Here is a 125,000-nt window from a genome sequence, read left to right on the forward strand (position 1 = left end):
TCTTTCTCTCTCTCGGTTCTCGGTCCCCTCTCTCTCTCCCCGGGTCTCTCTCTCTCTCCCTCTCCCTCTCCCTTTCTCTCTTTCTCTCTCTCGGTCCCCGGGCGATCACTTCCCGAGCTTTCGATAGCCAACGACGACTTTCCAAACAAACTGCTCTCTGATTGGTGTTTCGATTGGATGATAATCCGAGCAAGCGCGGCCATTCAACGCACAATCCGATTGGCCGGGGGACCTGACGGCGTCTCCTGGAGGCCATTGGTCAGAATCAAGACGAGGAACCCTGGTTGCCTGGACAACGCCGGTGACTGTGAGGAGCCCGCGTGCTGCCTTCTGGGAGTTGTAGTCTTTTGGATTTCCGGTGTAAATTGGCGGGCAGTCGCTTGGAGGTCAGAAGTCACATAAAGCAATGGCTGTCTCTCCTCGCCTGAAGGTGCTGAATCTCCTCGGGGTTTGTGGTTCCTGGCCGCCCTGTTGGGCCTTGACAGTTAGGTACTCCTGCTGGAACTTGGACACTGATTAGAAATGGCTATGCAGAAAATGTCGACAAATGAGATTTATACCACTTTGAAAATGGTGGTTGGCTGTAGGGGTTGCCAACCCTCCCGGATTGCCCTGGAGCCTCGAGGAATTAAAAAATAATCTCCAGGGCACTGCTGCGCGCAAACCCGGCAGAAAAATCACTGGGGTATTAAAAAGAAATTGTGTACATTTTTCATTTTAGTTTATTAGTTATAAAAAATGCTAGAGAAGGATTTTTTAAAAGGCTGTTGGACCAGGTAGGGCGGTTGGAGGTTATGTGATGAAACCTCCACGAATATGTCCAATCAGAGTTGGCAATCCTAATCACTTCTGCTCCCTCATACCTCAAAATACAGACAATCGGGGAGCAGCCTGTTCTCCTGTCCCAGGACCGGACTGCTTCAAAAGGGCTCAAGCCCACACCCCAATTCAACTCACCGTTGCCCAATTTACACCACAACAAGATGTGGGCCTTTCTGCACGTGGATAAAATCAACCCTCGATTGGGTCAGAGGGCCAGTCCAGCGGGGAGAATGGGCTGCAAGGAAATGAGCCGAGGAGAGAGAGAGAGAGAGTGAGTGCGCACGAGTAATCAGCAAAAAGACTACCAAATGAAGGCAGAGTCAATGTGCAGAACAGCGAGCAGTCTCTGCTGACAAGAAAAGCCTTTGTACCTGGTATTCCCAGGTGGTTTCCCAAGCAAGTATTAATCAGGTCTGCCTGTGCTTAGCTTCCCAGATCAGACAAAATCGGGTCTTTTAGACTAGTGTGGCAATAGGGAATGGCCTGCTTTGGTTCATTTTACTTAAAGTCTACCTGCTTTCTGTATATTTTTTGCTAGCTTATTTTCTTGTTTTTTTTATTCTGTCTTTTTTTCCCCTTTGTCTGGCAGCAGGAGAATGTGCAGCAAAGGAAAGTGAGAGAGAATGCAGGAGTGAGCAGCAAAAAGGTTGGTGATTGAAGGTGCAGAGCTGACAGCAGCCTCTAGTGGGAAGAAAAGTCTACTATATACAGTATTCCCAGGTGGTTTCCCATGCAAGTATTAACCAGGCCCGACTCTGCTTGGCTTCTGATATTAGACAAGATCAAGCACTCAGAGTAGTGCAACTCTAGACATCAGCTGTTTGGCTTTCCCTTTACTTAAAGGCTTGCAGTCCTCTCCCGCTCTCTTTTTGCTACCCTCTATTTCTTTTTTTCTTTCCCCCCGCTTCCCCATATTTTTCATTTTTGTTTATTAGTTATAAAAATATTGGAGAAGGATAAAAAAAGGCTGGTTAATCTGGCGAGGTGGTTGGAGGTGGGAGGTCATGTGATGAAACCTCCAGGAATATGTCCAACCAGAGTTGGCAACCCTTGTTGGCTGTTTGAGGGAGGGGGAGGAGAGTGGGGGAAGGGAGGGGGAGGAGAGTGGGGGAAGGGAGGGGGAGGAGAGTGGGGGAAGGGAGGGGGAGGAGAGTGGGGGAAGGGAGGGGGAGGAGAGTGGGGGAAGGGAGGGGGAGGAGAGTGGGGGAAGGGAGGAGAGTGGGGGAAGGGAGGGGAAGAGAAGAGAGAGGACGGAGGAGGAGGAGAGAGAGAGGACGGAGGAGGAGGAGGAGAGAGAGAGGACGGAGGAGGAGGAGAGAGAGAGGACGGAGGAGGAGGAGAGAGAGAGGACGGAGGAGAGAGAGGAGTAAGAGAGAGGGAGCAGAGAGAGGAGGAAAGCGAGGGAGCAGGGGAAGGGGTGAGATGGGGGGTGGGGAAGGGGTGAGATGGGGGGTGGGGAAGGGAAGGGTTCACACTGAACCCAGAGGGTATGGTTTTCCAATGGTTGTGCCTGCAGCCCACATGGCAGCGACTAACCAGAAAAATCAGTGTTTCAGAGGTTGTCAGTGTCAGCCATTAAGATGAGTTGGAAGGTGAACTGAAGGCTAGTTAGTTATGTGCACTGTTAGTTGCATACAAATATAAGTCAGGTATTGAGATGAGTTGAGGGTTTCTGATAGTTGCAGTTACAGGTGTTTTTAATTAATGTCTGTCCCACCAAAAAATTGTGTATAACAAATAAGTTTATTACATGCAACTTTTAAAAACTTTTTTCAGGGTATGCCTGGCTGTTATTTTCTATGAAGGTTTATTTTCTTCGAGGCCCGTCGCTGCTACTTCTTTGAGACAAGGAGAATGTTCTCTGTGTGAATGCATGAAGTGACTTTATTGAGGATTCCTGTCACTGCCTGGGTTTTGAAAATAAACAGCGGGGTGCAAATGGGATTGAGCTTTACTGCATTTAAACAAATTTACGCTTGAGTTTCCCGTGTTTAAGAGTGTACAGCTGCGATATGTGATGTGGAGTGTTGCTGTATGTGTGTGTGAGTTGCAGTTGCCCCATTATATTCCGTGACTTAGCAGTTTGTTTACATGCACGTTGAGATCCCTTTTGTCGAGGTTGAATAACCGAGGGGGGTAGAACCCACACCACTAGGCTTTCCTGTCAATCGCTGAAATTGACACAAACTGGGAGCTGTAGACCTCAACCTGGAGATCTCCTCAGTTGAGAGTGAAACTTTTGAGAATCGCCATGAGCTCTAGGCGGTGACTTCTCATATAGGTTCAGGGCCTGACGGGGAATACTGTTACAATTATTTCAAACACAGAGGGTGCTATTGCATAACAACAACAACTTGCATTTATATAGCACCTTTATCAGAGTGACACATCCAAGGTGCTTCACGGGAGGTTTATCAAACAAAATTTGATACCGAGCCATATTAGGACAGGTGACCAAAAGCATAATCAAAGAGGTAGGTTTTAAGGATTGTCTTAATGGAAGAGAGAGAGGCGGAGAGGTTTAGGGAGGGAATTCCAGAGCTTAGGGCCCAGGCAGCTGAAGGCACGGCCGCCAGTGGTGGAGAGATGAAAATCAGAGATGCGTAAGTGTCCAGAATCGGAGGAGCGCAGAAATCTCGGAGGGTTGTAGGGCTGGAGGAGGTTACAGAGATAGGGAGGGGCGAGCCCATGGAGGGATTTGAAGGATGAGAATTTTAAAATCGAGGTGTTGCCGGACTGGGAGCCAATGTAGGTCAACGAAAACAGGGGTGATGGGTGAACGGGACTTGGTGCGAGTTAGGATACAGGCAACAGAGTTTTGGATGAGCTGAAGTTTACGGAGGGTGGTAGATGGGAGGCTGGCCAGGAGACCATTGGAACAGTCGAGTCTAGAGGTAACAAAGGCGTGGATGAGACATAGGTCAATTTAACATTTGCGTTTGGTTTTTTGTGTCCTTATTATAGTGCAAAACTTATTTCCAATCGTAACTCCTCAACTTCATGAAGAACCAAAGATAACAGCCAAAAGGTTTTCAGAAAATATTTTGACTGGTTTGTCTTTTTTATTGGCAGCTTTTGCTGGCTGCCCATTTTTGAATTGGAGCTTTTAGAACTTGATGATTGCTAGTTTTCATTTAAATTTGCTTCGTATTGAAGGCACTTTTTCTATTAGTTCAGTTGTGATTTGTTGCCGTTTTATGGTTGTGAAATTCCAGCCAATCAGATGCAAATATGGCACAAGCTTTGAATATCGAGTGTGACACCCAAGATGTGACAGAAAAAGGGGTTAAACACAGTGAATCTCCCACAGTGCTCCTCATGGTATGTCAAAGGATGTGCTGTTTGATAAGTACAGGAGCATTATACCATATAAAATAGATCTGTGTATCTGTCTCTCTCGCCAGAAGGTATAATTTTTCTGCACTGCATTTTTGAAGTCAATGATGGGTTTACTTAGAATTCAGGTTGCAGATGAAAACTGCAGCATTTTTTGATAGACATGTCAATTAAGAGTGTGTAGACATTGTGGAACCAAGTATGTTCTTGGAGAGAGGGAGTTGAAAAACATCGCACTGTATGATTGATTCTCTGCAAAAGAGAATTGATTGCAGGAAGTAGAAACTGTAAGTTATTCAAATTGTAAAAATCTTTGTTTAAAAAGTTAAAACGTTCCAATATTCATGCCCAGCTTGGAGCTGTTCAATTCTTCATTTGTTTTAACTGATTTCTCCTTTGGCCATCTGCAGCTGTTGAGAAAATAGAATTGAAGGCTCAGGGAACCCAGGGTTGAGAGTCAATCATGTGGGAAGAATGAATCAATCAAGTGTGGTAGATCGGGTCTGGGGTTGGGGATCGGGGCTGGGGGTTGGGTCCGGGTATTGCGGGGCTGAGGATTGCGGGGGGTTGGGTCCAGGGATTGGGTAACGGGGGGAGGGAGTGGCAGTGATGGTTGCTCCACATTTAGGTAAATTACTTATCTACTTGGTTTGGCCTGGCAGGTGATCCCTAGGCCTGGTCTCACTGAGTACAATCCACGATGGCGTTGGCTGCTCAGGGTAAACCAATCTTGGAGAAGGAGCCTCAAAGGAGAAGGTTGGCTTCTTATTTGCATTTGCAGAGGGTCTAACGGCTGTTTCAGGCGCGGGTGAAGGATGCATATTTTTCACCCGTACCTAATATGGTGAACAGCACACTTACGGACAGAAATGTGCACGCGTTTCCTGCCCGCCATACCGGAGCAGACCAATTTCTGGGCCACTGTGTTTTGCCATTGTTTTTAGTTCTAATTTCAGAGTTGCTGCACTTGGCAGTGTTTTCCCCTTTTTTCCCCAATTCCCCCTATTTTATCCCCTTTCTGTTTGTTTGCCTCTCCCTTGCCTTTTCACCCTCGTAACTATTTGCACATTCTTTATGTCTCTGCATCGCCTCACTGCTGACCTTTGGTATCTCACAGTTTTAGACTTAGCAGTTTGCAGCTGGTTTAACCCATTCACCGGGACTTGAATGTTGATTTTCTCTCCTCCCTGTTTGGTTTTTGCCCCCTAATAGGCTAAATATACATTGGATTTTACAAGATAATCCACATCCAGACTCCTTTAAACAAGCTCGAAAACTAGGAAACAATGAGACGTTGGTTCAATACTTTTTATCCATATTACACAACCTACGACATACAGTGAGCATGAGATTACTGGTGCAGACCGATCACATGGTGACCATGAGATTACTGGTGCAGACAGATCACATGGTGACCATGAGATTACTGGTGCAGACCGATCACATGGTGACCATGAGATTACTGGTGCAGACAGATCACATGGTGACCATGAGATTACTGGTGCAGACCGATCACATGGTGACCATGAGATTACTGGTGCAGACAGATCACATGGTGACCATGAGATTACTGGTGCAGACAGATCACATGGTGACCATGAGATTACTGGTGCAGACCGATCACATGGTGACCATGAGATTACTGGTGCAGACCGATCACATGGTGACCATGAGATTACTGGTGCAGACCGATCACATGGTGACCATGAGATTACTGGTGCAGACCGATCACATGGTGACCATGAGATTACTGGTGCAGACAGATCACATGGTGACCATGAGATTACTGGTGCAGACCGATCACATGGTGACCATGAGATTACTGGTGCAGACAGATCACATGGTGACCATGAGATTACTGGTGCAGACCGATCACATGGTGACCATGAGATTACTGGTGCAGACCGATCACATGGTGACCATGAGATTACTGGTGCAGACCGATCACATGGTGACCATGAGATTACTGGTGCAGACCGATCACATGGTGACCATGAGATTACTGGTGCAGACCGATCACATGGTGACCATGAGTTTACTGGTGCAGACCAATCACAAGTCGGGGGGGAGCAGAATAGAAAGGCTGTAGCCATAGGGGATTCGATAATTGGGAGGATCGATAACATCCTGTGCAGTCAGAACCGAGAGTCCAGGAGGGTGTGTTGCCTTCCCGGTGCAAAGGTAAAGGACATCTCGGAGCAACTGGAGGGGAATTTGGAAAGATAGGGGGATGATCCAGTTGTCGTGCTCCATGTTGGGATCAATGACATAGGGAACAAAAGGGAGGAGGTCCTGCTATGGGAATATCAGAAGTTAGCAACTAAATTAAAAAGACAGGACCTCACGAGTGGTAATCTCGGGATTACTACCCGAGCCACGTGCTAATTGACATAGGGATAAACAGATCAGGAAGGTGAACGCGTCGCTGAAAGAGTGGTGTAGGAAGTAGGGGTTCCATTTCATGGGACACTGGCACCAGTACTGGAACAGGAAGGAGCCGTATCACTGGGACGGGCTCCACCTGAACCGGAATGGGACCAGAGTCCTAGTGGAAAGGATAAATAGGGCTGTCGATAGGACTTTAAACTAGTAAGACAGGGTGGGGTGGGGATCTGGCGAAGATAACATAAGTCTGAAGATAAAAGAAATGGGAAATGAGAGTAAGGGTCAGACCAAGGTAAGGAATAAGGGTAACATAAACAGTGAGGGAACAGATACAGTTGTAGAACAAAAGTACAAAATGACTGTTAAAGATAAAGTGAGGGGAACAATTATTAAAAACAAATTAAATTGCCTGTACAGCAATGTGCACAGCATCCACACAAACAGGGGAAGTGGAGGCAATATTTCATAGCAAGGAGCCAGATGCAGTAAGGATAACTGAAACATGGCTACTTAAAGAACAGGACTGGCAGTTAAATATTGCAGGATATAACCTATTTAGAAAGGATAGGGAAGGAAGAAGGCGGGTGGGATAGCTTTACTAATTAGAGACAACATAATGGCAATAGAAACATAAGTAATATTAAGATAGAAACAGAATCCATATGGATTGAGACAAAGAATAAGAAGGGATTGATCACAGGTATATTCTACAGACCATCTAATAGTGGAAGGGAAGTGGAGGATGAAAAATGTAGACAAATCTATGAAATGAGTAAAAAACATTCAATAATAATCATGGGAGATTTCAACTAAAAACAAACTGGCAAGAAGAGGTAGGCAAAAGGGAATGGAGTTTTTACAGTGAGTAAAGGACTCCTTTCTTACCCAGTATGTGAGAAGCACAACAAGAGAGGAATCACTGCTGAATCTAGTAATGGGAAATGAACCCGAGCAAAGAGAAGTAATTGTAGGGGAACATCTAGGCAATAGTGATCATAACATAATAAGATTTAAAATAATGATTGAGAGAGACATAGGTAAGACAAAGACCAAATTAATGGATTGGAAAAAAGCTAATTTTGAGGGGATGAGAATAGAACGAGGGAAGGTAAACTAGAAAAATATTCTGACAGATAAAGAGATAGAACAGGAGTGGGAAATATTTAAAATGGTGATCAAAGGAGTTCAGGAAAATTATATTCCTCGAAAAAGCAAGAACAAACTAGCCAATAATGAAACGCCATGGAGGAATAAAGAGATAAGGGTAAAATTGAAACTAAAGAAAAAGGCATTCACTAAGTACATAGACAATAAAGGAGGATGACAAAAGGGAATATGAAAAGGTTAGAAAAGAAATCAAAAAAATTATTAGGAAAGCATAGAGGAACTACGAAATTAAATTATCAAGGAATATAAAAAGAAATAGTAAAGTATTCTACAGACACATAAATAACAAAAGAAAAAAGAGGATAGGGATAGGGTCACTAAGTGATGCACAAGATAAACTCACAGGTAATGACAGCAAAATGGCAGAAATATTGAATAGTTACTTTGCCTCCGTATTTACCAGGGAGACTAACAAGGTTGGCAGGACATTAGAAGAGATCGATAAAGTTATAAAAACAATTAAGATAGAAACAGAGGGAGATAATTGATAAACTAATCAAACTTAGAAAGAATAAAACCCCTGGTCCGGATGGATTGCATCCGCGAATATTAAAAGAAGTTAGAGAAGAGATAGCAGAGGCATTATTACATCTATATAAAAATTCATTAGAGAAAGGAATAGTGCCAGAGGACTGGTGGACAGCTAATGTGATTCCTATATTTAAAAAGAGGGATAGAACCAGTCCAGGGAACTATAGACCAGTTAGCTTAACATCGGTGGCAGGAAAGATAATAGAATCTTTACTCAAAAATGTAACAGAAAAATATCTAGAGAACGAAAATATAATAAAGAACAGTCAGCACAGATTTCAGAAGGGAAGGTCATGCTTGACCAACCTTATTGAATTCTTTGAAGAAGTAACAGAAAGGGTAGACAAGGATAATGCAGTAGATGTAATATAGTTGGATTTTCAAAAGGCCTTCAATAAGGTACCGCATTGTAGACTCATGACTAAGGTCAGAGCGTGTGGAGTCGGGACAGGTGGCAGAATGGATAGCAAGTTGGCTACAAAACAGAGAGTAGGGGTTAAGGGTAGCTTCTCAGATTGGCAAAAGGTGGGAAGTGGTGTTCCACAGTAATCGGTGCTGGGACCACTGTTGTTCACAATTTACATAAACGATTTGGATTCAGGAATCACAAGTACAATTTTATAATTTGCAGACGACACCTAATTGGGGGGTGCGATTAATACAAAGGAAGAATGCGTCAAAATGCAAGAGGACATTAATAAACTTGCAGAATGGACATGTAACTGGCAAATGAATTTCAATATAGGTAAGTGTGAGGCGGTGCATTTTGGTAGGAAGAATAAGGAGGCCACATACTGCTTGGATAATAAGAGTCTAAATGGGGCAGAGGGATCTAGGAGTGCAGATACATAAGTCATTAAAAGTAGCGATGCAGGTTAATAAGGCTATAAAAAAGGCAAACAAAGCACTGGGGTTCATTTCTACAGGGATAGATTAAAAAGCAGAGAAGTTATGTTAAACTTTTTTAGAACCTTGGTTAGACCACACTTGGAGCATTGTGCACAGTTCTGGTCTCCAAATTACAGAAATGATATTGAGGCATTGGAGAGGGTGCAAAAAAGATTCACAAGGATGATACCAGAACTGAGAGGATATACTTATCAGGAAAGACTGAACAGGCTGGGGTTCTTTTCTCTAGAAAAGAGAAGGCTGAGGGATGACCTGATAGAGGACTTCAAGATAATGAAAGGGTTGATAGGGTAGACATAGAGATAATGTTTCCACTTGTAGGGGAGTCCAAAACTAGAGGTCATCAATATAAAATAGTCGCTAATAAATCCAATAGGGAATTCTGGAGAAACTTCTTTACCCAAAGAGTGGTCATAATTTGGAACGTGCTACCACAAGGAGTACTTTAGCCAAATACCAGGGGAAGCTAGATAAGCACATGAGGAAGAAAGGAATAGAAGGATATGCTGATAGGATTAGATGAAGTAGGGAGGGAGGAGGCTCGTGTTAAGCATAAACGCCGGCATAGACCAGTTGGGCCGAATGGCCTGTTTCTGTACTATAGACTCGATGTAACCTGCTTATATTGCAGATTCTTAGTTTTAATGTGTATAAGTGTCTTTAATATTGAGAAATGTTTAATAAAGTTATTAGAATTATTAGGGTCTTTCCCACATGGCCTACCCATGTCTACACTCAGCCTTCTCTCCAGTTTGTCCCCAACCTTCAGTAAAATCCCAGTGTATCTTTTGTGTTCAGTTCTCGTGAAACATCACAAATTGCTTTACAGACTCTGGGTGATTAGCTATTTATTTCCAGTTTTAATGTGAGGTGAGGTAAGGCCCCTGTTGCTGTCAGTGACTCTCTCTCTTTCTGGTGCTGCTGCAACTATTGACACCACAGTGATACAAATATAGGAATTTCTTATTCTCACCAACAGGAAGTGGGAGGACAATACTCATCCAACACTTCGTCTGGAATGTGTAATTTGATCCAGTCTGCTGGAGAGTAATTCAAGTTCTCTACAATGTATAATTTGATCAGGTCATTGTCAGGCAGGCTACGGAGTTCAGACAAGGCACAACGCTAACACTAATGATTTCAGTGAAAGCACAGCGCTGACACTCCCAAGTTCAGAGAAAGCACAGCGCTGACATTACCGATTTCAGAGAAAGCACAGCGCTGACGTTACCGATTTCAGAGGACGCACAGCGCTGACACTATCGAGTTCAGAGAATGCACAGCGCTGACACTATCGAGTTCAGAGAATGCACAGCGCTGACACTATCGAGTTCAGAGAATGCACAGCGCTGACATTACCGATTTCAGAGAAAGCACAGCGCTGACACTATCGAGTTCAGAGAATGCACAGCGCTGACACTATCGAGTTCAGAGAATGCACAGCGCTGACACTATCGAGTTCAGAGAATGCACAGCGCTGACACTATCGAGTTCAGAGAATGCACAGCGCTGACACTATCGAGTTCAGAGAAAGCACAGCGCTGACGTTACCGATTTCAGAGAAAGCACAGCGCTGACGTTACCGATTTCAGAGAAAGCACAGCGCTGACATTACCGATTTCAGAGAATGCACAGCGCTGACGTTACCGATTTCAGAGAAAGCACAGTGCTGACGTTACCGATTTCAGAGAAAGCACAGCGCTGACGTTACCGATTTCAGAGAAAGCACAGCGCTGACGTTACCGATTTCAGAGAAAGCACAGCGCTGACGTTACCGATTTCAGAGAAAGCACAGCGCTGACGTTACCGATTTCAGAGAAAGCACAGCGCTGACGTTACCGATTTCAGAGAAAGCACAGCGCTGACGTTACCGATTTCAGAGAATGCACAGCGCTGACGTTACCGATTTCAGAGAATGCACAGCGCTGACGTTACCGATTTCAGAGAATGCACAGCGCTGACACTATCGAGTTCAGAGAATGCACAGCGCTGACACTATCGATTTCAGAGAATGCACAGAGCTGACACTATCGAGTTCAGAGAATGCACAGCGCTGACACTATCGAGTTCAGAGAATGCACAGCGCTGACACTATCGAGTTCAGAGAATGCACAGCGCTGACACTATCGAGTTCAGAGAATGCACAGCGCTGACACTATCGAGTTCAGAGAATGCACAGTGCTGACACTACCGATTCCAGAGGACGCACAGCGCTGATACGAATGATTTCAGAGAACAGATAGCGTTAACAATCCGGAGTTCAGAGAACACAGCGCTAACAGTACTGATTTCAGAGATCGCACAGCGCTAATACTACGAAGTTCAGAAGACACACAACGCTGACACTCCCCAGTTCAGAGATCGGACAGCGCTAACACTCCCCACGCACAGTGCTAACACTACCGAGTTGAGAGAATGCACAGCGCAAACACTACCGAGTTCAGAGAACTCACAGCGCTGACGCTCCCGAGTTCAGAGGACGCACAGCGCTGACACTAATGATTTCAGAGAACAGACAGCACTAACAATCCGGAGTTCAGAGAATGCACAGCATTAACACTACCGAGTTCAGAGATCGCACAGTGCTGACACTGCCGAGTTCGGAGAACGAACAGCGCAAACACTACCGATTTCAGAGAATGCAGAGTGCGAACACTACCAAGTTCAGAGAACGCACAGCGCAAACACTACTGATTTCAGAGAACACACAGCACTGGCAGTACCAAGTTCAGAGATCGCACAGCGCTAACACTTCCCAGTTCAGAGAATGCACAGCCTAACACTAAGGAGCTCAGAGAGCGCACAGTGTTAACACTACCGAGTTCGGAGAATGCACACCATCGACACGACCGATTTCAAAGAATGCACAGCGCTGACACTAATGACTTCAGAGAACAGACAGCGCTAACAATCCAGAGTTCAGAGAACACAGCGCAAACACTACTGATTTCAAAGAATGCATAGCGCTGACGCGACTGATTTCAAAGAATGCATAGCGCTGACGCGACTGATTTCAGAGAACGCACAGTACTGACACTACCGAGTTCAGAGAACGCAGAGCGTCAACACTACCGAGTTCAGAGAACGCAGAGCGTCAACACTACCGAGTTCAGAGAAAGCACAGCGCTAACACTACCGAGTTCAGAGAACGCAGAGCGTCAACACTACCGAGTTCAGAGAAAGCACAGCGCTAACACTACCGAGTTCAGAGAACGCAGAGCGTCAACACTACCGAGTTCAGAGAACACACAGCGCTGACACTACCGCGTTCAGAGAACACACAGCGCTGACACTAATGATTTCAGAAAACAAACAGCGCTAACAATCCGGAGTGCAGAGAATATAGCGCTAACACTACTGATTTCAGAGAACGCAGAGCGCCAACAATACCGAGTTCAGAGATCACACAGCGCTGACACTATTGAGTTCAGAGAACACACAGCGCTGACACTACCGAGTTCAGAGAACACACAGCGCTGACACTACCGAGTTCAGAGATCACACAGCGCTGACACTACCGAGTTCAGAGAACAGACAGCGCTAACAATACCGAGTTCAGAGAACGCACAGCACCGACACTACCGATCTCAGAAGACCCACAGCGCTGACACTTGATTTCAGAGAACAAACAGCGTTAACAATCCGGAGTTCCGAGAACACAGTGCTAACACTACCGATTTCAGAGAACACACAGCGTGGGCAGTACCAAGTTCAGAGAACGCACAGTGCTGACACTACCGTGTTCAGAGAACGCACAGCGCAAACAATCCAGAGTTCAGAGATCACAGCACAAACAATACTGATTTCAGAGAATGCACAGCGCTGACACTAATGATTTCAGAGAACAGACGGCAGACGGTGCTAACAATCTGGAGTTCAGAGAACACAGCGCTGACGCTACCAAGTTGAGAGATCACACCGTGCTGACACTGCCGAGTTCAGAGAACGAACAATATTGACACTACTGAGTTCCGAGAACATACAACGCTGACACTACCGAGTTCAGAGAACGAACAGCGCAAACACTACCGAGTTCAGAGATCGTACATCGCTGACACTACCGAGTTCAGAGAACGCACAGCGTTGACACTACCGCGTTCAGAGATCGCACAGCGCTAACACTACCGAGTTCAGAGAACGCACAGCGTTGACACTACCGAGTTCAGAGAACGCACAGCATTGACACTACCGAGTTCAGAGAATGCACAGCGTTGATACTACCGAGTTCAGAGATCGCACAGCGCTGACACTACCGAGTTCAGAGAACGCACAGCGTTGACACTACCGAGTTCAGAGAATGCACAACGCCGACACTCCTGAGTTCAGAGAATCCCCAGGGCTGACACTACCGAGTTCAGAGAACGCACAGTGCTAATACTACTGATTTCAGAGAATGCGCAGTGTTAACACTATAGAGTTCCGAGAACACACAGCGCTGACACTACCGATTTCAGAGAATCCCCAGGGCTGACACTACCGAGTTCAGAGAACGCACAGCATTGACACTACCGAGTTCAGAGAACGCACAGCATTGACACTACCGAGTTCAGAGAACGCACAGCATTGACACTACCGAGTTCAGAGAACGCACAGCATTGACACTACCGATTTCAGAGAACGCACAGCATTGACACTACCGATTTCAGAGAACGCACAGCATTGACACTACCGATTTCAGAGAACGCACAGCGCTAACACAACTGATTTCAGAGAACACAGCGCTAACACTCCGGAGTGCAGAGAACGCACAGCACTGACACTAGCGAGTTCAGAGAACGCACAGCATCGACGCTACTGAGTTCCGAGAATGCACAGCGTTGACACTACTGATTTCAGAGAACGCACAGCGTTGACACCACTGAGTTCAGAGATCGCACAGCGTTAACACTACCGAGTTCAGAGATCGCACAGCGTTAACACTACCGAGTTCAGAGAACGCACAGCATTGACACTACCGAGTTCAGAGAACGCACAGCGCTGACACTACCAAGTTCAGACATTGTTAACACTACCCAGTTCAGAAAACGCACAGCGCTGACACTATTGAGTTCAGAGAACGCACAACGCTGACACTACCGAGTTCAGAGAACGCACAGCGCTGACACTACCGAGTTCAGAGAACGCACAGCATTGACACTGCCGAGTTCAGAGAACGCACAGCATTGACACTACCGAGTTCAGAGAATGCACAGCGTTGATACTACCGAGTTCAGAGATCGCACAGCGCTGACACTACCGAGTTCAGAGAACGCACAGCGTTGACACTACCGATTTCAGAGAACGCACAGCACTGACACTACCGAGTTCAGAGAATGCACAACGCCGACACTCCTGAGTTCAGAGAACGCACAGCGCTAACACTACCGATTTCAGAGAATGCAGAGCGCAAACACTAACGAGTTCAGAGATCGCACAGCGATGACACTACCGAGTTCAGAGAACGCACAGCGTAAACACTACTGATTTCAGAGAACACACAGCACTGGCAGTACCAAGTTCAGAGAACGCACAGCGCTGACACTACCCAGTTCAGAGATCGCACAGTGCTAACACTTCCCAGTTCGGAGAACGCACAGCGTTGACACTACTGATTTCAGAGAACGCACAGCATTGACACTACCGAGTTCAGAGATCGCATAGAATTGACACAACCGACTTCAGAGATCGCACAGCGTTGACACTACCAATTTCAGAGAACGCACAGCGTTGACACTACCGTGTTCAGAGATCGCACAGCATTGACACTACCGAGTTCAGAGATCGCACAGCATTGACACTACCGAGTTCAGAGAATGCACAGCACTGACACCACCGAGTTCCGAGAATGCACAGCGTTGACACTAATGATTTCAGAGAACGCACTGCGTTGACATTACCGAGTTCAGAGAATACACAGCGCTGACACTACCCGAGTTCAGAGAACGCACAATAATGACACTAATGATTTCAGAGAACGCACTGCGTTGACATTACCGAGTTCCGAGAATGCACAGCGTTGACACTACTGATTTCAGAGAACGCACAGCGTTGACACCACTGAGTTCAGAGATCGCACAGCGTTAACACTACCGAGTTCAGAGAACGCACAGCATTGACACTACCGAGTTCAGAGAACGCACAGCGCTGACACTACCAAGTTCAGACATTGTTAACACTACCCAGTTCAGAAAACGCACAGCACTGACACTATTGAGTTCAGAGAACGCACAACGCTGACACTACCGAGTTCAGAGAACGCACAGCGCTGACACTACCGAGTTCAGAGAACGCACAGCATTGACACTGCCGAGTTCAGAGAACGCACAGCACTGACACCACCGAGTTCCGAGAATGCACAGCGTTGACACTAATGATTTCAGAGAACGCACTGCGTTGACATTACCGAGTTCAGAGAATACACAGCGCTGACACTACCCGAGTTCAGAGAACGCACAATAATGACACTAATGATTTCAGAGAACGCACTGCGTTGACATTACCGAGTTCAGAGAATGCACAGCGCTGACACTACCGAGTTCAGAGAACGCATGGCATTAACACTACCGAGTTCAGAGAATGCACAGCGCTGACACTACCAAGTTCTGAAAATGCACAGCGCTGACGCTCCCGAGTTCAGAGAACGCACAGCGCTGACACTACCGTGTTCAGAGATCGCACAGCATTGACACTACCGAGTTCAGAGATCGCACAGCATTGACACTACCGAGTTCAGAGATCGCACAGCATTGACACTACCGAGTTCAGAGAACACACAGTGCTGACACTACCGAGTTCAGAGAACGCACAGCGCTGACACTACCAAGTTCTGAAAATGCACAGCGCTGACGCTCCCGAGTTCAGAGAACGCACAGCGCTGACACTACCGTGTTCAGAGATCGCACAGCATTGACACTACCGAGTTCAGAGATCGCACAGCATTGACACTACCGAGTTCAGAGATCGCACAGCATTGACACTACCGAGTTCAGAGAATGCACAGCGTTGACACTAATGATTTCAGAGAACGCACAGCGTTGACATTACCGAGTTCAGAGAATACACAGCGCTGACACTACCCGAGTTCAGAGAACGCACAATGCTGACACTAATGATTTCAGTGAACGCACTGCGCTGACACTACCGAGTTCAGAGAACGCACAATGCTGACACTACCGAGTTCAGAGATCACCCAGCGTTGACACTACCGATTTCAGAGAACACACAGCAGTGACACTATCGAGTTCATCAAATGCACAGCGTTGACACTACCGAGTTCAAAGATCGCACAGCGTTGACACTACCAATTTCAGAGAATGCACAGCGCTGACACTACCGAGTTCAGAGAACAGGTGCAGCAGGTAATCTGGAGGGCAAACGGAATATTGGCCTTTCTTTCTAAGGGGATGGAGTATAAAAGCAGGGAAGTCATGCTACAACTGAATACAGTGCTGGTGAGACCACACCTGGAGTACTGCGTACAGTTCTGGTGCCCTTATTTAAGGAAGGACATACTTGCATTGGAGGCAGTTCAGAGAAGGTTCACTAAGTTGATTCCGGGTATGGAAGGGTTGTCTTATGAGGAAAGATTGAACAGGTTGGATCTAAACTCATTGGAGTTTAGAAGAATGAGAGGAGATCTTATTGAAACATAAGATTCTGAGGGGACTCGATAGGGTAGATGCTGGGAGGATGTTACCCCTCATGGGGGAATCTAAAACTAGGGGGCATTGTCTCAGAATATGGGTCGCCTGTTTAAGATGGAAATGAGGAGAAATTTCTTCTCCCAGGGGGTCGTGAATCTTTGGAATTCTTTACCTCAAAAAGCTGTGGAGGCTGAGTCATTGAATACATTCAAGGCTGAGTTAGACAGATTTTTGATCAGCAAGGGATATGGGGAAAGGGCGGGAAAGTGAAGTTGAGGTAAAAATCAGATCATCCATGATCTCATTAAATAACAGAGCAGACCCGAGGGGCCGAATGGCCTACTCCTGCTCCTATCTCTTATGGTCTACCGAGTTAAGAGAACGCTCAGCGCTGACACTACTGATTTCAGAGAACGCACAGCGCTGATACTCTCGAGTTCAGGGAACGCACAACATTAACACGACCGAGTTCAGAGAACGCACAGTGTTAACACGACCGAGTTAGAGAACACACAGCGCTAACACAACTGATTTCAGAGAACGCAGTGCTGACACTACCGAGTTCAGAGAATCCCCAGGGCTGACACTACCGAGTTCAGAGAACGCACAGTGCTAATACTACTGATTTCAGAGAATGCGCAGTGTTAACACTATAGAGTTCCGAGAACACACAGCGCTGACACTACCGAGTTCAGAGAATCCCCAGGGCTGACACTACCCAGTTCAGAGAACGCACAGTGCTAATACTACTGATTTCAGAGAATGCGCAGTGTTAACACTATAGAGTTCCGAGAACACACAGCGCTGACACTACCGAGTTCAGAGAATGCCCAGGGCTAACACCACCGAGTTCCGAGAATGCACAGCGCTGACACTAATGATTTCAGAGAACAAACAGCGCTAACAATCCGGAGTTCAGAGAACGCACAGCACTGATACTCTCGAGTTCAGAGAACGCACAGCGTTAACACGACCGAGTTCAGAGAATGCACAGCGCTAACACTACTGATTTCAGGGAACGCACAGCACTGATACTCTCGAGTTCAGAGAACGCACAGCGTTAACACGACCGAGTTCAGAGAAAGCACAGCGCTAACACTACTGATTTCAGAGAACGCACAGTGCTGACACGAATGATTTCAGAAAACAAACAGCGCTAACAATCCGGAGTTCATAGAACGCAGCACTAACACTACTGATTTCAGAGAACGCACAGCACTGATACTAACGAGTTCGAAGAACGCACAGTGCTGACACTACCGAGTTCAGAGAACAGGTGCAGCAGGTAATCTGGAGGGCAAACAGAATATTGGCCTTTCTTTCTAAGGGGATGGAGTATAAAAGTAGGGAAGTCATGCTACAACTGTACAGGGTGCTGGTGAGACCACACCTGAAGTGCTGCGTACAGTTCTGGTTCCCTTATTTAAGGAAGGACATACTTGCATTGGAGGCAGTTCAGAGAAGGTTCACTAGGTTGATTCCGGGTATGGAAGGGTTGTCTTATGAGGAAAGATTGAACAGATTGGGTCTATACTCATTGGAGTTTAGAAGAATGAGAGGAGATCTTATTGAAACATACAAGATTCTGAGGGGACTCGATAGGGTAGATGCTGAGAGGATGTTACCCCTCATGGGGGAATCTAAAACTAGGGAGCATTGTCTCAGAATATGGGTCGCCTGTTTAAGATGGAAATGAGGAGAAATTTCTTCTCCCAGAGGGTTGTGAATCTTTGGAATCCTTTACCCCAGAAAGCTGAGGAGGCTGAGTCATTGAATACATTCAAGGCTGAGTTAGACAAATTTTTGATCAGCAAGGGAGTCAAAGGATATGGGGAAAGGGCAGCAAAGTGTAGTTGAGGTAAAAATCAGATCTGCCATGATCTCATTAAATGGCGGAGCAGACCCGAGGGGCCAAATGGCCTACTCCTGCTCCTATCTCTTATGGTCTACCGAGTTAAGAGATTGCACAGTGCTGAAACCCCCGAGTTCAGAGAACGCACAGCGCTGAAACCCCCGAGTTCAGAGAACGCACAGCGCTGACACTACCGAGTTCAGAGAACGCACAGCGCTGACACTACCGAGTTCAGAGAACGCACAGCGCTGACACTCTCGAGTTCAGAGAACGCACAGCGCTGACACTCCTGGGTTCAGGGAACGCACAGCGCTGATACTACCGAGTTCAGGGAACGCACAGCGCCGACACTACCGAGTTCAGGGAACGCACATGCTGAAACTACCGAGTTCAGGGAACGCACAGCGCTGATACTACCGAGTTCAGAGAATGCACAGTGCTAACACTACTGATTTCAGAGAATGCACAGTGTTAACATTATAGAGTTCAGAGAACACACAGCGCTGACACTACCGAGTTCCGAGAACGCACAGCGCTAACACTAATGATTTCAGAGAACGCACAGCGCTGACATTACCAAGTTCAGAGAACACACAGCACTGACACTACCGAGTTCAGAGCACAAACAGCGCTAACACTACTGATTTCAGAGAATGCACAGCGCTGACACAACCGAGTTCAGAAAACGCACAGCACTGACACTACCGAGTTCAGAGAACGCACAGCGCTAACACTACTGATTTCAGAGAATGCCCAGTGCTGACACTAGCAATTTCAGAAGACGCACAGCGCTGACACTAATGATTTCAGAGAACAGACAGCACTAACAATCCGGAGTTCAGAGAACACAGCGCTAACATTAATGATTTCAGGAGAACACACAGCGCTGACACTACCGAGTTCAGAGAACGCACAGCATTGACACTACGGGGTTCACAGAACGCACAGCACCAACACTCCCGAGTTCAGAGATTGCACAGCACTGACAGTAACGAGTTCCGAGGACGCACAGCGCTGACACTACCGAGTTCAGAGAATGCACATCGCTGACACTGCCGATTTCAGAGGATGCACAGTGCCGACACTGATGATTTCAGAGAACAGAGAACACAGCGCTAACACTACTGATTTCAGCGAATGCACAGTGCTGACACTACCCAGTTCAGAGATCGCACAGTGCTAACACTACCCAGTTCAGAGAATGCACAGTGCTATCACTACCGAGTTCAGAGATCGCACAGTGCTAACACTACCGAGTTAGAGAATACACAGACTAACACTACTGATTTCAGAGAACACACAGCGCTGACACTACCAAGTTCAGAGAATGCACAGCGCTGATATTCCTGAGTTCAGAGAACGCACAGCGCTAACACTACCGAGTTCAGGGAATGCACAGCGCTAACACTACCGAGTTCAGGGAATGCACAGCGCTGACACTACTGAGTTCAGTGAACACACAGCGCTAACACTATCGAGTTCAGAGAATGCCCAGCGCTGACACTGATGATTTCAGAAAACAGAGAACACAGCACTAACACTACTGATTTCAGCGAATGCACAGTGCTAACACTACCCAGTTCAGAGAATGCGGTGCTATCACTACCGAGTTCAGAGATCGCACAGTGCTAACTCTACCGGGTTAGAGAACACACAGACTAACACTACTGATTTCAGAGAACGCACAGTGTTAACACTACAGAGTTCAGAGAACACACAGCGCTGACACTACCGAGTTCAAAGAATGCACAGCGCTGACACTACAGAGTTCAGAGAAAGCACAGTGCTAACACTCCCGAGTTCGGAGAACGCACAGCGCTGACACTACCGAGTTAAGAGAACGCACAGCGCTAACACTACTGATGTCAGAGAACACAACGCTAACACTACTGATTTCAGAGAACGCACAGTGTTAACACTACAGAGTTCAGAGAACACACAGCGCTGACACTACCGAGTTCAGAGAACGCACAGTGTTGACACTACCGAGTTCAGAGAACGCACAGTGTTGACACTACCGAGTTCAGAGAACGCACAGCGCTGACACTAATGATTTTAGAAAACAAACAGCGCTAACGTTCCGGAGTTCAGAGAACACAGCGCTAACACTACTGATTTCAGAGAACGCAGATCGCTAACACTACCCAGTTCAGAGAACGCACAGCACTGACACTACCCAGTTCAGAGAATGAACAGCGCTGACACTACCCAGTTCAGAGAACGCACAGCACTGACTTTACCGAGTTCAGATAGGAAGGGGTGAGCTCATGTAGGGATTTCAACATAAGTATGAGAATTTTAAAGTCAAGGTGTTGGTGGACTGGGAGCCAATGTAGGTCACTGTGCACAAGGTAATGGGTGAACGAGACTTGCTGTGAGTTGGAATACGTGCAGCAGAGTTCTGGATGAGCTCAAATTTATTGAGGGTGAAAGATGGGAGGCCGGCCAAGAGAACTTTGGCATTGTCGAGTCTGGATGAGGGTTTCAGCATCAGATGAACTGAGGCATAGGCTGAGAAGGCAATGTTGTGGAGGTGGAAGTAGGCGGTCTTTGTGATGTAGAGGATATGGGATCGGAAGCTCAGCTCAGAGACAAATAGAATGCTGAGGTTGCGAACGGTTTATTTCAGCCTGAGACAGTGGCCAGGGAGGGGGATGGAATCAGTTGCAAGGAAATGGAGTTTGTGGCAGGGGCCGAAGACAATGTCTTCCCAATGTTTAATTGGAGGAATTTGCAGTTCATCCAAGACTGAATATTGGAGAAGCAACGTGTCAACACAGAGGCAGTGGAGGGGTCGAGAGAGAGGTGGCATTGAGGTAGAGCTGGGTGTCATCAGTATACATGTGGAAGCTAATGTCATGTTTTCGGATGATGTTGCCAAGGGGCAGCATGTAGATGAGAAAGAGGATTGGGCCAAGGATAGATCCATGGGGGACTCTAGAGGTAACGGTGCGGGGGTGGGAAGAAAAGCCATTCCAGAAGATTCTCTGTCTGCAACTGGATTTGTAATACAAGGGCATTCCCACTCAGCTGGACAATGGAGGAGAGGTGTTGGAGAAGGATGGTGTGCTTAACCATGTTAAAAGTTACCGAAATAAAGATGAGGAGGGATAGTGCCTACCTACCTCATTGCATTGCAGATGTGGGTTCTGGACGCCTCCAATTGTCCCGTTATCAGCACCACAAGAGAAAAGACTGTCTCCACTGCCCGCATGTAAGACCAATGCTCCTGAATTATTGATCTTTAACAGCCTAGACCATTGAGATGTTGGTCTTGGAATCTCCAGCTTAGCTGTATTGCTTACGTCACCTCTGGGGAGAGACAGATGTTTCCTCAAATTTGCCCCCCAGCTCCTCCTGCTCACTGCTGCTCTGGGACCCACCCAGTAATATCTGCTCTGTGTCATTAATACCATCTCCCTGAATGGGTATCTCTGAGCTGTTGCTTGAGTAAACAAGATGCCATGACAGAGTGGGTGAATCAGGTGCGGGAAGGGTCCTTCTGGAGGCACCAGGCTGCTCAGATGCTTCTTTCTCCAAGCATTCAGCACCTTTGAGGGATACAAAGGACAACCAGCTGACTTATGCATCATAAGGTTATGACGCTCTTCAGTATCGCAGTGTTTCCCTGCACCTTGTCCAGAGCTGCCTGCTGCCATTGTAAAGGCTGCACTGTGATTCTCACAGAATTTTGGCTCTTGCCCACCCGGAGGTGGGTGGTAATCGTTGAAGTGTCAGGCACCAAGATACTAAGAGAACTCAGCGAGGAGGCACAAAACTAGTTCTGTGGCCAGGCAGAGGAGCAGCACAGCAGCTACTTCCCTGATTTAGGGCTGACCAAACAGACAAGCAGGTAAATGAAGTAGCTATGAGGATTAGCCAGTCTGGCAAGCCAGGCCCCACTCTATAGAGGGCTGCATGGCACTAATTTGTGCCAGTCATTGTGAACCTGGAGTCACACATGCCATATTATCAGCATGATCTGTAAAAACTCCCACCAAAATTCCCCTGTCTGCTGGGGGAACAAGGCTTCCACATTGAGCAGCCTCCCACCTCGCTTTGACTCTGAAAGCGCTCCACACCAGGCCAACCCAGCAATCGGCCTGTTGGCCCCTTCATATATGTGGCCCATGATTGGGAACTGGAAGATCATACGGGAGGGGGGAGGGGGGAGGGGCTGTTGCCGTTTCTCTGAGGCTGAATTCGACAAATCCACAGAAAGTGTCATCAGCCGGAGGAGCTCGAGCTCCGGATTTTGGAGCTTGAGCAGCAGCTGGTGTCACTGCAGTGCATCCGCGAGGCTGAGAGCTACGTGGATAGCACGTTTCTGGAGGTGGTCACCCCGCAGCTTAAGAGAGTGCAGACAGAGAGGGACTGGGTGACCGCCAGACAGACAAGGAGGGCCAGGCAGGTAGTGCAGAAGTCCCCTGGGGGTGTTAATCTGGATTCTTTTCCCTCAGTCTGGTTCAGCAAACACTGACTCGAACACACCTTCAGAATTAAACACATCTTTATTTTCCGCGGGGCTTTACTCTCGTGCACCCCAGTGACCCCTACCGGAGTCCGTCGAATCCAGCAGAGAAAGGCAAAGTTACATTCAATGTGTTGCATTCTTATACATTTACAGCTAGAACATTAGCATAACAGCAGATTATCAGGAGCCAATCATAAGTGGTACATGTACACAAGTCATGCCCTGGTTCAAAACACTTAAAGGTCAAGGTAATCATTAACCTGTTCCAGCTGCACAATGTCCAGTAAACAATTCAACCGGACAATCATCTCCAAACCACAGAATGTTCCAGTTGCACAATGTCTTATCAAGTCACCTGCACTGTTAGGACATAACAGGATACTTTATAATGAATGCTATTGTTCCACCCTCAGCATGTTGCAATACAGTGGTCTTGAACTATTTAGCAAGGGGTAATGTCAGCATTCTTTTAGGGTCCCTAAGCCTAAGGATTCTCATTGGCATCTCTCTCTCTAACCAGTATTCAGTTCTGAATACTGGTGGGGGAGAGGGTTCCTCTGGGGAGTGCAGCCAGAGCCAGGACCATAGCACCATGGGTGGCTCAGCTGTACCGGGGGGGGGGGGAGAAAGGTCAGGAGAGCGATAGTGATAGGGGATTCTATAGTTAGGGGAACAGACAGGCGTTCCTGCAGCCGCAGACACGATTCCAGGATGGTTTGTTGCCTCCCTGGTGCCAAGGTCAAGGATGTCACTGAGCGGCTGCAGAATATTCTTGGTGGGGGGGGAGGGTGAACAGCCAGAGGTGGTGGTCCTTATCGGTACCAATGACATAGGTAGGAAAACGGATGAGGTCTTGCAGGCAGATTTTAAGGAGTTAGGAAAGAGATTAAGAAGCAGGACCTCAAAGGTAGTAATCTCTGGATTATTCCCGGTGCCACATGCTAGCGAGTATAGAAATAGGAGGATACAGCAGATGAATGTGTGGCTGGAGAGATGGTGCAGGAGGGAGGGCTTTAGATTCCTGGGGCATTGGGACCCGCACAGGCCGGACGGGTTGCACCTCAACGGAGCTGGGACCAACGTCCATGCGGGGAGGTTCGCTTGTGCTGTGGGGGGGGGGGGGGGGGGCGGGAGTTTAAACTAATTTGGCAGGGGGATCGGCACCAGGATGTAGCAATGGAAAGGAGAAACAAGGGTTACAAAGGATTGGGAGAGAAAGATAGCACTAGAGCAAGAAATAGTACAGTATTAGGTGGGATCAGACTAAGAGAGAGTACAAGAAAGTCTAAGATAGGTTTACAGTGCATGTGTGTAAACGCACAAATTGTGGTGAACAAGGTTGGAGAGCTGCAGGTGCAATTAGCCACATGGGCACATGATGTTGTGGCGATAACGGAGACCTGGCTCAAAAAAGGACAGGATTGGGTACTAAATATTGCTGGATGGGATACGGGAGGTCCTGGAGGGGTCAAGGACAGAATCTATTTGGTTAGAGATAAGAAACAATAGAGGTGCCATTACACTACTGGGTGTATTCTATAGGCCACCAACTAGTGGGAAGGAGACAGAGGAGAAAATTTGGAGGGAAATTACAGAGAGGTGCAAAAGCAATAGAGTTGTGCTAACAGGGAACTTCAACTATCCTAATATAGACTGGGATAATAATAATATAAAGGGCAAAGAGGGGGAGGAATTTTTGAAATATGTTCAGGATAACTTTCTTGATCAGTACGTCTCCGGCCCAGTGAGGAAGGAGGCATTGCTGGACTTGGTTCTAGGGAATGAGACGGGCCAAGTGGAGCACGTGTCAGTGGGAGAACATTTAGGGAGCAGTGATCATAGTATCATAAGGTTTAGAATAGCTATGGAAAAGGACATGGACCACTCTAAAGTAAAAATACTCAATTGGAGGAGGGCCAATTTCAATGGGATGAGAACAGATCTGGCCCGGGTAAATTGTAATCAAAGATTGGCAGGCAAAACTAATTGAACAATGGACGGCCTTTAAGGTGGAGATGGTTCGGGTACAGTATAGATTGGAGAATTGCAAATGTTACACCCTTGTTCAAAAAAGGGTGTAAGGATAAACCCAGCAAATACAGGCCAGTCAGTTTAACCTCGGTGGTGGGGAAACTTTTAGAAATGATAATCGGGGACAGAATTAACAGTCACTTGGACAAGTGTCGATTGATTAGGGAAAGCCAGCACGGATTTGTTAAAGGCAAATTGTATTTAACTAACTTGATTGAGTTTTTTGATGAGGTAACAGAGAGGGTCGATGAGGGCAATGCGATTGATGTGGTGTATATGGACTTTCAAAAAGCGTTTGATAAAGTGCTGCATTTTAAGCTTCTCAGCAAATTGAAGCCCATGAAATAAAAGGGGGCAGTAGCAGCATGGACACAAAATTGGCTAAGTAACAGGAAGCAGTGAGTAGTGGTGGACGGTTGTTTTTCGGTCTGGAGGGAGGTGTACAGTGGTGTTCCCCAGAGGTCGGTACTAGGACCACTGCTTTTCTTGATCTATGTTAATGACTTGGACTTGGGTGTACAGGGCACAATTTCCAAATTTGCAGATGACACAAAACTTGGAAGTGTAGTAAACAGTGAGAAGGGTAGTGATAGACTTCAAGAGGCAGGCTGGTGAAATGGGCGGACACGTAGCAGATGAAATTTAATGCAGAAAAATGCAAAGTGATACACTTTGGTAGGAAGAATGAGAGACAATACAAACTAGTGGGCACAACTCTAAAAGGGGTGCAGGAACAGAGAGATCTGGGGGTATATGTGCACAAATCGTGGGAGGTGGCAGGGCAGGTTGAGAAAGCGGTTAAAAAAGCATACGGGATCCTGGGCTTTATAAATAGAGGCATAGGAGCCGATTTTCGGATGGCCAAGCGGGTGCATTGGGGGTGGGGGGGGGGGCTCCTAAAATGGCGGAATCCCGGAGCGGGTTCGGAGCCCGGCTCCAACCCGCTGACTTCCGGGTTCCCCAGTGACGCGATCGGGTGCGCACGCAGCTCCCGAATGCGGGACTCCCACCGGCAATTAAAGCCAGCGGGATGCTGCTTTAGATAGTTAGGTAGATAGTTCAGGCCTCATTGAGTGGAGATTTTGGCAGGGGTGCAATTTTGAAGGATCCTCAGCGTGTTTCCTGTGCTGTGGGAAACATTCCCTGTTGTAGCAGATGTGTTTCAGCCAGTGGGAGATGCAAATGATTATTTGACAGGTGGGGGGACACCTCATTTATTGCAGCAGGGCACTCTGTCACTTCAGACAAAGTTTTGGCTGCAACACCTTTGTGTTTCCACTCAAAATTTTTAATTTATACCCTAAACTCTGCTCTGCAAACACATTTACCTACTTTGCAGACCCCCTCAAACTCACACCGTCAGGATGCGGGGTTGGGGGGGGGGCGCCATGGCTGCATTCATCACTTCATCCGAGGACAAGCAACATCACCAGCCGTGCCAGGCATGCCGTTCACCTCCGCCACGTGGAGCTCCACAACACAGTGCTGCACCACAGGCACCTGCACAACAGCACGGAGGGCAACAACAGAGAGAGCGACGTCGCAGGAGGCACTACCCTCGCAACAGGGTCTACAGACCGAGGCTCAGCTTCCTGGACCTCTCTGAGGAGCAGTGCACAGGGAGGCTCAGAGTCAGTCACCAGTTAGTCGCGGACATCTGCAGCGTCCTTCATGCCGAGCTGCTCCCGACTGGCCCGAGTAGCGTCTTCTTACCTGTCGCTATCAAAGTCACCACTGCCCTCAACTTCTTCATCTCCGGATCGTTCCAGGGTGCCACCGGGGACATCGCCGAGGTCTCTCAGTCGTCTGCACACAAGTGCATAAGGCAGGTCACCGACGGCTTGTTTCTCAGGGCCTCGCACTATGTCAACTTCCCCATGGATGACCTCAGCCAGACGGAGAGGGCAGTGGGATTCCATTCTGTGGCTGGCTTCCCACGGGTGCAGGGTGTAATCGATTGCACCCAGATAGCAATACGAGCACCTCCACACGAGCCAGGACTGTTCATCAACAGGAAGGGCTATCACTCCATCAACACTCAGCTCATCTGTGACCACCGCAAGAGATTCCTTCACGTGTGCGCCAGATACCCTGGCAGCTGCCACGATTCCTTCATCCTCCGGGAGTCCAACATCCCGCCCCTCTTCCACGCACCAAACACCCACAAGGGCTGGCTCCTCGGGGACACGTGGCTCATGACACCTCTGAGGAACCCCACTACCGAGCAACAGCGTTGATATAACAACAGCCACATCGCTACCAGGTCTACAATTCAGCATGCTATAGGGCTGCTCAAGATGCACTTCAGGTGCCTTGATTGTTCAGGGGGAGCACTTCAATACGCACCAGACAGAGTGGGACACATTATAATCGTGTGTTGTGCCCTGCACAACATGGCACAACGGAGAGGGGTGTAACTGGAGGAGGCCCCATCCACATCTGCCACCCATATTGAGGAGGAGGAGGCGGAGGATGAGGAGGAGGAGAACAGCGGCTCACCTGGCTGCTCGTGAGGCCAGGGAGTCATTGATATGTGAACGGTTCTCCTAACATCACACAGTGTGAAGAGTCCAGTCCTCACCATTTGGACAGAGCAGCAGCCACACCAGCACCACCCCTTCCCCACCCCCTGCACAAAATAGTCGTGCAACTACATACACACCCACTGTAGAGTGACCCAATGGGTGGCATCAAGTGCGGGTGTTCATGGTGAACCTCATGAAAGGGACTTATTACACAAGCCAGTCAAGAATGGCCAAGACATGACATGCTTGAAGCTCCATGGAGGCTAGCCTTCCCTTCATCGCAGACATTCCCGCACTTACCCACAACACTATCTCAGAGATGCCCTCACGTCCCTGTGACAGTATCTCAGAGATTCCCTCCTGTACCTGTGCCACCATTTCACTCATGCAGGAGTTGGACTCCTCCATCCTCTGCGCGATTGTGGAGAGTGCGCGTGGCACTTGTTCCAGTACCTCGCAAATGTCCTGCTGTCCCTCGATCATTCTCCTTTTCATGGATGGTTCCCAGGGTTCAGCATCTGTGTCCAGCTGAGCAGAGCCTGGAGAAGAGTGCTCCCACCAATGCGGACTCTCCACAGCTGCCCCTGCCACCATTGTATGCTCGTGCTCACACATGTGTGGTGACTCATCGTGTGCGACCCCAACTAATTGAAGATGGGGACCCACCGAGGTGTGTGTATCTGGTGGATGGCTCGCTCAGATGTGACGGTGCCCCCTCAGAGACCGGCAGGTCCTCTTTGGATTCGCCCTCCACCATCACGGTGGTCGCTGAAGGCCCTGTAAGAGAACAGAAAGCAATGTTAAGCATGATGACAGATGCTGAGGTGCTGACGATGACAAGGCATGTTAACATCATTTGCTATTGTGAGTGCTGAATGTTAAAGTTCTGTCACCAGCCGTTTGTCAGGTGGCGTCCCCAACGAACAGGCACTCGAGGGTGTGGCTTCGTTCCAGAGCCTCCTTCTCCGTGTTTGTGAGGACAACCTGATGTTGCGGCCGCCCTCCGGTCTTCGCCCTCACCCTTGCATTCTGGGTTCTCTTCTCCTATAAGGGGAGAAAGTAGAGTGGCGTGAGTGAGGGATGGTGACGTGGCCAACCGCTGAATGCATTGGTTTGGGTGAGGCTGACTGTGAAAGAGATGCATCAGAGGGTGAGTATGAGACAAAGCCATGACACTGTATGAGGATTGGGTTGAGTGGTAGTGGTGGGATGAGAACTGGGGAGGTGAGGGTGTGCAGTAAGTTGAGGATGAGGTTCAACCCGGAAAAGTGTGAGGTAATGCACTTAGGGAGGGCAAACAGTAAAAGGGAATACGCAGTAAACAGGAATATATTGTGGGGGTAGAGGAAGTGAGAGACCTTGGAGTGCATGTGCACAGGTCTCTGAAGGTGGCAGTACAGGTAGATAAGGTTGTGAGGAAGGCATACGGAATGCTCTCTGTTATTAGCTGAGGTATAGAATACAAAAGTAGGGATGTAATGATGGAACTGTATAAAACACTGGTAAGGCCACAGCTGGAGTATTGTGTGCAGTTCTGGTCACCACATTACAGGAAGGACGTAATTGCTCTGGAGAAAGTGTAGAGAAGATTTACAAGAATGTTGCCAAGGCTTGAAAATTGCAGCTACGAGGAAAGATTGGATAGGTTGGGATTGTTTTCCTTGGAGCAGAGGAGGCTGAGGGGTGACTTGATTGAGGTGTACAAAGTTATGAGGGGCCCAGATAGAGTAGACAGGAAGTACCTGTTTCCCCTAGCGGAGAGTTCAAGAACTGGCAGAAGGATTAGAGGGGACATGAGGAAAATCTTTTTTACCCAGGGGGTGGTGGGTGTATGGAATTCGCTGCCCAAATTGGTGATAGAGGCAGGGCCCTCAACTCTTTTAAAAAGTACCTGGACCTACACCTAAAGTGCTGTTAGCTGCAGGGCTGCGGACCAGGTGCTGGAAGGTGGGATTAGAATGGGCACACCTGATTGTTCTTCGAGCCGGCGTGGACACGATGGGCCGAATGGCCCCTTCTGTGCTGTATCTTTTCTATGTTTCTATGGAGAGGATGTGAGGAGTGATGTGATAGAGTAGTGTTGGCAGTGCAGAAGGAATTGTGGGGTGGGGGCGGTGATGTGGAAGACAGAGTGTAGGAGAATGAGTAAGTGTACTCACTTTGGCTGACCTAGTTAGATCATTGAAGCGCTTCCTGCACTGGATCCAGGTGTGGGAGACATTGCTGCTGCTGGTGACCTCCTCTGCCACCTCGAGCCATGCCTTCTTGCTGGCAGAGGCAAGCCACTTCCTCCCATCCGCCGGGCAGAAAATATTCCTCCTCCTCCTCACCCCATCCAGTAGGACCTGGAGTGAGGCATCAGTAAATCTGGAAGCAGCCTTTCCCCTGGTCTGCTCCATTGTATAATTTTGGTTGTTTGCTCCAGAAGCAGCATTGGAGGACTGCCCCTTTAAATACGGCTCCTCCAGCTGACAGCCTGTGATGCGGGTGCACAGTCCGCCTTCTGCGCAGGTTGACGACGGGAAACCCGGAAGCCACGGTAAGTGGCTTCAATTTACCCCCGATCGCACGGAGAACGGACGGATTTTACTGGGCGGGTTACCCACGTGCTCAGTCGCCCCCACCCCCCACCCCCCACCCCCACCCCCCACCCCCCACCCCCACCTCCCACTGCCATCCCGCCTCCCTGATAACATCGGGACCATAAGAGTACAAAAGCAAGGAAGTCACAATGAACCTGGTTCGACCACATCCGGAGTATTGTGTCCAGTTATGGGCACTGCACTTTAGGAAAGAGGTGAAGGCCTTAGAGGGGGTGCAGAAAAGATTTACTAGAATGATTCCAGAATGAGGGACTTCAGTTACATGGATAGACTGGAGAAGCTGGGGTTGTTCTCCTTGGAACAGAGAAGATTGAGAGGAAATTTGATGGAGGTATTCAAAATCATGAAGGGTCTAGACAGAGTAGAGAGAGAGAAACTGTTCCCATTGGTGGAAGGGTCAAGAACCAGAGGACATAGATTTAAGGGGATTGGCAAAAGAACCGTAGGTGACAAGAGGGAAAAACTTTTTTACGCAGCGAGTCGTTGGGATCTGGAATGCACTGCCCGAGGGGGTGATGGAGGCAGATTCAACCATGGCCTTCAAAGGGGAATCGGATAGGTACATGGGAACAACAGCACCTGCACGTTCCCCTCCAAGTCACACACCAACCCGACTTGGAAATATATCGCCGTTCCTTCATCGTCGCTGGGTCAAAATCCTGGAACTCCCTTCCTAACAGCACTGTGGGAGAACCTTCACCACACGGACTGCAGCGGTTCAAGAAGGCGGCTCACCACCACCTTCTCAAAGGCAATTAGGGATGGGCAATAAATGCCGGCCTCGCCAGCGAAGCCCACATCCCATGAACGAATAAAAAAATAACTTGAAAGGAAAGAATTTGCAGGGCTACGGGGAAAGGGCGGGGGAGTGGGACTAGCTGGATTGTTCTGGCGTGGACTCGATGGGCCGAACGGCCTCCTTCCGCGCTGTAACCTTTCTATGATTCTATGACTATTTGACATAATTTGAGCTGTGAGCTTGGCTCAACGAGGGCGCATTTCACTCACCGAGAACGGGTGAGGGAGGGAGGCGTGATTGGAAGCGCGGTCACTCGCGGAGCCCTGGCTTTTCCGCGTGCGCTGAGGGTGACGCCATCGGGTGGCCCGGCGCCGGTGCGGGAGGAGGTGGACGTCACGGGTCGATGGGCGAGCGCTGTGCCCACTGATGGGGCACCGTGTGTGGGTCATGGATGGTTTTCAGGTTTATTGGATAGAAAGTGGGGTTGGGGGGGGGGGGGGGGGGACGTCCCCTGGGCTCTGCCCCTCCCCCTCCCCCTCCCTCCCTCGCATGCGCAGTTGGTGACCGGAAGTTCTAAGTCCGCGCCAATATTCACTCCCCCGCCGGGCCGCCACACACGGTGCAGCGGGTTTCCCCTTCCCCCGCCTCTCATTCATCATGGCTGCAGCTCGGCAGCAGGAGCCCTTGGAGGAAGAATTAACCTGTTCCGTCTGCCTGGAGATTTACACCGACCCGGTGATTCTCAGCTGCAAGCACAGCTTCTGCCGAGCCTGCGTTGAGGCGGTGTGGAGTGAGCCCGTGTCCGGCCCTTACTCCTGTCCACAGTGTCGCGCAGGCTTCAGGGTGAGGCCTACCCTGGAGAAGAATTTCCAACTGGCGAACATAGCGGCCAGGTTCACCGCCCTGGATCCCTCCCAGGATGCTGTTCCCTGCACCTACTGCACCAAGAAAAGGCGCTCTGCTATTAAAAGCTGCCTTAAATGTGAAGTATCGATGTGCTCCATACACCTCAGATTGCACCGGGAGAACGCGTTGCTTAAAAGCCACCCTCTCACAGATCCTACTGCAGACATGGCAGTCGGTAAATGCACAGAGCACCAGAAGCTGCTGGAGATTTACTGTAAGGATGATGCCGTCTGTGTCTGCAGCTTCTGCGCTTTAATAGGAAACCACAAGGGCCACGACTTAATTAGCATCAGCGAAGCCGTGAAGGAGCTGAGGGTATGTATGTCTTAGTGAAAATGTATTGGTCTTTGATTCAGTATAATGTGTAATAACTTCGAATGACTGTGTCTCTGCTGCTCTCTCTTAGAATAATTTGAAAGATCAACAAGAGAAGATCAGGATCAATGCTGCAGCTTCTCAAGTAGCTCTGAAAGATCTTCAGAAAGAAAAGCAAAATGCTTTGGTGAGTAAATCTGAGTTTAGAAAAAAGTTTTCACACCAACCCCACTGGATGTATAGTGGGTAAATGTTGTGCGGCATTGTTGCATTGAGTCCCTAGCAGAGAAGCAGGCCATTCGGCCCAACTGGTTTGTGCCGGTGTTTATGTTCCTCACAGGCCTCCTCCCTCCTGACTTCATCTCACCCTATCAGCATATCATAAGAACATAGGAACAGGAGTAGGCCATTCAGCCCCTCGTGCCTGCTCCACCATTTGATAAGATCATGCCTGATCTGTGATCTAGCTCTATATACCTGCCTTTGGCTCATATCCCTTAATACCTTTGGTTGCCAAAAAGCTATCTATCTCAGATTTAAATTTAGCAATTGAGCTAGTATCAATTGCTGTTTGCGGAAGAGAGTTCCAAACTTCTACCACTCTTTGTGTGTAGAAATGTTTTCTAATCTCGCTCCTGAAAGGTCTGGCTCTAATTTTTAGACTGTGCCCCCTACTCCTAGAATCCCCAACCAGCGGAAATAGTTTCTCTCTATCCACCCCATCCGTTCCCCTTAATATCTTATAAACTTCGATCAGATCACCCCTTAACCTTCGAAACTCCAGAGAATACAACCCCAATTTGTGTAATCTCTCCTCGTAACTTAACCCTTGAAGTCCGGGTATCATTCTAGTAAATCTACGCTGCACTCCCTCCAAGGCCAATATGTCCTTCCGAAGGTGCGGTGCCCAGAACTGCTCACAGTACTCCAGGTGCGGTCTAACCAGGGTTTTGTATAGCTGCAGCATAACTTCTGCCCCCTTGTACTCTAGTCCTCTAGATATAAAGGCCAGCATTCCATTAGCCTTATTGATTGTTTTCTGCACCTGTTCATGACACTTCAATGATCTATGTACCTGAACCCCTAAGTCCCTTTGGACATCCACTGTTTTTAACTTTTTACTATTTAGAAAGTACCCTGTTCTATCCTTTTTTAATCCAAAGTGGATGACCTCACATTTGTCTGCATTGAATTCCATTTGCCACAGTTTTGCCCATTAACGTAATCTATCAATATCACTTTGTAATTTTATGTTTTCATCTACACTGCTTACAATGCCACCAATCTTTGTGTCATCGGCAAACTTAGATATGAGACTTTCTATGCCTTCATCTAAGTCATTAATAAATATTGTGAATAATTGAGGCCCCAAGACAGATCCCTGTGAGACTCCACTAGTCACATCCTGCCAATGTGAGTACCTACCCATTATCCCTACTCTCTGTCGCTTTTCGCTCAGCCAACTTCCTAACCAAGTCCGTACTTTTCCCTCGATTCCATGGACTTCTATCTTAGCTAACAGTCTCTTATGTGGGACCTTATCAAATGCCTTCTGGAAGTCCATATAAATAACATCCATTGACATTCCCCTGTCCGCTACATTAGTCACCTCTTCAAAAAATTCAATCAGGTTTGTCAGGCACGACCTACCTTTCACAAATCCATGCTGGCTCTCTCTGATTAACTGAAAATTCTCGGTGTTCAGTCACCCTATCCTTAATTATAGACTCCAGCATTTTCCCCACAACAGATGTTAGGCTAACTGGTCTATAATTCCCTGGTTTCCCTCTCTCTCCTTAAAAAGCGGAATGACGTGCAATTTTCCAATCCAGAGAGACAGTTCCTGAATCTAGAGAACTTTGAAAGATTATAGTTCGGGCATCTACAATGTGCTCACCTACTTCTTTTAAAACCCTGGGATGGAAACCATCTGGTCCTGGGGATTTGTCACTCTTTAGTGCTATTATTTTCTTCATTACTGTTGCTTTACTTGTATTAATTTTAATCGAGTCCCTGTCCCTGATTCAGTATTAGTTTACTTGGGATTTCCGGCATGCTATCCTCCTTTCTACTGTAAATACTGACGCAAAGTAATTGTTCAACATGTCCGCCATTTCCCCATTGTCAATGACAATATCCCCACTTTCAGTTTTTAAGGGGCCAACACTGCTCCTGACCACCCTCTTTTTCCTAATATAACTATAAAAGTTCTTCGTATTGGTTTTGATATCCCTTGCAAGTTTCTTTTCATATTCTCTTTTTGTAGCTCTTACTATCTGTTTTGTGACCCTTTGTTGATCTTTGTATCTTTCCCATTCGCCAGGATCTGTGCCATTTTTTGCCTTTTTGTTTGCCCTTTCCTTATGTCTTATACTGTCCCTTACCTCTTTAGTTGTCCATGGCTGTTTTTTTTGGCAAGTAGAGTTCTTGCCCCTCAGGGGTATAAACCGATTCTGTATCACGTTAAATGTTTCTTTAAACATTTCCCACTGATCATCAGTCGTTTTACCCATTAACAGATTTGCCCAGTTTACTGTGGACAGTCTCTGTCTCATCCCATTGAAGTCGGCCGTACCCAAGTCTAGAATCTTAGCAGCTGACTCACTTTTTTTCCCTTTCAAACACTACGTTGAACTCGATCATGTTATGATCGCTATTGGATAGATGTTCACGCACAGTTAAGCCGTTAACTAAATCTGGTTCATTACTCATTACTAAATCTAGTATGGCTTGCCCCCTTGTTGCCTCCAGGACATACTGCTGTAGAAAACTATCCCGGACACACTCAAGAAATTCACTACCTTTCTGACAGTTGCTAGTCTGCTTTTCCCAATCTAAATTGTAAACAATTTTACAACACCAAGTTATAGTCCAACAAATTTATTTTAAATTCCACAAGCTTTCGGAGGCTTCCTCCTTCCTCAGGTGAACGGTGTGGAAATGAAATTTTCGAATCCTTCGCATTTGAAAATCACAGAACAATGCCTGGTGATTACTGCCCGTTGCCAAGGCAATCACAGTGAGCAGACAGAAAGGTGTCACCTAAAAGGCCACCGAATATACAAACCCCCCAAAAAAAAAGAGAGAGAGAGAGAAGGAAGACAGTCAATGACCCGTTATATTAAAAACAGATAACATTTGTTCGCTGGTGGGGTTACGTGTAGTGTGACATGAACCCAAGATCCCGGTTGAGGCCGTCCTCATGGGTGCGGAACTTGGCTATCAATTTCTGCTCGACGATTTTGCGTTGTCGTGTGTCCCGAAGGCCGCCTTGGAGAACACTTACCCGAAGGTCGGTGGCTGAATGTCCATGACTGCTGAAGTGTTCCCCGACAGGGAGAGAACCCTCCTGTTTGGCGATTGTTGCGTGGTGTCCGTTCATCCGTTGTCGCAGCGTCTGCATGGTCTCGCCAATGTACCATGCTCTGGGGCATCCTTTCCTGCAACGTATGAGGTAGACAACGTTGGCCGAGTCACAGGAGTATGAACCGTGCACCTGGTGGGTAGTGTCCTCTCGTGTGATGGTGGTATCTGTGTCGATGATCTGGCATGTCTTGCAGAGGTTACCGTGGCAGGGTTGTGTGGTGTCGTGGACGCTGTTCTCCTGAAAGCTGGGTAATTTGCTGCGAACGATGGTTTGTTTGAGGTTGGGTAGCTGTTTAAAGGCGAGTAGTGGAGGTGTGGGGATGGCCATAGCGAGGTGTTCGTCGTCATTGATGACATGTTGAAGGCTGCGGAGAACATGGCGTAGTTTCTCCGCTCCGGGGAAGTACTGGACGACGAAGGGTACTCTGTTGGTTGCGTCCCGTGTTAGTCTTCTGAGGAGGTCAATGCGATTTTTCGCTGTGGCCCGTCGGAACTGTCGATCGATGAGTCGAGCATCATATCCCGTTCTTACCAGGGCGTCTTTCAGCGTCTGTAGGTGTCCATCGCGTTCCTCCTCGTCTGAGCAGACCCTGTGTATTCGCAGGGCCTGTCCATAGGGGATGGCCTCTTTGACGAGGGTGGAAGCTGGAAAAGTGGAGCATCGTGAGGTTGCCCGTGAGCTTGCGGTAGAGTGAGGTGCTGAGGTGCCCGTCTTTGATGGAGATTCGTGTGTCCAAGAAAGAAACTGATTCTGAGGAGTAGTCCATGGTGAGCTTGATGGTGGGATGGAACTTGTTGATGTTATCGTGTAGTCTCTTTAATGATTCCTCACCGTGGGTCCATAGAAAGAAAATGTCGTCGATGTATCTGGTGTATAGTGTTGGTTGGAGGTCCTGTGCAGTGAAGAAGTCCTGCTCGAACTTGTGCATGAAAATGTTGGCGTATTGGGGTGCGAATTTGGTCCCCATGGCTGTTCCGTGTGTTTGGGTAAAGAACTGGTTATTGAAGGTGAAGACATTGTGATCCAGGATGAAGCAGATGAGTTGTAGGATGGCGTCTGGAGATTGGCTGTTGTTGGTGTTGAGTATTGATGCTGTCGCAGCGATGCCGTCATCGTGGGGGATACTGGTGTCGAGTGCCGAGACGTCCATCGTGGTGAGAAGTGTTCCTGGTTCAACTGGTCCGTGGGTACTGAGTTTTTGTAGGAAGTCTGTAGTGTCGCGACAGAAGCTGGGGGTTCCCTGCACGATGGGTTTCAGGATGCCCTCGATGTATCCAGAGAGGTTCTCATACAGGGTTCCGTTGCCTGATACGATCGGACGTCCGGGTGTGTTGGCTTTGTGTATCTTTGGGAGGCAGTAGAAGTCTCCCACGCGGGGAGTACGTGGGATGAGAGTGCGTAGGATGTTTTGAAGGTCTGGATCGAAGGTCTTGATCAGTTTGTTGAGCTGATGGGTGTGTTCTTTGGTCGGGTCTGTGGGTAACCGTCTGTAGTGTTCCTGGTTGTCCAGTTGTCGGTATGCTTCTTTGCAATAGTCCGTTCTGTTCTGTATGACGATGGCTCCTCCTTTGTCTGCTGGTTTGATGACGATGTTGCGGTTGGTCTTGAGAGCTTTGATGGCGTTGTGTTGCCTTGTGCTTCCCAATCTATGTGAAGGTTAAAGTCCCCCATGAAGACCACTATGCCTTTCTTACACGCTTGTCTAATCTCTGCATTTATACAATCTAGCACTTCAGAGCTGCTGCCAGGGGTCCTATACACAATTCACACTATAGTCTTAGATCCTTTCCTATTTCTCAATTCAACCCATAAGGTCTCTGGCTGCTTACCTCTCATATATCCTCCTTTATCATTGAAGTGATTTCATCTCTAATCATTAAGGCTACTCCTCCTTCTCCTTCCATTTTCCCTGTCTCTCCTGTCGACCTTATAACCCGGTATGGAGAGAAATTTGTTGAGTGTATTCAGGAGGAATTTCTCATTCAGTATGTGGATGGCCCGACTAGAGAGGGGGCAAAACTTGACCTCCTCTTGGGAAATAAGGAAGGGCAGGTGACAGAAGTGTAAGTGAGGGATCACTTTGGGACCAGTGATCATAATTCCATTAGTTTTAAGATAGCTATGGAGAATGATAGGTCTGGCCCAAAAGTTAGAATTCTAAACTGGGGCAAGGCCAATTTTGATGGTATTAGACAGGAACTTTCAGAAGTTGATTGGGGGATTCTGTTGGCAGGCAAAGGGACGTCTGGTAAGTGGGAGGCTTTCAAAAATGTGTTAACCAGGGTTCAGGGTAAGCACATTCCTTATAAAGTGAAGGGCAAGGCTGGTAGAAGTAGGGAACCTTGGATGACTCGGGAGATTGTGGCCCTAGTCAAAAAGAAGAAGGAGGCATATGACATGCATAGGCAGCTGGGATCAAGTGGATCCCTTGAAGAGTATAGAGATTGCCGGAGTAGAGTTAAGAGAGAAATCAGGAGGGCAAAAAGGGGACATGAGATTGCTTGGGCAGATAAGGCAAAGGAGAATCCAAAGAGCTTCTACAAATACATAAAGGGCAAAAGAGTAACTAGGGAGAGAGTAGGGCCTCTTAAGGATCAACAAGGTCATCTATGTGCGGAACCACAAGAGATGGGTGAGATCCTAAATGAATATTTCACATCGGTATTTACGGTTGAGAAAGGCATGGATGTTAGGGAACTTGGGTAAATAAATAGTGATGTCTTGAGGAGTGTACATATTACAGAGAGGGAGGTGCTGGAAGTCTTAACGTGCATCAAGGTAGATAAATCTCCGGGACTTGATGAAATGTATCCCAGGATGTTATGGGAGGTTCGGGAGGAAATTGCGGGTCCCCTAGCTGAGATATTTGAATCATCGACAGCTACAGGTGAGGTGCCTGAAGATTGGAGGGTAGCAAATGTTGTGCCTTTGTTTAAGAAGGGCTGCAGGGAAAAGCCTGGGAACTACAGACCGGTGAGCCTGACATCTGTAGTGGGTAAGTTGTTGGAGGGTATTCTGAGCGACAGGATCTACAGGCATTTGGAGAGGCAGGGACTGATTCGGAACAGTCAGCATGGTTTTGTGAGTGGAAAATCATGTCTCACGAATTTGATTGAGTTTTTTGAAGGAGTAACCAAGAAGATAGATGAGGGCTGTGCAGTAGACATGGTCTACATGGACTTTAGCAAAGCCTTTGACAAGGTACCGCATGGTAGGTTGTTACATAAGATTAAATCTCACGGGATCCAAGGTGAGGTAGCCAATTGGATACAAAATTGGATTGACGACAGAAGACAGAGGGTGGTTGTGGAGGGATGTTTTTCAAACTGGAGGCCTGTGACCAGCGGTGTGCCTCAGGGATCGGTGCTGGGTCCGCTGTTATTTGTTATTTATATTAATGATTTGGATGAGAATTTAGGAGGCATGGTTAGTAAGTTTGCAGATGACACCAAGATTGGTGGCATTGTGGACAGTGAAGAAGGTTATCTAGGATTGCAACGGGATCTTGATAAATTGGGCCAGTGGGCCGATGAATGGCAGATGGAGTTTAATTTAGATAAATGTGAGGTGATGCATTTTGGTAGATCGAATTGGGCCAGGACCTACTCCGTTAATGGTAGGGCGTTGGGGAGAGTTATAGAACAAAGAGATCTAGGAGCACAGCTTCATAGCTCCTTGAAAGTGGAGTCACTGGTAGATGGGGTGGTGAAGAAGGCATTCAGCATGCTTGGTTTCATTGGTCAGAACATTGAATACAGGAGTTGGGATGTCTTGTTGAAGTTGTACAAGACATTAGTAAGGCCACACTTGGAATACTGTGTACAGTTCTGGTCACCCTATTATAGAAAGGATATTATTAAACTAGAAAGAGTGCAGAGAAGATTTACTAGGATGCTACCGGGACTTGATGGTTTGGGAGAGGTTAGATGGACTGGGACTTTTTTCCCTGGAGAGTAGGAGGTTAAGGGGTGATCTTATAGAAGTCTATAAAATAATGAGGGGCATAGATAAGGTAGATAGTCAAAATCTTTTCCCAAAGGTAGGGGAGTCCATAACGAGGGGGCATAGATTGAAGGTGAGAGGGGAGAGATACAAAAGGGTCCAGAGGGGCACTTTTTTCACTCAAAGGGTGGTGAGTGTCTGGAACGAGCTGCCAGAGGCAGTAGTAGAGGCGGGTACAATTTTGTCTTTTAAAAAGCATTTGGACAGTTACATGGGTAAGATGGGTATAGAGGGATATGGGCCAAGTGCAGGCAATTGGGACTAGCTTAGTGGTATAAACTGGGCGACATGGACATGTTGGGCCGAAGGGCCTGTTTCCATGTTGGAAACTTCTATGATTCTATATTTAGTTCTCAATCCTGACCATCCTGCAGCCATGTCTCATTAATAGCTATCATGTCATACACTCCAATATGAATTTGAACCTGTAGTTCATTTAATTTATTCCTTATACTCCGTGCATTTGTATATAAGAACATAAGAAATAGGAGCAGGAGTAGGCCAATCGGCCCCTCGAGCCTGCTCTGCCATTCAATAAGATCATGGCTGATCTGATCCTGACCTCAAATCTAAATTCATGTCTAATTTCCTGCCCGCTCCCCGTAACCCCTAATTCCCTTTACTTCTAGGAAACTGTCTATTTCTGTTTTAAATTTATTTAATGATGTAGCTTCCACAGCTTCCTGGGGCAGCAAATTCCACAGACCTACCACCCTCTGAGTGAAGAAGTTTCTCCTCATCTCAGTTTTGAAGAGCAGCCCCTTATTCTAAGATTATGCCCCCTAGTTCTAGTTTCACCCATCCTTGGGAACATCCTTACTGCATCCACCCGATCAAGCCCCTTCACAATCTTATATGTTTCAATAAGATCGCCTCTCATTCTTCTGAACTCCAATGAGTAGAGTCCCAATCTACTCAACCTCTCCTCATATGTCCGCCCCCTCATCCCCGGGATTAACCGAGTGAACCTTCTTTGTACTGCCTCGAGAGCAAGTATGTCTTTTCTTAAGTTTGGAGACCAAAACTGTATGCAGTATTCCAGGTGCGGTCTCACCAATACCTTATATAACTGCAGCAATACCTCCCTGTTTTTATATTCTATCCCCCGAGCAATAAAAGCCAACATTCCGTTGGCCTTCTTGATCACCTGCTGCACCTGCATACTAACTTTTTGATTTTCTTGCACTGGGACCCCCAGATCCCTTTGTACTGCAGTACTTTCCAGTTTCTCGCCATTAAGATAATAACTTGCTCTCTGATTTTTTCCTGCCAAAGTGCATAACCTCACATTTTCCAATATTGTATTGCATCTGCCAAATCTCTGCCCACTCACCCAGCCTGTCTATATCCCCTTGTAGGTTTTTTATGTCCTCACTACTTTCCCTCCCATCTTTGTATCATCTGCAAACTTTGATATGTTACACTCGGTCCCCTCCTCCAAATCGTTAATATAGATTGTAAAGAGTTGGGGACCCAGCACCGACCCCTGCAGAACACCACTGGCTACTGGTTGCCAGTCCGAGAATGAACTATTAATCCCAACTCTCTGCTTCTTGTTAGATAACCAATCCTCCACCCATGCCAGAATATTACCCCCAATCCAGTGATTCTTTATCTTGAGCAATAATCTTTTATGTGGCACCTTGTCGAATGCCTTCTGGAAGTCTAAATACACTACGTCCACTGGTTCCCCTTTATCCACCCTGCACGTTATGTCCTCAAGGAACTCAAGCAAATTTGTTAGACATGACTTCCCCTTCGTAAAGCCATGCTGACTTTGTCCTATTAAATTATGTTTATCCAAATGTTCCGCTACTGTCTCCTTAATAATGGACTCCAAAATTTTACCCACCACAGATGTTAGGCTAACTGGTCTATAATTTCCAGCCTTCTGCCTACTACCCTTTTTAAATAACGGTGTTACATTAGCAGTTTTCCAATCTGCCGGGACCTTTGCCGAGTCCAGGGTATTTTGGAAAATTATTACCTAAGCATCCACAATCCCTATTGCCACTTCCCTCAAGACCCTAGGATGTAAGCCATCAGGTCCAGGGGATTTATCCGCCTTGAGTCCCATTAATTTACTGAGTACCAATTCCTTAGTGATTTTAATCGTATTTAGCTCCTCCCCCCCCCCCCCCCCCCCCCCCCAGAGCCCCCTGTTTGTCCGGTGTTGGGATATTCTTAGTGTCCACTACTGTAAAAAGACTGAAACAAAATATTTGTTCAGCATTTTTGCCATCTCCATGTTTCCCACCATTAATTTCCCGGTCTCATCCTCTAAGGGACCTACGTTTGCCATAGCCACCCTTTTTCTTTTTATATAACTAGAAACTCTTGCTATCTATTTTTATATTTTTTTGCTAATTTCTTTTCATAATCTATCTTCCCTTTCTTAATCAATCCTTTAGTTACTTTTTGCTGTCTTTTGAAGACTTCCCAATCTTCTATCCTCCCACTAAGTTTGGCTACCTTATATGTCCTTATTTTTAATCGGATACTATCCTTAATTTCTATACTTGGCCACGGATGGCTGTCATTTCTTTTACACCCTTTTTTCCTCAGTGGAATTTTTTTTTGAAAGTTGTAAAATAACTCCTTAAATGAACACCACTGCTCATGTACCGTCTTACCCTTTAATCTATTTTCCCAGTCCACTTTAATCAATTCTGCTCTCATACCATCATGGTCTCCTTTATTCAAGCTCAGTACGCTTGTTTGAGTACCAACCTTCTCGCCCTCTAATTGGATATGGAATGTAACCATGTTATGGTCACTCATTCCAAGGGGATCCTTAACTAGGACATTATTAATTTAATCCTGGCTCATTACACAGGACCAGGTCCAAGGTTGTTTGCCCCCTTGTAGGATCAGTTACATGCTGCTCAAGAAATCCATCCCTAATACACTCAATAAACTCTTCCTCAAGGCTGCCCTGCCCAATTTGATTTGTCCAGTTAATATGATAGTTAAAATCCCCCATAATTATAGCTGTTCCCTTATTACATGCCCCGACTATTTCCTGATTAATACTTCTTCCAGCAGAGTTGCAACTATTAGGAGGCCTATATACTACGCCCGCTAGTGTTTTTTTTCCCCTTATTATTCCTTATCTCTACCCAAACTGTTTCATTATCCTGATCCTTTGTCCCAATATCATTTCTCAGTATTACAGTGATTCCTTCCTTTATTAACATAGACACCCCACCTCCCCTTCCTTCCCGCCTGTCCTTCCTGATTGTTAAATACCCTAGCATATTTAATTCCCAGTCGTTGTCACCCTGCAGCCATGTTTCTGTAATGGCCACAAGATCATACCCATACGTAGTTATTTGTGCCGTTAACTCGTCCATTTTGTTATGAATGCTACATGCATTCAGATAAGAACTTTCAAATATGTTTTGTGACCCTTAGTTCCCGCTTTTTCCTTTTTTAACACTTTACCTTTTACTCCATACCTTCTGTCCCTTCCTGACACGCTTTCCTCTGTCTCCCTGCTCAGGTTCCCAACCCCCTGCCACAGCTTTGACGCTGGGTTAATCGCCTTACGCCTTCTAGTTTTTATTTTATCTGTCGTGCCTAAAGTACACTTTCTTTCTGCTGCTCTACGCTTTTCCCTTTCACTTGTTCTTGAACAACTGTTTGTACTATTTGTATTGTAGATTTCCCCTGGGTCTTCCCCTCTCAACTTTATTGTCTTCTGACTCCCCGCTCAGGTTCCCATCCCCCTGCCACTCTAGTTTAAACCTTCCCCAACAGCACTAGCAAACACCCCCGCGAGGACATAGGTTACACCCGAGCGGGACCAGGACCAGTCACGCTTGTACAGGTCCCACCTTCCCCAGAACCGGTCCCAATGTCCCAGGAATCTAAATCCCTCCCTCCTACACCATCCCTGCAGCCATGCATTCATCCTGTCTATTCTCCTGTTCCTATACTCACTAGCACGTGGCACTGGTAGTAATCCTGAGATCACTACCTTTGAAGTCCTGCTTTTTAATTTATCTCCTAACTCCTTGAATTCACCTTGCAGGACCTCATCCCTTTTTTTACCTATGTCGTTGGTACCAATAAGGACCACGACTACTGGCTGTTCACCCTCCCCCTCCAGAATGTTCTTCAGCCACTCTGCAACATCCTTGACCCTAGCACAGGGAGGCAACATACCATCCTGGAGTCACGTTTGTGGCCACAGAAACGCCTATCTGTTCCCCTTACAATTGAATCCCCTATCACTATAGCCCTGCCACTCTTCTTCCTCCCCTCCCGTGCAGCTGAGCCACCCGTGGTGCCATAAACTTGGCTCTTGCTGCTTTCCACTGATAAGCCATCTCCCCCAACAGTATCCAAAGCGATATATCTGTTTGAGAGGGAGATGGCCCCAGGGGACTCCTGCACTATCTGCCTAGTCCTTTTACTCTGTCTGGCGGTCACCCATTTTCCTTTCTGCCTGTGTAATCTTTACCTGCGGTGTGACCACCTCACTGAATGTGCTATCCACGATAATCTCAGCATCGCGGATGCTCCACAGCGAATCCACCCGCAGCTCCAGCTCCGAAATGCGGTTAGCCAGTAGCTGCAGCTGGACACATTTCCTGCACACATGGTCGCCAGGGACACTGGTAGTGTCCATAACTTCCCACATAGTACAGGAGGAGCATATCACGAGTGCGAGCTGTGCTGCCATGACTTGCCTTAGATTTACCCTGCGTTCACCTCTCAGACTCTCCTCCAGTCTCGGTCTCTCCTTTTATACTGTGCTCACCTCTCGGACTCTCCTGCCTCACCTGTGACGTTGCACAGTAGTTTTCTCTTGTTGCAGGTCTGCTGCCTCTTTCATTCCCCACTCTGTCCACTGCCGCTCTGCGGAAAAAGTTAGGAAAAGCAAGGCAAAGCAGCACCTCCTTCTCCCACTTCACCGAACTCCCACACTCACCAAACTCTCAGCTGTCTCACTCAGTGCCTGCCGCACTCCATGCTTTTGCACGAACAGGCCCCTGGATTTCTACAGTTTGTGACTCAGGTGAGTCAGGCCTGCTCCACCTTCAGGAACCAGTTTAATCTAGCTAACCAATTAACTTACTACAGCAGCTCTCTGCTGAAGCCTGACAGAAATTTAAACTTTTTAAAATTGAACTTAAACAATTGATAGCAAGTTACACTATCCTTCTATTCCTTTCTCCCTTGTGTGCTTATCTAGCTTCCCTTTGAATACCTCTATGATTTTTGTCTCAACTACTTCTTGTTCCACATTCTAACCACTCTCTGTGGAAAGAAGTTTCTCCTGAATTCCCTACTGGATTTATTAGTGACTATCTTATTTATGACATCCAATTTTGGGCTCCCCTACAAGTGGAAATGTTCTCTTTTACTCATTCATGGGATGTGGGCATCGCTGGCAAGGCCAGCATTTATTGCCCTTGAGAAGGTGGTGGTGAAGGGAGTGAATGTTTAGGGTGGTGGATGGGGTGCCAATCAAGCGGGCTGCTTTATCTTGGATGGTGTCGAGCTTCTTGAGTGTTGTTGGAGCTGCACTCATCCAGGCAAGTGGAGAGTATTCCATCACACTCCTGACTTGTGCCTTGTAGATGGTGGAAAGGCTTTGGGGAGTCAGGAGGTGAGTCACTCGCTGCGGAATACCCAGCCTCTGACCTGCTCTTGCAGCCACAGTATTTATGTGGATGGTCCAGTTAAGTTTCTGGTCAATGGTGACCTCCAGGATGTTGATGGTGGGGGATTTGACGATGGTGTGCAGAGTTTGTACTGTAATTACAAACTTTCCTTCTGAAGGAGACGATGAAGGAGAAGGAAAGAAACATTGAAGAGAAGTACGAGGCTCTCTGGCAGCAGATTGAAGATGAAAAGAGAGAAGCTTATGAACAGCTTGAAAAAGAGCAAAGCCGTGTAACCGCGGAGATTGATGCCAGGATCCACAACATCCAGAGTACGGCCAGAGAATTTGAGAAATCTCTGACTGATCTCAACAACCTTTCACAAAAGTATGAAGACATCCTCTTTATACAGGTAGTGCAAGGGGTGTGTGCGCGGGGCGGGGGGGACGTCGGGGGCGGGGGGGACGTCGGGGGCGGGGCGGGCGGACGTCGGCGGGGCGGGGGCACGTCGGGGGGGCGGGGGACGTCGGCGGGGGGGACGTCAGGCGGGGCGGGGGCGACGTCGGGGGGCGGGCGGGGGGACGTCAGGGGCGGGGGACTTCGGGCGCGGGATATCGTGGCGCGCGAGCAGGGGTGGCGGGACGTCGGGCGCGCGGGGGGGTGACGGGACGTCGCGTCCGCGGGATATCGAGGTGCGCGCCCGCGGGGGGGGGCGGGATATCGCGGCGTGGTACGGGACGGCCGCGGGATACTGCGGCGCGCCCGCGGGAGGGCGGGATACCCCGCCGTTTATGTGTGTGGAGGGGGGAATATTATGGTCGTAGTTGTCTAACAGCCAATTTCAGTCCTGTTCTCATCCAATATCCCCACACACATTTGCATTCTGGTAAAAGTCTTTCGTGATTCGGAGTGGAACCCTGGTCCTCTTCTCCCCTCACTAGCCTGGAGATACTGAGGTGGTTTCCGTCCCTGCCACAGTACTGAAACGGCCCTTATCAGAGTCACAAATGACATCCTATGTGACTGTGACGATGGTAAACTATCTCTCCTCGACCTGTCTGCAGCCTTTGACACGGTTGACCGCACCATCCTTCTCCAACGCCTCTCCTCTGTCGTCCAACTGGGAGGGACTGCACTCGCCTGGTTCCATTCTTATCTATCCAGTGGTAGCCAGAGAGTCACCTGCAATGGTTTCTCTTCCCACTCCTGCGCCCACTCCCGCGCTGTTAACCTTTTGGAGTCCCCCTCCTATTTCTCATCTACATGCTGCCCCTCGGCGACATCATCCGAAAACACCATCAGATTCCACATGTACGCTGACGACACCCAGCTGTACCTCACAACCAGCTCAGTCGACCCCTCCACTGTCTCTCATTTGTCACACTGCATTTCCGACATCCAGTACTGGATGAGCAAAAATTTCCTCCAACTAAATATTGGGAAGACCGAAGTCATTGTCTTTGGTCCCTGCTTCAAACTCCGCTCCCTAGCCACCGACTCCATCCCTCTCCCTGGCCACTGTCTGAGGCTGAACCAGACCGTTCGCAACCTTGGCATCCTAACTGACCCTGAGATGAGCTTCTGACCACATATCCGCTCCATCACCAAGATCGCCTACTTCCACCTCCGTAACATTGCCCGTCTCTGCTCCTGCCTCAGCTTATCTGCTGCTGAAACCCTCATCCATGTCTTTGTTACCACCAGACTGGACTATTCCAGTGATCTCCTGGCCGCCTCCCATCTTCAACCCTCCATAAACTTGAGCTCATCCAAAACTCTGCTGCCCGTATCCTAACTCGTACCAAGTCCCGATCACCCATCACCCCTGTGCTCGCTGACCTACATTGGCTCCCCATCCGGGAATACCTCGAATTTAAAATTCTCATCCTTGTTTTCGCCTCGTCCCTCCCTATCTCTGTAACCTCCTCCAGATCTACAACCCTCTGAGATCTCTGCGCTCCTCCAATTCTTGCCTCTTGCGCATCCCCAATTTTAATCGCTCCACCATTGGTGGCCGTGCCTTCAGCTGCCTAGGCCCTAAGCTCTGGAATTCCCTCCCTAAATCTCTCTGTCTCTCTACCTCTCTCTCCTCCTTTAAAACCTATCTCTTTGACCAAGCTTTTGGCCACCTGTCCTAATATCCCCATACGTGGCTTGGTATCAAATTTTGTTTGATAATTGCTCCTGTGAAGCGACTAGTGACGTTTTACTACGTTAAAGGCGTTATATAAATGCAAGTTGTTGTCATCGCCCTCCTCCTTACACTGTAGATAAATTACAGTAATGGTGGCTCTTGTGCGCATTCTGTTTTACACCAGTTTTCTCTGTTTATTTTATTTCAGGGATTTAACTCCATTGCTACCAGGTAAGTGAAAACCAGTTCCACACCATTCAGTAACAGTGAAACTCGTCCCTAAACAAACATACTATTTAACATTTGTAACAGTTTACTGAGCAATGTCACAATGATGCACGCTTGTTGAAATATACTTGGTTTATTTTCTCTCTGATTTGTGCTGGACTCTACTAATAAGTACACGACAGGCAGCTCGGCTTGTGGATCCTGGGTCTGCTTGGCCAAAGTGACCTATAGTGGTCACTACAATCCATTCTGGAATTGGCACATTCTGTATTAAACATCCATGTGGTGAACAGAACAAATTTATTCTGGTTCATTGTCCCAGAGTCTGCCATTGTGTGAAAGACTTTGTCTATGTATTGTCTCTGGAGTTATGCTGAGGTAGATCTGCATTGGTTTGTTTGTGCTTTTTGTATTTTATGGGATCAGCTTGAGGCAAATGTAAAAGGGACACATTTATTCTGCTGGAGGAACATAAATTATAGGGGGAATAGAGTTACGTGTGACGGGTGTGTCTGGGCTGTTAGTTACGTGTGACGGGTGTGTCTGGGCTGTTAGTTACGTGTGACGGGTGTGTCTGGGCTGTTAGTTACGTGTGACGGGTGTGTCTGGGCTGTTAGTTACGTGTGACGGGTGTGTCTGGGCTGTTAGTTACGTGTGACGGGTGTGTCTGGGCTGTTAGTTACGTGTGACGGGTGTGTCTGGGCTGTTAGTTACGTGTGACGGGTGTGTCTGGGCTGTTAGTTACGTGTGACGGGTGTGTCTGGGCTGTTAGTTACGTGTGACGGGTGTGTCTGGGCTGTTAGTGACTGGTGTGTCTGGGCTGTTAGTTACGTGTGACGGGTGTGTCTGGGCTGTTGGTGACGTGTGACGGGTGTGTCTGGGCTGTTGGTGACGTGTGACGGGTGTGTCTGGGCTGTTGGTGACGTGTGACGGGTGTGTCTGGGCTGTTGGTGACGTGTGACGGGTGTGTCTGGGCTGTTGGTGACGTGTGACGGGTGTGTCTGGGCTGTTAGTTACGTGTGACAGGTGTGTCTGGGCTGTTAGTGACGTGTGACGGGTGTGTCTGGGCTGTTAGTGACGTGTGACGGGTGTGTCTGGGCTGTTAGTGACGTGTGACGGGTGTGTCTGGGCTGTTAGTGACGTGTGACGGGTGTGTCTGGGCTGTTGGTGACGTGTGAGTCTGGGCTGTTAGTTACGTGTGACGGGTGTGTCTGGGCTGTTAGTTACGTGTGATGGGTGTGTCTGGGCTGTTGGTGACGTGTGACGGGTGTGTCTGGGCTGTTAGTGACGTGTGACGGGTGTGTCTGGGCTGTTAGTGACGTGTGACGGGTGTGTCTGGGCTGTTAGTGACGTGTGACGGGTGTGTCTGGGCTGTTAGTGACGTGTGACGGGTGTGTCTGGGCTGTTAGTGAGAGGTGATGGATGAGTATCTGATATCACCAGAATAGATATCCTTTTGTTGGATTGAACCTGTGAAGGAAGTATTTAACTTTTTGTGCCTGACTTTGGATTTGGTCAATATGGCTGCTGCACCTTTATTGAAGTTTTGGTACTTGCCTTGTATTTCTATTTACTGAAAAGTCGTCTCATTCAACAATAACACTGTTGCCACAATGGATTGCTCTGCATTGTTTGACTTGGCTTCTTTTCATTTAACCCACACTTTTTACAATTCCTGCATTTGTTTCAAGGTTGAAGGATGTCTCGCTGCTGTTTACATCAATACCTCATACTTCGGGGAAAACACAAATAAAATGCACAGATAAGGGGAGTGAAGAGCTGAAGGACAGAGAGGTGATGATCAGACTGTGTAAGTGCCCTGCAGAAATCTATTATTAATTTTTAAAAAATCTTACATAGGGCCCGCACTTCCTGTTCACAAACCTTGCATCCTGTTGTCATGATTTTGGGTCATGCTTTTCTGTCACCATTGTAAATTGCTACGTCAACAGTTCCCATTCAGTTTTGCTATGTCAACTGTCACGATATAGTTGTAGGCTGTGGTGCTCTCCCAGTGCCATCGCCATCTTGTATATGAAGAAAACACATATTCATTCATTGACCCTGGGCAACGCCACAGGGATTAGTAATGAATACTTATCATTTCAGGTAAAACAGTTTATAACAGCACCTCACACCCCTGAGATAAGCATGTCTTTTGGTGGTGAAGAGAAATATTCAAATGTTCATACAGCCACTTCCTAGTAAACATTTGGACAGTTCCCTAGCAACGGCTGAAGCAGCAGTGCTGTGGTTAAACCAGGCTTAGCAGATAAATATATTATCACAGTGTGAGAGACAGAAGCTGTGAGCTAACAGGGAGATCTCATGGTCACAGCTTTAATGTTTAATGGGAATGGTTGTTGGTGACAAAGGAGAAACCGAGCAGCTGCTGGTGTTTTATTGCATGTAATGAACATTATACATTGATGATGACAACAACAAATAGCATTTCTATAACACCTTTTAACATAGGAAAACACCCCACAGCACTCAGCCTCCTGCGGGAAGTGCTAGCTGGCTGATGGGCGGGAGTGGGATTCACTGCCGGGGACCCAAAGGACCGCTCACCGGCAGTCAGGTGAGGAGGGCCGGGAGAGGGAGAGCCCCATGGTTTCCTTGTGGTGCCCGGAGGAGCGCTCCTGCTGTTCTAGGTCCCACAAGGAAACACAGAGAAATGTTAAAAGGACTTGCTTTACTGATCGTCTCCTGATCCCAGGTCCGCTTGTCGAGAAAGTCGTGACAGTTTCTGCCCCCACATGCGGGCCTAAGGTTAAAATTGCAGTTGGGCACTGCTGAGTTCACCAGCACCTGATCTGCATATTTAATGCAGGATCCCGCTCGCCTGCGAAAAAGAGCAGGTTAAAATTGCAACCAGCGGGATCGGAGGGCACAAGTAGCGGTGGCCATTTTAACTGCCTGCCAGCCATGACATGCTTCAGATATGAAGTTCTCATTGATTAGAAATCTTTGCAAGAAAGAACTTGCATTTATGTAGCAACTTTCACAACCTCAGGACATCCCAAAGTGCTTTACAGCCAATGAAATACTTCTGAATTGTAGTCATTGTAATGTAGGAAACGCAGCAACCAATTTGTGCATAGTAAATAAATAACCAGATAATCTGATTTTTGGTGATGTTGGTTGAGAGATAAATATTGGCCAGGACGTCATGGGGAACTCCACTGCTTTTTGAATAGTGCCATGGGATCTTTTCAATCCACCTGAGCAGGCAGATGGGGCCTCGGTTTAATGTCTCATCCAAAAGACGGCACCTCCAACAGTGCAGCATTCCCTCAGTGCTGCATTGGGAGTGTCAGCCTGGATTATGCACTCAAATCTCTGAAGTGGGACTTGAACCCACAACCTTTTGACTCAGAGGTGAGACTGCTATCACTGAGCCATGGCTGGCACCTAAAAACACTTGGAAACAGATTGCAGTCACGTGAAAAGGGTCTGCCGTATTTAAAAACTCGGACTCCGCAGGGACTGAACAACGGTCATTTACCCCAACGTCTCCTTTTATTCACAGATGGGCAGACACCGACTCTGGATCCAGACACAGCAAATCCCTACCTCGTTCTGACAGACAGTAACAGGACGGTGTCAGCCTCTGGTCAGATCCAGGTGCTTCCCAGAAGCGCACAGATCTTTGACCGTTGGCCACAGGTCCTCGGCACCAAGGGAGTGAGTTGTGGCCGATCTTACTGGGAGATCGATGTAATGGAAGGTGGCGGGGCCTGGAGCATCGGGGTCTGTTACAGCAGCATCAGCAGGAAAGGAGTGGGCAACGAATGCCTGCTGGGATTTAACGACAAATCCTGGTGTGTTCACTCGGGGCCAGACGCCTTTTCGAGCCTACACAATGGGAAGAGAATCGCCGTGACTGCGGGGAAACCCTCCACAGTGGGAGTGTACGTGGATTTTGAAGGTGGAATAATCTCTTTTTACAGTGTGTCAGGCAGTGAAATAACCTTGTTGCACTCCTTCCATCAAACATTCACTGAGCCTCTCCATCCAGCACTGCGGGTTCGAAGCGGTGTCACTCTCTCCCTGTCTGCTCTGAAGTGATTCGTGTCAGGGCTGCCGAATAACTCAAGTACATTTTTCACTGCATGCCGCCATTTCATCCACTTTACCGAGAAAATTGCAAACCAGCAGCCGCCTTCATAGAGATCTGAATTACACCTGTGTTCGGTTTTCTGGCTGGGACACAGACCACAGCATCCACATGGAGCAAAGACTGCAGCAGCCCCAGGCTGTTGAAATCCATCTCCACCCAATGGCCTGCGCTGGGTTCCATGTTCTGCCTATAACGAGTTTCATTCTGTGCTCCTGAAAGTATAACTTTTGTGGCAGAAAACCATACAAGAATGTTCATTCTCCTCACCATGGTTCCTGTTGGTGATACCATCATTCCTTAAACCCACACGCTTTCATTACATACCTGACCCCATTCTTGCTGGTTCACTTAGTACCTTAATGATGTTTAATCCTTCTACAGGGCACTAAAATACAAACTCTTTGTGCCAGAAGCAGGGTTTTGCTTCGAACCATAACATTTCCACATATTACCTTTTTCATAAGCAGCTTTAGATAGACCGATATGTTGTGAATTTAAAATGGACTCTGTTAGCTGGATTCAGAAAAATAGAATGACTTTGATCTTTGTGAGTGGGAGACAATACTGTCTGGAGATAGCAGCTAGTTCCAAGGGGATGCAGCCTGCCTTTGTTAATGAGACTGTCTGATCAGAATCTAATCAGATTGTTTGGATTGGGTTTGTATCACAGGTCTTTGAAATGTTAAAAATGCATAAAACTTATGCTTGTTGCATGCTTTAAGGTTGTTCTCGTAACTCGAGTTAATCAAATTAATAACCTTCTGAAGTGCAATTGGCATTTGATCAGATTCCAATCAGACAGGAGAATGATCCTGATTGCCGACCAGTGTCAACAAATGTGACATTAATTCTCTCTCTCATCTGACCCATCACCGGTCGTCTTGAACAGAAGATAATTAATGTCCGTAGTTTAACATCTGTGACCTGAGGCTTTTTTTGACAAAGGTACTACATTACTAGTTCAATGGTGTACGAGCTAACAGCTGGACTCCAACACAGCAACGTTGCCCTACCAATTTACAACCAATGTAAGGAATCTTACAACACCAGGTTATAGATAACCTGATGTTGTAAGATTCCTTACATTTGTCCACCCCAGTCCATCACCGGCATCTCCACATCAATTTACAACCAACACCAACAAGTCTATAAAAGTCTTGCAGCTTATCGGTCTATGTCAGAAATTCATTCTGAGGAAGATATTTAAACTCTCATGGACTTGTTTGATATCTGTAATAGTACTGCTAGTTACTTGCTGTATACTTCGGCTTCTGTATAATTATAATTCTTGTAAATAAATTTGATTACTGGCTTTAGCCTGACCAATACATGGAGTTTCACCACCTTTTGGAGTCCATGGCTGTGCTATCTCTGGTGCAAAACTATCGCAGTACAGTTGTCATTGTCAATCCTGTAGCAGGCTTCCCCCAGTCACAGCACACAAAGGAATAAGTTTCAGATCATCTGAAATGTGAGTCTGCTCTTGGAAACTGTCTTTTCCTAAAAGATTGTCTTTTGAATGAATGGAAGTGGAAGAGAACCTGAATCTGTTTGTGTGACTGGTGATGTGTGGTGGTTCTTGTTCTGCAGATGGCTCCTCTAGATCCTGGCTGTTCTAGAACTAGAAAAATGACCACAGCACAAGAGCAAGTTCCTGTCATGAAGCCTCACTCGCCAGGAGTCTGGCGTCTCTGTTTGGTTGATTGCTATTTGTTCTTTGAGTGTGTATTGATTTGTGGTGAATGTGAGATCAGGTTGGACAAAAATGTGAAACTTTGAGTGGTCTTGGCAGATGACAGAAAATCTCAGTTTAAACACAGTGTGTGCACTATGAAATTTTGGAGCCTAAGGAATAAAAATACATTTTTGGTCAAACAAAAACAAAACTAAACAGTCATGCTGCCCCTTAAAGGGTAGGTCAAGCTCAGATTTTAACCATTGCTGCTGAGCTGTGTGTCAGACTTTGTGTGTGATTAATAGTTAATGCTCTCAGTTTATATGAGCTGAAGTGCAATATCTTTTCAGCTTTCTTCCCTCTTCATCCCTTCTCCCCTGAAGATACTAATTCGTGCTGGGGGACAGTTATCTAGGCAGTGTCAATAGGCCATTCTGTAATTGAAGCGTCACAGCCATGCCCGATCTCCGCCCTTACCTTATACCCCCCCACACACACACACTCATTCAGTTTCCAGCAGACATCACTGGATAGCAACTGGGGGAAGGAGCCTGAGCTGATTAGTTTTTCTCCTCTGCAGCTGGGGGCTGAAATCCAGACTCGACCCATCACTGCCCCTAATCAGACCGGCTGAGACCAGCAACCTCAGCACAGACTCAGTACTGATCCTGCGACTCTCCAGGTCTCTCTGGTGTAGGTCATTGGGGTGAAGCTGCATTCCACTTAATGTTTGTTTGATTTTTGATTGGTGTACAACTGAGTTATTTATCTGGTTTCTGAAAGAAAAACTTGCATATATATAGCGCCTTTTACAACCTCAGGATGTCCAAGAGTGCTTTACAATTATGTACTTTTGAAGTATAGTCATTGTTATAAGGTAGGAAACGTGACAGCTAATTTGCGCACAGCAAGGTCCCATAACACTAATAAGATAAATGACCACTTAAACTATTTTAGCGATGTTGGTTGAGGGATAAATATTGGCCAGGACACCACGGAGAACTCCCCTGTTCTTCAAATAATGCTGTGGGATCTTTTACGTCCACCCAAAAGGGCCGACGGGGCCTAGGTTTAACGTCTCATCCGAAAGATGGCACCTCCGACAGTGCAGCACTCCCTTAGTACTCACTTAAGTATCATTCTAGATTATGTGCTCCAGTCTCTGGAGTGGGATTTGAATCCACGACCTTCTGATTCAGAGGCGAGAGTGCTGCCACTGAGCCTCAGCTGACAGCTGGTTCCAATGTGCTATCAGCGGGACCATCACATTGCACATCTGTGGATAAGAGTGTGTGTGTATTTGTCTTTTGTGTGTATGAATGTACTAGGCAATAAAATGCTTACTTCTTTTAAATTACTGTTTGGATGTGTTTTCCAGAAGCAGTCACTCAATAGGGATCAGGAGCATAAACCCTGGTTGATATTTTTCTGTTCTTAGTCCTGTTCCAGGGGCTCTAAGGCCCATTCTACCTCCCAACTGCAACAATGCATTTAACAACTAAGCAGTTGTTTGTGAGAATTTAATATCATCCACTCCTTCGGTTAACTGATTTTTATGTTTCTATGTGAATAAACAAAATTATTTTCTTTTATAAAATATATATCTAATCCCGTTGGCGGACGGATTTTATCTATTGTGCATGAACGGATGGCACTGGAGTAAATAATGGCTTCTCTTCACCTGGGTAGGTATGTCCTTCCTGACACTACTTTTTATGTCTCCATCGAGTGATCATCACCCAATAACTGGACAAAGAAGAACACAACCAGCAGCAGGTGTGCCAGGGTAAAAACATATATCTTAAGTTTGAAAAAAGCAATCATGGGGAAGCACAATGAACAGAAATAGAATTCATTAAAGCAGCTATGACTGCAGAGTGTCAGTCATCCTGTAATGTGGAGTCACTTTGTATTTACCAGTGAATTGCAAAGCTCCTGAAATGAATTTCAGTCAAATTATTGGGTGAAGTCAACCCCACACTTCAGGAAGCAATGAGGGCGAACTGGTCCTGGGAACTGATGAAGCCACAAATTTAGAACAAGAGTGAATATTGCAGCATAGGCAGGGTCTCTCCTGCAGTTTACTTTTTCTCCCCCCTCTCCAGGTCTACTTAGACCAAAAGGGAGTAAAGATAAACCCAGCAACTATAGGCCAGTCAGTTTAACCTCGGTGGTGGAGAAACTTTTGGAAACCATAATCCAGGACCAAATTAACAGTCACTTGGACAAGTGTGGATTGATTAGGGAAAGCCAGCATAGATTTGTTAAAGGCAAATCATGTTTAATCAACTTGATAGAGTCTTCTGATGAGGTAACATGAGAGGGTGGATGAGGGCAATGCATTTGATGTATATGTGGATTTTCAAAAAGGGTTTGATAATGTGCCACATGGTAGGCTTGCTATCAAGATTGCGGCCCATGGAATAAAGGGGGCAATAGCAACATCGATACAGAATTGGCTAAATGACAGGAAACAGAGAATAGTGGTGAGCGGTTGTTTTTCGGACTGGAGGGAGGAGTACAGTGGTGTTCCTCGGGTCAGTGCTGGGAACACTGCTTTTCTTGATGTATATTAATGACTTGGACTTGGGTGTACAGTGCACAATTTCAAAATTTGCGGATGACACAAAACTTGGAAGGGTAGTGATAGACTTCAAGAGGATACAGACGCTGATGGCATAGGCAGACACGTGGCAGATGAGGTTTAACGTGGAAAAATGCGATGTGATGCATTTCGGTAGGAAAAATGAGGAAATGCAATATAAACTAGAGGGCACAATTCTAAAAGGGGTAGAGGAACAGAGGGACCTGGGGGTATATGTGCATGAATCGTTGAAGGTGGCAGGGCAGGTTGAGAAAGCAGTCAAAAAAGCATACGGGATCCTGGGCTTTATAAATAGAGGCAGAGTACAAAAGCAAGGAAGTCATGATGAACCTTTATAAAACACGGATTCAGCCACAACTGTAGGATTGTGTCCAGTTCTGGGCACCGCACTGTAGGAAGGATGTGAAGGCCTTAGAGAGGGTGCAGAAGAGATTTACTGGAATGATTCCAGGGATGAGGAACTTCAGTTACGTGGATAGACTGGAGAAGCTGGGGTTGTTCTCCTGAGAACAGAGGCGGTTGTGAGGAGATTTGATCGAGGTATTCAAAATCATGAAGGGTCCAGACGGAGTAGATAGAGAGAAACTGTTCCCATTGACGGAAGGGTCAAGGACCAGAGGACATAGATTTAAGGTGACTGGCAAATGAATCAAAGGTGACATGAAAAATGTTCTTAAACAGCGAGTGGTTGGGATCTGGAATGCACTGCCCGAGGGGGTGGTGGAGGCAGATTCAATCAAGGCCTTCAAAAAGAAACTGGATAAGTACTTGAAACGAAAAAAATGTACAGGGATGGGATGGGGGAGTGGGACCAGCTGGATTGCTCTTGCATAGAGCCAGCACGGACTCGATGGGCCGAATGGCCTCCTTCCGTGCTGTAACCTTCCTATGATTTTTTTTGTAGAGTTCTTACTTAAACTACAGGAAACGTCCAGAAACACCGACACTTGTAACAGCGGCCAGACATTGGATCATCTCCCGATCACTCATCCAGTCTGTGTGTGAAGACCTTCATGGTCAGCTCAAACTCAAGGTGTTGCTGCAGTTTACAGGCTGGGGGAGTGGGCACCAGGTCACCTCAGTGAGCAGCCAAGCTGACTGAAGTTATAAATCTGTTGAAAGGTCCGGGACGGAGTTCTGGGTGAAGCTGCTCGCCTTGGGGGGGGGGGGGGGGAGAGTTGGTGTTTTCTGCTCTCACTCGGGGCCGGAACATTTATCCGGGAACCAGGGTGTTGGAGAGACCGAGTTATTGACGGACAGAGACTGAAGAGGAGCTGGAATGAGCCGGCGGCTGAGAGGAGTGACACTGCAGGTAAAAGGGGGAGAGATAGGGGGGGGAGAGAGAGGAGAGGGGGTGGGAGAGAGGAGAGGGGGTGGGAGAGATAGGGGGGAGAGAGATAGGGGGGGGGGAGAGAGGAGAGGGGGGGGGGGGAGAGAGGAGAGGGGGAGAGAGGAGAGGGGGTGGGAGAGATAGGGGGGGAGAGAGGGGGGGGGAGAGAGGGGGGGGGGAGGAGAGAGAGGAGAGGGAGGGGGGGGAGAGAGAGGAGAGGGGGAGAGAGGAGAGGGGGTGGGAGAGATGGGGGGGGGGGGGGGGAGAGGGGGTGGGAGAGATAGGGGGGGGGGAGGGGGGGGAGATGGAGGGGGAGGAGAGAGAGGAGGGAGAGAGGAATAGAAGAGAGAGGAGGGGGGGAGAGAGAGGAGGGAGAGAGGAATAGAAGAGAGAGGAGGGGGGGAGGGAGAGAGGAATAGAAGAGAGAGGGGGGGGGGAGGGAGAGAGGAATAGAAGAGAGAGGAGGGGGGGGAGGGAGAGAGGAGGGGGGGAGAGAGAGGAGGGAGAGAGGAATAGAAGAGAGAGGAGAGGGGGGGAGAGAGGAGGGGGAGAGGAATAGAAGAGAGAGGAGGGGGAGAGAGAGGAGAGGGGGAGAGAGAGGAGGGAGAGAGGAATAGAAGAGAGAGGAGGGAGAGAGGAATAGAAGAGAGAGGAGGGGGGGGAGGGAGAGAGGAATAGAAGAGAGAGGAGGGGGGGGGAGGGAGAGAGGAATAGAAGAGGGAGGGGGGAGAGAGAGGAGGGAGAGAGGAATAGAAGAGAGAGGAGGGGGGGAGGGAGAGAGGAATAGGAGAGAGAGGAATAGAAGAGAGAGGAGGGGGGGGGGGAGAGAGAGGAGGGGGGGAGAGAGAGGAGGGGGGAGGGAGAGAGGAATAGAAGAGAGAGGAGGGGGGGGAGAGAGGGAGAGAGGATGGGGGGGGACGAGAGCGGATGGGGGGAGGGAGAGACAGAGGGGAAAAGGGGGAGGGTGGAGAGAAAACTGAAAAACTCGGGGGGAGAGAAATTTAGGGATCTTAGTCTGTTGTCGGGTCAGTTCTGACGGTGCTGATTCCATTTTAAAGGAGCTCTGAAGTGAGTCAGAATTGTATAAAGAGGCTTCTTCTGTGAGCTGTGGGAGTCGGGGACTCAGTGTGTGAATGATGATCAGTAAATGGCAGAAGTTAAATACTTCACAATGGCCTTTAGTAAAGAGAGGGATATCGGAGAGGAGGTTAATCCTCAAGTGGTTGAGAGCGAGATGCACGATATTATGATGGATACATCCATTCCTTAGATGTTAGTTGAGCTGAAGGAAGGCAAAGCACCTCGGGCCCACCAGATACATTGTAGGATTCTGAGGGTGGAAATTGCAGAGGCCCTGGAAATGACATTTCAGGGCTCCACTGGGTGTCGGAGGACTGGAGAGTGGCAGTTATTACAAAGGGAAACAGAATTAATCTGGGTAATTACAGGCCGGTTAGTTTAACACCTGTGATAGGGAAAATCTTAGAGTCTTTAATTAAGGATGAAATTCCCATGTATGTAGATAGAGAAATTGCCAGCACGGATTTCAAAAGGGACGATGGTGCTTGACAGACATCATAGAATTCTTTGAGGAGGTAACAGACATGGTAGATGGGAGAAATGCAATGGATGCAGTGTGCATGGACTTTAGGACAGCTTTTGACAAGGTCCCACACAAGAGATTACTGGAGAAGATTAAAGGTTATGGAATTATCTAATGGGGGGACAGCAATAGTGGATTAACAAGTGGTTCAAATGGTGAAAACAGAGTGGGAGTAAAAGGCAGTTCTTCCGAGTGGTTGGGAGTGGTTCGTGGTGTCACACAGGGTTCAGTTCTGGGGCCACTTCTGTTCACTGTGTACATCAATGATTTTGATATAGGGAGTGGTGTGGAAATTTGCAGATGAAAGGAAGCTGAAACGATATTGATAAGATGGGGGAATCGGCTAAAAGGTGGAAGATAGAATTCAATATCAGTAAGAATGAAGTGATACATTTTGGTTATTAAAATAACAGCAGTAATTAGGCTCGGTGCTGTGGCAGAGCAGAGGGATTTGGGTTCACAGGACATTAAAAGCAGCACCTCAGGTTGATGCGGCTGTTTAAAGCTAATGGAAGTCTAGGTTTTATCACGAGGTTTAGAATATAAAAGCCAAAAAGGTAATCACTAGCCTATATAAAACTTTAATGACCTCAGTTAGAGTACAGTTTGCAGTATTGGGCTCCACATTATAGGAAGGATATTGAGGCTTTAGAGAGGGTTCAAGACCAATTCACTAGGATGCTGTCTGGTGTGAGGAAATACAAATAATGATAGACTTGAAAAATTGGGACTTTTTTTCATTAGACCAATGCAGATTATGGGGTGATATGACAGAAGTATTTAAAATTATGATAGGATTGGGACAGGGTATATAGAAGTAGATTGTTTCCTGTGGTTAAGGGGTTTAAAACAAGGAGTATAGATACAGTATTAAGTTCAGAGATTTGGAACGGAGAGCAGGAGAAACTTCTTCACACCGGGAGGATGTGGAATTTACTTCCAGGGTTAGTGATTGAGTCAGAAACTATGTCAGCATTCAAGATTCGATTAGATAGGGGGATAACGGAAAAAAAATGAAGGGTTGTGGGAACAGGGAGGGTAAATGTGATTAAAACTGTTTGCTCACATGGAAGGTAAACAGGACTGGTTGGTTTGAATGGCCTGTTGTAACTGCTATGTGTTTCCTTGTTGGGGTACAATTCCATAGGCGTTGGCTGCTGCCTGCTGCTTGCCCCAAGTGGCCATTCTCCACATGCGTTCCTTGGACAGCTTGTCAACGGGCTGTCCGACTGTTGAGCCTGATATTGCCCTCACCTGACAGGCACACTTCCAGCAGGGACACAAGATAGTGATCAGGAGTGGATACCCTTAGTGATTCTCCCCTCCCTCACTGACCCAGCTGAGAACGGTCAATCAGCACAGACCGACCGGAGATGGAGCCTGGAACCGTCTGAATCGGACTCCATGTCGTACCAGAGACCCCGCAGGTTACATTCAGGACCGCTTTATATGGTGACTGATGAGTTAAATTTTGTTTTTATTGGATTTTTACGTTTGGGGGATTAAATTCCACTCTCAGTCCCTTTAACAGTGATCCTGGTTATATGATTGTCACTCCTAATGAATGATACTCGGTAGCTCTGCAGGATGGAGGGAAGTCTCTGTTATATAGTGTCATTAAAAGTCCTGGTGTAGATTTGTTAAAACTCACTTAGACCGTGCGTTTCCCTTCTTGCCTGAGCCTGTCTTGTTACCTTTCAGGCTGTGCGCTTGCACTGCCTGCTGCAAAGGATCCAGGCACCCGTTGGGTGTTGGCAACTTTCCTCTACACAAGAGAAACACAACGCTCTACATGCAGGGCCTTGGAAATACATCTATTACGGGTTCTCTACAGCCAGGACTCTCGGTCAATCTGAGAAGACGTCACCAGACTCCTGTTCAGTTCCAAAGGCCAAATCCCAGCTTCCCTTCTCGGAGCTTCTGGAAGATCTTAGACATTCTGCTGCAAAGCATTTTGGAAAGTCGGACATTGATGCCTCTGAATTAGAGAGTGTGGTTGAATCCATTCTGAAGCTGGGATTCAGTCAGGTTCAGGTGAGGCAGCTGCTTGCTTTGAATCCACGTATTGCTGTGCAGCCTTCACAGAAGAGCATGCCTGCTCTCTGCATCCTCAACGCCCTTGGTCTAAACCCTAGCAGCATCATCAAGGTCCTGGAGAAGTGTCCACAACTGTTTGGAGCAAAGGACCATCAACTGCAGCCACGCATTGACAACCTGCGAAAGCATGGGCTGGGAGAAGGTAATCTGTGGTGATGGTTACTGCCTGTTCCATTTGCAGATCTAGCCAGTTTTAATACAATACATTGAGTGGGAAGGGTGCGTCTTATGACGATGGTAACCTACGGATATATATAGTGAGCATGCTATACATACAGTCGAACCAAAGGGGTCGCTTTCTCTGTGCCTTATTTTCTTTACCCTTTCTGCACTGGTTTCACTTCGTCATGGACATTGCCACCTCCTGCCTGCTGCCTCTGTGGTGTTAAATTGCCCCAGCAGTCTAGGGAGGGGCGATTGGTGCACAGGTGATATTGACAAAACTAAACGTATTAGAGGAAATGCTAGGTGGGAAAGTGAGCTCTGAGGAAAACACAGAGTCTGCAAAGAAATCTGGACAGGTGAAGTGAGTGGGCAGGAAGGTGGCAGATGGAGTATAATGTGGGGAAATGTGAAATTATTCACTTTAGTAGGAAGAATAGAAAAACAGAATAGATTAATTCCTGGGTTGAGAGGGTCGGCCTATGAGGAGATTGAGTAGAATGGGCCTATACTCTCTGGAGTTTAGAAGAATGAGAGGTAATCTCATTGAAATATATCAGATTCTGAGGGGGCTTGACAGGGTAGATGCTGAGAGGTTGTTTCCCCTGGCTGGAGAGTCTAGAACTAGGGGGCATAGTCTCAGGATAAGGGGTCGACCATTTAAGACTGAGAGGAGGAGGAATTTCTTCACTGAGGGTTGTGAATCTTTGGAATTCTCTACCCCAGAGGGCTGAGGATGCTGAGTCATTGAGTATATTCAAGACCGAAATAGATAGATTTTTGGACGATATGGGGATCGGGCGGGAAAGTGGAGTTGAGGCCAAAGATCAGCCATGATCTTATTGAATGACGGATCAGGCTCGAGGGGCCGTAGGGCCTACTCCTGCTCCTATTTCTTATGGATTATGAAGATGAAGGTTAGATAACTCACAGGAACAAAGGGCACAAGTATAATGTTTATGTGATGATGTATTGTATTGGTGTGAAACTCCCTGTGACGGTGCACTGAATAATACTGCATGTGTGTGTGTGCATTATGTTACAATCTAATTGTGTGGTAGTGTTTGTGACAGTGCATTGAGTGACGATGTGCTTGTGCTGCTGTGTGCGATAATGCATTGTATCAGAGTGTGGAAATATATTGTGTATTGGAACACTTCATGCAGTATCCTGTTGTGGATTTTCAGTGTGAGTTTCCTTTCTGCAGGCAGTCTACAGCGTGTCCTGGTGCAATGTCCACAGATCCTGAATCTCTCTGCAAATCAGGTGAACAATACAGTGCGTTTCTTCAAAGACAAGTGTGTTTTCACAGCTCAGCAGGTCACTGAGATCCTCCGAACTTCACCCAATGTCCTTTTCGAGAAATTTGAAGAATTGGAATATAAATTCCAGGTAATAGGCACACCCTTATAAAACGCTCAGTATTTATACATTCCCTTGCCCCTGTTCTCCCTTATCAACTATATTTTAAAAATTCGGATGGAAACTCCTTTGTGAAATTATATAGTTTGTAAATTTGGTGTTTGTAAAAAGTTGTACTTTCACGAGGAAATATTTAATTGGATACATAAAGTCCCTCTACATAGAAGTCTTACAGCTGTAGCACATGGGATTCAATCCCTTATATCTTATTCTATAGCAAGTGGCATTTAATAAAATGTTAAAGGTTCAACTTTGATTATTGCAACCATTATGTTTTGTGGATTATTTTTTAATATAATAAATCTTCAGTTCTTTGCCCAAGACCCCATGTGCCTGTTCGGATAGATGTTAAAAATCCCATTCCTCCCTCAACTAACACCATCAAAAAGAAATCCTCCAAACATGTAATTAATTCATCTCATTGCTGCCTGTTGAATCTCACTGAGAAAATAGCTGCCATATTTCCACGTATAACAGCGACTGGACAATGTGATTCATTCTATGTGAAGCACTTTGGGAAGTTTGAGAGGTGGATTATGCAAATTCCAAATTTATTTTTACATTGAAACTTAATCTTAAAATGTAAATGACTAAACCAGAATTTAAAGATTGTTCCAAATAATAAAATTCATTGTAATTCTATCATTGCACGTAAATATTCCTCAGCTAAGATCATGGGCAGGTGAGTAAACAGAGACAGCGCCACAAACAGAGGGAGAGTTTCAACCTCCAGTCTAGTGCCCTGTCTGAGATTGGCATCCTCCCTCTGTTCACCCTTCAGCAACCTGTACTAGCTGTGGAGAAGTCAGCTGTCATAAACAAAAGTGCATGTAGATCAGTGTGAAGGTTGATGTAATGGGCCAGATCTTGCTGGAGTGAGGCATCTCGTAGCGTCCGCCATTAATTAGACTTTTTTCTGCGCCCTTCGGCTCAAAGATTTATTGCATTCTAACTTGCTGGAAGTATGAGCTGACAATGGGACATCTGGGACCTCAGTGAATGACGGGACCAACAGTCTGTCTCCTTAACCAGTGAGATTTAAGGATTGAGAAAGAAACAGAGGAACGACAGAGAAGGGAATAGGGTGAATTAGTCAAATCATGTACAGAAAGAAAAATGAAGAGAGGGAAAGAAAGATTGGATTAAGAGAAAAAAAGACAGAAAGGAAAAAGTAAGAATTTATTTTTAAATTGACATTCTTTAAATCTCCTACAATTCACTACCTGAAGGAATGAGACTCTAGTTGAAATTGTTCACTTTCTGAGCCAGAGAGGTTGACTGACTGTCATTAACAGGGTATTTACCCTATAACTTACTAGACTTAACTTTCTGTGGTGAGTTTAATGTGCAAATCCACCTAGTTCACAAAAATAACAGTGAGGCTAAGGACAAGATGCCATTTGTTTGAAGCAAATGGTGGAGCAGTGTAAATCGACCAGCAGGTTCTGGAGATTCACAACTCACGGTGAATCTCTTCATCCCCTGAACTCGCTGGCCGATTCACACATTGATAACGGCATGCGTTGTTAACAGGCTGCTATTTTTCCAGTAAGTTCCAGCCTGGTTATTGGTACCTGGATTCATATCCAACCCAGTCTGATGAAACAACAATCTGTATTCTCTAGCACCTGTGTGGATTACACAAGTGAGCCTACATGGCATGAATACACACCACAAATTGTTCAATTGGCAGTCTTGGAGCATAAGAGTGGCTCATTAAAAAATACAAATATCACAGCAGCCTGAGAGGTTTGAGTTTGCAAGGAGAAACCTGAGCTCGTCACTAGAAAAGAGGTTAAGAAGAGATTGGATACAGGTGTTCAAAATTAAGAAAAGTTTTCATAAGGAGAAACTATTTCCTCTGCTTGATGAGTCATTTACTAAGGGGCATAAATTTAAGATCACCAAGAGAACACTCTGAGAGAATGGGAGAATGTTTTTTAAACACAGAGGGTTGTGGGGACAGTGATGCCCCCCAGAAATGGTGATCGAAGCAGAGTCCATTAACAGTTTTTAAAAACGGAAGTGGATAAATATTTGAAAAACATAGAATTAAAATGGTATGTGAAAAGAGCATTGAATTGGGACAAAGTGGGGAGCTTTTTCAGAGAGTCGGCACAATCACAATGGCCCTAGTGCCCTCGTTCCGTACTGTGAAATTCTATAATACAGCAGGGTGTGCTGTTCTGAGGTTCACGTATACTGTTGTGATAATGCGGAAAGAGCAGGATCCTGCGAGTAACCAACTTGCATTCCTATAGTGTTAATTATATACAAAAGGACGTTTACAGGGCATTGCATAGTGAGTGGACACCTAGCTGAAGGGGCAGGGGAGCAGGATAGGGCCAGGAGGGGACCAAAGCATGGAGGAAGACGAGGGTCTTAAGGAAGGGGAGGGAGGTGGCAAGTTGGAGGTTTTATGGGAGAGGGTATGTACCCGAGGGTTTGGAGGAAGGAGCAGCTGCTGATGTTGGAACAGAGGGAGGAGGGGAAGAAGTAAGCTGTGGAGGATTGGTTGGTATGTGCTGGAGATGGCAGAGGTAGGAAGGGGTGAGGCCATGAAAGAAAGACTTGCACTTATATGGCGCCTTTCACGACCTCAGGACGACCCCACCGTTTTACAGCCAATGAAGTACTTTTTTGAAATGTGGTCGCTATTGTGATGTAGGAAACACAGCAGCCAATCTGCGCACAGCGAGCTCCCATGAATAGCAATGAGATAATGACCAGATAATCTGTTTTTAAGGTGTTCGTTGAGGTATAAATATTGGCCAGGAGACCTGCACCTCTGGCAGTGCAGCACTCCCTCAGCACTGCACTGGACTGTCAGCTTAAATTATGTGCTTAGGTCCCTGGAGTGGGACTTGAACCCACTACCGTCTGACTCAGAGGCAAGAGTGCTACCCACTGAGCCACGGCTGACATTCATGAGCGATTTGAAAGCATGGTCGAGATTCTCTGGGATATGGGAAACCTGTGAATCTTGGCGAGGACAGGGGGTTGTGAAATTCAGGATGAAAGTTTATGAATGGTATAAACAAGGTAGTCAGCAAGCAAATGCCAAAGAAGTCCAGTTGTGAGGTGATCATTAGGGATTAAAATTTCAGCTGCAGAGGTGGATGATGGTGAAAAATCAGATGCGAGAGGGGAAGCTGAGCTCAGGCTCAAGCAATATGGCAATTTTCTGCACCTCTGGGCTATATGCATAGTGAGAGTGAGATGTTTAATTTGCAGTGCTGACATTGCTCGCCTTGATCTTAAAATCCCTTCTTCCCCTTCCAAAAATATATGACTCCTATCAAATTTTCATAAATATTGGTCAACACTTAGTATTAACCACGTTACCTTTGCTTTCCTTATTCCCCCATAGTACGCATATTTCCGAATGGGAATAAAACAACCAGAAATAACAAAATCTGGAATGTTCCGGGTGCCACTGGAAGAACTGAAGCAGCGTCACATCTTCTTGGAGCGGTTAGGATTTTACCAGACTCCAGATAAGAAGGGTCAGACTCAGATCATAAACCCTAAACTGAAGGGCATACTCAACATCAGCGAGGACAATTTCCTGGCTAAAGTGGCCATGTCATCTTGGGAAGAGTTTGACATATTTAAGAAGCTACTGAGCCTTGAGGAGATGGAGAAGGAAGAACTCGAGGACTCAGAATGGGAAGACGACGAAGAATCTGAGGAAGAGTACAGCAGCAAGGAGGATGAGGGACTGTTTCAGGGAAATGGTGACGGGTCACTTTCCAGAAAGAGATCAGAGCGATCAGCAAGGGACAGTAGTGATTAAATTGTGTGTTGAGGCTGGGGATTGAAGGAAAGCAGTTGAAACTCACTGATGAACTGTGGTTGTATTTTTCATTACTTTTGTCAAATTATAAGGTTCTATACTAGACTCGGTGCACCAAGACTGGGTTTTAAAAATAGTAGAATGTGACTGTAAACAGGGATAGTGGAAAGAATTTATTGGTCTTTGAATAAAACCATATCTGGTGAATGACAAAAATGAAGAACAGTCTAGCCCAGAATTCCAAGCTGTCCTTTCTCTCCACAGATGCTGACTGGCGTATATATCTGGAAGGAAAAGCTGGTGATCCTTCTTCATGCACTAAAGAATTACTAAATGAGATTGATCTAAATTAAAAGTCACAGGCTAATTCTTAGTTAAATCCTAAATCTTACCAAGTGTCCATGTGCTGAGTATCTGTCCTCCATGGTTCAGAAGAAAGGATCATACTATATTTTGTAGCAAGCAGGAGCAAGATCTTTGCTGCAGTTGAGACGAGCTCCACCATCCTTTTTCTAGTGATAACAGCAACAACACAAACCGCAGCAACAGGCTTGTAATAAATGAGTACCAGCAATTGCTAGGCATGTTATGAGAGAAGTAATATGACTCATTAGAGGGACTGTATTGTATTTATATAGTTAAAAACTATCAGGAACAGAAACCCAGGCAAGGAGTTTTATACTGAATGATTGGTAGTGATATGAATTCAGCAATCTGTGAATGGAGATTTTTTTTTAAAATTCGTTCATGGGATGTGGGCGTCGCTGGCGAGGCCGGCATTTAGTGCCCATCCCTAATTGCCCTTGAGCAGGTGGTGGTGAGCCGTCTTCTTGAACCGCTGCAGTCCGTGTGGTGAAGGTTCTCCCACAGTGCTGTTAGGTAGGGAGTTCCAGGATTTTGACCCAGCGACGATGAAGGAATGGCAATATATTTCCAAGTCGGGATGGTGTGTGACTTGGAGGGGAACGTGCAGGTGGTGGTGTTCCCACGTGCCTGCTGCCCTTGTCCTTCTAGGTGGTAGAGATCGTGGGTTTGGGAAGTGCTGTCAAAGAAGCCTTGGCGAGTTGCTGCAGTGCATCCTGTGGATGGTACACACTGCAGCCACGGTGGTGAAGGGAGTGATTGGTTAGGGTGGTGGATGGGGTGCCAAACAAGCGGGCTGCTTTGTCCTGGATGCTGTCGAACTTCTTGAGTGTTGTTGGAGCTGCACTCATCCAGGCAAGTGGGGAGTATTCCATCACACTCCTGCCTTGTGCCTTGTAGATGGTGGAAAGGCTTTGGGGAGTCAGGAGGTGAGTCACTCGCCACAGAATACCCAGCCTCTGACCTGCTCTTGTATGCACAGTATTTATGTGGCTGGTCCAGTTAAGTTTCTGGTCAATGGTGACCCCCAGGCTGTTGATGGTGGGGGATTTGGTGATTTTAATACCGTTGAATGTCACGGGGAGGTGGTTAGACTCTCTCTTGTTGGAGATGTTCATTGCCTGGCACGAATGTTACTTGCCACTTATCAGCCCAAGCCTGGATGTTGTCCAGGTCTTGCTGCACATGGGCACAGACTGCTTCATTATCTGAGGGTTTGCGAATGGAGCTGAACACTGTGCAATCATCAGCGAACATCCCCATTTCTGACCTTATGATGGAGGGAAGGTCACTGATGAAGCAGCTGAAGATGGTTGGGCCAAGGACACTGCCCTGAGGAACTCCTGCAGCAATGTCCTGGGGCTGAGATGATTGGCCTCCAACAACCACTACCATCTTCCTTTGTGCTAGGTACGATTCCAGCCACTGAAGAGTTTTCCCCCGATTCCCATTGAATAACCACCTTCCCATGACATTCAACACCATTACCATTGCCAAATCCCTCACCATCAACATCCTGGGGGTCATTATTGACCAGAAACTTAACTGGACCAGCAATATAAATACTGTGGCTACAAGAGCAAGTCAGAGGCTGGGTATTCTGTGACGAGTGACTCACCTCCTGACTCCCCAAAGCCTTTCCACCATCTACAAGGCACAGAAGTGTGATGGAATACTCTCCACTTGCCTGGATGAGTGCAACTCCAACAACACTCAAGAAGCTCAACACCATCCAGGACAAAGCAGCCCGCTTGATTGGCACCCCATCCACCACCCTAAACATTCACTCCCTTTACCACCGGCGCACTGTGTACCAACCACAGGATGCACTGCAGCAACTCGGCAAGGCTTCTTTGACAGCACCTCCCATGCAGTGGTGCTGCCTTTCTGATGAGACCTGCTCAGATCATCAAAGACTTGTCTTCGATGAAGCGCAGGAGAGTTCTCCTAGCCAACGTTCTTCTCTCAAGCAACGCCACCAAGATCCATTCCGTCCTCTCAGTTGCTGTTGATGGGACCTTGCCCTGTCCAATTGGCTGCCATATTTGCCTACATAATCAGTGACTGCGCCTCAGAAGAAGTAATTGATAGTGAACCGCTTTGCAATAAAGGTGCTACATAAATGCAAGCCCTTTCTCTTTCAAACAGTTACCCAGGTCACTGTGGCACAGGCTTTTATTAACCTGTCTACAATAGGGGTCATCTCCAGGCATGCACTGTAGGTGTTTGTATAGTGTGAAATGTGGTTAAGGCAGATTGCTACAGCTAAAGGTGACTACAACTGAAACAAATGGGGGAAAAAGAATTAATGTGATTATATATAATTTTTTTAAAAGCAGACTTCTTCAAAATAAGCTTTACTGTTCACAAAGGGTAAATACAAAAATATGCCATTTGAGAAAAGGACAAGGAGGTACAAAGTTTAAATACTACATCCCAGCACCTGGAGTCTTCATGAAATATATAACTGATTACAATTTATATAATTCTGGTGCCACGTAATAATCCAAACAGGATGCTTGGCAAGGACAGGACAAGGGTTAAAAAACAGTTCTTATCAGACTGGTCACAGAGACACAAACAGTTTTTATAGGTCCTGAACCACACATCACAACATTTAGGTACCATGGCACAACAGACATGACTGATGATGAGAGAAGTATTTGGTATCCTAATGCAGTGGTAGCTCCATATTGCTAGAAATGCCCCAAGGCTTATTAAATGAGAGAGCTACAATTCACAATGATTTATCCCGGTCTGGCTCTGTCCAATTGCCAATGCTAGCCCCCATATCTGTGGATGTTGGATTCATTGCTAGGAAGTTTTGGACTCTTTAGATACACAGAAGTGGTGCATTTTTCCTTTCTCCCATCATAGTTAGTTGTATTCATACTGATGCAGATGAGAGGATAGTTTCCAGAGTGGCTGTTATGCACTAATATCAATCAGCAGCCAGCTCCAAGTAGAGAGACAAGTTGAGCAGTAATTAATCTTCTGAGAGGCAGAAGTGACCAGATGAACAAAACTAGTCACTCTTGTGCCAAACAACCAACAGGGAGCTCAAACCCATGACTACAGCAGGTGATGTGACCCTGGACATTACACAGCAATCTGCTACTAGGTTACTTTTACTAATTTATTTCGCACAAGTATTTGTGATATCTTTTCCATGACACAATATGGATAGTTCATGATCTGCCAGGAAATATCACCACCTTCCATGCCAGAGCTGCTAGCTGTCACAGTTCCCACAAACTTCAACGGAGCTTTTCAAATGTATAGGAGTAATTAGAAGTTGATTTAGTGTACAGAATGTGAATGGAAGTGTTAAGAATCCTGCACATTCCCATGGGGTGGCTGTGTATACACCATTGCTGTTTATCTCACTGTATTTTTCATGTGTGTTATAAACCGAATCATTCAGAAGGGATCTTAAGTGTTTATACTCCCAATTTGTGAGGAAATTTTCTACCTCAAACAATACCTTGTTATGTACATGAAAGAAGAGAGCACGAGTCCATTCTCTGATCACAAAATGGTTGTGTTCATACAACTGAAGAAAAGTTGAAAGTTTCCTTGGATAAATATGTAGTGCAAAGGTTAGCAATCTGTTACCCAAGTTGCTTTTTTGGGAATAGAAGTGAAATCGCTTGCTGGTATAAAATTAGATCTCAGACGACTAGACTAGTGCCACGTTAGTGCACAAAAATGCATAATATATTAATTTAAAATTGTTACTTTGTTAACTTATTCCATACTAAAAGAAATGCTTTGGTGTCAACTTTACTATTGTCTCTTGTTCTGGGAAGAAATTATGTCGGCTCTCATTGGTCACATTGCCCTAGGATTGCACCCTTCTAATGAAGAGAGGCAATTGCTCCCATCACTATATATTTGGACCACAATCTTCTGTTTATTTTAACATTAAAAGTTACAACTTATTATCAAGGAATCCGAGCCACAGTTGGAGAAATTTACTGGGATCAGCTCGAGAATTACTCAACAGGAAGCGCTGGCCCTCAAGTAGCTGGAGACCTTGAACAAGTGCCTTCTGTTTTCTACTAGGTCACACACTATGAAATGAGAATTAAACAGAACTGTGCAGCACTTTAGTAATCACAAAGCGATACGTTTAGATAACATTGTTTTACAGTTGGGTTCTATGAGTATGCTGAAAACATGCATTTTTACTTTTGGGATTGACACTGGTCTCTGTCGGGTTGTGCTCAGGAAGTATAAGGTACCAAGAATGACTTCAGCGAACTCTGGCTCCACCTCAGCTCCTCAATCACAATAGTGCATGTGACCGTTTCCATGACAGAGAGAGTTCATCTGCTACAATTGGTTAAACATTAGATCCCTAATTAAACAGTAAATTGGAAGGAAAAACTTCATGGTTTTTTTTCAACCAAGATTTGCAATATTAAAATTCTCATGACGCTAAAGGGTGGTACGGTATAGCCTTACTTTGGGTGGGGAAGAGGGGAGTGAATCAAAATGTTATGAGGATAGCAGCTTGCCTTCCTGTGAAGTACTAATTATCACAGAACTGTTAATAAACCACTGAGCCTCTGCTCATGGTAATGAGTAAACTTTAGAGTGTGTGCTCAGCCTGTGGTGTGGTCATCCAGAGACTGCAGTCTCACTGGGCAACAGCCTCTTGGGTAGAATATTCTGAGCTTCAGCTGCCGCAGTGGACGTTGAGTGCTGTCTCCTCCTGAGGAGAGTGATCTCTGTGCAGTTTTACAGGACAGGCAGGCAGGCCTCTCTGCTGGGGTGAGCTCTACACAATCCGAGGGGCATTCTCTCGCCGAAACATGGAGCTCTGCATATTGCGAGCAGCATTCTCCCACCCAAGGGTGGAGCTCTGCATATTCCAAGCAGTGGCCACCTTCTCAGGGTGAACCCCATGCATTCAGAGAGGCAGCTTTCCTCCCAGGTGCAGAGCTCCACTCATTTCCAGTAGCGGCCTCTCCGTTCCTCGTATTGACTCCGTGGCCTCTCGGGGCAAATACTGCATGCCCCAGCCACTCGCATTGTATGATAACACAAGTCCTAATTACTTTAAATATTTATAAGCAGGTACCCTGGCATGATTTCTGGAATAAATCAGCATGAGTAAAGGGGCCTTTGTTGGTAAGAGGGGCATTCAATCCAGGGACCCTGAAATCTACAGCCACACTATCATATCGCCTGACTTTAACCAGCCTCTTAAAATAACCCTCAGACGACCTTTTGCTAGTCTATGGTAATATGCAATATGTTCATAGCACAACAGTTCAAAGGGAAGACATTCTCAGCCAAACTGATTCATTCTGACAGGATAGCTGTACGCTGTTACCTAATAGCTGCTAACAAAGGCAGAGCCAAGCTGGGAACTGTTACTTGCAGTGGGGATAACGCTGCACTCACCATCCATGTTGTTTCCCATTAACCTTTGGCCATATTACAGATCAAATACCAGAACTAGTGTTGTGTCTGACCACACAATTGACTCAATAAAAGTCCATGTCAATAACACTACTCAATGTTCACAGACCTATGTCCGCTTCACATCACGAGAGGAGGTTCAGAGGAGCAAGCCTCCATCTTTACTACCTGTTGCATTTTGAAAACTAATCTGTATTTAGCAGGGACTTGCGCTGCCTAGCCTGTGCTGAATGAAGAAGTTTCAGCTGGGGAGATGGTGGTGGCCCTATCACTGCCTCAGCATCACAGAGCTGGAGAGAGTTCTCAATTGCTGTTCATTCAAAGGGCATGTCTGGGAATAGGATTTGACTCGATTCTAGAGACCACTGTGGTCATTTTACTTGCTGGCACTTCCTGTCTAGGCTCACAGATGAAGAATGGCTTTGGGCTACGGGTGGGCTGTAGTTGCCTCAGGAGTCATACCTAGGCAAGAATTGCTGCCTTCAGATTGAAAGGGTTAAAAGAGATTAGTGTAGTGACAGCACAGCACATCCCACTGCATGTCACAGGAGTTCAGCAGATCCCACTGATTCCCACAGCTTGTTACTCATCTCACAGGAGTGCACAAATGAAAAAGTACAATAAGTTAAAACAAGTACGACTGCAGCTACCCTGTATCCTGGTTTTCAGTACAAGAATGTCCGCCTCAGACCTGGCTAAGCAGGTATTCCAGGAGGTCAGACTGGAGCTCTGCAGAAGATGGCAAAGTTTCAGGACCTGTCTTCTCCTCATCATTCCCATACAGCTCACAACATCCATGTTCGTCCTCGACGAGATCCGCACAGCGATCCTCACACACTTCATTCTCACTGTCCGCGAATTTCAGAGAAGGAATGAATCCCCTGCGGTCCTCTCCAGCCATAGCAGAACAGCTTCTAGAAGGCCCTGTTTACAAAAGGTAGCAATGGTGACTTGGTTATTAATGAGCATGCTGTCTACCTTCCTTCCCTGCAGGTGTGGTGTTATTGCAATTGCATACTGAAAGCATATAAATGAGCTGGGTTCCTCCAGGAGATACTCGAGTGACTTCCTTGTGCTTTTCAAGGTTAGGGATGTCAGTGCTGTAGAATGGAACAACCTTTTTCACTTTATCACCTAGTGTCGGTGCCACATTGAGATGTTTAACCATTTTCCCATTGAAAGAATGAGAAAAAAAAAGAGTATTTAAATAGTTTTTTAGAGCAAGGTATATTCACACAAGTTAAAAAAGACATGCTAATGAGCAAAGCTTTGATGTTGATTCTTCACAGACAGTAATAACAAGCAATTTGTCAGCTTGTATCAGCAATCAACAAGCACCTCACACCCATTGTGTTGGGAAGACTTGTTCCTGGGCACTTGCCCAGGAACACTTCCGCATCTGAACACTGGCACATCAAATTAGAGATGGAGATACAAGCAGTCGGTCAGGTCCATCAAAGTCTGCAAAGTCAGTCGAGTCTTTAAACCGAAAACTGCAAGAACAAGCTTTAGCCAGGCTCAGAAGGAGAACACAGGAGGGTAGTTAAGAGTTATTTTGTTTAAGTTAAGTAAGATAACTCACTGATATGCACTGATAGTTTGTTCAATATTTTGTATTTTTACTTGAATTAAGGTGAGTCTGATCATAACTATTGCTCTGTCTGTTCACCTGCTGTGAAATAAAGCAGCTTTACAATTTATATTTGGATGGTTTAACCAAGCAGTTTCTAGGACTGCCTTTGAAAAGATTGGAAAGGCACCAGCAAAAGACACAAATATCCAATTCAGGTCACAAAAGTGTACTAATCTTACAACCCTAGTTCTACATTAAGATGTTCTGGCACACCCCTAAATGCAAGATGCTGATTCTGCTTACAGGAGTGACTAGGAGCACTGCACCCAAAAGAATATCTAAGGCAAGACCCAGGTTTGTAACAGTTGGTATTCAAGCACTCCTAGATCATGCACAGTTCAGGACAGGATATAGAGTGAACATCACTCTCCTCTTCCCCAAGGTGCTTTAACCTAAAACTCAGAAAAGCATCTTTTGCTGCACCAATCGATTTTCCCCACTTTCCCCACCAGCTATGCCCAGGATTTTGGGTCAGCAATAATCTGTGGTGCATAGAAACCTTACAAGGAATAACTTGTAATAAACAATGGATTCCCTGATTTCTTAACAATTAAAAGGACGACATGGTGTGATCCTGAGCCACACAGAGCAATAGGGGTTCAATTAGCCTCAATACTCCTGGGCATGTTGGGGATGTTGGCGGGGAAAGAGACAAGAGAAAAATCAGACTGGATTTTTATTGCTGCTTCCCTGCTGCAGAGATTCTTGCTTAGAAAGCGTGGACATTGTACAAGCAAAGGATCAGGCTCGGCTGTGATGCCCTTCATGGTAAAATAGCCGGCTAACATTTGCTGTTTGAACAGCCACTGAAGTGAGGTACCAGAGAACTGTTATCTGCAGAATACTATCCCACATAGAAAAAATGAGAAACATTTTTCAGAAACTTACAAGAAAGTCTAAGTGCCCAAGTTTGGGTTTGCATGGTGTGATGAATGGCTCTGTATTGGTCCTGGTCAAAGTGCAGCAAACTTCCCCCAGATCCTCACCAGTTCTGTTCTCACCTGGCTGCCAGGAAAGTGCAAGAGTAGCCTGGAAATAACTTTTCTTCCAGTTCAACCCTTTCCCCTCCACAACAGTGTGACCAAGAGAAACCAACTGATTTGCCACCTCTGTGTGGTACTGTTGCCCCCCCCCCCCCCATCAAGTCTGAAACTCCAAAATTGAAGTGGATTTTCCAAGACCAATAGTTTATACTGTATGTACCTGTCCTGTCTACAACTTGATTAAAAAAACAGGGAAAATACTTCCACTCGTCCACTTCAGTTCCTCAAAGTGCAGTTATCATTATTCCAAACTTGGTTTGACTAAGTAGTTTGTTTCTTACTGGGGGAGGAGCTTAATGAAGATCCTAATTTTGAATCAGGGAATTTGCCTGTACAAAACAGATTACAAGTGGCTGTGATGCCTGAATGGCCAGCATCTCAGTTCAAACTGACCTGAAGGATATTTTTCATTCTAAATGGATTCCTATAAAGCACTGGCTAATAACTCTAATATATATTGTTAGAAGTGCAGGATCCCCCATTGGGAATTCGTTCCTCCTTTCCAGACAACCAGATAAAATATAGCAATCTACTAAAGGAAGTAATATGGTATAAGGTAGCTTGTTGCAAGAATTAAATGCTTTACATAGAGGGTGATCCCCCATTGCTGGAATGGGTTGTCAGGAAGGGTGATTGAGACAGCTGGAAGATACTGTTAATATTGTGGATGGATAAAATCAAATGAGCTGAATGCTCTTCTTCATGATCTTATCTTGGAACTAAACGTGACCTAAAATCCTTTTAAACTTGCACCCTTAAACCACAAAAATCCAGCCTTGCTGAGGTGGATGGGGGATTGCCCAATTCCCAGCTATACATAAAGATCTGAAGTCTCACACTCACTTTCTTTGGTGGAGTATATTTCCTCCCAGGTGTAGAGAGCCAGGTTGACTGGCTGCGTCACCCATGGGTTCTTCATTAGTTCCTCCAGAGTCAAACGGAGGTGAGGATCAGGCTGCAGCATCCAGGACACTAGCTTCATAAATCCTACAGAAAAGGTACAGGACAAGAGTTCAGATTAGCTGTCCTCAAAACCTGGGCATTTACATAAATGATTAAGAACATTGCACTTGTTCCTGTTCACATTCGCTATTCTTTATTATATGCTGGTTGACCTCCTGTGGTGTTGCTCAGAGAAAGTATTTCTATACTCCGATGACCCATTGCTCACCTGTCTGTAATATATATTTCTATTATATAATAAATTAACAGATCTCCCATGGTGTTGCTTATAGTGAGTCGGAGGATATGCTGTTTTATGACGATTGGGGATGTGCTGACAGGGGATAGGATGTTGAAAGAGGTGTAGAAGAACAAATGGAAGGAAAAAGACCAAGAGAGAGGAAAAGAAGGATGCTTCTGGACCACTTGAAGAATGGGAGACTGTAAGGAGAATTGAAGAGAGAATGTCTTGGAGAAGGGATAATTGAGCAAGAACTTGCTTTAGGTAGACTGCTGATCGTGAATGATTGGATGGGGGGTGGGGGGGGGGGGGGGAAGTTATCAACAAAATGTGACGAGCAGCAAGTGCTATTCCCAAGACTTCATTATCACACACAACACAATCAATAGAAACTGCTAGGTGAGTACCATCATATGTAACAGCACAGAAGGAGGTCATTCAGCCAGTCTTGCCTGCTCCTGCTCTTTGAAAAAGCTATCCCAGCTACTCCCAAAGAGTAATCCCAGCCTTTGCAGTACTCAAAGGCAATGGTAGTGGGCATAGCTAGAATAATGGAAAAAGAGCAAGAGAAAGAAAGAGTGCAACACAAACAGGAGTGTGGGAAAAACAAATACAATGGGGAGATAAGAGTGAAATTTATAGGAAGAGACAATTATTTTTGTTAGTGTTCAATAAAATAATTCCTTACCATTCCCTTGTTCAAGTGGTTGGCTCCTGCACGGCATTAGAGGCAGAATTGATAGTCACACGACTTCCATGCATTAGAAAAACAGTATTTGAACTTTCATTAAGACAAAAGCAAAATACTGCAGATCGGAAATAAAAATAGGAATTGCTGGAAAACACTCTGTGCAGATGTTGCCTGACCTGCTGAATGTTTCCAGCCTTTTCTATTTTTATTTTTGAACTTTACTACTAGGTTTGAGGCATAACATCCTGTGTCGATACTGAATACGTTGTGTAATGATTGAAACACAGAATCATACTGCACAGAAGGAGGCCATTGCTTTGAAAGAGCTATCCGATTAGTCCCACTCTCCAGTGATTTATAAAGAGTTTATTTAGCACAACAAAGGATTGTTTGCCTTTTTTTGGAAAAGGGGTGCTTGTGCTATTCACTATTTCAAATGTAAAAGATTGAGAATATATCTTACCATTGGACACTTGGAAAGGTGGTTTTAGTACAGCTGCCACCGTCTCTTCCACATCACTGAATGGATTCTCTGCAAAGACCAGGGTATACAAGGTCACTCCTAGAGACCAGATCTCCAGCTCAGGCCCAGAGTACCTGGACACAGATAGAAAAGGTAGAACGTGAGACACATTTATAAGGGAGCAAAAATTCCACTGCTTCAACGTCAAAGACCACTAATGTTGGACACAGACCATCAGAAAAACCTCCAGCATACCAATGCATAATATTACACTGCATGGAGCAGTAATCACCATCAACCACTAAAAAAATGCTGCATGACATGAGGCAACATTTACTGTGTGCTATGTGTAAGGAAATGAAAACATGCTCCCTCCCACATACATTTTATTGAAACTCAAAAGTATACATTCACTATACTTTACAAGAATCTACTTTCACATATACATAACAGTGCAAATATACATGAAGATTTTATAAACAGTTTATTTTGTTGCATATAAAGGAGGAAATCTTTCCCCCCCCCCCCCCATACGCTTACTTCCCTCTTCAGTCCTCTGTGACTTATATATTTATACCATAAGCAAACAACTTTTTGCACCACAAGGAACTTAGCTTGACACAAAGATGGAACAAAACTGGTTAACACGAGTGATTCCACAAGTGCATCATGTTTACCTTCACTTACTCGTGTTATATTTCAGGGGCAGGTTCAATCAAAAGGAAGAAGAGTTAGGTGGGACAAATCACTATGAAGTCTGTTTGTTTTGGGTGTCTGTGGAGTGCGGACTACCATGGAGCTATGGGCTCCAGTTTATTTTGTTTGGTGGCTGCTAGCATTTCCTCACAGTAAAAGGAAAAATTTATAAATTGGAGTTCGTCAGTTACCCCAAAATACTCTCAATCATTTTGTTACAGTGACAATGGCCGAGATTTGGGAGCAAGTCTGGCTAAGAGGAAATTTTATATAAAGACTATAATAAACTTGTGCATTTAATATATAATATAATGTAAACCAGATTTCAGAGGCCACACAATGTGTGGGATCAGAAAAGCTACAGGGGGAAGAGCAGGATTATAAGGCTTGCACAATAAGGGTGCCTAATAAGGGCTGAAGTGAGAGCGGAGTGGCATTACTGGCAACAGTAGAGCATTTCACAGGCCAGATCCTTTCTGCAGCAAGGACAGCTTGGTAGGTGGGAGATGGGAAATGGGAAATGTGGCCAAAACCAAAAAAAGACCTTGTGTCAAATAAAACAAATGTTCAGCATCTGCCCTTGATCCATTTTCCCGATAAATACTCACGGATGTCCCATCAGCACCTCTGGGGAGCAGTATTCAATCGTTCCATAAAAGGTATGGAAAACTTTCCCAGGCTCCAAGGTCACAGCTGAGCCAAAGTCAATAAGTTTAACAGTGAAATCCTCGTCGATAATCACGTTTTCATCTTTGATGTCCCGGTGTAGAATGTTCTTACTGCACAGGTAATCTACTGCAGCTACAATCTGCAATACACATAGACCCATCCACCTCAGTACGTACTGGCAAAGTGTAAAGGCAATGGTAAGCAAGATTTAGGAGAGATAAAAGACCTAGGGAATACAAGAGGGTACCCAATGGGGAACCAAGATTTTAGGGGAGAGAGAGCAAGAACGAAAGAACGAAAGAAAGAACGAAAGAACGAACGAAAGAACGAACGAAAGAATTGGACATGAATTGTAGAGACAGCAGTGGCAGGGACTTTGAAACTATATGATACAACCGCAAATAATTGCGCTTCTCAATCTTGGTGTCTGCAATTCTATAAGATGTCTGAACATATTATTAATGTAAAAACAAGGACTTAAATTGGAAATCTATCATATATATATTAGGGTTGTCAATTAATTGCAGTTAACGTCTGCGATTAATGTGCTGATTTCTTTAAGAGATTAATATTTTTAACGCGTGTTAATCGTGGAAGTTACGAGGACAGTACCTAGGTATGAGCAAGTGTTTGCTTACCCACAGCCCAGAGCTTTAGCCTGCTGAACTGTGACTTCTTCTTCTCCTGGTGGCGCTGTCAAATAAACATGTACTCTTTTCTCCACTCAGAGGGAGCCATCTTGGCCCCGAGGCGCCCAATAACAAGCAAAAAGACAAAACGTAGGAAACACAGACGGGAAAATTGGAACATAGATCTGGGACAGGTAATGTTTGCAGAACTTTAATACTCTATTCAGTGAACATATTCCCAGGGTGGCTCAAACCCATGGTGTGCGAGTTACGCAGCTTGAGAATGTAAAGATTAAGGTTTACATTTTTTTAAAATTTAAACTTGCTGACTTGTGATGCAACAGCAAGTAGCAGGGGTTTAACACAGTTTACACAGTGGCTCAGCTCAGTGTGTCAAGCCAAGGCTCTGCTACAATTTAAGGGTAAGGAATCTTACAACACCAGGTTATAGTCCAACAGTTTTATTTGAAAATCACAAGCTTTCGGAGTTTACCTCCTTCGTCAGGTGAGTGAGGGGTTCTAAAAACCCCTCACTCACCTGACGAAGGAGGTAAGCTCCGAAAGCTTGTGATTTTCAAATAAAACTGTTGGACTATAACCTGGTGTTGTAAGATTCCTTACATTTGTCCACCCTAGTCCATCACTGGCATCTCCACATCACAATTTAAGGGAGCTTGGTTTTTAGTTTTCATCATTAAAATGCAATCTTTTCTTCATTTACTAACAGCTTGTATTAATAGTGCATTAATTTAAAGGGTTTCTTTTACGACCTTTAAAAATGTGTATAAAACTTAAAGGATGGATGCAGTAATTGTATTAATTTAATATGCAATTAAAACCAAGATTAACTGAGATTAAAATTTTTAATCACAAGATTAACTTTTTTAATTGCTTGACAATCCTAATATATATTGTATTGTTTTAGGAGAAAAAGCAATATAACCAGATATATTATGCTATTATTACAGCATCTAAGACAGTAGCCTCCTTTATTGCCCTTCACCCACATCATTTCTCCCTTTTGTAACCTCTTCACTCATCACTATTGCCCTACGATACCCTTTCACCTACATCACTATTGCCTACAATACCCTTTCACCTAGATCACCATAGCCCAATGATACCTTTTCACAACCACCACTATCTCCCTTTAGTATCCTTTCATGCATTTCACCTACACCTGTTACACTTTCAGCATAATCTCCATTTGTTATTTTTTTAAAGCTTTCTTTTGACATTTAATATCCCTGCTCCGAGCAACAATTCATCTGCAGCAATTTCAATCTTCACTTCAATTCCCCCCTCCTCTGAATGCAATACCCCCTATCCTCCCTCAATCTCACCCTTCAGAGCAACATCCCCACCCATATCCTTGGCCATCCAAGGTCCATCGATCTTGCCACCTTGCATGGCTTTTCGGCACCTGTGGTCTTACATTCAACTAAGGGTATCACTGACCACTTCCGTGTCTCTCTCACACCACCCAATTCCCTCCATTCCCAATAATTCCATGACATTCTCCATCTGCCCACGGAAAAAAAACTCCACCCCAGGATCACCACCACCTTCTCAAGTGCAATTAGGGATGGGCAATAAATGCTGGCCTTGCCAGCGACGCCCACATCCCATGAACGAATAAAAAAAATCTTTACAACTTCGTTCTCAAATTCCCAAATCCCTAAGCCTCTGGCCCTCCACTACATGACCCCTCCACTGTTGACAGCCCTCCCAGTTTCTCACTCACTCTAACCCCTTCCCCATACCCTCTCCAAGTTCATCTCATTTCTAAAATGTACCTCCTGCAACCTCAATCCCCTTCCCATTCAACTTCTGACCACCCGATTTCCCTTCATGCGCTGTGCTAACTGGTATGGTCAATAGTTCCTGCTCCACAAGGTCCATCCTTCTCCTCTTGAAAACAACTGTTATCACCCCTTCCTCAAAAAACCCATCCTTGACCCTTCTACCCTCCCATTTCCAACATGCCGTTCCTCTCTAAATTCCTTGAATAAGCCCATCTCTCCCATAACCTCTTGTTCAAATCTCTCCAGTTCAGCTTCCACCCTTCTCCATGAAGCACCTGGGTACAGTTTTTTTTAAATCTTTAAAAAGCACTATATAAAGTTGTTGTTCTTTCACTCACATATTATCCTCCTTGGTTACCCTTTCAACTATATGACTATCCCCTTCAACAGCTATACTGTCCCTCTTTGACAAACAACGCTATCACCCTACATTACTGTTTCATAAACGTTACCCTTTAAATCACATCACTCCTCCCCTTTTATAACCCTTTCAACTGTATCACAATCCCCCCCGTTATCCTTTCACCAATTATCCATTATCCTTCCACTTGCACGTTCCCCTCCAAGTCACACACCATCCCGACTTGGAAATATATCGCCGTTCCTTCATCGTCGCTGGGTCGAAATCCTGGAACTCCCTTCCTAACAGCACTGTGGGAGAACCTTCACCACACGGACTGCAGCGGCTCACCACCATCTTCTCAAGGGCAATTAGGGATGGGCAATAAATACCAGCCTCGCCAATGACGCCCACATCCCATGAACGAATTTTTAAAAAAAATATTGCTATCTCCATTTGTTACTCTTTCATTCACATCACACCACCTCCAAAATGCCCTTAATAGAAAACAAGTATTTCCTTCAGCACTTCCTGCTGGCTGATGGTTACTTTAATGCTGCAGCTTAATATCTCGGTCTAAGCCACTCATCAGATTGGTAACCCAGTGCCTAGTGTCACCTCCAGTTATTCAACTCATCACTTCATAAACATCAAACATTATTTTTTGTTGCATAAAATACAGCAATAGCATCTGAATAAATCCTGTATGTACAATATGTAAATTTAGAATTAAAATGTTTTGGATCTTTAATGGCACAAAACCAGAAATGGTGGCCTCTGTATTAATGTAGCATGGATGGCTTTGTTCATATTTCTTCAAAATTAACATACATCCTTAAAAAAACTCTAGTTGATCAAGTTGTTGTCATTTTGTTCCCTTTACCTGTCTGAATATGAAACTGGCTAATGGTTCATCCAGGTCTGGCTGTTGGTCAATGAACTCAAAGAGGTCCAGTCCAGCTCCGTGTTTCTCCATTACAAGCTGAAAGAAATCCAGGTTCTCAAACACATCAAGTACCTGCAAGGATTATAAAGCATCTCCTGTTAGAATTTGTAGCTCTCTTTCAGTAGTTCCAGTAAGGAACAATACAAGAAGAAAATGAAAGAACCATCACTATGAGAACAAAAAACTATGGGGTTTCAGCTCAACTGTCTTCTGCCCAATTCTAAAATGGCTGCCTTAATACAAAATGGAACCACTCAATGAAGGCCAGCCCTGTCATCAATTTCACAAACCAGTTTGCCCACTGTGGCCTACGTTCAGGTGACGCAAAAGAGCTCAGCTCAGAGTGGTAAATATCAGTGCATGGTAGTTCAGTCACAGGAAGGGAATGCGCACAGCTAATGAACTTTTTGCACGTCCATAATGCAATGCATTCATATCACAAGCAGCAGCATGCAGTCACAGAGAAACTGAAATAGATTATCTCCTGCTTTCACAGGGGAGGAAGTGAATAGGAAGGCAACATCATCAGTATCTATCACCAGAAAGGACCCCACACCCTGTTTGGATTTACCTAATTCGTTGGCATGAGCATATTGTGGATCAACAGCAGAAACTTGTGCAGGAAGACCAAATGGAACAGAGAAATGAAATATAAAAAGGGGATAAACAGGAAAAAATGTGACTGACCTTGATTATGTTGGGATGGTTGAGTCTGGCAAGGATTGCGATCTCCTGGCTTACTCTACCTAGGTCCACATCATCCACCCAGCAGTCCTCCACAATCTTGTCCTTCCTAATAAATTTCACCACAACCTGGAGACACAACACAAAAAAAAAAATGGATAAACTGTGTAACCATGATAGCTAAATATTTTTCATACTATCATTAGCAGCCATTGTTGGCAACTAGCAAATGCCCATGTGGCAAGTTCTGGAGCACCTCCCAATGAGAATGATGGTATGGGGAGATTGGGAAAACAAGCCAACTGATTGCTCTCATACATCTTCTAGCAGCCAAAGTCAAACGAGGCATACAACACGAATGGCCTTTAACAAAATTTTCCTCCCTCCCCCTTTTCTGACAGTTTTTCTGCCCTTCTTGCCTCTTACGCATCCCTGATTTTAAACTCTCCACCACTGGCGGCCGTGCCTTCAGCTGCCTAGACCCTAAACTCTGGGATTCCCTCCCTAAACCTCTCCGCCTCTCTACCTCTCCTCCTTTGAGACACTCCTTAAAACCTACATCTTTGACCAAGCTTTTGATCACCTGTCCTAATATCTCCTTATGTGGCTCGGTGTCAAATTTTTCTTGATAACACTTCTGTAAAGCGCCTTGGGTCGTTTTATTACATTAAAAGGTGTTATATAAATGCAAGTTGTTGTTGTTGTTGAAGGCGTTGATCACTTAATGGGATAGCCCATTTGATGCCTCATGCCCAAAAGTGTTGACAGGCTATTTAACTGTAGGGGGCATAACATTAAACCTCAACCTTGTCCTCACCCAGTGTCCACATACACTTTCAATGGATAGCAATCAGAAGTGGCAATTTGAGTCAGATTTCCCCCTCCCTAACCCAAGAATACCGAAGTGAATTGAAATGCCATCACCATAGCAGAGATCCACTAACTCAGCACACACTCGGGAATCAAACCTGGAACCTTTAGTCTGTAAGGTGCAGTTACTCACCACCTTAACTAGTTGAGCCACCAACACAGTTTGTGAATGTGAATGGGTATTTAATCCACAAGATCACTAGTCTGTATACCTTTCTTGCTAAGTATTTTCAACCATAAGATGCTCACTATTGAATAACCAGCAACAATGCAGTTCTCAAGTTTACTGGCTGTCCATATTATGAATAGCTTACAAACAATCTAATCGAACTAATGTAAAAATAAATGTGGTGAGCGTGTGCCCCAATAGTAAAAATCATCTTGGACTCTCCAGTTGATTCACTGATGTTTAAATTTACGTTTACAATAGCCCATAGTTATCATGCTCTGATGTATAATTTCTTGTGTGTGTGAAAAACAACAAACGATATCCTAAAACAAACGAGCTACTTGAGTTGAGTCAGAAATAAAGCTCCGTATATACCTCTTTATTGCTGAGTTTTTGACTGGCTGTCCACACAAAGCCGAAAGCCCCCTTCCCCAGTGGGCTGAGCGTGCTGTAATACTCTGAGTATTCTCCTTCACAAGCTTTCACTGCCTCCAGATCTTCCGAACACTTCAAACCATTCGACCTAGCAGTCTCCATTATAACCTAAAATGAACGGTAACTCACACGTCAGACACGCCATGCCATAAACCTTATTAGAGCAAATTTTCAAATCTAAATAGTACCCATGATTTGAAAAGGAACAGAAAGCATTAACTTTCCATCTTAAGGCTGTGGTTTTTAGTTTGAGATGCAAGTCCCCGAACTTCAGCTCATCGGGTCTCAAATAACTGTTTTTCTGTACAGCGCCTATTTCATCTGCTAACCTTGTCATTGCAGATGTGCAGTACAAAAGGAAATATAAATTGGAAGATTTTGATGTTCAATACCCGAGTGACTTGTCATTACACAGGAAATTGTTGTTTTAATGAACTAATGAATTTGCATTTCTCTGGGTCAGTACTCCGGGCTCTGCTTATTCCCAAGACTTCTCTACATTTACGATGGAGAGGGCTCAACTCTCTGATGGACTTTCGGTGCTGTATATAAGTGAACATTGCTCTGCAGTATTGGCCATGCTGATGCTTCACTGTGCTTTAAATTGTAAGCAAATATAGGAATCATTTTAGTTTGTATAAACACAGATTTGTTTTGAAATTCCACGTACTGAAGATGTAGACTGAGCCTACATAAATAAAAATATGTAGTTCACTCCAATTAGGGTAATCGCCAGCCCTGGGTCATGTACTGTCTACTAGGGCAGGCTATGAAAAAGTACAGCTTCTGGATTATTTTTCTCATGCGACATGACAGAACAATTACTCAATTCACATTCTCTCTGTTTATCTAGGCGTTCCTCAGATTCGTACAACTGATATAGCCAGCTTTGAAGTATTTATCTCACCAATTCCTCCATAAGTTCCATTTACCAGGAGATAACTTAATTTTCTGGGACAAAAATGATGCAGCTAAATCTAGAATACAATAATTAAGTAACAAATTAATATTTCAGCATTGCTAACTCGACTGACCTCTCCCAGACTGATAGAGTGCTCTGCGGACATGGAGGTGCTGTTCAAGGTGGACATTAAAAGAGTCTTCAGCGCAGCCTCTCTCCGACTCTGAATATGATCCCGCACTACCCACACACAATACAACTTTCCTCCATCTTGCAAATGCAGACATTTGACCTGAAACACAATACCTGGGACAAAAAGATACAGACTGTACATTTCCATAGCATAAATAAGACAAAAAGAACAGACCCTAAGCAGATCACACAAGAGTATCTTAATCCACATTCCTTCATTCTCCTATCGATCACAAACACATGTCCACCATGTTTAACATTGATAGCCGTAGAGATGGATTTCCAGCCCATCAACCAGGTCAGGATTCAAATCCAGATCCCAGAGCTGAGAGCATAGTGCTTTCGTTTTCAACTCTGGGTGTTATTTGTTGGATGTTAATGTGACCGGGGCTTCAAATAGTAAATACAAAATTTATCAACTCATTATTCTTCCAAGATGTGTGAAACATGCTGATCAATCTATGTCAAATAAGTAGAAATATATCCCTGGAACAAGAGGACAAGTCCCTACAGCTCAGCATGTCCTACTCACAAAGTAATGAAAAATAACTCCCAAGGTAGGTTTGGCTAAAGCAGGGCTTTCAGTCCACTTGATCCTATCCTTCCGTACCATTTCCCATTACAGCATCCACATGTTTCTCAAGCAAACCCAGTGTACCTGGCAATCGATTTCAACTGATCATCCTCCGTGTAAAGAAATCGGTCTTAAATTTGCCCCTCACAGAACTGACCGTGCTCTCTTGTCCTACCACCCCGATGTATCCGAAAGTGCCGCTTCAGATTTACTTTATTCATCCCATTAAGTTTCTTATATACATCTGCAAAGGCTCCTCAGAGAGGTCGGAGGTGAAGAAGCCCTAGCTTATTAAATCCACTTGTGTGACATGCAGCGTGATCAGCAAAAGTGCATGCTGGGAATCTGCTACTTGGCTTTATCCACTTCACTCAGAGACCTGAAGAAGCAGGAAAACTCAAGAGCCAAGCTTCTAACAAACGGACAGTCCTACCAACAAAAAACTTAATGAAAACATCTGCTGATATTGTAAATTATTTAATTTTTAAAAAATCTTTTTCTTATGTTAGAAAACTTGTTTTTATGACTCTCCTGAGCGGACTAACAATCAAAAAGATGGCGGCCAAAATTTCTCCTCAAAGTATCAGGACCAACTGCACCAGGTTTGCTTTCTGCTTCTGGTAGCTGCTTGCTGACTGCTAATTCTGGATTGGTAGTTTTAGAACCAAGTGATTGATCAATTTTGTTCCCTGTTGTACGGTGTCGTTTGGCAGGCTGTACCTGTTCAGTTGTGATTTGTCAAATGTTTTATGAAAACAATATTTGAGACAATTAGATGCAAGTGATGGATGCAGACTAGACATAAGATTTTTATATACACATATAATTAGCAGATTTGTGATAACCCTTAAGAAGCTCGGTTTTATAATAGCAGCACTATATACCATGTTTCATAATGACATGACCTTTACACCAGGTTTTATAATGACAGGAGTGTTATGGTACATAACTTGTTTAAAGTGGAATGTTCCTTTAATGCCACAAAACCTAATTAGACTAACACACAGCCTGAGGTCACTCACTTTAGTTGGTGATTGGAAATTACTTGTAAATTCCAGGTATGAAAAAAAACCATGACCATCTCTTTTTAAAAAGTAATGATGACACTTTGAAATCTGCAACCAAACCTCTCATACAGATAGAAATATCCCATTTGAGGGAATAAAAATTCCATAACATCCAATATCAGCAGAACAGTCCAACACGTGACTGCTTCAAGGCTTGACTTCGACAGTGGAAGGTCCCTAGTGCCTACGCACCTCACCATTGGGACCTGACAATAACATCTTATATTAGAGCAAGAACTAAAAGTTTTAATATACATTTCAGGTATTTACTGAAACCTTTGATTATATACCATTCAAATGACTTACATAGTCTGGAACCATCCCTGTGATAGCAGTTTCCAGTGTAGTTCCCTTCATTAATTTCACAGTTGGGCCTTAAAGAAACCTCACTTTTCAAGTATCTCTGGGCTATTGGTGTTGATGTTGCATGTCCCTCCAGCTCATCCTTACTTTCTATCATTTCCAGACAAGGACTGTGCCACACTGGGATTTCACTGGCACTCATCATCTTACTATTATAGTGATGAGCCTGGCTGTAAACTGTTCCTTCAGGCAAAACACCAGCCATCACTGGGTGGTCGGGGAACTGTTCCGAAGCCCCCATGCATCGGCTGGTTAATTTTCCACTTTGGCCACTGCAACTGGAGGTACCGGTGCTCATTGGATCTTCCAGAGCAGCGGAAGGGGAACCCGACCTACTCTTCTCAGGTTCTGATTCGAGGTCTGAATCTATTACATAGGGAGATGGAGTCCTGAGGAGTTCTGAGGTAGCACAAGAAGCGCCTGACTGGTCCATAGAAACCAGCTCGGAGTCACTGCTGAGCTCCAGCTCTTTGAGGCCACATAGCATCAGGTTTACATCAGCCTCAGGTGGGTTTCCAGTCTGTGTGTCACTCTGTGTGCGTTGTCTTGCAGATAATTTTACTTGAGCATTTAGCCTGTCTGGAGAAACTCCTATTTGGCTTCCGTTGGAGATGCTTGTTTTTTCTTTGTGGTCATCAGATGACAGATTATGTGCATGGGAGCACAAATCTTTTTGCCACAAGATCCCTTCATTAGTTGTACCTACTGTATTGTATTTACCATGGAGACAATTGTGGTGCATGATTTTATCTCCGTTGTTATGTTTCCCTTCTGAAGTTTCCAGATGGACACTGTAGGTACAGGTTCCATTTCCAGGCCACACTTCATCCAGGATAGGAGTCCCTGGGGAATCACAGACATTGCTATGATTCTGGAAAATAAAGTTATCATCCTTATTTGAACAGCCCGTTTCATCTCTGGGCAGACAGGTTGGGGTACCAACGATGGTCAAGAATGGGTTTAGAGTTGGTGAACCTGGTAATGTACCCATCCTGTCACAGCAATGATAGACTACTGCTGATGCCACTGAAATTGGACAATACCCACATACACCAGCAGAGTACAGTGTCTCCTTCGAGTCTTTTGGAACCAATCGTTCCTTGCTTTCCTCGGGATTGACCTCTTCCAGCGGAGATAAATGTCCATCTGCCTGTTTTGTCCCTGTAGACATAATGGATGGCACCATGAGAAGATCTCGAGTGCTGGCACTTTCCAAAGGCAGCAAGAGATTTTTGTTATAGCCCTCGGGGTGAAGCTGCTCAGCCTGGGCAATCAGTTCATTAGTGTTGTCACTCCCTGGCCTGAAACGACAAAGTGTAGTATAAATGGGTGCAGCTTCTAGGACACCTGCATTATCCCTAGACCCAAACTATAGCATTTTAAATTGTGGCACACATTAGCGTGAGATGATGGGAACACAATGCCAGAGATTGGGTTGTGGGGAGAGTTAAACACAATCCTTTGATTTCTGGGAGCTGGGAATTAATCCAAGCCAAACTGATGGGATGCAACTTTAGTCTCTGCCAGCTGCATGGAATGAGTTTAGGCAGTATCGGACCAGATTCCAGTGAATGCACGCTCACAGCACACAACTAGTCATACACAATGGTCTTGTTTAGTACGCCAAATATAAAGCTTGTGTAGAAAATGGTGATGCAGCACCATGGTACAGTGTAGAACGCTCTGCTGAGGTGAATACAACAAAATAGACAGGAGAAAGCCATTCAGTCCATGCATAATTTACCACATTGTAACCTCTACTTCGTTTATTTAATCTCCTGACTAGCACAAGTAAAATTTTCAAGAAAATAAAGCTCTGAGATTTGTCCCTGACTCTGTCAATCTTGCAAAATGCCAGGAAATCAGTTTAACATTCTGATCTACAAAACTAACAGCCAAACAAAAGCAAAATACTGCAGATGCTGGAAATCTGAAATAAAAACAGAAAATGTTGGAAATACTCAGCAAGTCAAGCAGCATCTGTGGAGAAAGAAACAGAGTTAACATTTCAGGTCGATGACCTTTCACCAGAACTGGAAGAAGTTGAAGATTAAACAGTTTTTAAGCAAGTACAGAGCCAGGGGAATGGGTAGGGGTGGGGGGGGGGGTGGAAATGGAGGAAAGGGAGGTAAGAACAAAAAGGGAAGGTTTGTGATAGGGTGGAGGGCAGGAGTGATTAAATGACAAAAGGGATGATGGTGCACGGCAAGGAGGGGGGTAATGGGACGGGTAAAGAAACAAAAAGATGGGTCTAGAGGAGCTTTAAATGGCAACAAAAATGGTAAACTTAACAGCCAATCTTGGCAAAAAGGAACCAATATGTTGAGTCTAGTATTTGATCAGCTATATTTAGACGTACTTTTCTAACCTACAATCTCAATCTTATTTTCTTCAGTTCTTTTTTCTTGTAAGAGAGTGCTAACTGACAGCCATAACTACTTGCGTTGACAATCTATTCAGTGTATCTATTGCCGTGTGGAAACAATACTACTCATTTCAGTCTACTTGATGCTCGCTGATTTTCTGTAACTATAATCACCAAGTTTGAATGTCTAAATACATCAACATCAGAGCTCATCACTTTGAAAGTGATAGGTCAATTTTTCCCAATAATAACAAATGTAATTCTTTTCACAGCATCAAGTTTCAATTCTTGGCCACTCTTCTTTGAGCATTCTAAATGCTTGAGTTTATTTATTTATAGAAGTACATGACCTGAAATTGCACAGAGTATTTTAAATGTGGCCTGAGTAAACAGATGTACAGAGATAAAATAGTCAAACATCCTGAAGGTGCATCCCAGAGCTTGATTAGTCACTTCAATAAGAAGCTCAAAAGATTGGGATTTAAAGGATCTTTTGGGAGCAGTGTAGAAGGAGCTTTACTCTAGCAGCCCATGCCATGGTTGTTAGCACTGGGTGCCAAAAGTAGCACTGAAATCCCTCAACTTGACAAGTACCAAAACTTGCCCCCAAAACGGACTTTAAACACTAAATGTAACCATTTTTTAAAAAATGTGTTCATGGGATGTGGGCGTCACTGGCAAGGCCAGCATTAATTGCCCATCCCTAATTGCCCTTGAGAAGGTGATGGTGAGCCGCCTTCTTGAACCGCTGCAGTCCGTGTGGTGAAGGTTCTCCCACAGTGCTGTTAGGAAGGGAGTTCCAGGATTTTGACCCAGCGACGATGAAGGAACGGCGATTTATTTCCAAGTCGGGATGGTGTGTGACTTGGAGGGGAACGTGCAGGTGGTGTTGTTCCCATGTACCTGCTGCTCTTGTCCTACTAGGTGGTAGAGGTCGCGGGTTTGGGAGGTGCTGTCGAAGAAGCCTTGGTAAGTTGCTGCAGTGCATCCTGTGGATGGTACACACTGCAGCCACTGTGCGCTGGTGGTGAATGGAGTGAATGTTTAGGGTGGTGGATGGGGTGCCAATCAAGCGGGTGCTTTGTCCTGGATGGTGTCGAGCTTCTTGAGTGTTGTTGGAGCTGCACTCATCCAGGCAAGCGGAGAGTATTCAATCACACTCCTGATTTGTGCCTTGTAGATGGTGGAAAGGCTTTGGGGAGTCAGGAGGTGAGTCACTCGCCGCAGAATACCCAGCCTCCGACCTGTTCTTGTAGCCACAGTATTTATATGGCTGGTCCAGTTAAGTTTCTGGTCAACGGTGACCCCCAAGATGTTGATGGTGGGGGATTTGGCGATGGTAATGCCATTGAATGTCAAGGGGAGGTGGTCATTGCCTGACACTTGTCTGGTGTGAATGTTACTTGCCACTTATGAGCCCAAGCCTGGCTGTTGTCCAGGTCTTGTTGCACGTGGGCTCGGACTGCTTCATTATCTGAGGGGTTGCGAATGGAACTGAACACTGTGCAATCATCAGCGAACATCCCCATTTCTGACCTTATGATGGAGGGAAGGTCATTGATGAAGCAGCTGAAGATGATTGGGCCTAGGACACTGCCTTGAGGAACTCCTGCAGAAATGTCCTGGGGTTGAGATGATTGGCCTCCAACAACCACTACCATCTTCCTTTATGCTAGGTATGACTCCAGCCACTGGAGAATTTTCCCCCCGATTCCCATTGATTTCAATTTTACTAGGGCTCCTTGGTGCCACACTCGGTCAAATGCTGCCTTGATGTCAAGGGCAGTCACTCTCATCTCACCTCTGGAATTCAGCTCTTTTGTCCATGTTTGGACCAAGGCTGTAATGAGGTCTGGAGCAGAGTGGTCCTGGCGGAACCCAAACTGAGCATCGGTGAGTAAGTGCCGCTTGATAGCACTATCGACGACACCTTCCATCACTTTACTGATGGGGCGGTAATTGGCCGGATTGGATTTGTCCTGCTTTTTGTGGACAGGACATACCTGGGCAATTTTCCACATTGTCGGGTAGATGCCAGTGTTGTAGCTGTACTGGAACAGCTTGGCTAGAGGCGCAGCTAGTTCTGGAGCACAAGTTTTCAGCACTACAGCCGGGATGTTATCGGGGCCCATAGCCTTTGCTGTATCCAGTGCACTCAGCCGTTTCTTGATATCACGTGGACTGAATCGAATTGGCTGAAGACTGGCTTCTATGATGGTGGGGATATCGGGAGGAGGCCGAGATGGATCATCCACTCGGCACTTCTGGCTGAAGATGGTTGCAAACGCTTCAGCCTTGTCTTTTGCACTCACGTGCTGGACTCCACCATCATTGAGGATGGGGATGTTTACAGATCCTCCTCCTCCCGTTAGTTGTTTAATTGTCCACCACCATTCGCGACTGGATGTGGCAGGACTGCAGAGCTTTGATCTGATCCGTTGGTTGTAGAATCACTTAACTCTGTCCATAGCATGTTGCTTCCGCTGTTTAGCATGCATATAGTCCTGAGTTGTAGCTTCATCAGGTTGGCACCTCCTTTTTAGGTACGCCTGGTGCTGCTCCTGGCATGCTCTTCTACACTCCTCATTGAACCAGGGTTGATACCCTGGCTTGTTGGTAATGGTAGAGTGAGGAATATGCCGGGCCATGAGGTTACAGATTGTGCTGGAATACAATTCTGCTGCTGCTGATGGCCCACAGCGCCTCATGGATGCCCAGTTTTGAGCTGCTAGATCTGTTCTGAATCTATCCCATTTAGCACGGTGGTAGTGCCACACAACACGTTGGAGGTGTCCTCAGTGCGAAGATGGGACTTCATCTCCACGAGGACTGTGCGGTGGTCACTCCTACCAACACTGTCATGGACAGATGCATTTGCGACAGGTAGATTGGTGAGGACGAGGTCAAGTAAGTTTTTCCCTCGTGTTGGTTCGCTCACCACCTGCCGCTGGCCCAGTCTGTCAGCTATGTCCTTTAGGACTCGGCCAGCTCGGTCAGTAGTGGTGCTACCGAGCCACTCTTGGTGATGGACATTGAAGTCCCCCACCCAGAGTACCTTCTGTGCCCTTGCTACCCTCAGTGCTTCCTCCAAGTGGTGTTCAACATGGAGGAGGACTGATTCATCAGCTGAGGGAGGGCGGTAGGTAGGTGGTAATCAGCAGGAGGTTTCCTTGCCCATGTTTGACCTGATGCCATGAGATTTCATGGGGTCCAGAGTCAATGTTGAGGACTCCCAGGGCCACTCCCTCCTGATTGTATATCACTGTACCGCCACCTCTGGTGGGTCTGTCCTGCCGGTGGGACAGGACACACCCAGGGATGGTGATGGAAGAGTCTGGGACATTGGTTGAAAGGTATGATTCTGTGAGTATGGCTATGTCAGGCTGTTGCTTGACTAGTCTGTGGGACAGCTCTCCCAATTTTGGCACAAGTCCCCAAATGTTAGTGAGGAGGACTTTGCAGGGTCGACTGGGCTTGGTTTGCCTTTGTCGTGTCCAGTGCCTGGTGGTCCGATGCCGGGAGGTCCGTCCGGTTTTACTCTTATTGTGACTTTTTTTTTTTAAGCGAGATTTTACAACGGAGTGGCTTGCTCGGCCATTTCAGAGGGCAATTAAGAATCAATCACATTGCTGTGGGTCTGGAGTCACATATAGGCCAGACCAGGTAAGGACGGCAGGTTTCCTTCCCTAAAGGACATTAGTGAACCAGATGGGTTTTTATGACAATCCGGTAGTTTCATGGCCACCATTACTGATACTTGTATTTTAATTCCAGATTTTATTTAATTAATTGAATTTAATTAATTGAATTTAAATTCCCCAGCTGCCGAAGTCACTTACTACATCTACATCCAGTCTGCACCTCTCCAAAATGAGATCATCGATCAAATTCTCAGGGACACAGATTGTAGATATTGAAAGGCCCTAAATGATATATCTCTCAGTGAATGAGTCAGGACAAGGTACTTCAGCAGACTGTGACCAACAGCTTATATTGCACAATTAATTATATTATATTAATTCTGGAAATAGCATCAGTTTCTCTCACAATCCCTGCTTGTATCATGAGTTTTTCTCACACATTGTGTCCATTTACCTGCTGAAAGGAGTGGAGGTGACTTTGGGAGATGACATGGTGGAAGGGAGGCTGCCATCACTGTCCAACCTTGAGCTGGTTCCAGTAAAAATCGGGATACTCTGAGCAGTACCACATCTCGTTTTTTCCTGCTGTACAAGATCAGTATCTCCAGCAAGCAGTGGGCTTGGATCTAAATTAGAAAGCCATACATAGTAAGCACTTACATTATGATTCTAAGCCAATTGCACATAGAACTACCCCACCAGTTAATAAAGAGGTTGGCAAACAAAGTAGGTTTTCCTTATAATAGCTAAACACAAATATTGAGAAGGCGACTCAAGGGACTACAGATCTTATGTACTTACTCCTTGATGTGTCCCAGGTAGGTTTTCTTGTTCCATGTTTAAAATATTTTTATTTACAGCGCAGTGCAATCGTATGTGCTCCCAATTTCCTCAGTTACTGTGCAGAAAAGTCATTCTGTAGTATTACCCAACAGAGCGTGCCCATTTCCTAACAATGCTATCAGGGAGCTGGGTTGCTTTTGAGACCTAGCATGAAATATCTTTCTGCTCCGTTTTAGCATCAAGCCAGTTGAGATAAAGCAATGTGGGAAACAGCTTAAAATTGATCCAAATGACTAGGCACACTAATTAGAAAGTTTTCATGCTCCAAGAGGTCGACTGTTTTACTGGTCAAAAATGGAGATGCACAGGGTTCCATCAATGTGATTAAAGTGAAAACATTACTGCCTGGGTCAATACTACAATTACATAGACACTCACTGCTTTGCTCACCCCTAGAGTTTATTTCTCCTTTAATTTAGTGTCAATCTTTCTGATGTTGTGGTAACAGAAATATGTTCCTCATGATAAAAAGCTGATGGATACAAAAAGCTTGTGCTCATTCAACGTACATAGATGAGGATAAAAATGAACAGTAATTTAATTTAGTAGGATGAGGTTTGAGGATAGTTGGATCATTATGTGATATCAAATGGCTGCTCAACTGTCAGTTAGAACTCTCTGGACCCCTCCAGCTAAACGGGTATCAAGAGAGGAGATCGTCAAATGCAAAATTTTAACTCAAAAGAAAACAAGCACAGGTTTAAACCAAAAGTCCGTAAGTTTACTAACTTGAATCAGATCCCAGGATGGTGTTGGACGGAAACTAGCTGTTGAACAAGTTGGACCAGGTGGCTACCCTATGACTCACCTGGCCGCATAGACTCGGAGGGTCCCAGATTACAGAGCCAGTCTGAGCTGAATTAATTGATCTCAGCTGGGTCAACAATTTGGACACCATAATTAGCCTCGCCTACTTTAGATTAAGGAAGAGGGGAGGGGAGAAAACAGCCAGGATTCCTACTCTTGATGGCCATCCAATGACTTGTTGGAAGAGCACTGATACAAACATTGGGTGAAGACTGGATAAGGCTCTGCTGTAATAGCTCCCTTGGATGAACAGCATCCCAACACTCACCATCAAGGTTCACACATGGCCACAGTATCATAAAAGGTCCCTGGCGCCCACTTTACCATATTCCAGCAAAACAGTCAAAGCCTTCAGAAGAAGCGGGAGGAGAGGGGAGAAAATTGATGAAAAAGGAGCAAAATTTCCACGCTTCTTGGGTTTAAGAGAGTAATTTTCCCCAGGAGTAGATGAAATATGTGAGGTGATGAAGCCAGAAAGAACTTGGTTTCAGACATAAATTGAGCAAATAAAAGACATCCCATACGACAATTGAAGCTTTCTGGAATAGCATCGGCTGACACCTTCCTTATTTCATATCATTATATGCTTTATTTCTAAAGGCAATATAAATAGCCAATATAGGGAGAAGCAGCACCAGTCCATAGCCCTTTCCTTTCAATAGCTAAACAAAAGAAGTCTGCGGAGTCTGGATGAAAATCTGACCCAATATCAGGTACATATTCCACAATGTGGATTTTACACATGCACATCATTGTTTGAGTACACAACAAACTATTTCTTTTGTAATCCATGTACGTTATACATTTGTTCTGGAACCATGGACGCATCTACAACTTTAGCAGTTCATTTTTGGGGTAGAAGGAAGTTATAATTGGACTGAGTTTAAATATGGTTATATAAATTACAATTATTAGATTAAATTCTAAATTTAAAACAGAGCAAGATCCTCGGGTTTCAATGCAGCAACTCCTACACGAATTCAAATTCCCCCTCCCCCAATGCCATTCAGCATACTGTACCTTTTATCATTGTAGCAGATACTACAGGGAGTATGTTAGGTATCTCGATATCACTGCTCAGTGGGTTAATGCTACCTGCACCAGGCTGGTCATCTAAACACAACCCAAAGAAATAGAAAAAAAAAAGAGAAGCACCATGGGAAGAGAAAAAGAGAACATCAGTTAGTAAGAGATAAAAGCACTCCTACTTATATTACAAACCACCACAAATATGCACCCATTGAAGACAATGTGAGCGGGCTGGTCACCGAATATTTACGCTGTGAATTTTATATTCAGTATTACCTCAGATTCCCAGTGACTGCACAGTACAAGATTCGCACGCGCTCTCATTGTGTTAAACAGGAGAAAAAAGTACCAACATAAACTAGCTAAAAGCACCACCAATAGCATTTGTGTAAACAATTTAAAAATCCAAAACAGTAGTTTTTCCTCCAAACTCTACATACATAAAAAGGTAGCAGGAAATTTCTGCGCCAGAGCGTGATATCCACACTAGAGCCAGTCTCTAACTGCAGTTTAGATTTGTGCTGCCGGAATCATATCTGATCAAAACCAGATTCACACAGATCAGTCTCAAAGCACTTAACCCTTACCATGCTTTAAAGGACTCGTGGTATGTTTTGCACCACAAAATATGGCAACAAGTTTTAAATTCATTCATGTCTCACTATTTGTCCCCTAAAGTTCCATTTAATTACACCATGCACTAGTCAATATATGTGGCTAACCCAGCTTCTTCATTAAGAATAACCTTAAAAGGTAATTCTTTGCTCAGGTGCATTAAGGCCCGAGATTCTATAGAACAGGTTAGATTAGACTTTCTGTCTGATCTTCAGATAGTGCTGCAATTTACCCAGTACTTGGCCTGTAACACAGTAACCACGCTATAAAAACTTGCTAGGACCTCAGATATGTTTATTATAGCAAGGGGTGCGTTTTAGTGAATTACAGCAGTGTAATAAAATGGCAAACAAAGCAGCAACGTTTGAAGAAATTGTACTGAAGTTTTAATATGTTTCATCATTAAGTGTTTTAAAAAAAAGTCTGTACTCTTGTATTGCTTCTTATATGAACTATTCTGGTGGGGTGGAAATGTTAAGTCAACAAAGCTGGACTGTCCTTGGAGCCTGTTCAGCGATTGGGAGTTCATATACTACCGTAGCAAGTTAAAAAATTGAATTCAATAAATTTGATCATTTTTGGGCCAGCACCAGAAAATGACCATGACAGTTACCAGAAAGTTGCAAAATCCCAACTGGCTCACTCGTGCCCTTCACGAAAGGGACCCTGCCAGCCCTATCCAGTCTGGCCTACATGTGACTCCAGTGCCACGCAATGTGGTATACTCTTAATGCCCTCAGGGCAACCAGGGATAGGCAATAAATACTGGCTTGCCAGTGTCACCCACATCCTAAGAACAGATAAAAATTAAAATATATTTTATGGTTTCAAGTCTGACAGAAACCTCAGACTGCATAGGGATGGCTAGCTGTGGCTCGCTATCGTTCTCAGATTTGTTGTCGTCAGAACTCTCCTTACTGCATATAATGGCAAAGATCTCATCACAGAATGGGCAATGCTGCAACCTTACTGATGCCTATTCATGCTCTGATAATAACTTCTAAATTCAAAATCTGTGTAAATATGTCCTTCTACTGCTTGTAAGGAGCTAGTGTTTGATGTGAAAGGCACCTGAAAAAGTTTCATCAGCAGTTTAAATCTGGCTAGGGCAGATAATCAGCAATGAAGATAATCCCAAGCAGTTCAGGAATGAATATTGCTGCATCTGCACCATCACACATACTTGTCTTCTCCTGAAATCTATAATTCCTGAAAACAAATGGACTAGCTTTTCTGCCAGCTCTCTGTGAATGGCCGATAAGTCTAGCCCCCATGTCTTCCCTCCCCACCCCACCCCCAACCAATCACCTAACCAATCAGAACCGTGGAAATTGCTACCCTCTTAAAGAGCTCTTTGCTAGCTGTCTCATTGCAAGTAGTCAACCATGTTTCACGCAGTGCCCCTCTACAGAACACTGTTTATCTGTCTGCAAGCAGGCCACTAATATGTCATTTTCACAGAGGAATGGATGGAATTATGGAATACAATTCTGAAAATATGGTAAAAATCCCATAATCCCAAATAATAAAAATCGAATTTGACTATTAGTCACCATAAATCAACGGGCCTAATTATAAAATTCACTGCAAAAGATTGGGCCTACAATTCAAGATTACATATTGTAGGTCCTTCTGCAATTGACACATAACTAACAGCAAGAAGACGACCAATGAGGAAAGTTCTGATAACAACAACTCTCGAGAACATTGGCAAACCTTAGTCCTAAGGAACTGTTGGGCCGGTTTTAAATTCTTCATTACCTAGTACAAACCTTGTGTTCGAAATGTGTTAGAAGACTTATTTCTCAGGACTCTGAAGACCTGATGCTGTCCCACATCAGGCTCAGTACATATCACCTCAATAATGTAGGTTTAACATGAATTATTACCTTTACTGAACCACTTCAATTTATTAAGGAGGCTTGCCTCCTAACAGCCATATTGGCTTTTAGTCTAAACCACACAGTTTAAGATGGAGACCTGAAGATCAGTTTACTTAAAATCCTTGAAAGCATCAAGAGTTTACTCATAGATCTGTCTGGAATTTAAAAGCGTCAGCATTTTCTCATTAGTTTTACAAAAAAAATTCAATTTAGATCGTTACTGCTGGTGCCTTCTCTCTTCCACATTAACATGTATTACAACTATTGTGCTAACTACAGCAGTTAGGAAGGAGCAAGGCAGGTACTAGCACTATCAGAACTAGAAGGAGGTGAAGACAAATGAAGGATTTCTATTGCAATGTTCAACGTACCCTCCACATTGTCAGATAGCACTGTGTAACTATGGCACCCTCCTTCACTCGCATCGCCATTACGACATACTTCTACCTCATCGCCATCATCCAACGGTGGTAATGGGAGAAAGCAGTCATCAATCGGATCCATGTAGTCATAGAACCCAGGAATTAGAAATGTAATGTTCTAGAAAATAAAAATACCCCTGTCTCAGAACAACCAATCCAAACGATGAATGCATTAAAATCAGATCCTTTAAATATTCACATACAAAAACAAAGCATCCTTATGAGACTCCTTTACCTGCTTTTTTGATGGAAATACTAACCCGTTTTGGGTTAACAACTGTTAAAATAGCAGATAAAAGAATTTCAGGCAAACGCTAACATTCAAAGAGTCCGATCTCAAGGCAGAAACCTTCAAGATAGAAGAGTTAGAACAGGAAAAATTAACTCCCCTGGAATTTAAATCAGACTACAGAATAATTCCCTGGTGGTGCCCCTTTGTGAATACTAAGGTGTTTATTTGGTTTAGTGAAGTCACAGTAATATTTCAGACAGGACACCTCCACAACACAGTCAGAACATTAATAGTTAAAAGTTATGTGCCTGGCATGTGTCTGCAGACATGGGAAGGTGTCCAATGGGCAGGAAGCATGCAGATTGCTTGCTTTTTAGTTCATGGATACTTTGAGCCAATCATGGAAGCTAAAAAAAAAGTTACACCCCTCATAGTAAGCACACTCTTCTTCTGCTCAGTTTGATTTACTAACTATTGCTGTTTTGCCTGCCACCATCACAGACCCATATCTCTTTCAGGGGCCTCAGGGTTGCCTTTTGCTCCATTCCCCAAGTTTGGATCTTTCAGCTGGACCTTCCCTGCTGATGTTTTTTGCCACTCTATGCATCCGCAACCTGAGTGTCATTTTTCAGGCGAATATTTACATGCAGTCTGTATGTCGGTCAACATCAGTCCCGCATGTGCAACTCCGAGAAAGTGAAATGAAAGAAGGGGAGCCCAATAAAGGGATAAAAGATAGAGTAAGTGAGAATGAATGGATAGACAAAGAAAAACAAAGAGAATACAGAGAATGTAAAAGATATATGATGGGGGGGAAATTAATGAATGAGTCAAGAGAGAAAAAAGGAAATGCAACAAAAGAATGTGTGAGGCAGAGAGAGTCAATGGGAAAGGAAAACATACCAAGAAACAGAAGCGAACAGAAAGCATCACACACAGTGTGACAGAAACAAAGACACAGTTACAAGAGACACATGAGCAATGTCACAGGGGGAGATCAACTAGCAATCTACCAGTATAAAAATTTTGAAAATGCTGGTTATACTAAAGTTTAAAACAAAAAGGCAGTATTTTGTGCTGACTTCTTCTGACTTGAAGCCAGGAATTCACATGCCCTAACCAAATTGCAAACTTTCGCCTCATCGATAGCAATTAAACACAGACTGGCACTTAAAACACTGTCCACCGTAACAGCAGAATAATACACCGTGCACTATGTGGTACAACTGCATTATAAAACATCATCTGATTTACCAAGGGAGCAAGCTTTTGGCTCAGTGGTAACGTTGTCACTCTGAGCCAGAAGTTGCAGAGGTCAAATCCTGGACAGTCCCAGAGAGTGGAGACTGAAGCTCCGACTCTGAACTTGGGTTGTCATCCAGCAGGATACTCGCGTCCAGTGGGTTGTGTGAGCCCATAAAACCTCCCTGCTGTATAGGACTAACCATCCTATCAACTGATATAAAGACAGTTACGGTCATGGAAGGAGCATTCACGTTGCAGCCTGTCAGACTGTTAATCAGCCTGTGAATCCTTCCACTACTCTCCAAGGGAACAGCGTGAAGATACAGAATGATGACTTACATGAATAATGCCATGAGCGATCTGCTATTATATCATAAACACTGATTGGGAGTGTAGGTAGAAAAGGCAAATAGGATTTTAGACTTTATACATAGTGGATTTGAATAGCAAGAGAAGCCATGTTGAATTTGTACAAAATGTTGGAGTATTGCACACAGTTCTGGGCATATTAGAGTCATGTAAAGGAAAGATTCACTAGAATACCAGGAACGAGAGGGTACAGTTATGAAGAAAGGCTCAAAAAATTGGAGATTTTTCACTGAGACAGGGAAGGTTAAAAGGAAATTTAATAGGGATTTCAAAATTATGAATGGTTTTGAGAAGGTAAATGATGAAAGCTAATCAGTTATAAGGGAGCATAGACTAAGGATCATTAGAAGAACAAAAGGGGAAGTCAGAAAAACTTTTTTCACAAGAGGGTTATTACCACAAGTGGCTATTGAAGCAGACACTATATCATTTAAAAGGGAACTGGATAAATATTTCAAAAGAAGGAATACAAAAGGGTACAAGAAAGTGCAAGGGAAGGGAATGGGATTTGAGTAGATTGCTCCAGTTTAAGAGCTAGCATAAGAATGATCGGCTGAGTGGCCCCCTGTACATACCTCACTAAACCAACAGCCTTTCACAATCTTACCTTGCCCAGTAACTCTGCTTTCTCATAGCCAAACAACATCAGAGCAAAGTTATTATTCAAACTGTGGATTGCTCCATCTGGCAGGAGAGTGATCAGTCCACTGATGGTGGTGAAAACCCACACAACTCCTGAGAAAACCACCTCTGTGCCCTTGATTGTCTGATTCGCATCATCTTCTTCAGGTTCAGCTGGGGCCGGGGCGGGGGGGGGGGGGGGGGGGGGGGAGAGGGGGTTGGGGGGAAAATAAAGCAAATCTTTAATACAAAGTACATTTGTGCCATAAAATCATTCACATAGGGTTGAAAAGTATTTGGAGGTTCCAACAAGTCAGTGTCAAAGCATCCAGTCCCAGGACAAAATATACCAGTCTATTCAGTACTGACTGTACTGCCACAGTATCCGCTTTCTGTTACTACACACTGCTAAGGAAATGTATTCTCTCTGGTGTAACATGCCTAAGTGAATTGAATCTGGAATGCTTTCAATCCCATTCCCTGGGTACAGGGCTACATAGCAAAGCACAAACTGCCCACAATCTGATTCTAAATTGACAATTTCATTCAAAGAGGCCAAGGATGGTTGTTGAGAGAAGTGGGAAAGTTCACGTGGAAAAAAGCGACAGCCAGCAGGGGACCAGGCAACAGGGCACCAAGGTATTAGACACAATACCGAGCAGGGACCAGTCAAAAACAAAGTGGAAGGGGGCAACAGTGATAGGATATGAAAGGGTGAGGAGAAGCGATGGGAGTACAGAGGAAATAACAAGGGCAGAGTGTGGTGTGAAGCGAGCTTCCGAGGTCTAAAACTTGCATTTCCCCCCTCACCTGCCACCAGGAAAAGTGACCTGCAGCCCATTACTTGCCACATCAACTCCCACCCAAAAAGGAAATAAAATGAGGAAAGGAGAAGGGCACAGGATAGAAAGCAGAAAATCAAAAGATGAGCCGAGTTAAAAAAAAAATACAAAAGCAGGAGGAGGAGACAGACAGACAGAAAAACAGCAACACAACAGGAGAGACCCCGATCGTATTCTCTGAATTAATGTGAGGTGAATTGGACCACAAAGGGGAAAGCTATTTTGAACATATGAAAACAAAAGACAGAAAAGACCAGTTGGTCCATTAAGCCCGTCTCATACTGTCATGGTGTAACTTATGCACGTGACCCCCATCTACCACCATCCCCCCCCCCCCCCCCCTCCAACACTACCCGCAGTCACGCAATCTCCTGAGAGAAGCAAAATACAACCTTTGGTCAGTTTCAGTCAAGTTCCAGGAGTCCACGGTGACTGGGAGACACATCCCTCAATACCCATTTACCTTCTATATGTAGGTATGTCTGCCACACTCAGGAACACATCCAGCTCCTTTTATTTTTGTTGCTAATCTGCACTCACTGACAACCTGTTCCATAGGTCAACAGCTCTGTGAAAAGAAGTACCTCCTGACATCTAACCTAGTTCTATGTTTATGTAACTTATACTCCCCCAGCCCCCGGTCCTCCCTAACCTATCTAACTCAAATAGCCTATCCACATGGATTGAATCTAATCCTTTCATCATTTTGAAGACCTCAATCAAATCTCCACAAAGTCTACACTTTTAGAGCAAAAAGCCCCAACTCTCTAACCCCAAACCAAATGATGAATGCACTGAAATCAGATTCTTCAAATATTCACGTACAAAAGCAACACATCCTTGAGAATCCTTTACCCTCTATTTTGATGGAGACACTGGAGTCATATTATTTTGTATGGAAACCAAAACTGGACACAGTATTCTAAATGAAGCCTAACCAAGGCCTCATTTTTTTGCTTTGTATTTAAATGGCCTTGCAGTACATCCAAACATTCTATTTGCATTAGAAACACCCAGGTCTTTCTCCCGTTCAACAGCCTTGAACACACATTCCCGCATAGTGTACACATGCTTAGTGCTTGCCTTACCCTCATGCAAAACACTACATTAATCTGTAAGAATGTAAGAAATACAAGCAGTAGACGACCATGCAACCCTCGAGCCAGCTCCGCCACTGAAAAAGATCATAGCTGATCTTCGATCTCAACTCCACTTTCCTGCCCGATCCCCATATCCCTTGATTCCCTTAGAGTCCAAAAATGTATCGATCTCAGCCTTAAATAGACGCAATGACTGAGCATTCACAGCCCTCTGGGGTACAGAATTCCAAAAGATTCAAATCTCTGAGTGAAGGCATTTCTCCTCATCTCTGTCCTAAATGGCTGACCCCTTACCCTGAGACTATGACCCCTAGTTCTAGATCCTCCAGCCAGGGGAAACAGCTTCTCAGCATCTACCCTGACAAGCCCTCTCAGAATCTGATATGTTTCAATGAGATCACCTCTCATTCTTTTAAACTCCAGAGAGTAAAGGCCTATTCTACTCAATCTCCTCATAGGACAACCCTCTCATTCCAGGAATCAATCTAGTGAACCTTTTGTTGCACCCCCTCTAAAGGCAAGAATATCCTTCCTTAGGTAAGGAGACCAAAACTGTACACAGTACTCCAGGTGTGGTCTCACCAAAGCCTACACAATTGCAGCAAGGATTCCCTACTCTTGTACTCCAACCCTCTTGCAATAAAGGCCAACCTACCATTTGCCGTCCTAATTGCTGTACCTGCACGTTAACTGTCAATAGTTTGTGTACAAGGACACCCAAATCTCTCTGAACACCAACATTTAATAGTTTCTCACCATTTAAAAAATATTCTGTTTTTCTATTCTTCCTACCAAAGTGAATAACCTCACATTTCCCCACATTATACTCCATCTGCCACCTTCTTGCCCACTCACTTAACCTGTCTATATCCCTTTGCAGACTCTTTGTGTCCTCCTCACAGCTTACTTTCCCACCTAGCTTTGTGTCATCAGCAAACTTAGGTATATTACACTCGGTCCCTTCATCTAAGTCATTATTATAGATTTTAAATAGTTGAGGCCCAAGCACTGATCCTTGTGGCACCCCACTTGTTACAGCCTGCCAACCTGAAAGTGGCCTGTTTATTCCTACTCTCCATTTTCTATCTGTTAACCAATCCTCAATCCATGCTAATATATTACTCCCAACTCCATGAGCCCTTACCTTGTGTAACAACCTTTTATGTGGCACCTTATCAAAAATCTTTTGAAAATCTAAATATACTAATCCACTGGTTCCCCTTTATCTACCCTGCTAGTTACATCCTCAAAAAGCTCTAATAGATTTATCAAACACGATTTCCCTTTCATAAAACCATGTTGACTCTGCCTAATTATATTATGATTTTCTAAGTGACCACGTCCATAATAATAGATTCCAGCATTTTCCCGACTACTGATGTCAGGCTGTAGTTCAGTTTTCTGTTTAAATGATACCTGCCAGATGCAGGCCCATTTTCCCATTGTATTTGTTGAAACAACTTGAAAATAGAGCAGGTAAATTTGTAAATTTTTAAAATCTGGTGTGTTATAATAGTTATTTCAAGAGTACCATGAGATGGGTGAGAAACTATTCTGTCACCATATGCCACAGAAAATATTTTTTCTACATTGGATCAGTCTCAAATGAGAGATGGTTCTGGGATCTAATTGGTTACACAATTCCAGCATCTGAGTAGCCTCCAGTTCTGTGATCTGATCAGTGAAAGAGACTTAACAACATGGATTTTCTGACCTGCTTACACCAAACACAGAACCATCAGGAATCACAATTCAAAGCAAATGCATCTTTACAAGTATAAACTGGAAAGGAACATTTGATAGAATAAAACCTCCAGCCAGTTGCAATTTACATTACTGAGTTGGTCACTATTGAAAACTGTGTTGTTAAAAACGTAGCGCAATTTCTAGAGTTCTGGTGAAGGGTCTACACCTGAAGCTGTGATCTGCTGAGTGTTTCCAGCAATTTCAGTTTTTGTTTCAGATTAGTATCTGCAGTTTTTGCTTTTTGGCACAATTTGTACCTGAGCGGCTTCAAAATTAAAACCAGTGTTTCTTCATTTCTGAAGTGCAATGCCACATTACTGACAGCAACAAACTCTAACACAAGTCACGCCAACCGAAGGTTTTGCTCTCCATCAACCGTTCCCATCTAGTTTTTTTTAAAAAAAACACGCATTAAGGCTACAAAACTATATACTGAACCTGGATAACTGAGATCTGGTAGCTGAATCTGATGACGACCCTCAGTGCTTTGATCCACCAGGGCTTTAATGCTGAGTTTAATACTGAGAGGAAAAGTAGTGCCGTCTTTTGCTCTGCCAGCTGCTCGCTGAATTTTCAAGTTCTGAAAGAGGAGGCAAACTGTAGAAAGTGAACATAACACCTAGCAAGCACTTCTAATCATCTACTCCAACACCAGTGCCTCCTAGCCCTGCTGCTTTCAGCCACTGACACCTTATTACACAATTGTTCCTTGGTCCCATTTTTCTTCTAATATTGTAACTTTTATTAAATACTAATTGATCTCTCACAGCTGTGACAAAAATGAAGCACTTCTGTCTAAGAGTTCGTTTGATTTTGACGACTTTAATTGTCATGGTGCATAAAACCCTTTTCATGCACAGAAATACATGCCCTGGTTTGTTTTGATACGATGTTGAAGCTTTTTGTCTAATCCAGGTGTCCAAGGGAGAGATCAAGTCATTCAATTCAAATACAATTCACTTGCCCCATATTTTAGGTAAATGAAGCAAGCCCAGGGGTCAAACAGAGAACCCTCAGCATTGTATTACTGTTTACTGGATACATCACGTGCTCTCATGGGATTTTCTGGAATTCAGAATGTGGTTGAATAAACACGCTCATCAGGCTGTGACTTAGGTTGTAAACTGCTAGTCCGATGTATTAAACATTAAACAAATAAATTAACAGTATTAAATATAAATTGCGCATTTACAGTTACAGTCTTAACTATTCTCCTCGGATTATTGAAAACAACAAAGGCACTTCTGCTGTGCGAACGCAAAACTTGCTCTTGAAACAGGGTTCCAGATGTCTTATGTGGCTTTTCACTACAACCTAGTCCCTGATATGGCGTATCACTATCTGCTTCAGAACAACTGCTGAATGGGAGAAAATCAACCACAGATATACCATTCAGAATCCTTTGAAGATACACCATAAAAAAGGATATTAGTTTCTCATTAGCTGGTCAGCCATTCAAATCTCAAAAAGGTGTTTTATTAAACAAATACAACTGCCACTTACAGGAGAACTCAAAAACATCAAGCAGCCTGTCTGTCTGTACCTGACCAAGGTGTCAATCTGAACAAACTGAATAGAACAACATCTTAGTAGATAGATGTCAGGAAACGCTTAATATCTTCAAAGTGAACTTTTACTTATCAAACTAATGTGTATTCCCCGCAGCTTAAGGAAACAGTTAGCAGTACTTAGTGACTTGCCAGGATCCTAGAGATTAAAATATATAGATTCATTATCAGAGATGTGAAAAATTCCATTATCATCACAGCCTCACACATCTTCTCTCAGTACATCTCTTTCACTCCTTCCCCCCCACTTCCAGAGATTCGGAGACAAACTCGAGGCTTCCAATGTTCTGATTTTCACAGTAACAAGCTCATGTCTCCTGAATTCTCCTCTTCGGCATCAGAGTAATCCTGAAATTCCCTTTAGAAGGCTCTGACTACTACTAATATTCTTCGCTCCATCGCCATCCCCTGAACCCATCACCAATGCCATCAGGATTTTTAATATGCAAATGCAGCTTATTCATTTAGCGTATTAAAAATGTAGACTGATACTCCTATTCATTTTAAGATAACCACTTTTTAAAAACTGCACAGGCTAAATAGAACAATTTATGATCACACATCTTTGCTTTTTTTAAAAAAAAACCTGGATGGCAGACTGGGGGATTTGAATCAAAATAGCCAGAAGGGAACAAAGAGTTACATAGAATCCACAGCACAGAAACAGGCCATTCGGCCCAACGCCGATGTTTATGCTCCACATTAGCCTCCTCCCATCTAACCCTATCAGCATACGCTTCTATTCCTTTCTCCCTCATGTGCTTAGCTAGCTTCCCCTTAAATGCATCAATACTATTTGTCTCAACTGCTCCCTGTGGTAGCGAGTTCCACATTCTAACCACTCTCTGGGTAAAGAAGTTTCTCCTGAATTCCCTATTGGATTTATTAGTGACTATCTTATATTTAAGGCAGCCAGTTTTGGAATCCTCTACAAGTGGAAACATCTTCTCTACGTCTACCTTATCAAACCCCTTCATAATTTAAAGACCTCTATTAGGTCACCCCTCCACCTTCTCTTTTCTAAAATAAAGAGCTCCAGCCTGTGCAGCCTTTCCTGTTAAGTCGATCCTCTCAGTTCTGGAGGAAAAGATTCTTCCAATTAGAAGTGAAAGGACATGCCAAATGCAGAAGGATAAACAAAAAAAAATTGAATGCTTATTGGACAGTTACTTAGACTGCCACAGCCAGGGGTGGGGGAAATCAGCAGTTGAATTAGTGTCAGGACCAGTGATTTGGGCAGCAGGATCAGGTCTTTTCACATTTACTGCTTCAAACATCTGGCATGGGATAATAATCTGATCCGTACAGATACGCTTACATTTCAGAGAGATTTCTCACACAAAATCCCAGCCCGCTGTCCTACCCTTCCAGTCTTATTTTACGACATTTATATTCAGCAGTTTCAGACCTTCGGTATTTCCTTGCGAGGGAGGGGTATCTTTACTGAAGGAATAACATCGGTTATTGAAAAACCAGTGACCTCATCCTCAGCTGTGTAACCATGGAGATAGGCAAATGCTGCATCACAGGATACAATTTTTCCCTAAAGAAAGAAAAATTAAATTTACTGTGAAATAATTTTAAAATGAATGTAACATACTGCATTTAGGTATCCAGGATCTAGAATATATAAAGGTAGATAGAGGGCTGGAAAATAATCATAGTACTACAAATTACAGATAATATCAAAACCCTATCCTTCTCTTTTCAGTTTCCTATAAAATTGAAGGACAGTTAGAAAAAGTGACAACTAGCATTTATATGATGTGGAGATGCCGGTGATGGACTGGGGTTGACAACTGTAAACAATTTTACAACAGCAATTTTATTTTAAATTCACAAGCTTTCGGAGGCTTCCTCCTTCCTCAGGTGAACGAAATGAAATCCTCGAAATGAAATCGCATTTATAATTCACAGAACAATGCTTGGTGATTACAGACAGTTTTTTCAACTGCCCGTTGCCAAGGCAATCAGTGTGCAGACAGACAGGTGTTACCTGCAAGGTCTCCGAATATACAAATCACCAAAAAAAAACAACAAACAAAAAAAAGAGATAGAGAGGTAGAAACATAGAAAAGACAGCAACTGACCAGTTATATTAAAAACAGATAACATTTGTTCGCTGGTGGGGTAACGTGTAGCGTGACATGAACCCAAGATCCCGGTTGAGGCCGTCCTCATGGGTGCGGAACTTGGCTATCAATTTCTGCTCGACGATTTTGCATTGTCGTGTGTCTCGAAGGCTGCCTTGGAGTACGCTTACCCGAAGGTCGGTGGATGAATGTCCATGACTGCTGAAGTGTTCCCCGACTGGGAGGGAACCCTCCTGTCTGGCGATTGTTGCGCGGTGTCCGTTCATCCATTGTCGCAGCGTCTGCATGGTCTCGCCAATGTACCATGCTCTGGGGCATCCTTTCCTGCAACGTATGAGGTAGACAACGTTGGCCGAGTCACAGGAGTATGAACCATGCACCTGGTGGGTGGTGTCCTCTCGTGTGATGGTGGTATCTGTGTCGATGATCTGGCATGTCTTGCAGAGGTTGCCGTGGCAGGGTTGTGTGGTGTCGTGGACGCTGTTCTCTTGAAAGCTAGGTAATTTGCTGCGAACGATGGTCTGTTTGAGGTTGGGTGGCTGTTTAAAGACGAGTAGTGGAGGTGTGGGGATGGCCATAGCGAGGTGTTCGTCCTCATTGATGACATATTGAAGGCTGCGGAGAACATGGCGTAGTTTCTCCGCTCCGGGGAAGTACTGGACGACAAAGGGTACTCTGTTGGTTGCGTCCCGTGTTAGTCTCCTGAGGAGGTCTATGCGATTTTTTGCTGTGGCCCGTCGGAACTGTCGATCGATGAGTCGAGCGTCATATCCCGTTCTTACGAGGGCGTCTTTCAGCGTCTGTAGGTGTCCATCGCGTTCCTCCTCGTCTGAGCAGACCCTGTGTATTCGCAGGGCCTGTCCATAGGGGATGGCCTCTTTGACGTGGTTAGGGTGGAAGCTGGAAAAGTGGAGCATCGTGAGGTTGTCTGTGGGCTTGCGGTAGAGTGAGGTGCTGAGGTGCCCGTCTTTGATGGAGATTCGTGTGTCCAAGAAAGAAACTGATTCTGAGGAGTAGTCCATGGTGAGCTTGATGGTGGGATGGAACTTGTTGATGTTATCGTGTAGTCTCTTTAGTGATTCCTTGCCGTGGGTCCATAGAAAGAAAATGTCGTCGATGTATCTGGTGTATGTTTGTTGTTTTTTTTTGGTGATTTGTATATTCTGAGACCTTGCAGGTAACACCTGTCTGTCTGCACACTGATTGCCTTGGCAACGGGCAGTTGAAAAAACTGTCTGTAATCACCAAGCATTGTTCTGTGAATTATAAATGCGATTTCATTTCGAGGATTTCATTTCGTTCACCTGAGGAAGGAGGAAGCCTCCGAAAGCTTGTGAATTTAAAATAAAATTGCTGGACTATAACTAAGCATTTATATAGAGTCTTATCACATTCTCAGGATGTCTCAAACCACTTCATAATCAATAAATTACTTTGTAGGCAAACACAGCAGCCAATTTGCATACAGCAAGATCCCACAACAATAAATGAGAAGAACGATCAGTTAATCTGATTCTGGTGATGTTGACTTAGGAAGGAATGTTGGCCAGGGCAGTGGGAGAAATCCCTGCTCTACATCAAATAGTGCCTTGGGATCCTTAATATCCTCCTGAACAGTTGTGACTAAAGGCCATTCAGGAGACTCAGCAAACACTGTGAAACAGGGATTAAGCATTCAGGTGCAGTTCACAGGTGAGAAGTTTAATTTTGTACCTTCCACTTATTTTTGCCTCCTAAGTACACCAGATATCCATTAAAAAAATGTTACATGATTCATCTCCTTCCAGTTTGTTGACCTAGAACTATGTTTTTATCAAACTACAATGTATTGTTGTGCAAAACCCAACAGTCTTGTTCTTCAATTGATTGAGCTAGCCTGCATTCTGTGGCACAATTCAGCGAAAATCAAATCAAGACATGTGAACTCACGCTGCCTGTGAATGTGACAGAGGCAGTAACTCGCTCTACAGGTTCCATCACCACAACACAGCACTGCCTGTCTTCACCAATCATGCGCTTCATCCAGACTGACACTGGAATCTCTACTCCGCCATTGCCAATGATGTCAATCTGGAAACAAGGACATAAGCCATAATGGGAAAAGTATGAATATTATTGGAAAGTAGCAATGTTTACTCAAAGGACAAAGTGTGATTTATTGGTTTCTAAATTGTTTTACTTCATCCTTTGTATGTTAGGGAGGGGGGCAAAATATATATATATATATATATATAAAATACACACACACACATACTATTTTTTTCAAAAACACATTTTCTCCCCTTCTCCTTTCGTGGTCTCTTCACTCTATACAACAGGATCTGGTAGCTTGTTCTCTGGTTAATGCCATTCCAAAATCAGCTAATAGGTGCGCAAGAGCAGCTCAAAATGACATTCCTTCCAATTTTTTTCCCTGCCACAACCAGTTTCTCTCCCCCGCCCCCCCAAAATAAACCTAGACTTCCCCCTTATTGTATTCAGTTTTTTTTTAATGAAAACTAATTTCAGTGCAATTAAAACTCTTCTGTTCAATAAACTGCACAATCCATAGATACCCCAATGTGCAATTATGAACCTTAATGCATTAAAAGTCCTTCCAAGTGCAAAGCTCAGTTCACAGAAATCCCCTAGTGCAAGGTCAAAGCTTGGTTCACTCCATTTTCCCCATCCCACCTTGTGAGTGCAAGGTTTAGCCCATATTAACCCCCTTCCTTCAGAACAAGGTTTAATGCTCATTGGTTCTCCCTCTCCCACAGTACAGCCCTCTGTAATTTTGGCTCCTGACTCTGTGCAAGGCTCTGTCCAAACAGCTCTTCCTCCATTTGTGAAAAATAGTTCATACCAACTTCAGCTAGAAATGACCCTTTGATGGGGAAATAATTGATTACTGAGAGCACCACAATAGAAACATGGGGGGGGGGGGCGGGGGGGAAGACAGCCATTTGAATGTGTTTATTTTGTCACATACCACTTTTCCAGAGATAGTCACAACTTGTCCATCAACTTCTGGATGTTCTTCATACAGCGCCTCTTCTAGCACATGATTGGACTTCGATACGAGTAATGACAACTTCTGACCGATCAGTTCTTTGCTACTGTAACAAAGCAGCTTACAAGCCATGTCATTAGCCACTAATATCTGTTAGGGCACAGAGGAAGAACAAAAAGGCATCAGAATTACAAGCTCCACCAAACAGAAAATCACTAGTGTCTCCCTAAGAATGTCACTGTATCACGGGGAATGGATACAGACATATAACCCCAAGTAATTGGATTATTTGTTCTTATCCTCAAGATGATTATTGTAACAGGTCAGTAAAAAAGGTGGAGAATAGAAAGGGTGGAACACCTGGGGAAGGGAGATTGCTGCTTATTCATCCAGAAAAGTTAAACTATTCCTGGTTTGATTTTAAAAAGGAGCCAGGGTAATGGGGTGCTAATGGGAGACATATACATCATTCACAGGAGTATACTTAAATTAGGCAGCAAAGTGAATTTCAACAGTATTTCAGAGACTTGGCACACTGCAGCAAGCATCCCCAGCTCAGTCTGTGCAACAGTGGGAGCTGTCAGGTGTATGAGTGCAAGGCTTGTATTCAGGGTATGGTAGCATAGTGGTTATGTTACTGGACTAGTAATTCAGTAGGCCTGGACTAATAATCCGGAGTCATGAGTCCAAATCCCGCCATGGCAGCTGGCGAATTTAAATTCAATTAATTAAATAAAATCTGGAATTTAAAAAAACTAGTACCAGTAATGGTGGCCATGAAACTACCGGATTGTCATAAAAACCCATCTGGTTCACTAATGCCCTTTCGGGAAGGAAACCTGCCGTCCTTACCCGGTCTGGCCTATATGTGACTCCAGACCCACAGCAATGTGGTTGATTCTTAATTGCCTTTTAAATGGCCTAGCAAGCCACTCAGTTATAAAATCTCGCTAAAAAAAGTCATAAGAATAAAACCGGACGGACCACTAGGCACCGGACACAACAAAGGCAAACCAAGCCCAGTCGACTCTGCAAAGTCCTCCTCACGAACATCTGGGGACTTGTGCCATAATTGGGAGAGCTGTCACACAGACTAGTCAAGCAACAGCCTGACATAGCCATACTCACAGAATCATATCTTTCAGCCAATGTCCCGGACTCTTCCATCACCATCCCTGGGTATGTCCTGTCCCACCGGCAGGACAGACCCATCAGAGGTGGCGGTACAGTGATATACAGTCAGGAGGGAGTGGCACTCGGAGTCCTCAACATTGACCCCGGACCCCATGAAATCTCATGGCATCAGGTCAAACATGGGCAGGGAAACCTCCTGCTGATTACCACCTACCGTCCTCCCTCAGCTGATTAATCAGTCCTCCTCCATGTTGAGCACCACTTGGAGGAAGCACTGAGGGTAGCAAGGGCACAGAATGTACTCTGGGTGGGGACTTCAATGTCCATCACCAAAAGTGGCTCAGTAGCACCACTACTGACCGAACTGGCAGAGTCCTGAAGGATATAGCTGCCAGACTGGGCCTGCGGCAGGTGGTGAGCAAACCAACACGAGGGAAAAACCTACTTGACCTCATCCTCACCAATCTACCTGTCGCAGATGCATCTGTCCATGACAGTATTGGTAGGAGTGACCACAGCAGTCCTCGTGGAGGTGATGTCCCGTCTTCGCACTGAGGACACAATTCAACGTGTCGTGTGGCATTATCAACGTGCTAAATGGGGATAGATTCAGACCAGATCTGGCAGCTCAAAACTGGGCATCCATGAGGCGCTGTGGACCATCTGCAGCAGCAGAATTGTATTCCAGCACAATCTGTAACCTCATGGCCTGGCATATTCCTCACTCTACTATTACCAACAAGCCAGAGGGTCAACCCTGGTTCAATGAGGAGTGTAGAAGAGCATGCCAGAAGCAGCACCAGGCGTACCTAAAAAGGAGGTGCCAACCTGGTGAAGCTACAACTCAGGATTACATGCATGCTAAACAGCAGAAGCAACATGCTGTAGCCAGAGCTATGCGATTCCACAACCAACGGATCAGATCAAAGCTCTGCAGTCCTGCCACATCCAGTTGTGAATGGTGGTGGACAATTAAACAACTAACAGGAGGAGGAGGCTCTGCAAACATCCCCATCCTCAATGATGGCGGAGTCCAGCACGTGAGCGCAACAGACAAGACTGAAGCGTTTGTAACCATCTTCAGCCAGAAGTGCCGAGTGGATGATCCATCTCGGCCTCCCCCCGATATCCCCACCATCACAGAAGCCAGTCTTCAGCCAATTCGATTCACTCCACGTGATATCAAGAAACAGCTGAGTGCACTGGATACAGCAAAAGCCATGGGCCCCGACAGCATCCCAGCTGTAGTGCTGAAGACTTGTGCTCCAGAACTAGCCATGCCTCTAGCCGAACTGTTCCAGTACAGCAACAACACTGGCATCCACCCGACAATGTGGAAAATTGCCCAGGTATGTCCTGTCCACAAAAAGCAGGACAAATCCAATCCGGCCAATTACCGCCCCACCAGTCTACTCTCAATCATCAGCAAAGTGATGGAAGGTGTCATCGACAGTGCTATCAAGCGGCACTTACTCACCAATAACCTGCTCACCGATGCTCAGTTTGGGTTCCGCCAGCACCACTCGGCTCCAGACCTCATTACAGCCTTGGTCCAAACATGGACAAAAGAGCTGAATTCCAGAGGTGAGGTGAGAGTGACTACCCTTGACATCAAGGCAGCATTTGACCGAGTGTGGCACCAAGGAGCCCTAGTAAAATTGAAGTCAATGGGAATTAGGGGGAAAACTCGCTAGTGGCTGGAGTCATATCTAGCACAAAGGAAGATAGTAGTGGTTGTTGGAGGCCAATCATCTCAGCCCCAGGAAATTGCTGTAGGAGTTCCTCAGGGCACACTGTGGCTGCAGTGTGTACCATCCACAGGATGCACTGCAGCAACTCGCCAAGGCTTCTTCGACAGCACCTCCCAAACCTGCGACCTCTACCACCTAGAAGGACAAGGGCAGCAGGCACATGGGAACAACAGCACCTGCACGTTCCCCTCCAAGTCACACACCATCCCGACTTGGAAATATATCGCTGTTCCTTCATCGTTGCTGGGTCAAAATCCTGGAACTGCCTTCCTAACAGCACTGTGGGAGAACCTTCACCACATGGACTGCAGCGGTTCAAGGCGGCGGCTCACCACCACCTTCTTTCTCAAGGGCAATTAGGGATGGGCAATAAATGCTGGCCTCGCCAGCGACGCCCACATCCCATGAACGAATAAAAAAAAAGTATGGCCACAATACACTGTATGTTGCACATACAGGCTTTAACCCAATAAGGTAGATAAGCTGCATCATAGTTAAACACATACAAAGGGGCTGCACTATTTCCCTTTTGTTTTAAGGATAATCTGGTCAGGAGTACCAAAGCATTCAGATCCTGAGATAAAGCCAACTCTGGACAATACCATCCTGCCTCAGTATGTGGGGTTTGCACTGAAAGATCTAACAGGACTATGTCATTATTAGGGTCCCTTCCAGTATTGCTTCCTTTCCAAACAGTCTCCCCATGATTATACACACTAACTTTCTACAAGTGCATCGTGGCTCCACCTCTTCCCTCACCCCAAACCAATATTTGCTTAGCTTTTTTGAACTTGATTTCTCCAATGCTAAATGTGGAAAAGTACATGGTAAAGATGTACAGTAAAGGCTGAAAGATCAGAGTTCATCTTGTACCTCTGTAGTCAGGCCGTCTATTGTAAGGATGGCTTTGTTAGGGTTGCGGACTGCAGAGGGGAGAGTGGAATTGCCATCACCTCCTAGAAGACTCCAAAAGTTGCTTGATATATTAGAGGCTGACCCAGGGCAAGAGAAGGAACCACTGAGATCTGTCAAGAGAAGGTTTCGAGAGGCCACAGAAGAGTAACTGTAGGAGTTCAGAGATTCACCTGTTGGAAGTAAGTAAGAAACAATAAGTATGGTCATGCCAAATTCAGTCACAATTCTCATCATATTTTCCAACATTTGTCTCCCCATACAAAGCGCAGCACCAGCAACTTACTCTGTCAAGGGCAGGAGGGTCTAGGTCAATCTGCACCACTTCTTCCTCAGCTAGGACAGATGGTGAGTCACCATCACTCATCTACCCACACAGCCCAAGGCACTTGCCACCATGCAAGCAACCCTCATCAAGGAATGGAAACCATCCCTCAGCTATCAAGGTATATAATGAATTGTATGCCTTTTCCTGAAGGCCAGGATACACAGCAAGATGGTGAGGAAGATCTTCCTGGTTACAGAAATATAGATGTGTGGTAGTGGAGAATGGAGGACAGTGCACACAATGTAGTGATTGGATCTGGTAGCAGTGGAGGGCGACCAGGGTCTGAGAGTATTGGGGAAGAGGATCTTTCAGTATGGGAGAAGTAGTGAGAGGTTACCCCCAGTTCTTTGGTTTGTAGGGAGTGTGGTACTGGTGGGAATTGGGAACTGGAGTGTAGTCAAGGAGTTTGGGGTAGTAGGAGATGAGTGAAGACTGAGGTAGGGGATACTACAGTGAGTGGGATTATAGGGTCTGGGGTTACAGTGAGGGGAATGATAGGAATTGGGAATATGGAAGAAAGGGTCTGGAATACTGCAGTTGTGAGGAGTGGGATCTTGTGGTTTGTGATTAGAAAGGATCTGATAGGAATAAGGGGAAATATAGAAGTAAATAAGGCAACATTTTTTAAAACTGATTTCCCAGCACCGATCCAGGAACTGACTTTTAGTTGATTAAAGTTCAGTACAGTTTTACTGTATTTATCAATTGTGTGTATATATGAAACTGTTAGATAATATGAGGGTGCTGACATCTGAGAAGTCAAACAGGAAGATCAACAGACCTCAAGTTATAGAAAAAAAATCATATAAACCTAAATATCCTGTCAAAGCTTACACTATGCAGCCTGAAATTGAAATCTAATACATCAACTGGATTTGCACACAAGCCACACTATACAGTACTATAGTGGAATCCTGCGATGATGTTCCTGCTGTGCACATTTATTGACAGACCAATCTACATTTCAATTATTTTAGCTTTGTTGCAAATTGCAGTCAAAGCTATGTGTTTCCAACCAAAACAGATCTTCCAGCACACTATGACAGAAGAAAAGCCCACCTGTAAAAGACTCCAGGTTCCAGTAGTTGCCTGGTGCTACCTTCCGGAAGACAGGTTTTGCTATCCGGGGAAATGTTTTGCTGAGGTCAAATGAGTCGTTCAACTTCCTGTCAATTCCAAACAGGGCTGCCCTCGTCCTCTTGCCAGTCTCCAAAATGTCAGATGGGGAGAAGGCACTGCATCTGCCATCCAAGGAGCCCAAGAGTTTCGACTCCATCCTTCACACTGGCACTTCTTCAATAAATGCTATGTAATCATTTACTGTTCACCTAAAGTATAAATAGACAGCAGTCAGAACAAATAACACAAATATAGCCATTGTACACAACATTTTGGGCATTATTCTGAGTCAGCATACAGAATAATTGTTAGAAAAATTACCAAATACAATCTTGAGGTAAAAGGACCAGACATCTGGTGGCCAATCTCAGCCCACTAACATTAGATTACAAACCTGATGGTGGTGGTCACAACATTCTTCCACTTTAAAAAATTACTATTGTATTTTTTTTACATAAATGTGGCAATCTGTTTGCTAAACTAGTCCTTTAGATCTGGTGTTCACATGTAGTCCGATGGGAAATATTTTGTCCATCATTGGCACAAAACTTCCACCACAGATATGGTACTGCACCAACAAAAGTGGAAGTTGTCCTGTGGCACATCTTGTAACAAATATTAAATAATCACCATTAATATTTTAAAATATATACACCTAAATTCAGGTTAAGTGTAGCTACTTTGGTTATCGGTGCAGAAGTAAAATCTTGGCCTGGTTGAAAGAATTAACTTTTGTTGTAGCAACAGCAAAATACTTACTTTAGAGGAAGGGGAATCATAACACACCTGCCAAGGAACACATTTTTAGTAAGGTTCAACACTTGAATGTGCATCTTTTTAAAAGAAGTGAAAATAAACACCACTCTACTCATTTCAATAGGGTCTCAATCTGTCACTGCTAATAAACTCCACCATTCCTTACAATTAGGTTTCAGTCTGTTTCCTGTACTTTTTCCCCCTCTTCCTAAAATCTCACTGTTGGCAACAGTTCAGCTTTAGTGTCATTACTTCCTTTCCTCCTTTCCCCCCTGCCAACATACTTTACACTTTAGCCAAAACTAAGCAATGCTCCCAGCCACAGAATTGCCACGAGTACAGGAAGACAAATTGCTTAAAAAAAAGCAGAGGACAAGTGAGGCTCATGTAACAGGTAGATACAAATATATGGAACATTTCTCAATACTGTAACATCAAATCAAGACTTTTTCCCAAGTCCTCTCTCTTGTTTTCTTCCTAATGCTATGCCTTCTCTAAAGAAAAGCAACTCACACTGGGGCATACTGCCACAGTGAATAGCAGCTCTCTGGCCTTGCCCAAGTGGCCATTCTTCATGCATAAACCTGGCATTTTATATTGGTGCATTTTGACCATGGCAAATGCATCTTAGCCAGCACAATTATGTCCCCACCCAAAGTCCACACACATACACGTCCAGTGCAGGTCATGGGATAGCAAAAATCCTGGCACGCTTCTATCCCCAATAAACTAGGGACACAGAGCTTAATTGCAGCACTGCTACCAATACCCTGGCTGAGACTGGCCAACTCAGTACAAACTAGTGATCAAACCAGGAACTTCCACGGTCTGTATTCCTCAGTATCACATCAGATCTTATATTTATAAACTCAGCTATTGGTGGAGCTAAAACCAATTCAAGTTAGTGTTAAAAGTTCACAGAATATAACATAAATACATTTGCACCAATGATACCAAAGCTGCAGGCAACACTAGAGGAAAAATAACAGATACTCATAATCAGGGGCAGCAATAGCTACTTCCCAGCTAAACTCACAATCAAGCCAAGAGGCACCCTGTCACTTATGTTGGAGGCTCAAGATGGTCTGTGAGGAGGCGCCTGGTTCAATCACTGCAAGGCAAAAACAGCCATACGTCTGCCACACTAGTGGCTATGACATTGGAGCAAGAGAAGGAACAGCAATGTTCCACATCCATTGTCCTGCCACATAGTCAGGGCAGGGACTAGCAACTATGGTCAACATCCACCCCCACCATTCAAAACTTACCACAATCGGAGTGGGGGGGGGGGGGGGGAGTGATTGCTTAGGGTCAGTGGACAATCACCTCTATACTCACAAGTCAGGACACAAGATGAGAGCCAGGTTCAGTGGGCAGTATCCCACGGTATAGTTGCTGAAACTAATAGCCATCCCCCTCTACACGCACATAAAGGGCAGGGTGGCTTCTATGGTCAGTCAGGTTGCTATGGTCAGTGGCCAACAGTCAGTCAGTCAGGTCAAGGGGTGGTCGGTCAAGGCTGGGGGGGGGGTCAAGGGTCAGTGCCAGCTCAGTTCCCGCTATATGATCTGCCACTGAGAGACAGACTAAGATGAGCTCTCGCCCGATACGCAGCCTATTCGCCGCTCTTTAGGATTAGACGGTATGCCGAGGCCTCCCGCTGGGTGCTGAGGCTCCTACCTGCCCGTACCCGCTCCCTCAGCGCCGCCATTCTCCGCTTCAGTCCCGCGCTTCGCCGCCAAAACCCGTCTCCGCCGAACCCGATAGGCGCGGCGCCCTGACTGACAGCCGAACCCACCAATTGAACGCCGAGCGTGTGGCGTGCGACGCCGCCAGCCAATGGGCAGCGCCTTCGAAGGCGGGGCTTTCAGTGGGCCAGTTTTGCTTGGAGACGAACGCGCGGTTCCCGTAACCATGGGGAGCACGAGGAGGGGGGGGGGGGGTCAAAGGGCGCGCCGGAGCGGGGTCAGGCCACGTGACCTTGTCCTGCAGGCACGGAGCTGCCATCTTGATAAAGGAAAGGTGCTGCTATAGAGAGCGAGTGAAGGGTTTGTGCTGTCACTCAGTTACTAATCTATAAACTCCTGCTTTTTTTTCCCATTGGTAAAATGTTAGCATATTAATTGGAATTTCCTATATTAGGAACATAGGAACGGGAGGAGGCCATTCAGCTGCTTGAGCCTGTTCCACCATTCAATTAGATCATGGCTGATCCGTATCTTAATTCCATTTACCCTGCTTGGTTCCATATCCCTTAATACCCTCACCCAACAAAAATCTATCGATCTCAGTTTTGGAATTTTCAATTGACCCAACCTCAACGTCTTTTTGGGAGAGTTCCAGATTTCCACTCCTCTTTGTGTGAAGAAGTGCTTCCTGACATCACCCCTGAACGGCCTTGCTCTAGTTTTAAGGTTATCCCCCTCCCCCGTTCTGGACTCCCCGCCAGAGGAAATAGTTTATCTACCCTATCAAATCCTTTAATCATCTTAAACACCTCAATTAGATCACCACTTAATCTTCGATACTCAAGGGAATATAAGCCTAGACTATGCGACCTGTCCTCATAATTTAGCCCTTGTAGCCCTGGTATCATTCTGGTGAATCTGCACTGCACCCCCTCAAAGGCCAATATATCCTTTTATATTCCAACCCCTTGAGATAAAAGCTAACATTCCATTAGCCTTTTAAATTATTTTTTACCTGTCCACTAGTTTTTAGTGATTTCTGTACATGGACCCCTAAATCTCTCTGCTCCTCCACAGTTCCTAGCTTCTCACCATTTAGAAAATATTCTGATCTACCTTTCTTATGTCCAAAGTGGATGACCTCACACTTCCTGTCACTGAATTCCATCTGCCACAGTTTTGCCCACTCACTTAATCTATCAATGTCCTTTTGAAACGTTATGCTCCCATCTACGCTACTTACACTGCTACCTAACTTAGTGTTGTCAGCAGCCTTGGATATACGGCTCTCTATTCCTTCATCTAAGTCATTGATAAAAATAGTGAAAAGTAGAGGCCCCAGTACAGATCCCTGAGGGACACCACTAGTCACATCCTGCTAATTGGAATACATGCCCATTATCCCTACTCTCTGCCTTCTACCTCCTAACCAATTCCCTACCCATGGCAATAGGTTGCCTCCAATCTATGTGCTTTCATTTTTGTTAACAGTCTCTTATGTAGATCCTTATCGAATACCTTCTTGGAGTCCATATGAATAACATCTATTGACACTCCCTTATCTACTATGTTAGATACCTCCTCAAAAAATTCAACTAGGTTAGTTGGACCCTCTGTAAATCCAATCTGTTCATATTTGTCCAAGTTCTCAGTCACTCTGTTCCTAATAACAGATTCTAGTAACTTCCCATAACATACATTAGACTAATAGGTCTATAACTTCCTGGTTTCTCTCTCCCGCCCTTCTTAAATAATGGAGTGAGATTGGCATTTTTCCAATCCAAGGGGACAATTCTTGAATCAAGAAGATTCTGACTAAAGCATCTTTCATAGAATCTTACAGTGCAGAAGGAAGACATTCAGCCCATCTTTGAAAGAGCGATCCAATTACTCCCACTCCCCTGCTCCTACCCCATGTCCCACAAATGTTTCCTTTCCAAGCATATCTCCAATTCCCTTTTGAAAGTTACTATTGAATTTGCTTCCACCACCCTTTCAGGCAGGGCATTCCAGATCATGACAACTCGCTGCATAAAAAAATTGTCCTCATCTCTTCTGGTTCTTTTACCATTTATCTTAAATCTGTGTCCTCTGGTTATCGACACCCCTGCCAGTGGAAACAGTTTCTCCCAATATTCTGTTGGATTTTCTCTGTCTGTTCCACTGGCATCTTGCTTGAAACTAATCTTCACCATTCCATCTTTATTAACTATTCAATCAAATCTGTGAAAGAATGGAACAAGAGCCTATCTTTGCAGTATTCCAATGGTTTTTACAAATACTTGTACATCCAATAACCCCATCACCATTTCAAATTCAATAAATGCCTGAAGGACACTGGAAATGCAATTTAAGGTTTTTTTTGGGAACAAATGTTCTTCTTTAGGTGACTCTGTAATAGGTTTAAGCTTACAAAGCAACGGTGACACATAGTGTTCCAGTTGAGGTTTTCCTTTTTGACTCAGATAGAATTTTGAGAACTAGTCCCAAGGGGATTCCCTGTATCTGACCCCTGCTCATTGTACTTGCTAATTACTTTTTGGCCCTTGCCAATTTTCTCCTCTCTCCTATTGAAGGCATTGACTCTTTGTTGAGGTATGGATCCAGAGGCACCTACCAGTACCTTGCTGAAGAGGTCATTATTCATGGTGTGTTCCTAGACAAGGCATCACAGCCAAGCCCAAGTGTATCTCCCCCTGAACTCCCCACACAGGAACTTCCAGGAGTTGTCACTGCACATTGATCTGGAACAGGAACCTTGAATGATTTCTCTCTCCCCCCTAACCAAGGGCAACAAGACAAACCGTAGCACCCCTACCACCACTCAGTTGAGATTATTTAACTCAGCATAAACCTGGGATCAAAGCTAGGATCTTCCTAGTCCGTATGCCTCAGCTAGCCAATGCATAAACTTGCTGAGACATTGGGAAAGCTATATATTAAAGCAACATTGCCCTCATAATTTTCTCTATTATGGACCTGGATTCACTACTAGTGGTATGTGGAGCACGTTTCCATTTGGAGAATGACGACCTTGCAAGGTAGTTAATATCGCCTTCTGTTTCACTTGCATCCACAAACATTCCATAAGGAAAATTCAATGCGAATTGGATGGGTAATATCCTTTGAGACATTTTTTAATGCAGATGGCATCACAATGTTGGCAACCCATACATTTGAAAGCTTTTTCCATACTGTATAAAAGGAGCTTCCCCAGAGGTAGTTGTCAGTCAAGAATCTGTCAGACTTATGCATTCTAGAAGTTTGATTTATTGTTATTATTTTTTAATTGCTTTCTATGAATGTCTGCATTTAGATAAAAAAAGTTGCTCTAAATGTCACTGATCATTTTTATGTCAGACAAACATTAAGTGTTGATCACACTGACCTCTGAGCACCATATTAATATTGATGATCCAAATTCTCTGTACTGATATACTCTGATTATGGCTAAGAACTTTGAGTTCTTGACACTGGACGATATCTCTTTATCTGCTAACTTCCTTCACAGAGCTTTCTGGGGAAGTTGACAGCCCAGGGTGGTGCTGGGTCATTCAGGTCAGGAGGTTCCAAGTTCTATCCTTGGTCTGTGCCGAGTTAGCTGAATTCAGAAGGGATGCTATGATAAGGCTTCCCACTCCTCATCATTATCCAGTGACACCTGATGGAAACTGCGAGTCTGTGGACATCGCATGAGGGGATGAATTGTGATGCTGTCCCCCTTAGCAGGGTGGCATCCCGATACTCACGATCTGAAGAATGGTAACTCGGGCAAGATACTGAAGGGCTCCTGGCACTCATGGAACTGTATTTCAGAATCAGTCAGCACCCCCCGGCATGGACACGATGGGCCAAATGGCCTTCTTCTGTAACTTTCTATGATTCTATGAAATGACTGTCGTATGAGGAGAGATTGGGTCGACTTGGCCTGTATTCACTCGAGTTTAGAAGAATGAGAGGAGATCTCATTGAAACATATAAAATTCTGACAGGGCTAGCAGATTGGATGCAGGGAGGATATTTCCCTTGGCTGGGGGGGTCCAGAACGAGGGGTCACAGTCTCAGGATACGGGGTAGGACATTTAAGACTGAGATGAGCAGAAATTTCTTCATTCAGAGGGTGGTGAACCTGTGGAATTCTCTACTACAGAAGGCTGTGGAGGCCAAGTTACTGAATATATTTAAGAAGGAGCTAGATAGATTTCTAGACACAAAAAGCATCAAGGGGTATGGGGAGAGAGCAGGAGATAGAGGATCAGCCATGATCATATTGAATGGCAGAGCAGGCTCGAAGGGCCGAATGGCCTACTCCTGCTCCTATTTTCTATGTTTCTATGAAATCACAGGTTGTTGGTTTTGGGAATACTTGGTGGAGTCCGGTTGCTAAAATGGACAAGTAACAGCATGCTCCAAAAACCAAGATTCCACGAGGGAAAACTTTTGCAGCAGTACCACCAATAATTTAGTAGGCAGCACGATCTTCTAAGTGCAATAAAAATAATCTGTGGCAAGACGCATAATGTTAACCCAAGACTCTTGCCCGCTGTATTAACACTGAGGTCAAATCTATTTCATAATTATACACAGAATGTATTTTGATGTTAAATACATTCAGGTGGATGTAAAAATTCCCATCGCACTATTTGAAGAAGAGCAGAAAGTTCTCATAAAAAGGTTACAGCATGGATGGGGGCCATTCGGCCCATCGAGTCCACGCCGGCTCTATGCAAGAGCTATCCAGCTAGTCCCACTCCCCCGCCCTTTATTTGTAAATGCTCGCAGCAGTGTCCAGGAGATAAATCTTTAATTCCTGGAGACTCCAGGTCAACCCTGGAGGTTGGCGACCCTTGTTGGCGTTGATTCATTTTGTGTTTCTTAGTTTTCTCTGTAGCGAATGAGATCCCGTTGTTTCGACACTGCCCATCCCCAGTTGGGCCCATAGACACTCATTCCTTATGAATGCAGTCTGCCCCTGGTGCTTCGCTCGCTGTTTTACGGCCTTGGTTTCGGCAACCAAATCCAACAAAAGGTCAGGCAGCATGTTTTAAATGTTGAAATTTTATCTCAGTGTTCTAGCCAACATTAAGTGTAAGTCTTGCCTCTGGGTCAGGGGTTTGGGGTTCAAGCCCCACTCCAGAGACTTGAGCACATAATCTAGGCTGACACTTCAGTGCAGTACTGAGGGAGTGTTGCACTGCCAGAGATGCCGCCTTTTGGATGAGACATTCCAAAGAATTACATAGAATTTACAGCACAGAAACAGGCCAATCAGTCCATCTGGTGGTCCATGTCAGTGTTTATGCTCCACACGAGCCTCCTCCCACCCTACTTCATCTCACCCTATCAGCATAACGTTCTATTCCTTTCTCCTTCATGTACTTAT

General features: G+C 45.1%; 3 protein-coding genes across 3 annotated transcripts; 2 read left to right on the forward strand and 1 right to left on the reverse strand.

The window, feature by feature from the left end:
- Positions 1-31,610: 31,610 nt before the first annotated feature.
- LOC137331669 (E3 ubiquitin/ISG15 ligase TRIM25-like) lies at positions 31,611-53,011 on the forward strand. The gene is made up of 6 exons (XM_067995617.1): positions 31,611-32,217; positions 32,309-32,404; positions 45,377-45,610; positions 47,541-47,563; positions 49,252-49,370; positions 51,093-53,011. Exons 1-6 carry the CDS (start codon positions 31,654-31,656, stop codon positions 51,629-51,631), a joined length of 1,575 nt encoding a protein of 524 aa, XP_067851718.1. The 5' UTR covers positions 31,611-31,653; the 3' UTR covers positions 51,632-53,011.
- A 4,159-nt stretch (positions 53,012-57,170) lies between these two features.
- mterf4 (mitochondrial transcription termination factor 4) lies at positions 57,171-66,589 on the forward strand. The gene is made up of 4 exons (XM_067994813.1): positions 57,171-57,275; positions 60,598-61,135; positions 62,363-62,547; positions 65,948-66,589. The coding sequence occupies exons 1-4, from the start codon at positions 57,243-57,245 to the stop codon at positions 66,371-66,373; spliced, it is 1,182 nt and encodes a 393-aa protein (XP_067850914.1). The 5' UTR covers positions 57,171-57,242; the 3' UTR covers positions 66,374-66,589.
- Positions 66,590-70,629: 4,040 nt separating this feature from the next.
- On the reverse strand, positions 70,630-117,370 carry pask (PAS domain containing serine/threonine kinase). The gene is made up of 19 exons (XM_067995618.1): positions 117,114-117,370; positions 115,688-115,899; positions 111,909-112,079; positions 110,870-111,010; positions 108,256-108,390; positions 105,718-105,859; positions 101,578-101,765; positions 99,074-99,242; positions 96,196-96,288; positions 93,980-94,151; positions 87,463-88,820; positions 85,457-85,629; positions 84,363-84,530; positions 82,952-83,077; positions 82,202-82,336; positions 78,484-78,683; positions 77,180-77,313; positions 75,686-75,829; positions 70,630-73,090 (listed from the first exon to the last, which is right to left on the reverse strand). Exons 1-19 carry the CDS (start codon positions 117,328-117,330, stop codon positions 72,852-72,854), a joined length of 4,317 nt encoding a protein of 1,438 aa, XP_067851719.1. The 5' UTR covers positions 117,331-117,370; the 3' UTR covers positions 70,630-72,851.
- Between the last annotated feature and the right edge of the window lie 7,630 nt (positions 117,371-125,000).

Source organism: Heptranchias perlo, chromosome 13 (genome assembly GCF_035084215.1).
Source record: "Heptranchias perlo isolate sHepPer1 chromosome 13, sHepPer1.hap1, whole genome shotgun sequence".
In the NCBI taxonomy this organism is placed as follows: domain Eukaryota; kingdom Metazoa; phylum Chordata; class Chondrichthyes; order Hexanchiformes; family Hexanchidae; genus Heptranchias; species Heptranchias perlo.

Coding starts and splice junctions, on each gene's coding strand:
- pask (XM_067995618.1), bottom strand. CDS start 117,330: ATGGAGTCGAAACTCTTGGGCTCCTTGGATGGCAGATGCAGTGCCTTC. Junction 115,900..117,113: donor GAACCTGGAGTCTTTTACAG/GTGGGCTTTTCT, acceptor TACTTCCAACAG/GTGAATCTCTGAACTCCTAC. Junction 101,766..105,717: donor ACCAGATCTCAGTTATCCAG/GTTCAGTATATA, acceptor CCCCGGCCCCAG/CTGAACCTGAAGAAGATGAT.
- LOC137331669 (XM_067995617.1), top strand. CDS start 31,654: ATGGCTGCAGCTCGGCAGCAGGAGCCCTTGGAGGAAGAATTAACCTGT. Junction 32,405..45,376: donor AAGAAAAGCAAAATGCTTTG/GTGAGTAAATCT, acceptor TTCCTTCTGAAG/GAGACGATGAAGGAGAAGGA. Junction 49,371..51,092: donor AGAGGTGATGATCAGACTGT/GTAAGTGCCCTG, acceptor TTTTATTCACAG/ATGGGCAGACACCGACTCTG.
- mterf4 (XM_067994813.1), top strand. CDS start 57,243: ATGAGCCGGCGGCTGAGAGGAGTGACACTGCAG. Junction 57,276..60,597: donor TGAGAGGAGTGACACTGCAG/GTAAAAGGGGGA, acceptor GTTACCTTTCAG/GCTGTGCGCTTGCACTGCCT. Junction 61,136..62,362: donor AAAGCATGGGCTGGGAGAAG/GTAATCTGTGGT, acceptor TCCTTTCTGCAG/GCAGTCTACAGCGTGTCCTG.